The 144,179-nt window shown below is 43.8% G+C and overlaps 1 long non-coding RNA gene across 5 annotated transcripts; it reads left to right on the top strand.

Annotated features, from left to right (window-relative positions):
• The first annotated feature begins 27,535 nt into the window (after positions 1–27,535).
• LOC122681726 lies at positions 27,536–119,757 on the top strand. Of its 5 annotated transcripts, XR_006337089.1 has the most exons (9): positions 27,536–27,595; positions 36,222–36,320; positions 92,654–92,700; positions 102,377–102,479; positions 106,785–107,277; positions 114,243–114,380; positions 115,356–115,547; positions 117,389–117,484; positions 119,258–119,757. It is a non-coding gene; the product is annotated as an uncharacterized LOC122681726 (long non-coding RNA). The 5 variants fall into 5 exon arrangements; XR_006337088.1 differs by lacking the exon at positions 102,377–102,479; XR_006337087.1 differs by lacking the exons at positions 92,654–92,700; positions 102,377–102,479 and having other exon boundaries at positions 106,785–106,924.
• The last annotated feature ends 24,422 nt before the right edge of the window (positions 119,758–144,179 follow it).

The following is a 144,179-nucleotide window of genomic DNA, read 5'->3' as shown; positions in this document are numbered from 1 at the left end:
GACATCAGGGAGGTGGTTTATTCTTTTAGCCTTGTGTACAGCTAAAGTTGCGGAGCGATAATGAGTCATGCTGTCTTGTGATCAGCCAGGCACTTTTCCAATCAGAGGGACTGTTAAGATCTCTGACAACAGAACCTGTCATTATTTGAAGAGCAGATTTCCACAGTGACCTGTATGCTTGGTGATCCAGGCTTCTGTGAGTAACAAAATGCGTTCCCATCCCTGCTGAATGACAGAATGCCAGTGATGAGGTAGCACTTAGTAAAGCTGACTCATTTCCTCATTTACAGATGAAAGGGATTGTCCGAGAAATGACAATCCCCCAGGTAAGTCATGATTCCTTCAGGTAATATGTGGTGAGTTTTTTCAAAGCAAAACTGAAGGTAAGACTGTCTTGTCAGCAATGAGATCTATGAAAAAGCAAATTTCTTTATGAAATAATGTCAGACATTAAAAGTCAGGTCCATTTTTATCCTTAACCATTGCTGATTTCAGATGCTACTTATAAGAAAGAATTCCTGTGGAGGAATCAGGAGTAAAGATGACGGAAATTTTCCCATTAACTGAAATGTGGAATCAACATCAACTTTTGTTTTTATTTTCCACCAGACATGTTTTGCTGGTGACATTACAGCTGTTACTCTGGACATCTGTGGAGGACATCTGTGTGGGAGGTGTGGGATACCCCCTCCATACTGATGGACAGTCCAGGTTCACGGGGTTGGGGATTTCCAGCCAAGTTGGGTAGATTTGAACTGACTCAGAGACCACTGCCATCTTGGGAAAGCAGGAGATCTCCTTCTCCTTGACTGGCTGTCTTTAGCTGTTTTATCTGTTTTACAGTCAGGCTGCCTTTACAAACACATTCCTCCAAGCCAGTTTGGAGCATATTTATTTTTTAAAGTCCGAGAACCCTGTTGGGAGAAAAACAGTAGATCAACACAATCCTCTGAATATCACCCGAAGTTGTAGCTCATTTCTTAGACTAGATTTTACGAGGACTTTTTTTTTAAAGTATAAACTAATAAAGTATAAATTAAAGTATAATTGATTTGCGATGTTTCAGGTGTACTACAAATTGACTCGGTTATACATCTGTCTATCAAGTCATCAGCTACTTTTTCCCATTCTTTTCCATTACAGCTTGTTACAAGGTACTGAACCTAGTTCTCTGCCCTATATAGGAGGTCCTTGTTGTTTACCTGTTCTGTATGTGCTAGTGTGTGTCTGTTAATCCCATGTGGACTTTGCAGCGGTGGAAATAGGCTCCTCTAACTAGGACTTCATTATTTTCACTCATTTATATTGTAATAACATGTAACTTGCCCTGTGTTGCCTTTCTCCCTACGTGGCGTTCCTTCTTCTGAATTCTCTTGTAACTCTAACAGCTGTGCCTTTAATTCTTTTTGTCGTTGGGAAATCACGAATTATGAAACATTAAACTGAGTGCATTTAAAAATAACCTAGGCTTTCCTGCCGTTTGGGTAAGGCCACTGGCTTGTTTGGGGTTGCTAATGGGAATAAACGGCCACGTGTGATTACTTCTAGAGCCAGCTTGTTTGCCCGGAGGAAAGAATTCATTGAATAGCCACAGACGACATTCCAGAACATCAGCCAACCACTTCCCAAGAGAGTACCGTTGGGTCATCGCAAAGCCTGCCACCATCCCTGGCAGCGGGACTCCACATACCTGCTCATGGCAGAGGTCAGGTTGCAGTAGGTCAATACGGGCTCTCATGGCAAGAGCTTGTCTTAGTGCTTCTTCGCTCTGATTTCTTGATAAAAGGCCATTGGAATTTTTAAGTCTCTGGAAATCCATGGGACTCTACTTTTTTTTAGAAGGTATTTTCTATGCTTTGCAATGACTTCTTCGGATGAACTTCGGTCTAAATATTACACTGCAGGATGGTGTGTGTGTGTGTTGGGGGTGAGGGCGGGGTAATTTCAAATACTTCAGGGCCCAGAAGAGATTTGTCACTTTGCATGTTTTTCCTTCCTTGTTGACAAATCACGGCGCTCTGACTCCCTATCTGGAATCTGAGACTCTGCCGAGGCAGTGCGTTGGTCCCCAGGACAGTTAGTGTACCAGGTGGATGCTAAGCCTCCTCATGTCCCCACCCCTCATCGGTTTCACAAACTGGACAACTCTGTTTTGATCTGCTTTCCTGTAAGAGCTCGTTGGAGCACAAGTAGATAAATTACTTAGAAGTGACCATCAAAGCCAAGTCCAGGAAGAGGTTGGTGCCTCCTTGTGTGGTCACTGAGCCGAGAAGCTGGGTTGGGGCTCAGGTGATATGCATGAGGTGCCAGTCCAGGTGGGTTCTCCTTGGGATTCTCTTGACTGAGAGCATCGTCTTGGAGCCCAGACACTGAGGTGCCTGTGTTTAGGGGTGGGGAGTCCCTTGGACAGCAAGAAGATCAAACCAGTCCATCCTAAAGGAAATCAGTCCTGAATATTCATTGGAAGGACTGATACTGAAGCTGAAGCTCCAATACTTTGGCCACCTGATTCGAAGAGCTGACTCATTGGAAAAGACCCTGATGCTGAGAAAGATTGAAGGCAGGAGGAGAAGGGGATGACAAAGGATGAGATAGTTGGATGGCATCACTGATTGGATGGACAGGAGTTTGAGCAAGCTCTGGGAGTTGGTGATGGACAGGGAAGCCTGGCATGCTGCCATTCATGGGATTGCAAAGACTTGGACACTACTGAGTGACTGAACAACCACCTCTATGCAGGTGGTGAAGTTTAAATGAGGTGACCAGAGAGGTTTTCTCATGTGATAGGGTTAGAGTCCTCAGGGTAAGAGAGCAGAGAACTTCGTTTCCCACCTCCCATTCTGTTTGTCTGTCTCTCTTCCTCTGTCTCTCTCCTCCCTGTGAATGAGGACACAGTGAGGAGGCAGTCATCTGCAAGCCCAGAAGAGATGGCTCACCGGCATTCGACTGGGCCTCCAGCCTCCAAAACCATGAGAGACAAAGTCCTATTGTCTATGCTGCCTGGACTGTAGGACTCAGCTAAGCCAGCCGAGCTGATAGGGACAAAGCCCATTTGCCCACCTGGACACGGAGGGCCTCTCCTTCCAAGGGGCCAGCCCTGCTCTCCCCACCTGCCCTCTGCTGGGCGGTGCTCTGGGCCCTCTACAGCGTTTCTGCCTTCCACCTGGATTAGAAGCTCCACGCTCAGAACTCCAGTAACAGGCTGTATCATGATTTGCACCCCTCGGGTACTAGCCAAGTACGTTTCTCACACTATAAAGTGTAATATCTGCTGATTGATTAATTAGTCTGAGAGATAATGAGCTAAATTGGACCTGATATGTTGCAATAGTTTTACTTTGGTTTCAGAATTGGCAAAGAAACATGGGGATAATTATGCACAAAATTTCTGTCTATTTGGTGATATGAATGTGCAGTTTATTTTTCTCCTGGAATGATCCAGACAGAGAGGGTTACCTCAGCCCTGCCCTTTAGCCTGCATGTGGACATAGAACGGGGCCCAGGACACCAGAGTCTATGAAAAACTCACTTAATTGTCTTTGAACGAAGGCCATTTTATCAATCATATTACAATCCCATTAAATTATCTGATACTAGATCAGAGTGCCTTCATGCTGTTCTCTTCTTTATAATTATTTAATCTCTGTTTTGTAAAGGGGGAAAATCCCTTGAACCAGAAATGATTCCTTTCTACTTTATGTTCCCTTTTTTGCTCTGGGTGAAATAAACTAAACTCTTTACTCCAGGCCACTCGATTTAATGTGGTGCAGGATTTTCAATTAATGATACATTGAGCTTGATCAGAAAGTCAAGCCACAAGAATTGAAGCTTCAAGGGATTCAGTTCAGTTCAGTCGCTCAGTCGTGTCCGACTCTTTGCAACCCTATGAATCGCAGCACGCCAGCCCTCCCTGTCCATCACAAACACCCAGAGTTTACTCAAACACATGTCCATTGAGTCAGTGATGCCATCCAGCCATCTCATCCTCTGTCGTCCCCTTCTCCTCCTGCCCCCAATCCCTCCCAGCATCAGGGTCTTTTCCAATGAGTCAGTTCTTCGCATGAAGTGGCCAAAGTATTGGAGCTTCAGCTTCAGCATCAGTCCTTCCAATGAACACCCAGGACTGATCTCCTTTAGGATGGACTGGTTGGATCAACTTGCAGTCCAAGGGACTCACAAGAGTCTTCTCCAACACCACAGTTCAAAAGCATCAATTCTTTGGCGCTCAGCTTTCTTCACAGTCCAACTCTCACATCCATACATGACTACTGGAAAAACCACAGGCTTGACTAGATGGAACTTTGTTGGCAAAGTAATGTCTCTGCTTTTTAATATGCTATCTAGGTTGGTCATAATTTTCCTTCCAAGGAGTAAGCGCCTTTTAATTTCATGGCTGCAATCACCATCTGCAGTGATTTTGGAGCCCCCAAAAATAAAGTCTGACACTGTTTCCCCATCTATTTCCCATGAAGTGATGGGACCAGATGCCATGATCTTAGTTTTCTGAATGTTGAATTTTAAGCCAATTTTTTCACTCTCCTCTTTCACTTTCATCAAGAGGCTTTTTAGTTCCTCTTCACTTTCTGCCATAAAGGTGGAGTCATCTGCATATCTGAGATTATTGATATTTCTTTCAGCAATCTTGATTTTTAATTCTTTATACAGAAAGACTGTGTGTCAAAAAATAATCCCAAAGGATTTTTCATTCGCTTTTCTAACCTAAAATGACCCTCTGCTTAATTTAACATGCTAGATGTACGTCACGGAATCATGAGTTACTTTTTCTATTTACGTGTAAAAATCAGCTTTAGTTCAGATGATATTTGGGGGACATTTGCTTAATCAACACTCATATTCAGAAATGTATTATCTGTCATGTTATCAGTTCTATACTTTGCAAATATATTTTAAAAAACTGCTCTGCCACCTTTACTTTAAATTATGACATCTGAGTGAAAAGGCCACATCACAAGTTGGTGGCTATGTGACTTGCCTGAGCCCCACCTGACTGATGCTTTCAGCTGCATCTCAGCAAAGCATAGGTAGGAGAAGCAAAGACTCAATCATCTCACTGGTTTTGGCCACAGTCTCCTCCTCCACAACACAGGGCAAAACAACCCATAGAGACAGTTGAAGTTATAAAAGTTTTGCTCAGACTGTTGGATTGATTATTTAGATAACTGCTTTAAAAACTTCTGCTATATTAGCTTCAGGCATCCTAGAACCATGAGAATAACCCTAGAGAGCAGGGAGGAGGGGTCAATGAGAGGAGGAAGCTGATCCTTGAAGATGTTAACTGTGAAGCTTCATTAGCTCTGAACTCTCCTCCTCGGTACTTATTTTTATGCAACTTAAATATAGCCTCAATCGTAAATGCCTCTATTAATTGCACTCTCCATAACTTGCAACTGAATGATATTCTAAATGCATCAAAACACTGAGTCATTTCAGAAGTAAACACTCAAGGAATCAATGTAGGTTTCTGGAGGAAGCGTCACAAAAAATGTACCTTTTGGTCAACATCTTGAATAGAGGGAAATATTTAATAATATTATCAATTGACATTTATTGAGAGCTCCTTGTGTTCTGGGGGTGACAGTTTCAAAATTCATCCATACAATGACCTTGTGAGCCAAACTATCCTATCCGCAGTTGCTTATATGGACCCAGGATGAGAAAGAAATTAAGAAATTCCCCGATCTGTGGAATATTGCCTCTCTGGTCAGCAGTAGATAGGGAGTTGATGCCAGAGTTGCCTTATTCCAGAGCAAATGCTTTTCTTCTTTGCACAGAAGCTGGCAGGCAAATTAACTGAATTTATACCCCAAGAAAACTCATTCTGAGGTTGATGGGACAGTTAATTGTTACAGCGGTAACAAGCCTACCATGACCTATGTTCTAAAAGGTCCTAAGTAAATGCATTAACAGAAAACTCTTTTAATGATTAAAAGACATAACTGACTGATCTAAAGCAAAAGAATAAAACCAGCTAACACGAATCTAGGGCTCCTATGTGCTGGACACAGTGCTTATGAATATGGTACTTAGTTGACATCTCCCAACAGCCATGTGAGGGGATGTTCTTTTACTTTCCCCACTTCATTGATGATACAACCAGATACAGGGAAGTTATATCAACCTCCAACCACAGAACTGAAATAAATGGTGGATCAGGGACGGAAGCCAGAATGTCCAGTGGTATTCTGTCCCCTGAGTTTAAGTTCAGTTCAGTTCAGTCGCTCAGTCGTGTCCGACTCTTTGCAACCCCATGGACTGCAGCATGCTAGGCTTCCTTGTCCATCACCCACTCCAGAGCTTACTGAAACTCATGTCCATCAAGTTGGCGATGCTATTCAATCATCTCATCCTCTGTCGTCCCCTTCTCCTCCTGATTGCAATCTTTCCCAGCAGAAGGGTCTTTTCCAATGAGTCAGTTCTTTGCATCATGTGGCCAAACTATTGAAGTTTCAGCTTCAGCATCAGTCCTTCCAATGAATATTGAGGACTGATTTCCTTTAGCATGGACTGGTTGGATCTTGCAGTCCAAGGGACTCTTAAGAGTCTTCTCCAGCACCACAGTTCAACAGCATCAATTACTTGGTGCTCAGCTTTCTTTATAGTCCAACTCTCACATCCATACGTGACTACTGGAAAAACCATACCCTTGACCAGACGGACATTTGTAGGCAAAGTAATGTCTCTGCTTTTTAATATGCTATCTAAGTTGGTCATACCTTTTCTTCCAAGGAGCAAGTGTCTTTTAATTTCATGGCGGCAGTCACCATCTGCAGTGATTTTGGAGCCCCCTCAAAATAGTCTGTCACTGTTTCCACTGTTTCCCCATCTATTTCCCATGAAGTGATGGGACCAGATGCCATGATCTTAGTTTTCTGAATGTTGAATTTTAAGCCAACTTTTTCACTCTCCTCTTTCACTTTCATCAAGAGGCTTTTCAGTTCCTCTTCACTTTCTGTCATAAGGGTGGTGTCATCTGCATATCTGAGTTTATTGATTCTTCCAGCAATCTTGATTCCAGCTTGTGCTTCATCCAGTCCAGCATTTCTCATGATGTACTCTGCATATAAGTTCAATAAGCAGGGTGACAGTATACAGCCTTGCCATACTCCTTTCCCTATTTGGAACCAGTCTGTTGTTCCATGTCCAGTTCTCACTGTTGCTCCTTGACCTGCATACAGATTTCTCAGGAGACAGGTCAGATGGTCTGGTATTCCCATCTCTTGAAGAATTTTCCAGTTTATTGTGACCCACACAGTCAAAGGCTTTGGCCTGGTCAATAAAGCCAAAGTAGACATTTTTCTGGAACTTTCTCCCTTATTCGATGATCCAACAGTTGTTGGCAATTTAATCTCTGGTTCCTCTGCCTTTTCTAAATCCAGCTTGAACATCTGGAAGTTCATGGTTCATGTACTAGTGAAGCCTGGCTTGGAGAATTTTGAGCATTACCTCGCTAGTCTGTGAGATGAGTGTAATTGTGCGGTAGTTTGAGCATTCTTTGGCATTACCTTTCTTTGAGATTGGAATGAAAACTGACCTTTTCCAGTCCTGTGGCCACTGCTGTGTTTTCCAAATTTGCTGACATACTGAGTGCAGCACTTTCACATCATCATCTTTTTAGGATTTGAGATAGCTCAGCTGGAATTCCATTATCTCCACTAGTTTTGTTTGTGGTGATGCTTCCTAAGGCCTACTTGACTTCGTATTCCAGGATGTATGGCTCTAGGTGAGTGATCACACCATCGTGATTATCTGGGTCATGAAGATCTTTTTTGTGTAGTTCTTCTATGTATACTTGCCAACTCTTCTTAATATTTTCTGCTTCTGTTAGGTCCATGCCATTTATATTCTTTATTGTGCCCATCTTTGCAAAAATGTTCCCTTGGTATCTCTAATTTTCTTGAAGAGGTCTCTAGTCTTTCCCATTCTATTGTTTTCCTCTATTTCTTTGCACTGATCACTGAGGAAGGCTCTCTTATCTTTCCTTGCTATTCTTTGGACCCCTACATTCAAATGGGTATATCTTTCCTTTTCTCCTTTCACTTCTCTTCTTTTCATAGCTATTTGTAAGGCCGCCTCAGACAACCATTTTGCCTTTTTGCGTTTCTTTTTCTTGGGGATGGTTTTGATCTCTGCCTCCTGTCCAATGTCACAAACCTCCATCCATAGTTCTTCACGCAGTCTGTCTATCAGATCTAATCCCTTGTATCTATTTGTCACTTCCAGTGTATGATCCTTCCCTAAAAGAATCCTTAGTAATAATTTTTTCTTTTTGGGGTTTCATTGAACAGGGAGAAGGAAAAAGTGATTATATCTCTAAAGGAACCACCTATTTGTCATCTTGCACACTGATGAGAGCAAAATTCCACAGGTTAATTCATGACGGTATTTGCCCAAGTTTTCTACTGTCATAAGCCATGGGGAAGGAAACAATTGAGTTTAAAATTCTATTTTGATATGAACAGTCTGGTGAGCAGTTTTGAACTTTACTCTGAGCGTACAAAAGCCACAGAATATTTTTTTTTTTTACTTTTATTTGAGCAATCAAAACAGTCATCCAAAAAAACAAGCAATTCAGTGGATAATACAAATGCCAGCTACAATTAATTGAATTAATGGAGTGATAGAGTTGCCAAAGGCTAAATTTCTAAGTCTTATGACAGCTTTTGCCTGAATCTTCAGACCTGTTAAGAAGATTCCAGAAAGTTTGCATCCTGGACTAGGGATGTGTCCCTTGCTCAAAACAGTTTGGAACTCTCTTGTGGGTGTTTTAGAGCCCTCCCAACCTTCAGTACTTAGGAATTAATGACCTTTGTTTGAAGCCCAGTCTTTTCATGGTTCTTAGTGGTGGTGGGTGATTCACTGGGGGAATGTTGACTTCTAGCAAAAACAAACAAACAGAAGTTGAAGTGTGACTCTGAAGTCATTTTGTGTCCAAAATTCAATCCCAAAACCTTTCCAAAAGAGAAATTTCCTAATTCCTTTTCATTCTATCTTGTGAATTTGAAACTGTGTGACTCAATGAAAAAATGAAGGTAAAAATGAAGGAAGTGCATTGGTGGTTCTATATAGTTGGATTTCATATATATACACACACACACGCACAGAGGACTTCATGTCCAAGCAGGAGGAAACATGCTTGTGAATGCAGAAAGTCATGCTCACTTCACTTTATTTTCCTTTTGCATCCCTCTGGTACTCATCCACACCCACAGCTCCCACTTCTGTGGGCTGACAGAGTTGTGATCCTCAGCTGTCAGCATCTGAGCGGGAACACTGTATCTGTCTGAGCGGAGCACTGTGTATCCTGGAGGTAACACGACAGGAGCCTTCCCTGTGCACAAGTGTCCACCTCAGCTATCCCTGCCTGCCTGGCTGTGTCTGTCCTAGACCTGCTTTGCCCTCAGGCTTCCGGGCAAGGATTTCTGGTTTCTTCTTGCCCTTGACCCACATCTCACTGACCCCTGCAGACAACTGGAGCCTGCCTTCTTGCAGATAGGAGAGGGCCTGCTCTCATGTTCCTGAGGCTGTGAGCAGAGCTCTGGGTGATGACTAGGCATTTCTGCCACTTGTTTGGAAGATCAGTGCATGGCCATTGGGTGACCCTCACTTTAGGACCGAGCATCCCCTCCAGCCTATTTTTTACAACGTTCGCAGATGCTGCGTCCATCCTCATTAATGTCATTGGATAGTGGTCATTTCAACCTTAACCAACTCTTTGATTTTTTCACTTTTTGGGAAATACACTATTAATACAATTTGTCAGTATTCTCTGAGGAGCACTTATTATGCTGCAATTTTAGTATGTTTTACCAATTTAGTTGTCATAATAGGCTGCAAGTGCCTTGATTTTAAAATCTTATTTCCCAGGCCTTTTGAGAGCTGGCTATAACCTGAGATTATTTCCCTAATGGACTGTTTCTATAATGTACTTCTTAAAAGCCAAATGGTACTTCTCACTTCATTTTGCATATCCAGTGGCATTTTTAGCTTGGTATTAATAATCCAACATTATAATAAAAATAATAATAGCAAGAATTTGAAAATCCATTACAAATCTCCTTAAACCCAGGTGAACTCATTAACTCTTAGATAAAATAAATTGGATTAAAAAAAAAAGACTTGATTTTATTCTGCCTCTCATGATGACTTTGAGTAGGAATAAGAAGTAGAAGTGAATTCTCCCGACTTCAGATCTGGTGTCGGTTTTGCTAGAATGACCAATTAAGACAGGCTGTGAGATTTAAAAATGAAAACAGAGAAAGAAACTTCTGTCTTCTCTTTGAGTCAAACAGATGAATGTGAAAGCAAAGGCCGTGATTTCTGCTTTTGTCATCTGCGTGAGGTGGGATCAGGGGAAATAAGAAAGATGCTTGATTAAGTCACCCAAATTTACAAACTAAACATGTAGACAAGCTAGAATTTTCAACAACTAGAGCCTTATAAAAACAAGTTTTCTATCTTGCGTTTCAGCCTAAAATGTCAGCATTTTGATCATGCTGAGGGCTCTGTGAGTTCAGTCATTTGTGGGCTTCACTTAGGTGTAATGGGCTGTGCTGTGCTTAGTCATTCAGTCTTGTCTGGCTGTTGGTGACTCCATGGACTGTAGCCCATCAGGCTCCTCCGTTCGTGGTTGAACTGTGTCAAATTCCTGTGTTAAATCCTAACCCCACTATCTAAGAATGTGACCTGATTTGGAGATAGGGTCTCATGGGGTTGCGGGGGGAGGTTAAGTTAATGAGGTCATGGGGAGGGTCTTAATCCAACAAGACCAGTGTCCTTCTAAAAAGAGGAGATTAGGACACGGACGTACACAGTGGGTAAAGGCCATGTGACAGCACAGTCAGAGACTGGAAGATGCGTCTACTGGAAGATGCTGCCATGACAGCACCTGCACCAGGAGGGAGACCTGGAATAGACTCTCCCGTGGAACCTTCAGAAGGAATCACCTGCTGACACCTGGATCTGGGGCTGCTCCAGAGCCGTGAGACACTGGATATCAGTTGTTGATGCCACACAGTTTGTGCTTCTTTGTTATGGCAGCCCCAGCAGACAAATACACGGGACACCCAGAGAGTCAAAACCGTGACCAACATAATCCACACCCATCAGGCGCTTATGGTGAATTTAGTGAGCGATCCCCCTGAAACACTGAGCAACCACAGGTGTATCCTCGGGGGAAGGCCCTAGAGTAATTTACACTGTAAATACTATCAGAAATCAGAGGACCAAGAGAAACAGAGACCAAAACCTCCAAAAAGTCCCACAGCTTAGAGTGAAAGAAAGAGGAAGGATGCCAATGAATCTAGAGGAAGAACCCAAAGCCCGTAGCTTGGGGGATGGATGCTGGGAACAAAAGTCAAGGGACTTCCCTGGTGATCCAATGGATAAGACTTCACCTTTTAATGCAGGAAGTGTGGGATCCATGCCTGGCTGGGAAGTTAAGATTCCACGTGCATTGTGGCCAAAAAACCAAAACAGAAGAAATATTGTAACAAATTCAAAAAAGACTTTAAAAATGGTCTGCATCCAAAAAAAAAAAAAAATCTTAAGAAAAGAAAGACCAAAAGCCAAGACCCCATCTCTTTTCTGACTAATAATGTCCTGTGTTCTCACTGGCCATCCAAAGAGACACAGCCTGGTGGAAATGACCCCCTGGTAAGTGAGAGTGTCAGGTGGTGTCAGGGAGGAGAAGGTCATCACCAGGCTCAAAATTTCTAGGAGGGTGTGTGTTTCTTTACGTACCTTTTCAAGCAACAACAGAAAAACACAACTGCAAAATGTAATTTTGCTACTTCCATAGAGCTCTATAGTTGCTGTTAAAAGTCAACACACAAGACATGCCTATGGCAAGGTCCTTATTGCCCAGGAATGACTTTACCATTTAAAATCATTAAAGAAAAATTGGATTTTATACTTAAAGATGGAAATATTTCTTGCCGCTTGTAGAGCTTATGAAACTCAACTTCATTTTCAACGTTCAATTACTAGTGAAAGTGAAAAGAAACTTTATTTAATAATTGACTTGGGTTGCCTTTAAATATAGCTTTGGCCTGTTTTGTGAATTTTTTCTTTAATTTTCTATTAGTAGGCATAACTGCGTGTTCATATTTGCTATGACATATCGTAATTGTACCTTCTTTTCAACAGCTCATGAAAACTCTACTTTTATGGTGCAGAATAAAACCCCATCATAATTTTACTTTCCTCTGAGGAAATTCCTGAAATATAAGTTTAAATATTAGAGACAGTGAGACAGAGGCAATCGCTTAAAACCACAATGGAAATTTGACTCATTCTGGAACTTCAAAATTGCAATGTGCTACTAAAAATAATTAGTCATCCCTACTGCCTGGCAAGGTTTCTTCTTGGATATTCTATACTTGTGAAATGCACTGCAAGTAACTCACCCTTCTTTCAACCGTTCATTTGCTGCGAGCTATTGATCCCTGTGTTGACATTAACCACCTCCCAATGCTTTCTTACACATCTCTCCCTGCACCAATCACAACAGAGGAAGTTTATCTAGGCCATGTGTTCTTATTAAGGATATCACTCATTGCATTAAAAATTAAAAGTGAGTAATTCTATGATGTGATTGCAGTAATTAAAGCACAAAAGGAAAGTTTGATGTCACATTTAAAAATGAGCCTTGGAGTAATTGGATAGAGAACTGATAAAAGAACAGTCTGCTTACTTTGCATGTAGAGCTCTTCAAATTAATAAAAGCCAATGTACAGCTGTCTGAGACATCTTGTACTGTCTAGAAGGCCAACAACAAATTATCATTGTTTTTCCCGAATACATTGGTCACCATTTTGGTAATACCCACTCAGCCTCTCAAAACTTGTCTGCAGCTTATTAGAAATACAGGTTAGATACAAACAAAGGACAGACATCATTTCTCATGGTGCATACTGTGCTACTGTTCACCATTTGTCTCAGGAAAAAGTGACATTTTTTTCAGTTTCATTGAAATATAACTGACAGATAAAAATTATGTGTATTTAAGACACATGGCATGATGGTATGATTTACGTACAAGTTGTGAAATGATTGTATTTATTTTATCCTTAAAAAATAAGTAACCCATATGCATAAAGGCATATTGGAAAATACAGTATTGTATTACTATAATATTATTGTAATAATATTATAATATTTCTAATTGTAATATTGGAAAATACAATATTAGAAAATACAGAACAGCAGGCCAGAAAAAATAATCAAATATACCCACTGCCCTTTTTTCTGGGAAGAGGTTGTCAATATACTGTGTACATACACACTATTATATGTGACTTCTTTTACTTATATATCCAAGGCCTTTTCTGTGTTTTGGAAGAACCTTGAAAAATATAATATTGAATGAGTGTGCAATGCTCTATTAAGTGATTATACCAGCACTTAACTAACAATTGCATTTTTATATTGCTTTCTCCAGTTCTTTAAACCATAAAGAACAAAACATAGCAAACACTGCTATGCCATCATTCCCCTCTCGCCCCCCGAAATCCATAGATTGAAGTCCTAACCAATATTGTGTCTATATTTGGAGTAAGGAAGTAATTTAGATAAAAAATGACAGGATTCCAAAAAAAAAAATCATTATTCTACAGTTATAAAAAAAATGCCAGGATATATGGGAGTGCTTGAACATGAACTTAAATTCTCATAAGACTTGGGGAACAACAGTTTAGGTGTAAACACAGCTCTCAGCTCCAAAGGGATGGCTATGTCTGTCTCTGTCTCACCTTTCATGGTGATGGCAAACCCTTGAGATAATGAAATATCAGGACACCCCGTGAGTCCTGGGTTTTGCTCGGTAAAAACAGACTGTGCACCTTTCACCTGCTTTTAATGGCTGAGCTTCAGCTTCCTTCCCTTCTTGAAGTTGCTTCCCTCATTTCATGGTCTTTGAGTTACATCATTACCTTTTCAGTGAGATCAGGTCAGCCTCTCACCTTTGTAACTGAGCAGACTCATTGATTGAATCACTCCCAGGAAGTTGGCACCATCCTGCCTTTTGCTGTTTTTAGGACACTATATTGTTTTACTTTGTATTCGATTGCTTCTATAAAGGTACACACACACAGTGTGTGTGTATTTCCTGGTCACCTGGCTGTCTAGCTGATATCCGGGGAACTGCAAAGGTGAGTAAGACATAATCATTTCCTCCTAGTGGGACACGATATAGGCGGGGAATGAGCTACAAGTCAACCAAGAATAATGTGCATTCCAATGCATGGTTTCAAACAGTCATATGTTTAGAAAAAAGTAATTTTCTTTTACTAGCCCAACTGAAAACTGTATTTGGTAAATAGTATGTGCAGGTCTTTAAGAAATTATTTTAGAATCTCCAAGTGTAATAAATTAAACATGCTTTCTGTGATTTCCTTTCTTTTTAACATTTTTAGGAAAAGTAACTTGGTCTATAAAATGCTACCAAAGTGAAGTTGAATCAAAAACAGTTTTTAGTGAATTTTCTTATGAAGTATTAATAGGTTACAGAAAACAAAATTAAAAACATAACATTACGATTTTGTCAGTTAATATGAGAGAAACTAACGGATCGTGGAGGTCAAGCTTTTGAAAACTTCCAGAAGTCCTACCAGAAGACAAAAATAGATAGAACTATGCTTCCTTTTCAAAGAAATATAATTCCTCCTCCCTCCACCTCCTCATTCTCTATTCTTTTTAGAATTCTTATGTTAAGTTTACATAGTTCTCTTTTCAGTGTCATTATTTACAACACTGTCACTGTTTCCATAGTTATGCAGAACGGCTGTTTCCATAGCAACACTCTTGGTTTCCTAAACAAATAGTATCACAGTGTTAATCTTGTTTCACTGTTATTGTGCTATGTTATTAGATACAAAATTCAAAAAATAATTTAAGGAGGGTTTGAAGCTAGGTGGGTTGGTTTTATTGTTTAGTGTTTTTGATATTAAATTTAAATTTCATATTAAAATACATATCTGTTTGAAAAATAGTGGGAATTTTGCATAGCAAACATGATACCAATTTTATTCACCAGTTATAAAACACTATAATTTAATAAGAGAGTTTCAATACGTGAACAATATACAAGGAGAAGTTTACCCATCTTCAGATTAAAATGACTGTTTTTCAGTTGGCCTGGATAATTCAGCTTCCCTAAATCTCTAAAGTCATTTATAAGTCACCCACAGCAATATTTCCTTTTGCCATTTTTCATTTTAAGTAATTTCTACCCATTTTTGCCTTTTTATTTTACAGCCCCACAGGAACAACTATGAAACAGACTTCAAGGGAAATTTATGGCTTCTGTTTTCTTTGATTGAAACCAAAGAGAAAAGTTAGTAGGTTTCGGATCTTTGCTTTTAAACTGGTTCATCATTACCCTTAACTTCTTCTCTAAGAAGCAAGTCATTTGGACTCTTTCAGAAATGGAACTGTGGCCTCCCCCCAGCTTCCAGCTTATCCAGTTTGCTTGAGTTGGGTAAATTATGTCTGCCTCCTCCAGGAGGGCCTCAGGGCACTTGGAGCAGAAGGTGGCCCACCTGCAGGATGGAGGAAAGGGGAAGATTGCTCTTATTTACCCAAAGTGAGGGAGCTGTATTAACAGTCCTGAAACACTGCCGTGTCCTGTTAGATGTTTATAAAAGGCCGCTGGGCTGTGCACGTCTGCATCTTAGTGCCCTGAGCTCTGCCTCATTTAACAGGGCGTTTCAGAAGCCTACTCCTCACTCTCCTTTTGAATATGTCTTCCTTGAAGAACAGATTTAAATGAGTTCCCATCTCAATCTAAAAAGATTTTTTTTTTTCTAATTGGGGTAGAGTTGCTTTACAGTATTGTGCTAGTTTCTGCTGTACCAGAAAGGGAATCAGCTCTAAGGATACCTGTGCCCCTCCTTCTGGAGCCTCCCTCCCACTCTCACCCCACCCCACCCCTCCAGGTCATCACTGAGCCCTGAGTTGGGCTCCCTGAAACAGCAGCTTCCCACCAGCTGTCTGTTTTACACGTGGCAGGGTACCTACGTCTAAATGTAAGTCCAGATACTATAAAACCTTTAGAGGAAAACAGAGGAAGAACAGTCTTTGACATGAATCACAGCAAGATCTTTTTTGACCCTCCTCCTAGAAAAATGAAAGTAAAAACAAAAATAAACAAATGGGATCTAATTAAGCCATCTCAATTTTAGCAGGAAGGGCCCTGAGATAGGGGTATAATCTAGTCATTTGCAAAGTTGAGTTGGTTTGCTCCCTTGTGGGGAAAGGAGTCCATAATGACAGAGAAGTATTAGTCGATTCAGTCCTGTCCGACTCTCTATGACCCCATGGGCTGTAGCCCTCCAGGTTTCTCTGTCCTTGGGATTCTCCAGACAAGAATACTGGAGTGGGTTGCCATTCCCTTCTCCAGGGGATCTTACCCACCTAGGGAGTGAACACAGTTCTCCGGCATTGCAGGCAGATTCTTTACCATCTGAGCCACCTGGAAAGCCCCTAATAATGACAGAAGCTGGTGTCAAACTTGGGATTCACTGCACCCTGGGTGGAGAGCTGGGGGCAGCCAGACTCTGAGCCAGCCCAACTCAGCTCTGACATCCAAGCTGTGGGATTTGAAGCTTGTGATTTCAACTCCTCTGAGCCTCTGTTACCTCATCTATAAAATTAGGAAAGTAATACCCAGTGTGCAGAATAGTTGGGAGGTTGGAGATATAAACAAGGAACATGGTGACTAACTAAGCTAAGAGGTAGTCATTGTGATTTACCACATTTGCTCCTATTTTTTTGATAATTTGGAGTTTGGGGTCAGAAAGAGCCCGATTCCCCTGTAGTGCTGCGAGGAGATGTGTCTGTGGACATTCTGCCCTGATCAAGCCTCTTCAGGTTTCACTGGGCTGACTTCTGCCCACTTGCAGCAGCAGGCAGCCTTAACTCTTCGATCCAGGGGAGGTTGGCATTCAGACTTCCCAAAGATGCCTCATCATGTGGGTTCCCTCCACAGACAGCAGCCCTGTGACGTGGAAAGCCCCTAAGAAGAGGTCCTTTCCTCCTCGCCACCCTTGAAGTGTAGTTTCACCAGTGTCTCTCAGCCTCTCGTGTACAAACAATTACCCAGGACCTTGCTGAGATGTGGATTTGGGTTCACAGGTTTGTGTGGGGACTGCGTTTCTGTGTGGTTGACAAATTCTTGGGTAATGCCAAAGGCTCTGGTCCAGGGACCACATTTTAATGAGAAGAACCTACACTCCCCAAATCAGAGTTTTTCTCAGATTTTTTAAGACCCCAGTTAGGGGCCAGTTCCTGTAACAGTGGGTACCCAAACTACCTTGGTGTATTTGGGGTTCTTGTTCTAGTACAAGATCCAGACCATCCAGTCTCGTTGAACTTGGCTTCCTTGTGGGTTTGATCCCTGGGTCAGGAAGATCCCCTGAAGGAATGCATGGCGACCCACTCCAGTATTCTTGCTTGGAGAATCCCATGGACAGAAGACCCTGTCAGGCTATAGTCTATAGAGTCACAAAGAGTCTGACATGACTGAAGTGACATAGCACACACACAGCACATGACTTCTTTGTGAGATGGAGAGTGGGCTGGCTGAAATCTCTTGGGTTCATCTCAAAGATCAAATGTGATACTCCTCCTCCTTCTGGATGCAGGACAAATCCAGGTAGATGCAGAAGTGCACATATTCAAATCAGCTGATTTGACTCTCCTATGACTGAGGGCAGAAGGAGAAGGGGGAGACAGAGGATGAGATGGTAGGATGGCATCACTGACTCAATGGACATGAGTTTGAGCAAACTTTGGGAGATAGTGAAGGATAGGGAAGCCTGGTGTGCTGAGTCCATGTGTTTGCAAATAGTTGGACACAAGTTAGTGACTGAACAGCAATGAGTCCAAGGATCAAAATGATTCAGTTGTATCAGGAAAAATGTATAACAGAATTTGAATTGATCATCAGAAATAGTTTAATATGCCAACTAGAAGTTCAGTGACTCATCTACAAACAAGTAGAGATTCTGGCTGTATATCATAATTATCAAAAAATACAATATACTGAATGTTTTGGAATTCTCTAAGAAAGTATGTTTTTATTTCCTTTTGTTATGTAGACAGTATAACAAATCCAGTTAGATTTTCTCAGATGAAATTGTGCTTGGTTTTCTGTTCTCTTATACTTCTGAAACTTGTTGGTGTTTTAATTGTTATATCTTAATAGCAGTGTTTCTTTCATGGAAACCTTTGAATGGCAACTTGCTCTTTTCTGAGATATTTTAAAAGGAAATTGTATTTGAATGGTCTAAAAAAGAATCCAGGGCTTTCTAGGGGATTTTGTCACTTGGGTTTTCTTTACTTATGATCTCATTGTCAAGGATTGTATAAGCTTCCAAGAATCAAAGGGATAGTGGTTTCTAATAAGTCCATGCAAACACAGGATTATTTTCATTTTTATTTGTATTAAATATATTCACTCCACTGGCACCAACCTCATAGTGAATCACGATGAGTCTACTTGCCCTCCTCAAAAATAGCAATAGAATTATAACAAAACCAGTTTTCTTTGAAAAAATGAGGCATCCAGTTTTCCAATAGTGCTTGCTTGCCATGGAAAATTCCTTGACTGTCAATGATAAACTAGTATGTAAAAAATGTGGGTGACAATGGTGTCGTCCTCACATGATGAGGGGCACATGAGCTCACGACAGTTAAGGTGTTAGAGTGGCATGTGGCAAGTGACAATGTTCAATAAGTATTACGAAGGATATTACTCCTGACTCTTATCTCATTGTATCTAACAAACAACACTGAAGTAGCATAAGCTCTCCCCTGCTTCTTATGCACATGTTGTTATATGTATATATAGATATGCCCTTTTATAAATGATGGTTTCAAATGCTGTAGAAAAATCTGACAGTCCAGTAGAAGGAAATAATGCAAATATTCTCTGAAAGTCTATAATGACTATAATTTGAATATTCAGTTCAAATAGATAACCATTCTCTTGATTCTCTGTTAACAGAATGTTGATATGGATGATCATGATTTAGAAAGAAACTGTTTTCCAAATAAAAAAGCGTGGAGAGAAAAAAACAAAAAACCCGAGCCTATAAAACACAGATGCAAGCAAGTGTATTTATTTCCATGAGATATGCATGTATGTTTTTCTACTGGCTGTATTAATTAAAATTAAACATTCATCTTGTCCTATTGCATCTCTGGTTGTGCTATAAAGCACTAACACCGAACTGGTGTTTGCACAGAACAAAGAAAAAGGGAAACTTAGCAAATAGTTGGTTTAGTGAAGTCAATCCACCATTCCAAATCACCAGGGCCACACATTCAGTCGGATGGATAGTTCTCACTTGCTGAGACCATGAAGCCGTTCTTCTATGTCTGTTTTGTGCAAACGTGAAGGGGGATGCACAAGCAAAGTCTCCATGATTTTATGGGGCTTTTCTGCAGTTTATATATGCAAGGTGAAGCTCAGAAGATTTTCCTTGTACATGAACACTTCAAGATAGCTATCAGGTTTGCCAAAGGTGCCCCAAAGCCCTGACAGAATACCTGGGGTGACTCACCAACAACAGACAGGAGTAGCATCTGAGGAATATGATTAAGCCCCAGGACTCAATGGTTGGATACCTTAAGTTCAGACTCCAGCTCAACACTTGCTGAACTGCTTGACTTTGAGAGACTCACTCACCTCTCTGTCCCTCACATGACATGGTCATCTTGGCAACAGGGATCTCGGTACCTGATGGCAAAGGCCATTGTGGGAAGGAGCAAGATCACGTACACGGGGTGACTAGAGCACTGCCTTCTGCCCAGTGACCAAGAAGTGCTAGCGGTGATTAGAAAGTGAATAATGTTTCCTGTAACTGCCATGGAGACCATTAGTCATAGAGTGTGCTTTTATGAGTTGCTTCCCATTTGGCTAAAGCTGATTATAAACTTCTTACACTTTGATTCTGTAATCTTGGCAAACATGTAGCTGCTCTGAAGCTTCTAAGTCAGGTTAAGATCTCAGATTCTAGAGGGAGCTTAGTAATGGGTCAGGTACTAGCAGAAAGGGCTGGGGAGACCAGGACTTCTAGATAATTTCAGATGTTTTGGGTATGAAATAATTATTAAACTCTGGGTTTAACTTTGTCAACATAACCTCAGTAGTAACCATGTGACCAAATGTTTTCATCAGCTCTGGCTGCCATAACAGAATACCCACAAAATAAACAACAAGTTTATTTTCTTATAGTTCTGGAGGCTGCAAGTCCAAGGTGAAGGTGCTGGCAGATTCAGTATCTGGTGAGGACCCCCTTCCTGCCTTGTGGATGGCTCTCTTCTTGCTGTGTACTCAAGTGACCTTTGATTTAGGATTGTCTTGCAAAGAAATCGCTGATATTTCTTAATAAAAATCGCTGAAATTTTGAAATGTGGTTCTAATAGGCATGCAAATCAGATAAAGATCAGAGGCTATTCTAATTCGGGGAAATTCCAGATGCAGGCACACGTCAGAGATATTTTGGGCTCGGTGCCAGACCGCTGAAATATAGCGAATATCACAATAAAGCAAGCCACAAGGTTTTCTGGTTTCCAAGTGCACGTAAAACTCATGGTTATACTATACTATCATTGATTAAGTGTGCAATAGCATTATGTCTGAAAAAACAATGTACGTACCTTAAAAGTACTCTTGCTAAAGATGCCAAAACAATTGCAATAGTAACATCAAAGGTCACTGATCACAAATCACCATAGCAAATATAATAATTATGAAAAACATGGCAATAGTGCGAGAATTACCAAAATGTGACCCAGAGACAGGAAGTAAGCAATTACTGTTGGAAAAAATGGCACCAATAGTCTTGCTCCACACTGTGTTGCCGCATACCTCCAGTTTGCAAAATACTTGGGTCTACAAAGCACAGTAAAGGAAGTGCAGTAAACAAGGTGTGCCTGGCTTGGATAGTACACACTGGGAGGGGTTGGGGTGCTGTTTCTGACTATTGATAAAGTCGTTTCAAAGGCTGCCTGGAGCAGAAGCTATGGGATCACATGGCACTGTTGATGAGAGTGACTGAGAGTTTATGACCATGACAAAGGTAAGCTGCCCAGCTTTAGGGAGGAGACAGATAAGGGAGTAACAGGAACACACAGCAGGTGCAATGCAGTCTCTGCCTGCGAGACGACACTGGTTCTGACTTAAGGGAAAGGATGCAGGAGAAGCCAAAGAGGAAGGAGAGGAGGCTGAAGTCCTGGGAAAGCTGTTCAAAGACGGCAAAGGGAGATCTCTGTTTAGGAAACCACACAGTGACATTGAGGGAAGAGACTGAAGAATGATGCTTAAAGATGTGTAGATACAGATCGATGAATTTACAGTGGTGAGTGAGTGAGTAAAAAAAATAAATCACAAGGAAACCCCAGTCCCCGGCAGTTACAGTCTTCACCACTCACAACAGGTCACATGTGAGCTAGGTTTTCACACTAAGAACCTTGAGTGCCCTGGACTTATAAACATGATAATTTTATATGGAGGACCAAAAAATTTTAAAAAGAAGGATTTCTTACCCTCTAGCTCTCTTTCAAGTTCACATGGCCCAACTTACAACGTCATCTTTATTTAAGAGTATTTGCAGTTGAACGTTCTGGATCATTCAGAGTCTTTTATTTCTAGATCATACAACTGCTTTAGGTTTTTACGGGTCAGGAAACACTTCCTCCCACCCACGCAGACTCAGCGCACGCTGGCCCTGTGACTCTGAAGGACGCACCCTTGCTCCCAGGCTGGGCCCTGTTGCCCTCAGCAGTGGTGCGTTTCTTTCTCCGGATGATCTCTGAGGACTTGCACTGGGGTCAAGTGAAGCTCAGGGTCAATCCTTACTCCTGACTCTTCCCATCTTCACTCGCTTCTATCCTGTCTTAGAGTGTGAACGTTGACACGGGTGGTCCTTCGCTCTCTGCCTCTTATCCTGGGGCTCATCTTGTCCAAGCTGCCTGAGTCAGCGTGCTTAGGCATTCATGTCCTGTGTTTCCTCCAGGTCTGACTCCTGGGGCAGAAACCCCCTTTTTGGGATGGTCATCCCCCCCACCCTGCCCACTAAGAGCAGAGTCTTTCTTCCCCACCCAGGCTGACACTGAACTTGACTTGTTTAGCATGAAGCTTCCTTGGTGAAGAGGAAGTGTGAGTTCAGCTTTGTTGCAGGAGAGAAGGAAGAGACAGTGACCTTGTGGGAGACTCTGCTTCTGGGTCACCTGGATGCCTTGCCCACCCCCCAAGCAATGGTCCTGTTTTTGGTAGCTTGTGTTAGAGATGAATGCTTAACTGTTTTCCTTTTTTAAACATCAACTCTTTGAGGAGAAGTCTTCTTCAGTTCAGTTCAGTCACTCAGTCGTGTCCAACTTTCTGTGACCCCATGGACTGTAGCACACCGGGCCTCCCTGTCCATCACCAACTCCTGGAGTTTACTCAAACTCGAATCCATTGAGTCGGTGATGCCATCCAACCATCTCATCCTCTGTCATCCCCTTCTCCTCCTCCCGCCTTCAATCTTTCCCAGCATCAGGGTCTTTTCAAAGAGTCAGTCTTCTTAGGCATTCTCTTTTTTTTCCTGAAATACTTGCTGATTGTTTTCTTTCATATGTATCTCACATAATTCTGTGTTGGTATTTTTCTAAAATGATAGTTCCTCTCACTTTGCAGAAGTTTCCAGGAGCTCAGATTCCTTTCTCTTACAGATCAGGTAGGTGACCCTTTAAGCTGCCTCTCCTCTGGAGATAGGGGGTCACGTTCTGAACTGCTTTGAAAGCAAGAAACTTCCAGAGACCTAGAAAAAGGATTTGATCTCAGGGTCTAAATGGTTAATGAGAGTTCTTTGCAGATGAGGTAATGTTTTGGTTAAGGTGAAAGGAACTGGACTCTATTATCCTAACTAACTTGCTACGGAGGTTTTAACCAAACCGAAGTTCATGCCAGCTAAAGAGGAACCCTGATGACAGCCAGAGATACTGATCTGGCCTTCAAGGAGGCATTTTCTGACCTGCCTAGGGATTTCTCCCCTCCCCAGGATTCACAAGGACTTTCCCTCGTCTCTCTAGCTTTTGCTGTGGGTTTTCCTAACACTAATTGTGCTCACAGGAGGGTAATGATTTCTGAAGTCCATTCTTTCAAACCCCTGCTTTCAGATCAGCACCTGGGAGCGCCGATAAACAAGTCAGTTATTATCGACGTCACAGGGAACTCCAAGCCATGGGTGAACTGTGCAGAGCTTGAAACCCAAGACAGAGACAGAGTGATTAAAACTGTAAGCAGGGCTAGCTCCTGCTAGTGACGAACTCCAGCAGCAAATGAGGAGTAAGAAGAGATGATGAAAGTTCCTCCTTGAGCCACATAACTAGGGGAATAAAAGGACTTATTTTCTACCAGTTAATGAACAATGATCCCTGCAGGGGTGGGAGGTACAGGCCCCACTCTGCTTATCAGTAAATTCCATGAAGCCTTACCTCATGCTGGGGGCGTCCTGTCCTGTCCTGGTTCAGCCAGACAGACTGTGAAACACTTTTTATTTTTTTTTGATTAATCAAAACTTTTGCATTTTCTATTGGAGAATGGTTGATTTACTAGAACACCTTCTGTTGCAGGTTGAGTAGCCCTTCTTACCAGACAATTATCACAGGCTCAAAGGGATTTGCTGGGTTTCTCATGTAATTCTATCCATCATCTCAAATTTCTAGATGTTTCCTGAGGCTCCTGTGAATTCAAGGCAGGTGGGGAAAGTAGTAGATTAGAAGAAATCCACCCTTCTCTCCAAGGAGAATTCCCTGGCAACATTGAGCCTCGCATGCCATTGTCTGGGGTCAGTGATGACCACGGCAGTTCAGCATTGGGAGGGATGAACCTCAGAGCCCGAGGTGGCCCCAGACACAAATGTGTGTCCCCAGACTTCCCTGCCCTCCTCCCTTCCGCTCCTGACACTACGAATTCATTTATTCCTCAAATATGCTTGATCAATGGTCACTACGGAGATGAAGAGTCATCATTCTTGACTTCAGGGCCAGTTCTCAAGGAATTAAGCAGCTACTTACACACTACTTACATGGGATTCCCTGGTGGTTTAGACGGTAAAGCATCTACCTGCAATGCGGGAGACCTGGGTTCAATTCCTGGGTTGGAAAGATCCCCAGGAGAAGGAAATTGCAGCCCACTCCAGTACTCTTGCCTAGAAAATTCCATGGATGGAGGAGTCTGGTGGGCTACAGTCCATGGGGTTGCAAAGAGTCGGACAGACTGAGTGATTTCACTGTTTTTTTTTTACACACTGTCAGAGGGCCAGGCTGGGGTGGGGGTGGGGGTGGGGGGAAGGGTCCCTATGGGCAAGGTCATGACTGGCCAGCTTTGGTCTCTGTACTTATCCTCGCACCTGGCACATTGACCTCTGTAAATAAGTGTGAATTAAATAAGGAATGAATTGGAGCTCCAAGATAGGGTGCTGTTTTCCAGGGTGCTTATCTCCTGGCGTGGTTACCCTGATTCGGGACCAAAGGTACTAAAATCTGCTTAGTGTGCACCAGGATGTTGACAGACTAAGCTGCATGGCCGTCAGCAATTTTATGGATGGACCAAGGGATGGAGTTTAGGAAAATGTGGGTGGAAAAAATGTTGTTGCTGTTTAGTCACTAAGTCATGTTGGAGTCTTTTGTGACGCCACGGACGGTAGCCCACCAGGCTCCTCTGTCCATGGAATTTTCTAGGCAAGAATACAGGAGTGAGTTGCCATTTCCTTCTTTTGGGCTTCCCTGGTGGCTTAGATGGTAGAGAGTCTTCCTGCAGCGTAGGAGACCCGGGTTCAATCCCTGAGTCGGGAAGATCCCCTGGAGAAGGAAATGGCAACCCACTCCAGTATTCTTGCCTGGAAAATCCCATGGACAGAGGAGCCTGGCAGGCTACAGTCTATGGGGTCATAAAGAGTTGGACACGACTGAATGACTTCACTTTCTCTAGGGAATCTTCCTGACCCAGGAATGGAACCCAACTCTCCTGCATTAGCAGATGAGTTCTTTACTGCTGAGCCACTGGGTGAGCCCAGAAAAAATATAGGTAGACATAAATTTCCCTTAATTATATGTTTCCATTAATTCTTGCAATTGTCAATCTATATTTGGAATCTGAAATACTGAGTTTCTTTTGATATCAGAAGTAAATATCCAAATTTCCTTTGTACTGCCGTATCCATAGCTGATCTCATTAAAACTGTAAGAAGAAAATTACCGCCTGACTAGTAATCTCAGTTGACTCGATTATTTTGTTTGTTTGTTTGTTTTTCATTTATTTTTATTAGTTGGAGGCTAATTACTTTACAATATTATAGTGGTTTTTGCCATACGTTGACATGAATCAGCCATGGATTTACATGTGTTCCCCATCCTGATCCTCCCTCCCCATCCCATCCCTTTGGGTCTTCCCAGTGCACCAGTCCTGAGCACTTGTCTCATGCATCCAACCTGAGCTGGCGATCTGTTTCACACTTGATAGTATACTTGTTTCAATGCTGTTCTCTCAGAACATCCCACCCTCGCCTTCTCCCACAGAGTCCAAAAGTCTGTTCTCTATGACTCGATTATTTTGATTCAATCAAAATGGATTTTTTTTTTTTTAGCATGATACCAAAAACATCCCCCAAAAGTCTGCAACTAATAAAAAGTTGGAAATAACAGCTCTGATTATTGAACCACCTCTCCCACCCATAGTGCACACGTAACACACACACCCTGGTCCTATGTTCAATTTTAAAATAAAACAGGTTGATACATTCAATTTTATGTAACTTTATTCAGCTCTGGATTGCTGGCTTGTTTGGTTGCTACTAGTGTGATGAATACAGATCTTCATCAAACAGGCTAATAAGGATCTCTTTCCAGGATCAAAGGGTGTCTTTGTTTCTGGGAGTTTTTTTTTTTTTTTTCCTCTAACATGGTGGTGTTTGTTTTTGTACACATTATCCTTTTTGTTTGTTATCTAAGATGCCATAAAAAATGTTGCTGTCAAAACCTGGTCACTGAGTCAAGCCCATTTGGCCTCCAGTTTCTCTGGGGAAGTCTTTTCTGAAGGGCCAGGCACCTTTTTCTGGGCTCAGCTGGTCTGGCTGGGTGAGCTTCACCTCCCCACCACCTGGTCCCCCTGGGGCATTTGCCAGTCCCACCTCTCCTGTTATCAAGGGCTCTCTGGCCAGAGGGAGCTCTTTTGGTTTCATCTTCAGGCACCTACGCTGACCTCAGGAATGTTTGGCAGTAGGGAAAAAAAATAAGAAAGGTCAGTTTCACTTGAGGACGGATGATCTCAGCGGTCATTTCCCACCAATGACCTGGCCATGACTCAGCTTTCACTTTTCTTGTGACTGGCATCTTTGATAACATCCACATTCCGCATTAGCCAAATAGTGAGTTTTAGTGAATCTTGACATCAACAAGGATGTACCCAACCTCCAAGCCCTCCTCTCTCTGCCTCTTGTCTTTTCCCTTCAAAGAGTAAAACAGGCAAGAAGACCCAAAGTTACCTGCTTCCTGGGTCCCAGTTTGACCTACGTGGTGCTTTTAAGGGGAAGAATATGAGAGAACATTTAAAAAAATGGGAAGGTTTTATTTACACACCTAGACTCCCATCTTCTGCTGGAGGTGATGGAAACCTAGCCAGGTAAGAGCCACTTTTCTCTGATACCACAACTGGCCAGAGATGAGTATCACTGCCTTTTTCTAGAGGAACCACTCTCCTCATTTTTCCACAGTCTCTAGCATTCCCTACAGTTTCCCCTCACTGAGGTCAAGTGCTTCCCGTCCATCATTATTGTACTTCCTGCCCATCATTATTGTACTTCCTTGTCTGTTTTTCTTACTCTTAGCCTCCATTTCTCTCTATGTGACTTTTTTGGACCGTGGAGGCATTTGGATTTACACTCTCTACTCCACATAGTATTTTATTCCTGACATCTTAACTTTGGGGGTTTTGGTAATAATCCAATCAGATTGCTAATAGTGCATTATTAGTAGCATATTTTGATAGTGTAATGTTACATTCACTTCCCTTACCCCATCATCATCATGTGGGATTCTTTCTGTCTTTCCAGCAGCAAGGTGGTGTTGCTTCTTACCTGACAGAGGCTTGTGTTCACAGATGTCATTCTGTCAAGGTCTGTCAAGGGACAGACATTTTGTCATTCTGTCAAGGCCAGCTCTAAAAGGGACATTTTATCATCTATCTTTTATAGATGGGAGACTCAAGGGGGCTAAGAGCTTACCCAAGACCACAAGTTTGGTCAGTGGTGGAGCCCAGAGGCAGTCCAAGGCTCCCAACCTTCCAATTTATAGCACCCCTCTCCTGGTCTTGCAAAAAAATTTTTTTTCTTTTTTAAAGAGGTTTAAAAAAAATTGTTTTTTTAATGTGGACCATTTTCTAAATTTTCATTGAATTTGTTACGGTATTGTTTCCGTTTTATGTTTCAGTTTTTTGGCCATGAGGCACATGGGATCCAAGCTCCCAAACCAGGGTTTGAACCCACATCCCCTGCAGTGGAAGGCAAAGTCTTAATCACTGGACCACCAGGTAAGTCCTGTCTCTCAAGGTTTTTATTTTTATTTATTTTTTGTTTGTTTTTTTCTCTCAAGGTTTTTAAAAGGATTTTTCTAGAATAGGATATATATATGGATGAGTTTCAAATATTAAAAAAAAAAAACATTTTGCAAAAGGCATTTACATTGAAGGGGAAAATTGATTTGTGTGCTCCCCTCCTCCCCAAGTGTGACCTGATTCATTTCAGGACAATGGTTTTGAACAGAATCACAGACATAGGGTAGCTTCATCAGTGCTTACACATATCTTTCTGAAAACTGAATCCATACCCATCAAGTATCCTACAGAAGAGAACAGGTCATCCATCTGAACTCTCTTTTTGCCCTCTGTCTCAATTTTTTTAGGAGAAATAATGCTCTTGTGAGGGTCCTTTCTTGCCCTGAAAATATTGGAGTTCATTCAGTCTTTTCTAATTGAGCTCTCAGCATCTGAAAGTATTTCCACCTCAGGGATCAACCCCTTACTTTGTCTAACTGTCTCCTTTAAGGGAGCTGAGAGCCCAGTGGGTAGCCTTTCCCTTCTCCAGGGTATCTTCCCATCCCAGGGATCAAATGTAGGTCTCCCGCATTGCTGTTGGATTCTTTACCAGCTGAGCCACAAGCTTATCATCCCTAAAAGTTCAGATTGCATAAGGAATGACCATAAAACAATTTGAAGTCATAGGGAAGACTGAGCTGTACGTCGTTTACACATATTCAGATCTAGACTAAATGTGAAGATGTTCACTAGTGGTGACTGATTACAGTGGCAGAGAATTAGACAAAAACAGTATTTCTGTTAAAAGAAAAAATGGTCTGTTGACTCTTGTTCACCATTGAAATTATTCTCAGAGTTGTCACTTAGGACAAAAAATTCTAAAAGGGAAATATAAGTGATAGAACTGGCTGCTGCCACTGACTTCTAAAGACGAGTGGACATGAAATGAAATGGCCTGGGACAGTAGCCAGGGGCTGCTTGTCAGTTGTTGTTCAACCCTCTCAGAACTAACCCCTCCATCTGCCCTGTGACCCATTTCTTCATTGTGTGTTTTATCTCACTTCTTATCTCCATGTCATTCATTCTCTATCTTTCTCTCTGCTGTCTTCCCTACTTTTGGGCCTAACTGAAGTAAGAAACAGTGAATGGCTTTGCTCACCCATCCCCCAGGTAGAAAGGTAGCCTAGTGGCCAAGTTGACAGTGACCTGCAATGACTCTCACAGATTAAGTATATCTGTCTCCAGAGTGGACTCAACAAATCAAAAAAGTGACCTGGGGCAAGTTACCCAATACACACGTATTTTAATGAACGCTAACTGAATGTGATCAGTCCTCCTCTAAGGTTCCCAGTTATTGTCTGCTTCTTCCCCATGCATGGCATTCTTCAGTGACCTTTGTCTTACTTTGCTAGCACTAGTTCAGAAATCTTACTTTTGACCTCTTGACGAGCTGGCCCAGGACTGTTACCAGCCCCATCCCTGTCTGTCCCCTCCAGGCCTCGGGTCCACGTGACTTTGCTGCGTTGGTTCTCCAGGCACTTACTCTGACTGAGTGCTGTCCATGTGGCCCTCCCTGTCAGCCTGGCTGGAGCCTGACCCCTCAAGGAGCCTGTCCTGCTTTGTTTCTATCTTCTGGAATCTAGTGCCTGACCCAGAGGAAGGCACAAAGGATGAAAAAGTGGGTGAATCAGGGAACCAGTGAAGTATATGCATGTGCTTTAAACCAGCGTTACGCACCTTTAGAAAGTGTTGGAGGCAAGACACTTCCAGAACTGCTGAGAGGCTATGCAAAATCCTATTCTGATGACCACATGGCAGTTTGCTGGGTTAGCCATAGGTTTTAAAAGGTGTTGTGAGGGTCTGGAATTTTAACAGAGAGCCTAGTGGCGTCTCTCTAGCCTTCTTCATCTCTAGGCAGCAGAATCCATTGTTGTAATTTAAATTTTCCTGTGTTTCGTGAGAGGCGACCTGTGTCCAGGTGGACTTTCCACGAAGCTGAAGAGGCTTCAGGCCCATGTGAGCTCATGGGCATGTGTGTTGTGAACGTTTCCGGGAGTATGATATGCCATTTTAAGAGCCACTTGAGATGCCATTTGAGAACGTTTCAATCAAATTAGAAATTCCAGACTTCTGAATTTGAAGAGTACCTTTATTTAAAGGTTGGTCTTCCCAGGTGGCGCTAGTGGTAAAGACCCTGCCTACCAATGCAGCAGATGCAAGAGACATGGGTTTTAATCCCTGGGTTGGGAAGATCCCTTGGGGGCACAGTAACCCCATCCAGTATTTTTGCCTGGAGAATCCCATGGACAGAGGAGCCAGGTGGGCTACAGTCTACAGGGCCACAAAGATTCAGATACAGCTGAGCACATCACAACACATTATTTAAAGGATATCTTTAAACTTATTTACAAAAAAACTGAGAGGGAAAATTCAGACAACAATCAACAGCATATGAACTAAGAACAATCAGTAACAAGCAGTAACGTTGACAGAAATCATTCTCAAGTTGAGAAGTAAGATGTATAAAAATTTTTCGGGTCAGACTGAAAGCCATCATTCACTAAAAGGAAGAGGTAAGTTTCTAATAGAAGCAGTGAGTATTGTGTACAATTAATTATTCTGTAAGAAAACATAATATGCGCTGAAGTTTTTACAGATTATAGGTTAAAGATGTTGATAGAGGTTCTCCAGAATTTGACGAGAAATGTAAATTATTTACCTGACATTATCAATTAGGAGTTATGAAGCTGAAAAGAACTTTTCTAAGCTAAGGCTGATTAAAAAACAATAACAGCAACAGCTACTTTTGATGACTCTTGCTAGAGAGAAGACAAGATTGTCTTCCTACCATCTCCAGAAAATTATATTGTAAAATTATTGCCATGGAGAGGCAATTAAAGAAGAGATAAGTAAAAAAAGAATCTGATAGAGTGATGTTAGAGTCATCAGGTCATTAATTAGTCAAACAAAATGAATTCTTCTGGAATTTGTGAAGTTTGCGGTGATCCTCATCTTTGTAACATGTATAATCTCTTTTGATTTCTCTTTCCCAGTTGTTGTTCTCTCACTCAGTCATGTCCAACTCTTTTCAACCCTGTGGACTGCAGCATACCAGGCTCCTCTGTCCTTCACTACCTCCCAGAGCTTACTCAAACTCATGTCCATTGAGTTGATGATGCCATCCAACTATCTCAACCTCTGTCATCCTCTTCTCCTCCTGCCCTCAGTGTTTCCCAACATCAGGGTCTTTTCCAATGAGTTGGTTCTTTATATCAGGTGGCCAAAATATTGAAGCATCAGTTTCAGCATCAGTCCTTCCAATGAATATTCAGGACTGATTTCCTTTAGGATTGACTGCTTTGATCTCCTTGTAGTCCAAGGCTCTCAAGAGTCTTCTCCAGCACCACAATTTGAATGCATCAGTTCTTCATCTCTTAGCTTTCTTTATGGTCCAACTCTCACATTCACTCCTGACTTCTGGAAAACCCATAACTTTGACTAGATAGACCTTTGTCAGCAAAGTGATGTCTCTGCTTTTTAATACACTGTCTAGGTTTGTCATAGCTTTTCTTCCAAGGAGCTAATGTCTTTTAATTTCATGGGTACAGTCACTATCTGCAGTGATTTTGGAGCCCAAGAAAATAAAATCTGTCACTTTCTCCCTATCTATTTTCCATGAAGTGATCCTGACTTTTATGTTTGCAGTTGTATTCTTGTCCACAACATGGAACTTGTAAACTTTCAGTAGAACCCTTTCTATGAATTTAGGGATCTGTGCATTGTACCACTGTCATAAGCTCAAGTGTATTCAACAAGCCCAACAAGCCACTGGAGCCTTCCAGGAGGTTTCTTATTAGTGCTTTCGAAAGGCAGGGCTATTAGGTGTCTCCTGGTGGCTCAGTGGTAAAGAATCTGCTTGTAGTGCAGGAGACACAAGAGATGTGGGTTTGACCTGTGAGTCAGGAAGATCCTTGGAGGAGGGCACAGCAACCCACTCCAGTATTCTTGCCTGGAGAATCCCATGGACAGAGGAGCCTGGTGGGCTACAGTCCATGGGATTGCAAAGAGTCACATGATTGAAATGTCTTAGCACACAGTAAGCATGGGGGACAAGGGGGCACTCTGAGTCTTTTCTAAAAACGCTTTTGATGGAAAGTCCCTTCTTTGCTTATTTTCCCTGATTCCTATCTTCTATTGTTCATAACAAAACAGAAGCAGAAACAAAGTCTTAAAAGACTAAACTATCACATGCTGCAGAGGCCTTTAGACCTAGTCCCCAGTTAACTTCTGAGTACTTAAAGGGCAGGGCGTGGATTTCTGCTAGTTTAAAATAATTAATAACCCTTCTCAGCAAATATTTTTCTCCTGGATTTCTTAGCAGTGGATGAATGGGCTCCAGCCTCTGATTCAGCTTTTACTGATAACTTGAGCTTAGTAGACGATAACTACACAAGGACAAACAGCAAAGTGGGGACCATCCTCTACCGTGTGGGGACAGGCGTGATTCAGTGACCACATATCTTGGAAGTGGACATTGTTAGGAGAGCTTTATAGCCTCAGAGCCTTCAGCTTTGGCCAAAATGGCCATAATGGGATAATTTCCTCATAATAATGAGACTAATTCTCTTTGGCAAAAGCAGGAAAAAAAGAGGAAGAAAAGCAGCAACAAGATAGAGAGATCTCTCTTCTCATTTAGTATTTAAAGTCCCATCAGGCACATTCTTCAGGGAACGTGTGCTCCACAAGGAGAGGTCAGGGATATGGTCATGCACAGCTCGTTAGTGACGGGGGCGTGAGTCAATCCTTTCAAACAACAGTTTAAAAACTCATCTCCTGTAGATATTCTATGGCATCTTAGGCTTCCTGTCGACCCAACTGGTCCCTCAGATCATTTGATGTGTTGCAGTCTCAGTTTAAGAATTGCTCCCATATTTGCAGAATGATATCATTTACCCTCACATCTAGAGATCAAACAGGAGTTCCACAGTGACTTACGAAAACCAGAGCTGAAGGTAGATTACTCCAGATCCAGTCTGCCTTTCTCTCCACTTGTCTTAAAATCTACGTGGTCCAGAAAGCCAGTCTCCTAAGGAATGTGAGGTCACGCCCTCTGATGGTGTAGTCTGAGTCCAGGACCAAAGAATCCGGCCAGAGCACAGGGATTGTAATTTTTTGGTCCAGATTGGTAATTAGTTAGTCTTTGAGAGTCCGTTTGATTTAAAATTGTAGTCTGATGTACCTTCATACAGGAGTGTGCATATTAACCTTTCACACGCTTAGAAATGATTTCTACATAGTTACAATAGCTTTGTAATTACGCTTTCCTTTACCTGGTCTCTGGCCATTTCTTGGTTCATTGTTGACTTTGTCCATAAGAGGAATGTTTTTACAGATAGTGGAGCCTGGAGTTGCTTCCACCATTGCAGTCATTTCTCCCGCCTGCCTTTTTGTCAATGACACATAAAACTGCAGAAGAAAAATTATGTTTCAATATATAGCTTTCATTATGCTTTTGATGTTTCTAATATTCCTTCCTAAATGCCGTAATTCCACACATGCTGCTTGTCACCTGGCTTATGTAAACACGGACTCGTTTGGACGTTATTGCACAATTCTATCAAAATGCCAAGCAGAAAAAAAATGGCATCCAATATTCACCCCGGGGTATGAGCAAGGAACTTCGGTTTGATGTAGAAGCATTAATAATTTGATCACAGACAGGCATTTTTCAGCAGTGCACACAGATTGCCAGGAAAAGATCATTCTTCCCTTGTGGACGTGTTTACATCACACATCTTCCACTACCTGGGGAAATCTTGCACAGACAGTGTTGGGTCCACAGTTTCTCAATGGAGGGAGAAAGAAACACGCCCATGTGAATGTGAGCCTGTGCGTCTCTCAGGACCTCAAATAAGTTGTTTCAAATCCAGAACAATGTCACCCCGACCAGCTAAAAAGACGAGAGGATCACCCTGGGCATTTCTCTGAAACGCTTTCTCTCCCGACTCAGTTCTAAGGTCATCTGTGAACATTGTGGTGTGTATGAGTTTGACACTGAATGCATGTGTTAAAGATGAACTCTGACTTTGATTTGATGTTTTTGAATTGTGGTGTTGGAGAAGACACTTGAGAGTCCTTTGGACTGCAAGGAGATCAAACCAGTCAATTCTAAAAGATATCAGTCCTGAACATTCATTGGAAGGACTGATGCTGAACTTCCATTACTTTGGCTACCTGATGCGAAAATTCGACTCACTGGAAAAGACCCTGATGCTGGGAAAGGTTGAGGGCAGGAGGAGAAGAGGGTGACAGAGGATGAGATGGTTGGATGGCATCACTGACTCAACAGACATGAAACTGAGCAAACTCTGGGAGATAGTGGAGGACAGAAGAGCCTGGCTTGCTGCAGTTCATTGGGTCACAAAGAGTTAGACCTGACTGAGTGACTGATCAACAATAACAGTCTGACCATGAAGACTAATCCTTTGTCATTGGGGAGCATTTGCTCCCCCGTCTGACTTCTAATCTTAGAACCACATAGCCCCCTCCCCGTGTCCCCAAACTTTGTCTCTGTCTGTTCTTCTGGAGTTGGTCAGGGTGGATGGCCGGGGGCAGGGGTTACAGGTGGTGTTACAGATTCTTGGTCTCTTCTCTCTGGGCCAAAAATAGGAACTCTTAGAAATTTTAGGAGATAAGATACAGCGAGCAGTCACATGACTCTGTCCCTGAGCAAGCACGTTCTTCTTTTCTTGCATGAGTGGCCTCACGTAGATGATACCTTTATGACCTTCTGCACCTCTCCTGATGGCTTGCACGCTGCCTTCTGATCAGGGAGCTGGAAATGACAATCTGAGCAGGGCTTCTCTGGTGCAACCCCCATTCACAGAGGTGCCGAGGAGATGCAGGTGGGGGTCTGCAGGGGGCCTGAGGGGACCATGCACCTGCCTGGTGGGATCGTTACAGGACTTGCTCCTGGGTTTTTTAGTCCAGGGAGACAGGGCTGTGATTGAAGAAATGCTGCTGGAGTTGAGGGGTCTGCTCTGAACCTTTTTCACCTGGAAAAGCCTTTTTTGTGCAGGAGAAGGAGATGGAGTCATTCTCTCCCAGTCCTCCTCCCAAGCCTTCTCCTCAAGGTCAAGCTTACCAGGCCCAAGGCCCAGGGTCCACAGAAGATGGGGGAAAGGAGGGGGTTTTTGACCTTAATTTCTGTGTTCTCTGTGCAGCAGTGAGCCAGCTCTTGGGCATCAGTGGGGTCGGGATCCCCCAGGATGACGCCACCTTCCCAGACAGCACTCCTTGGACACTCATTTGCAGTCATAGGACTCACTTCATTTCAATTGCCCATGATGATGTCTGTTTCCTGTGCCAGGCAGGGAAGACTGCACACTGAAGGGTCTCATTTTATTTCCCTTTGTATTTCCAGCCCCAGCCTGCTGCCTGCTGGTTAGTACCCAGGGGACACATGTTCTTTAAAAAAATTGGGAACATCTTAAAATACAATTTTACTGACGGAATGAACATAGATGTACTCTGGATGAAATCCTCACAGTGCAAGTTCAAGAAAAGACAGTATTTGTTAGATGCAAACACTGGAAAAGAAGACAGACACCCTGGTGTTTCCAGAGAAAGTGACAAAACATCGAGTGACCGAGGGGCTAGGTTTGCTGGGGCTGGGCAGATGGAGAAGACAGCCTGCCCTCCAGTGTGTGGACGCTGGTTTTGACCACATTTCCCTCCATGGAGAGCGATAGGGAGGAAGGAAGAAGACTTCAAAGCAGTTCAGGAGAGACTGACAATGGTTTGTGCTGGAGATGGGGGCAGGTGGGGGTAGCCAGATCCTGCAGGGCTGGGAGTGTGATGGTGTTGTAACTCACCGTTTACTCAGCACTGAGTTCTGGGCTTCTTTATCTATTCACAACAGATGAAGGAGTGATCATCCATGATCAATGCATGTTGTTGTTATTCAGTTGCTAAGTTGTGTATGACTCTCTGTGACCCCATGGACTATAGCATGCTAGGCTTTCCTGTCCTTCACTATGTCCCAGAGTTTGCTCAGATTCATGTCCACTGAGTCGGTGATGCCATCCAACCATCTCATCCTCTGTCGTCCACTTCTCCTCCCACCTTCAATCTTTTCCAGCATCAGGGTATTTTCCAATGAGTCAGCTCTTCACATCAGGTGACCAAAGTATTGGAATTTCAGCTTCAGCATCAGTCTTTCCAAAGAATATTCAGAGTTGATTTCCTTTAGAATTGACTGGTTTGATCTCCTTGCAGCCCAAGGAACTCTCAAGAGTCTTCTCCAGCACCGCAATTTGAAAGCAATTGTTCTTTGGCTCTTAGCCTCCTACATCTATACAGGACTACTGGAAAAACCAAAGCTTTGACTATATCGACCTTTGTCAGCAAAGTGATGTCTTTGCTTTTTAATACCCTGTAACTGTATAGGCTATCAGTTATTGAGCCCTTATGTGCTTGAAGGACTTTGAAGGCATCAACTCAGTTCAGCTGGTCCTCGTGGTACCCACTCCAGTGGGCGCTGTTATTATGAGCCCATTTTGAGGAACAGTGAGGTTAATCACCAGCCCAAGGTCACCAGGATATTGTTGTGGTTATTCTACAGGTTCTGAAATGGCAAGGTGACAGAATGGCAGTGAAGAAGGACACAGACATGCCACAAATTGTGTGATAGAGTCGGTTTTTCATCTACCTGTCTATCCAGGTGAGGCTGAGAGATGTGTTCACTCAAAGTGACTCACTCCTTACCTATCACATCAGTGACATAAGTATTATATGGAATTTCCTCATAATAAAAATTTTCACCTGAATATCTGCTGCTAACCCACATCTAACCTTCTCTCTTATCCAAGATCAAGGGTCTACTAGTTCATTTGATTCAGTTTTCTCATTTGTTATATCAAGAAATTAATGGCTTGTCCCTCTGCTACTGCTGCTGCTAAGTCACTTCAGTCATGTCCGACTCTGTGTGACCCCATGGACTGCAGCCCACCAGGCTCCTCCATCCGTGGGATTTTCCAGGAAAGAGTACTGGAGTGGGTTGCCATTGCCTTCTCCGTGTGACGAATGATGAATAATGTTGCATATAAAGTGGAGAGCTGTGTCTTTCCCAATCTAACTGCTCAGTAATTGTGAGCTAGTATTATTAGCAAATAAGAAAGTGCGTTTTGTACCATTAGCATGTTCTTAGATGCTTATCCTAATGTATTTTTTTTTTAAAGTTACCAAATAATTTCTTCACCTCTTTGTATTGCATGAACAAGTCACAAATAAAGCCTACTTGCTTTCCATATAAGACTGAGACCCTCCTCAGAAACGAATACGACCCTAGTATAAGCATCTCCCTTCAAAAGGTTTTAGACTGTTGGAAAGCTCTTTTGGTAAGCTCTGTTGGAAATACTTAGATATCACAAAATTGTTACTTAAACGCAGTCCAGGAGTCCAAGGAGATTCGGGTGGAGAAATGTCTCTTCGGTCTGCTTTCAGTGGGCAGAACCATGATGAACTCTGAGTCCTTGGTCCACGGTGCAAGGCGCTGTCCTGTCCCAGGAGGAGGCAGAGGCCCAGGGAGGTCCAGCTGCTCGCTCAGGACCTCAGGCTTGTGTGTCAAGCTGGGACTTGAGACCTTTGCAGCCAGTGCTCCACTCGACCCCTGCCATGCCCCTCTGCGGGCTCAGGCTGTGTGGGTGAGCGGTGGATTCGGTGTGTGTGCATGAGTGTGTGTGTGTGAATGTGGCATCTCTGTGTAGGTCCCATAGCAAATGCCCTGACTTGCATGGTTCTTCAGTGACAGACACTTTGTTAAGAAGATCCATTGCCTCTCTCCTTCACTTGACAGGTTTCAGCCTTTTTTGGGGGAAATAGTACAGTTAGGATGAGAGCCCAAGAATATGCCAAAATTATGTAAACCGCGAAAAGGTATTTCCAAGAATTTGAGGAGACCCTCCCTTCTCTTTTGGTAAACAATGGTCTTTGGGAGATACCCGGCTTTGTGTCTCTTGAGAACTGGTGGGTGCTCGGATAGCTGAGAGAACAGCTCAGGGCCACCTCCAGCTCCATTGCAGCCTGGTGAGTTCACAGACGTGAACGTTCAGTTTTAGCCATATTGGCCATCCTGTGGGATATTGTCATTTCCGTAAGGGCTTCCCTAGTGGCTCAGATTGGTAAAAAAAATCTGCCTGCAATTCAGGAGACCTGGATTTGATCCCTGGGTCGGGAAGATCCCCTGGAGAAGGGAAAGGCAACCTCTTCTGATATTCTTGCCTGGAGAATCCCCTAGACCTTTACCTATCTGCCCGGACAGAGGAGTTGGGCAGGTTACAGTCCATGGGGTCTCAAAGAGATGGGCATGACAAAGCGGCCAACACCATACATAAATTTGCCTTCATCTTCCACGAGACATGATCCTGGAAATCTGGCATTGTGTGGCTCCTTTCTCTCTTCCCAGCCAGGCTTTTCAGAAACCTCCCTGCCCCATTCCAAACAGGAAGTTTGGGCAGCAGTGGTACAAATGGCCCCGCATTATGTGGGATGTCACCCATTGTTGTCGGGACAAAGACATCCTGAAATTAGGACAAAGGCTTCAATCCACCAGGGTCCGGACCCTTCAATAGCCCCACATTGTATCTGGGGAGTGATTGAGTGAACTGGGTCAGTCCGAGAATATACCTAAGCTTCTGAAACTCTGCTATTATCAGGCTGCCAAGCGGAGCTCCACACAGCATAGGCAAACAGTACTGGGAGTAACTGGGGGCTATCTGCTTTGCATACATGCAAAGCAGGGACTTTCTGAATAGACGTGCTTCCTGGCAACTGGATAAGTGAACGGGAAAGAGTGTTAGGGGAATGATCCATAACTCAGTCCTATGAGGAAAAGCAAAATGTTTATTCATTGAAAGTGTTATTGAAGTTTCTCTTTTGAAATGCTGAGCATACCTCACACGGTTCTCAAACTCTGAAGAGTGCATGTATTTTCTATTTTGTTAGAAGCAAATACTGTGTTAGAACAAACTAACCAGCTTTACCTGCAGCTGGATGACGCTCCTGTTCAGCTACAAGTGATTTTCACTGATGGCTTCTCTTGTCAAAGAAATTCTGGGTGTGGGATTAAGTACCATGAACCGTGTTTATCAAGTGGAGCCTGACCCTGCTCAGACAGGACTGCATGTGGCAGCATTTTTCTCTGTCTTCATAGCAAAATTTCTAAAACATTTTCAAAAATGTTATCTGAGACTGTGGCTTGTTGTTGAAGTTGTATCCAACTCTTTGCGACTCCAGGGACTGTAGCCCACCAGGCCCCTCTGTCCTTGTGGCAAGGACACTGGAGTTGGTTGCCATTTTCTCTTTCAGGGAATCTTCCCAACCCAGGGATCAAATCCACGTCTCTTACCTCTCCTGCATTGGAGGGGAAGGCTCTTCACCACTGGCACCACCTGGGAAGCCCTTGAAATTGTGGATACAATAGGATTAAAGAGATGGCTATTCATTATTTTTCCTTTTCCCTCTGTTGATTAGACAGTTCACCCTCCACCCCAGCTCTGTTCCACATGCAACCACGTCCTCCTCCTTCAGTCCACCGTTCTCCCTTGGCATCTGTGTCACATCCACGGAGACACATGTGAGTGACTTGTCAGGGTGACTGTGCCTTAATGGACAAGATATTCAAGTAAATCCATAAATCCACATCGAACCCCCCTTTTCTAAATACATTTTTGAATGTGTTTATTTCCCTTTGAATTCCCTCTTCTTTAATCCCCCCCAACAAGCATGGGACAAAAATGGAACAGGTCTTATTTTTTTAATTTTACTTTATTTGTTGATCACCCACCCACAACAGTCAGATTCATTTACCAGGAAATGAGACCTAAGGTGTTCACAGCCTGAGCCATTTGGGAATTGGTGCCTGTCGATCCTGTGACCCTCTCTGTATCCTGAGATGTGGGGAAGGGGTCCCACCTGTAGGTCAGTCCTGCAGCCTCAACCTCTCTCTGCCGTGAGGCCCCAGGACATCTCAGGGTTGAGCTGAGACCCCCACCCCCAGGCCGTCTGTGCGAAGGTGAGGCTGGGCGTCTGGGATGAGATAGAAAATGTGCGGCAGACTAGAAGCCCTTCTTACAGCAGCTGATAGATCATCTCAAGCCTGGTGTCGCCTTCATGTTTCTTAGTCACGTTGTCCCCGACCTTTGAAAACACCTAACTTTGCAGATTCAACTGTAAGTTATAATTTTCCTCTAAAATGCAATAAAACATAACTAAAAATGTTAACTGACCTCTTCACATCAGTAATGCTCTTACTGAAAAGGAATAAAGCAATTTATAAAGGCATTAAAATGTGATTCAGCCAGAGTGCTTGCCTAAACCACCCATAAATTCCTTCACTGGTGTCTGTGTGTCCACAAGGCTGGGCCGCCCGAGCCCCATCTTGCAGCCACCGGCAGACTCGACAGTTTGGCTGCAACTTCTCCTAAACCTCCCTGTTCTCACTAAGCCAGCTGGCATTTTGATTTTACAACATAAGAATGCAATTGTCTTATAATCAATTCAACCCTCCAACATGTCCAGTGGCTTTGATGGACCCAGACTGCACCAGGGACTAAGAATGGGGCCCAGCAGGCTGTCACATCTCCGTGGGCACTGCTCTCCCAGGATTCCAGGGAATAGTACCCTCTGGAGGTGTTCAGTGGTCCTGCACTTCTAAGAGCTTACATTCTTGGGGGACTGATATAGACAGTGCTATAGACGGTCTGTGTCCCCCAATATTCATATGCTGACTCTTAACCCCAAAAGTGATGGTGTCAGGAGGTGGGGCCTTTGGGAGGTGATGAGGCTATGAGGGTGGAGACCCCAGGATGGATCAGTGACCTTATAAAGGAGAGCACCCCCCTTCCTCAGCCCTTCCTCCAGGTGAGGACACAGTGAGACGACACCGTCTGTGAACCAGGAAGAGCCCTCATCGGACACAGAGGCAGATGTCACCTTGACCTTAGACTTTTGCCTTCCAGAGTCATGTGAAATCTGTGTCTGTTGTTTGTGAGGCTCACTCTGTTCTATTTGTCACAGCAGCTAGAGTGGACTGGGACAGAAACAAATGGGTGAGGCAGCCACAGAATTCAGGTGAGAGTTTCTGAGAAAGCGAACAGAGGGTTTTGGAGGGTGACCAGGTTCCAATAGCTTGAAAAGTTAAGATTTCTCCAAAGAGGCGATATCATACATGAGAACAATCAGGAGGATCCAGGCAAGGAAGGTCTGGAGGGCAGCACTGCATGTGGACTGTGGGGGCAACAGTCCCAGAGCCGGGGGCAGAGGGTGGGTGCCTGGTGTGGAAGAAACGGGGAAGAAAGCCAGGATGGGCTGAGGAGGGTGCAGACGGCAGTGGGTGGGGGAGTCCTGCCCCTTTATCTTCAGAGGGTCAGAAAGCCACCTGGGCTAAGGGCAGGGGAGGGTGAAGAGGCTGATGTTGTGGGACCACAGGGATGCTGTGGGAACGGGCTCTGGGAGCCGGAGGGGAAGCAGGGAGGCAGTGTGAGCACCTGGGGCTGGTCCAAGCGGGAGCTCATGAGGCCTGGGATGTGGGGGCAGTGAGGGTCCATCAGGATGAACTCGCTGATGGAGTCGCTGGGTGTGGGGAGAAGGGGGTCTTGCCTAGTTGTTCCAGGTGCCAGGCATGCGGGCACTGCTTCCGACCCTTCCTCTCTGTGGAGTCCCCTCCACGTCAGGACGAGTCCCCTCATCTTGTGGCTAAGATGGCCAAGGCTCTGGTAGGTTAAGTTGACAAGCCCAAATTCACAATCTGGCAAGTGCAGAGGTAGGAATAACCCAGTTCTTTCTGAAAGTGAAACTCCAGCCCTTCCCACTTTGTGTTTCTTCTCTTCTCTGTTGTCAGCTCAGTTCCAAGAATTCATGCTGGCCCTTAGCTTTCCCTTTCACTTCCCAGGATGCCCCAGAAGGTGCTGAGGAAGTGTGGACAAAAGGACCACGTGGGTCCCTTTGGAGCGTGGATGCTGGGCTGGCTTCATCTGTCACAGTGTGTTTCCCACACTCTGATTTCCAGTCTGGACGAGGAGCACACATTTGGGCAACAGCCAAGGGCCAGGGGTGGAGTGTGAGGAGCTGAGGGCACACACACTGTCCTCTTGGGGGCCCTGAAACCCCACTGTCTGCCGCGGGGATGACGAGGGGTGGGGGCCCATCCTGCTCGGAGATCGCGCTGAGCTTTGCTCTTGAATCCACCTAGGCTGAATGAAAAATACAGCGTCTTCCCCCAGTTACAACTTTTATACTGAATTATGGAATCTTTGTGCAGACTATATGTCCGTGCCTACACTTATTTCTGCTGGAGTTTCCATCACTCACCATTTAACCGCCCAAATCCAAGGTTGAAAGGGAGCTACTTCTCCAGCTGTCAGCTCCCAGAGGTTTAGAAGACTCAACTAAAGAGGGTACTGTTTTAGAGACGGTCCCTGCTTTCTGATCGTGCCCTGCCAACAAACCTTCTTCACTTGGCCCCTGCTCTGTAGATACAGGACACGTACACTTTAAAACCATCCTGGCTGCAAACTCCAGACTTTCCTTCAGTCTTAAAACCAGGAGACCTCTCTACCTGTGCATAAGTATAAACACTCATAAGGTCACAGCATCAGTTCCAGGCCAACTGCTCCATCCCTGTAATTATGATCACTGAAGTGCTTGGGAGCTGTGCTGGGGATACAGCTGTCCTGCGTGTGCTAAGGCACTCAGTCCTGTCTGACTCTTTGTAACCCTGAGGACTGTAACCCACCAGCCTCCTCTTTCCATGGGATTTTCCAGGCAAGAATATTGGAGTGGTTGCCATTTCCTCCTCCAGGGGGTATCTTTCTGACCCAGGGATGAAACTCTGTCTCCTGCATTACAGGCAGATTCTTTACCACTGAGCCACCTTGGAAGTCAGAGAATACAGAAATAAAATACATCCCAGGTCTCAAGGAATTAGCTGGTAGAACCAGTCAGGTGAGGCCAATGATGCCCCTTTAAGGAACATAGGGAGAAATAATGGCAAATTCCTTTTTTTCCCCTAAATTAATTTGTCTGTGCCATGTCTTAGTTGCAGCATTCAGGATCTTTAGTTGTGGCATGCAAACTCTTAGTTGTAGCATATGGGATATAGTTCCCTAACCAGGAATCGAACCTAGGCCCTCTGCATTGGGAGATCAAAGTCTTAGCCACTGGGCCACGAAGAAGTCCCAATAATTGCAAATTCTGAGAAAACACTTAGAGTCTCACCCTCTAGTCTCTGTGAGGACTGTTGCCCACTAGAAATTTGTTTCTGGCCTCTGGGGCCCAGATAACACTTCCTGGGTCTTTCACATCTTCCTGGGGAGAGTAAATCGGGAGATTCTGTGTGTTTATTCGTATACATATTTGTTTCCTCAGTGAGGAGGGTGAGGTGTCCATGGAATAAAAACTTGTTTGCAAACTCCAGAATGAGTTGAAATCCTTAAGGAAATGGCAACCCACTCCAGTATTCTTGCCTGGAAAATCCTATGGATGGAGAAGCCTGGTAGGCTACAGTCCATGGGGTCGCAAAGAGTCAGACACGACTGAGCGACTTCACTTTCACTTTCACTTCACTATGCCCCATTACTGCTTTGGGAACAGTAGATTTTAGGGCAAACGAATGATTTCACACTTTCTCTGAAGTGGAGAGTGTCAGGCATGTCTGCTACAGAAGACAGTGAGTGCAGCCTGGAGATTCTCTGATTAATTTGATGGTTCTGGGGACCAGTAGTGTTGGAATGTGTCCCAGGAGTGTCCGTAGCCTGAGTGAGCATGTCGGATTGGGCTCACTGATCCTATAGCTCAGGTGGCCAAAAGATGTCCCCTGTCTAATGATAGAATTCTCTCTCTGCTCCCAGTCTGCCTAAAGCCAATTTTCTTTCCAAGAACACCCCCTGAATCTTCCTGCATCTGATCTGAGGAGTAACAGTAGCTGAAAACCCACGTGAAAGGCATGGCCCCTCAAAGCAAAGTATCTTTGCCCTCAGGGACACCACAAAGAGTCATGGTTCCAGACAGAGCCCCAAGTTCTGCTGTCCTTTTCCCTGATCTGCATTCTTTCCTCTTCGACTTATTTTTCACTTTCTGTTTGACTTAGCTTGATTGTATTTCTCCCCCGATAGAGCAGAAAGAGTGAAAGTTCCCTCTGCCCACATGCGCAGAGCTCAAAGCGAGTGTTGTCAGCACTCACTTGACGTCAAGGTTGACTTTTAAATTTGCCAGAGGGCTTTCTTCGGAGACAGGGCTAGGCCAGTAGGCCCCCCTATAGAAAGTTGGTTGCCGGTGCTGGAATTCAAAGCCCACAAACCGAATTTTAAACTTTTCGGACAACACACAGATAGGCGAAGGGACCTCAGACCCTGATATCAAATAATAGATGTTTGTTTTTTAAAATCTACACATTTTCGGGTGCCATTCACATCTTCTTTTTTTTGTTTTTTTAAGTTTTTACTGAATTTATTACAATATTGCTTCTGGTTTATGTTTTGGTTTTTTGGCCTTGAGGCATGGGAGCAAGGCATGGCCTTGAGGCAGCCCTAGCTCCCCAACCTGGGATTGAACTGGCACCCCCTGCATTGAAAGGAGAAGTCTTGACCATTGGAACTCCAGGGAAGTCCCTACATCTTCTTTCTATCATCTCTTCCATTTCTTTCTTTCTTTTTTTTTTTTTTAAAGTCCATTGCTCTTAGAAAACACAGTTAAACACAGTTAAAAACTGTTTGTTTCTTGGTTGCTTGCTTGCCCATCAGACGTTTAGTTACCTTGAATGCTGAGTTGCTCTGTGTCTCAGTTTTTCACAGATTTTTGTTTCATTTGAGAGCCTGTCTTTGGTTTGTTTACACTTTTAATTTGGAGTCCCTGGGCATATCTAAATGGGCTCCAGAACCCATAGATCATCTGATAATGTCTCTCCTAGTTCCTACTCCCTGACACAGAGTGACTTTTGAAACACTTCCATTTTCCCTTTCTATTTAATGTACTCTAGCCCACTTTTTTTCCCCTCATTTTTTTTATAGTCCATCATGAAGAATTTGTTTACCAAATGTTACTTTTCTTGGATCGCGTCTATTTTTGAGGAGTGCAAAGCAAACAACATTTTGAAGCTGTCAGCCTTCATTTTATTTATGCATGAATAACACAAATAACTTGAAAATGACCTAGCCTGTTTTTCTCAGATTTAGATAGAAAAACTGCTTCCGGGCAATGTCGATGCCAAACAGTTCATGCCAAGTGTCCCGTTCTGGTGCCAATTGGTTTTTGCAGCCAAGTTGTAAACCTTCAGTAAACACGGTTTATAATGAAAGTGCAGACACAACCTGGGCCATGGCACAAGTGGAACTGATGTAAATTTACTCTGAGAATAAAATTCTAACAGGAACAGAGCGGGAGAGAAGCTGGCTCTTGAGTGTTCCCACCATAATGCAGAAAATACACAAACCATGATATTTGATGACTGAAATCCCGTTAGGCTCGTCTAGACATTTATGAAATCCCTTTGTCGTCACTGCCGAGCGGCTCCTCACTCCAAGTGACTGCTACCCAGGGGCTTTTTCAGAGCCCCCATCACCATTTAACATCTGATGCTGGGGGAAGGATCGGGGGAAGGGGACCTTGAAAATTTCAAGGTACAGGTGGCTGTGTGCACATTGCATCAGTCACGATCTATGGGAAAAAAGATCAAGCATTTTCTTTTACAATCAGTTCAGCGATATTCGTTCAGGTCAATCCTGGGGACCTGAGTCCCTGCTTGTGGCGCTGGTATTGAGTGCTGTCATGAGACTGCACCCGTGGGGCCCTGGGGTCCCAGGTGGCCCTCAGGGGGAGAAGAAAGAGAGACTTAGGCCCCCTGGGGCAGTGCCTTGAAGCCCTGAGGAGGCTCTTCCCTTTGAGAAGGGAGAGAGTGGTCTTCTTTTCGTGAAGCGGGAATTAGTCCAGGCTTCTGGGGACTCGAGAAAGCCATTTGCTTTGAGGCCCCTTAATTGCCAGAAAGAGAAAGTTCCAGAACCCAGGCCTAGGGGCACAGGATTCATGGTGCAGGATCCGGGATCTAGGACTGGGACTGGACACTTAGGACCCAGGCCCCGGAACCTGTGGCCCAGGACAAGGACCGAGGGCCCAGGACTTGCTCCGCAAGAGCAGGCTGACCTGCACAGCTTCATGTGCGGTTGCTTCCTTCAGACAGTTCTGACTTAATCAGGGCAGAAGGGACCAGAGGCTTCCAGACTCTGGGAGGAGGAGAGTGACTTGAGTCGTGGCCATGGCAGCCAGCACTATGCTGTCCTAGATCAGGGTTCCAATGCCTCATACCATACCTCAGGGCCACCGCGTTGAGGCATAGGCTGTAACCCACAGATGTATGAATGAGGTCATACTTTCCATGAAACAGATGTGGATCAGCATTCAGAGACTAAAGTCGTCCCTGTAGATGCACATCCTGACGGCCAGCAAGCCATCTTCCCAGCTGCAGGCTAATTCAACCTGCCTTGAAGTCGTCACTCACCTGCCCTCCACTCAGCGGCTGTCTATGTGCCGTCTATAGCCACACCTCCTATGTGCCCATGCTGCACGTGCCTTTTCTGGACCGTGGCTTGTCACCACGAGCCTGTCCTGTCCTGTCCTGTTTTTTTTTGAGATCTGCACCCTGACACAGCCCAGCAAAGCTACACATGCAGTGGTAATGACCATGATGTCTTAGCAAGTGTCCAGCCTGTTTTCTGGTTTTGGGGTGAAGTGGAAAAATCCCCAAACATCTTTATTTTATTTGGGAAGCTGAGGGTTTCATGTCACTGCTGACAGGCAGTGAGTAAATATCCTCCTTGGTTCGTGCCTTCCCTGGGACTCCCTTCTTCTTGTCATCCTCAGACCCACGCACCTGTCTGTCATCTCTTATTTATGGAACACCCACCGTGTCCCAGCTCTCTGTGTGTTGACCCATTGCATCCTGAACCCATCCTGTGAGGTAGAGCTGCTGTTACCTAACTTCACAGGTGAGGGACCAGAGTTCAGATGTAAGGGATCTGAGTTCATAGGTAAGGGACCAACATTCACAGATGAAGGACCAGGGTTCATAGGTTAGGGACCAAGGTTCACAGGTGAGGGACCAAGGCTCACAGGTGAGGGACCAGGGTTCCCATTGAGGGACAAGGGTTCACAGATGAGGGACCAGAGTTTACAGGTGAGGGACCAGGGCTCACAGATGAGGACCAGAGCTCACAGATGAGGACCAGAGCTCACAGATGAAGGACCAGTGTTCCCAAGTTGAGGGATCAGGGTTCATAGTTTAGGGACCAAGTTTCACAGGTGAGGGACAAGGGTTCATAGATGAGGGACCAGGGTTGATAGGTGAGGGACCAGGGTTCATAGATTAGGGACCAAGGTTCACAGATGAGGGACCAGGGTTCACAGATGAGGGACCAGGGTTGATAGGTGAGGGACCAGGGTTCATAGATTAGGGACCAAGGTTCACAGATGAGGGACCAGGGTTCACAGATGAGGGACCAGGGTTCATACGTGACGGACCATGGTTCCCAGGTGAGGGAGCAGACACCCCAGGGGCTCTATAGTCACCTCCCCTATGACAGCGGAGCTGCAGAGAGTGATGCCCAGGTAGCCAGGCTGCAGTGCTCTGGATGCTGGTGTCTCTTCATTTCTCTAGATGATTCTGATCACAGGGGATGACAGGCCAGTTTACGGTTTACCGTTACCCCTCATCCCCTTGGAGTTCAGCCTGAGGTCTGCAGTCTCCTGCCCTCCACGGGCTGTGCCTGGGCTTCTCTAGGCTGGGGTATCCCAAGGGGCCTGAAAGGAATGGAGTCCCGTGTCCCTGACCCCCTTGGCCTCATGTCTGGGTCCCCGCCTTTGTCCTGGGTCCCGCTGCTTCTGCCCATCACCTCAGTCTCCTACTTGCCTGGTCCCGCCGCCCCCTCCAGCATCTAGAGAGCAGCTGGAGCCCACTCTGGGGCCTCAGCTTCCTCCCAGGCTGCACACACTCCATCTGCTCTTGGAGAGCCGTGTGTCCCCAGCCTCCCCTCTGCACACACTGTCATGGGTCACCTATCACTGCATCTCAGGAAGCCAGGTCTGCAGCTCCCAGCAGATCTGTGGGGAAAGTTATCTTCACAACTTGTTTCTTTTCCCTGAAAAGGCAGGTTTGCTATTTTGGGCTTTGGCTTGATTCACTCAGCTATCACTTAAGTGGAGGACATTCTCTCCTGTGAAACTTAACCTGAGGCCTCTCCAGCTGCAGCGACCCTCCTGGTGCGAGTCAGAGCCCAGCCCAGGGCCTGCAGGAAGACCCTCCGTGTGCCCATGTAAGGAGGGGGTCCATCACTGTTTTCAGGAAAACAGAAGTCAGATAAAATAAAGTAAATAAGACAAAGCAAAATAAAACACAATACAGTAAAAATGTAAAGTAAAATAAAGTAAAAAAATAAAATACAGTAAAAATGCAAAGGAAAATAAAATAAAATATAAAATAAGCAAGATAAAATAAAGTAAAACATAGTATAATCAAGTAAAATAAAATATAATGAAGTAGCAATGAACTGACCTATTGAGCCTGGCCAACCCTGGCTTAACCAAAACTACTGTGAAATCATACTGGCTGATCTTGAGCCTGGGGTCCCAGTGACGGAGGGAGCTAACTCTCTGGGGAGTCTGTAAGGAACAGACCCCTTTATCATGGCCAGACTTGCATTCCTACTGTGTATCAAAGGCTTGCGGTTTACACATCCTAGTGACAGATTCTGGAAGATGCAGCCTGGGACCCAAGGGCACTGGGACTCTGCCGACTCTGGACGAGACCGTTGCTGGTCAGGGGCCCAGATTTCCTGTCTGCAAAATGAGGGAAGCTGGAAGGCGAATTTACCACCTCTCTGCCTCTGGGGTATGTGGAGTTAATTGGGAAAGCATCTTAAATGTGGGAGCTCTGATATGGTCCAGGACACAGCAGGTGTCACTGTGTCAAGAAAGGGCTTTGTCAAACCTCTGCCCCTCATCAAATTTAGGGTCTCCGTCACCATCCTCTGTCCTCTCTACAAAAACACACAACCACATATTTAAAATATGAAAGTTAAAAATAGTGAAGCATACTTCTACTCTTGTGCTGTTCTTCCCTATTATTAAAAGACCAGATTCTCTGCCACCTGAGTGGAAATTAGGAGGTGTGCTCGAGAAGGGTGGGTGTCAAGTCAGGATGAGTCCCCAGAAGCACAGATGACAGACATGTTGGCTCCTCCACGAAGGAGATTTGTGTTGCCCATGGTTTCAACCAGGAGTGATTTCTATCTCCCTATGGTTTCTCCTAGGATAGTTCTGCTCCTGGATCCCAGGCCAGCAGGCGTTTGGGAGAGCTTTGATGTGCTCATCCAGTAACAAGTCCACATCAAACGGAGTCCTTACTTGGTGGCAGCTGCTCAGATGCTGTTTCACATGCCCTTTGCTGAGAGGCTTGGAGTTTGAAGTCTCCCGGGCTAATTTAAAAGTAAGTTGATGTGGAAAGATGTTGGAACGTTCTCTGAAAACAGTAGTGGACGTTAATCTCTAATAAAACAAAATGTTACAGTTCATCTGGAAAGATTTTATACATCAAATGCAGGGTCAAAGGAAAAAAGAAAAGACAATTTGATTAACTGATGCTTTCTATGTTAATATTGACTTTGAAAGAGTTCATAGAGATAAAAAGGCCGAGGGCTAACTTGAAAGCTTAGATGCTAAAGATAGATGTAATAATACATTTACAAGGAGGAAGTGCATAATGAACATGTTTGTAGAAACAGAGCGAATGAGTGCCAGTGAATGTTAAATACCATAAGGAAAAAAGAGTATTAAAGAGAAGAAAATAAATTCATGGCCTCATCTCAACTTTGTGTTAAACTTGCTGCATTGACCTGAGCCTGGGCTGGACTGAATGCAATCGACAGCTGCCTCTCTGTCTTTGGTTCTTGTAGCTGCCCTTGGCACTCCCTTCTCCATGAGCCACCTGAGGTCCAGGGAACACCAGCCACATGGGTGGATGCTGCTCCATAGCATGGCATTTTGAACCACAACATCAAGCCTATCTCTTGTAGCCCCAGAAGCTGGCATGCATGGAGCATTCCGACACAAAAAACCAGGAGATAGTGACCCAGACCTAGCTGGGCATCTCAGTTCCACAAAGTCCTGAGACATCTAGAGCCATCCCTGAGGTGTAGCCCTCATCCTCAAGGCCCCAAAAAGCAGCTGGAGTGCCTGTCTTCACATCCATGTCCAAGTAGCAGGATAAAGAGAGATTCAAAGAGAAAGCAGAAAAGACATTTCCTGGAACCTGTCACATGACACTTTTCATTTAGTTTCAAAATAGAGGATCTATTCTGGGCAGTCATTTGTGAAAGACAAAATCCAGGGGTTCTGTTTCTATGGAACATAAGGAAAAAGGAAATTAAGGGACAACCATCAGTGTCTATAGAGAAGAGAACAATTGATGTGGACAAGGTGCTAGGCTGATGGACAAAAATAATGAAAAATATAATGGAAAAAATAATGGAAGAGAATTTGTTTGTGACTGTGTATAAGATTCTGGGAAGAACAGAATGCCATGAGCAGACCCAGGACCTATGAAGCTGACTGTTGGAGGATGCTTTTTGAGTCATAGGAGGCAAGTTATTAGATGTTAAGAGGCTAATGGGTCCTGATATAAATGGTCCAGAAAAATATGAATGCAAACAGAAACTTTTCAGAGTTACCACTCGGTCTTAGAATTGTAAGAATTTTGGACTCATCTCTTTTGACACCTAGCAAAAAACTCTAAAAACACTCCAATCACACATTCAGTCATTCCCTGGGCAGATATTTGAGCTATAAATACTCTGACAGTTCCTGGATACCAGCTCATGGGAGAGTCTTCCCCTCACCTTGTTAACAGACCTCACTAGTTAAAAAGAACTCGACCTATTCTTTAGCCAGTAGCTAAACTTTTGTTTACAGTTGTTGCCATAAGAACTGAAGTCAAAGTTAGCCATTTAGTTGATTTTGCTAAGTATCTCCAGGTAAAGAGAAAATGAATGTGTCTAGACTTAACGCATGTGGACTACCACTTTTATTAACCAGTTGAGTCACCAGGATGTCCCATCTCTTAATAGTATAGAGTTTACTGGAGGTTTCCATATCTGAGTTATTGAGCTGAATAGATGGATGTGTGGTTTTCACTGGCAATTCTTCTGTGCAGAGTTTGATTCATTTCAAGACTTATAAACTGTGCATAATTCAGCTCAACATTTCTGAACAGCTCTTGACTGCAAAAGGGCCTCTCCTTATGGAACAGGTGTTTGTGGCCATGTGCTTCTGATTAATATTGAAATTTGGCAAAACTTTGGGAAAGATTCTTCTGTATTTATTCACCAGATTTATGCTAATCCTTACAATCATTGTAGCTTATATCTCTGGGGATGAAAAGACATAGCAACAAAACAAGTTGATAAAGAATGGCACTATGTTTTTTGGTTTTGTTTTGTCTGAGTTAGTTCTACTTTGAAAGCATCAACTTTAGCATCTTGCAGATTTTGAAAAAGACATGCCATGTTGGTAATTTAATTTATGGGGTTGTAAAACAATATCTTTGGAGAAGGCAATGGCACCCCACTCCAGTACTCTTGCCTGGAAAATCCCATGGACGGAGGAGCCTGGTCAGCTGCAGTCCAAGGAGTTACTAAGAGTCGGACATGACTGAGCGACTTCACTTTCACTTTTCACTTTCATGCATTGGAGAAGGAAATGGCAAACCACTTCAGTGTTCTTGCCTGGAGAATCCCAGGGACGGGGGAGCCTGGTGGGCTGCCATCTATGGGGTCACACAGGGTCGGACATGACTGAAGCGACTTAGCAGCAGTAGCAAAGCTACTTATCTTAAAGTAGGATGGCATAGAATATAATAGATTAAAATATCATGGAATAATATAACTGAATAGGATGGAATAAAATAGAAAATATAGAGAACATGGCATCCAATTGGAGAAGGAAATGGCAACTGACTCCAGTATTCTTGCCTGGAGAATCCCATGGACAGAGGAAACTAGTGGGCAATAGCCCATGGGGTCACAAAGAATTGGGCATGACTTAAGCAACTTAGCATGCTTGCATGGCTTCCACTAAGGGTAAGAAAATTTATATGAAAAATATGTGGGCAGTCCATGTTCTAAGTGGCTGAGGACCAGGATGTGGGCTGGAGGGAGCAGCTATATGTCATCTTTGTATTCCTGTTATATATGGTAACTTGGAGATTTTCTTCCTTCATTCTCTTCTACTTTTATTGTATATCCCAGTCAAAAACAAACAAACAAACAAGAAATGATGAAAATGCTCCAACATAGACCAAACTTCAAATGTTAGATACAGACAGGAGAATAATGATCATATTTAGAATTTTATCCTCCAAATCTAAAGAAGTCATGTAATCTATTAAAAGTAGGGAAGAATAGCTTTGAGTAAAACTTGTTTCATTTATTTTAAAAGGCTACATTTACTAACCTTAAAGTTCTTGTTTACACAGATTTCCACCACCTTTGTAGAGACCTAAGCCTTTTTAAAAAGTCCCCAAATCAATAAGATTTCCTTTTCACATCACTAAGAATAAGTGTTTAAATCAAATGTACTGATCTACAAGGTGAACTAGGTTAAGGACTAGATCTGAAAGGCTAAGACAGCCCCTCCTCAAACCATCATTAACAAATACATCTTAGCATCTGTGTACCAGGAGGGCGGCAGAGATCAATTAGAATAAAAGGAGGCAAAATTCCTGTCTATATGGAGCTTACCATGGAGAAGACATTCAGCAGCTGAAATTCAGGAATTTTTTTGGAAAGAACTCTTTGGCTTCTTTATGGAATACAGAGTGGAGAGAGGCAGAGTGTTTGGCCATGAAGGGAAAGAAAGACCCTGACCATCATAAAGGAGGAGAGACAGGGTGGGCAGGGGTGGGGTCTCCCTGCAGAGACCCCCTGAGTGGGCCCCTCACCCTGCCTCTTCTGACTCTGGGTCCTCGGGGAGGGACAGAGATGTTCTCCATCTCAGGTTGCTCATCTGTAAAGTCAGGATGCTGCCTAAGGTGCCTGCTTTTGGTTGGCTGTGAAGGATAAATCAGGTAACAGATATAAAGTGCTTGCACGGTGCGTGGCACTTGGCAAGGGTTCTTGTTGTAAGTCTGACTGTAACATCTTGTTATCTGCCTGTAACATCTTCCACACTGAGTGTTGACTACGCAGGGCTTTCATTCCGCAGTATCCTGAATGAGGAAGACAACTCAGGGAATAAACATGCAGGGACTTTTGCATAAAAATTGCATGAAATTGTGCTCTGAGTAAGAAAAACCCATTAGAAAAACATCTTAAATGCTGAAGGGCCCTTTGGCAGTTAAGGAGTGGTTCTGCACATTTAACCTGCATTTGGACTCCCTGTAAAACAAATTGGTTTATCATTTCTTTATCTGGTGCTGGTTACTTTAGTTATTGCTGGTGCTGCTGCTCGGAGTATAAAATTAAACATCTTTTTTGCAGAAAAAGTTTCCTGCTGATTTTTCTCTCAAATAATACAGGGTGAATTTTAAAAGTTCTCAGACACACAAAGCGCTATCTCTTTTTAAAGCTTTAGGAGGGGGAGCTTCTGAACAAATGAACCAAACACACAATAAAAGAACCTTTTCTTTCTCTTTTCCCTTAAAAAAAATATATTGCAAGCGCACCGTCTACACATGAACCCTACCAAGCTGGTGGGGTATCTTTCTGATTAGATGACCGACTCCTATTTTTGGATTCCCCCTTTTGCTGGATCCATTTTTATTTCTTAAAAGAGAAAAAGTGCTAGCTGCCTGCCAGGCCTTAGCGCTCTGGTTTGAACAGAGACATCTGAAATCTAGGCCAGGCGGGAAGGGCTTCTTTCATCCCTACAGTCGCTCACCGTGGGGAGCGCTTGGTGTCATGTCTGCAGCTCCCCCTGAAGCCGGCTCTGCCCAGAACCCCCAGCCCCCGCGGGGCTGCGACATCTCATTAGCTGTGCAGGCCGTCTCTGAACTGCCCTGAATGTGGTCCCGCACGAGCCTGCCTGCCCCAGCTTTTGAATTCTGACAGGAAGCGAAAGGTGAGCCTTTCACAAATCCTGGAGGGCAAGGGATGGAATCTGGCAAGATCAAGAAATCCAGGTGGGGAAGAGAGACAAGTGAGTCAGATGGCGGAAGGCAAAGCCTCCCACTTCTCCTTTTACAGACTTTGAAAGTGACTTTCTGCGCTTATATTTTGGGAACTTGGAAACAAAAGGGAGAGGACAAACTTTTACAAATGGAAGGAATGAAAATGCTGCTTTACCATGAAACCCAGCTTTACCATGAACTCCTCACCATCTGACTGACTATAACCTGTCCCACCCCCACCCCAGCAGGGAGCGAAGTTGTTTACTAGAAGATACCTAGCAAAGGGCACACAAGGGGGGGCCTTCACTTCTGGCATGTTGAAGTGTTTCAGGATTTTACAAAAATTCTTCCCCAGGCCCTTGTGGCATCTACCTGCTGCTGTCCCAAAGTCAATGCCCATTTTTAGACATTTGTTAGGGCAGCACCCTGCAGCCAGGTCCGTAGATCTGCCCTGGTTACCTACGACTGAAGAACAAATCACCCCACACTTAATGGCTCAAATGAGGAACAGGAACTTATTTGGGGAGGAGACCCTGGAGAGCCCACTGTTAAGACGGTGCACCAACATGGCTGGCTGGAGCGCGATGTTGGCTGGGAGCTTGGCTAGACTGAGGACTCAGGGCTTTGCTTACCTTCCTGGGGGCCCTCAGGGGCTTCTTGGAGAAAAAGATAGTTCCTCAGGGCCTGGACAGAGAACCTGCAGTGTCCCCTCTACCACATGCCAGCAGGCAGTTGCAGAGCCCACGTTCAAGGGCAGTGGACAGCCCCCTAAGTCTTGATGGAAGCAGAGTTAGAGGCTGGGGGCTCTGTTTAAAACCAATGTCACTTTAGAAAACGCACACACTTTAAAAAGTTTTATTTTCTAAGTGTGAGAACCTGACATGCTCAAGATGAAGGAAATTGTTAACTGTTTTAAAATAAAAGTGACTTAAGTCATATTAGTCCTTTCAAAGTAAGGAGTATGTATCAAAAACTTGAAAATTAAATCAACTATATCATCTATTAGCCCCTGTATTTCTGATTCTGAGACAGTGGTTCACTTTATAGACATGTAAATTTAAAAGATTTCATCCCAGTTAAGGGCCGACTCCATGACTTTGTTGCCTTATATTTAAAGTAAAATTCCAGTAGATTTTCCAACATGACCTTTGACACCTTGACAGTAAGTAACCCACTTTCTTCCCAAGGTTTCCTGTCTTGTCGCTTAACCCACTGAGCTTAAACTGTAAAATTTTAAAGTGTATAGCCAATAATTTATAAATAACAGTAGCTTTAAAGAAATTTATATACTCTCAAAATGAGTGTGCCCTCCAGGTTCAAATACCCAAGGCATAGATTTTCAGAGGGTCTGGCAGAAGGACATTACATTTAATTTTAAATTTGCATGTAATTTGCTGTTTCATTTGCAACCATCTATTCTCTGGCAATGGCCTTTCTCTCTGTAGTCTTTAATCCTCTGATGTACTGCTCCATAAAGACGCCAGTGGGTCTCTTCACCTTTCTATCAGGGGTCCTTCAGTAGTTTTAGAAGCATGTTTTATTTCTGACATTATGAATGCAGAAATGGAGACAAATGCGTCTCAACCGCCCGCTCAAGGACACGTAGAGAAAAGCCCTCCTCCCCGCCTGAGTGCCCCCTTCCAACCAGAACTGCCTCATCATGTTCTGCTTTTAAGAAGCACTTGGTGCCTGAACTGGGACAGACCGAACGATGACCCCGTAATACGTGAAACATATTTTCCCAGAGATGCAGTGTCAGATTTCCCCCAAGTTAAAGATATTTCAGACAGTTAATACTATTTTCTTCATTTTTCATGTCAAACCAGGTGGCTTCATCTTCCCTTAGAAATTAAGTAGTTTTTCGAAACTTCAGCTGCACGCCTGGGTCCTTCACAGAAATAAAGAGTAGGGAGAACGCTTAGTCAGTAGTACTGCACTGAAGCCTAAATTGCTCAGATCAATGTCACTTTAATATTACAATAGCATTTGCACCACTTCTTTAACTATTTGTCATAACTATCTTTATGAATTTTTTTCTCAGAAATCCACTTCAGATGCTATTTTCTTTTACAACTTTCTTTTTTCTTATTTTCCCTGTCCAAAAGTTATCAGTGATGTTTTTCAACACGATGGCACTGTTTCTCCTTTAACATCAAACAGATAGTTAAGCAAAGGCTACAGTACATATTTTTCATGACATATCCTTTAAAAGAATACTCATATACAAAAGCAATGGGTATACAATTTTTAAAAAGCCCTAGAAATATGAAAACTTGGTTTGCAGAAGGAAAGTGTTTTTATGGAATTTTAGTTACTTATTGAATATACTTAATAGGAAAAACCATGAGGAAGATTGTAAGAGGTCTTAACTTAGGGGGTAAGTGAGTGGTTCTGTTTGTCCCCCTCGAAACCATGACAATAAACAAGAGTGAGAACATTTATCAAACTCACATGATAGTCAAGTGGGAACTCTGTTGAGCCCAGGAGGTTCCCAGATGAGGAAGCTCGGTTCTCAGGGCTGCATTTCAGGAGTTGGACAGAGGTCCCGGATGGAGAGAAACATAATCCCCTCAGAGATCCTGCAAGAACAAGAGGAGGGAGTCATCACTGCCTCCCATCAAAGTAATCAGAAGTGTGGGTGATGATGCATTACATCAAATTCCCTTTCTGTGCAGACCACCAACATGAAGAACTACAGGAGTCTTAGGAGTGCTCTGGCTTACTGTGACTCTGGAGTTCAGAAAGCAGAGGTAAGAGAGAGGACGACCCCTCACAGTCTGCTGGTCAGTGGCCTTGGTGACAGTGTCACTGGGAGTGTGACAATGACAGCCTCTCTCCTGCCTCCAGGAAAAGGCAAACTCCACCCCACCCCTGGAAATATAAGTTCATCTCCCCCAAAAGTAAACATGATGCTTTATTGACATGAGGCTGGAAGGAAAAGGCAATCCACTCCATTATCCTTGCCTGGAAAATCCCATGGGCAGAGGAGCCTGGTGGGCTAGAGCGCATGGGGTCACAGAGAGGCAGATACAACTTAATGACTAAACGACAAGCTGGTACTGCTCAAATTCGAGGACCACACCATTTTATTGCCACATATACTCTCTACTGAGACAGATTAAGAAAACACACACTGAGGCATGTTTTTGTGTGGGGCTGATCTCTACATGTTTAGTTAAAAGACTGCTTCTGCAAAAGATCTGTGGTGTATAATTAAGCCATAGGGAAGAAACCAAAACAGCAAGGTAACTTGACTATAGTCTAACCGTTTATGAAATCATAGTCCTTTTCAACTTCGGGGGCTATCTTCAGGAAGTTGTTGATATTTTACTTGTAAGAAAAAAACACATATAATGCAGAGTAAAATTTAAATAAGTTGAGAACAGAGAGCTTGTCTATGATGCTCATTCCTAATCCAATGATGCCAGAGCTAAAAATCTCACTGCCATCTAAATCTGATGAGCAAAGCTGCTGATCTTTGTCTTAATTAAAAAACCATAAATAACAATCACAGTCCAACTTCTTGAACCCAAAACAATCAGCAAGTTCATTGTTACTGGCAGCACTTATCTTTTTTTTAGCAAAGACGTTAGATATTTAGATGCTCAGGGATGTTTATGGAATATACTGTTAGGTATCTTAGGTCTTAAAGAAACTTGAAAGGAGATTTTAGAAATATTTATTTATTTGGCCGTGCTGCGTCTTCATTGCTACACGAGGGTTTTCTCTAGTTGCAGCGAGTGGGGGCTACTCTTTAGCTGCGATGTGAGGGCTTCTCATCGCAGTGATCTCTCTTGTAGCAGAGCATGGGCTCTAGGGTACGAGGGCTTCAGTTGTTGCTCCAGAGAGTGGTCTTAGTAGTTGTGGCACATTGGCTCAGTTGCCCAGAGAAAGTTATGTGGGATCTTCCCAGAGCAGAGATCAAATCCATATCTTCTGCATTGGCAGGCAGGTTCTTAACCACTGGACCACCAGGGAAGCCCAGAAAATTTGATTTTCTTAATTTTTGCGCCAAATGTTAAGCATTTAACTTACATGTTGTGTGAAGAAGAGAAAGGTTGTGTTTGAAGGCAGCACATTGTTCCCAGGTCTTGTTCATCTCATACAGGATGCCCCAAAGGTGGACACATCCTCCGCTTCCCACAATGCTGCTGGGTTTTGGAGACTACAGTGGCACTTGAGATGGCAACTGGGAAACAAAGAAAAATAATGATGAACTCTCTTTCTCATACTTTTATCTCCACTCCCATCTCCTCTGTATCTTTAACACACACACACACACACACACACACACACAAGCAACAAACAGCGCCTGGAGGACTGATGTCCCCAGGGAAGGAGAGAGGAGAGATGTTAAGATGTGGGGTTTCCCTGTGGATGGAGGGAGGTCCCTGTGCTGCTCTGACCAGATGTTGGCCTGGGCTCTTCTATTGGGTGTGTGTGCAGTGAACCTGTGTAGCCTCTGAAAGGAAAATAGATAGGTGTTTGTTTCCCAAGTGGCGCAGTGATAAAAGAATCTGCCTACCAATGCAGGAGACTCAGGAGATCCAGGTTCGATCCCTGGATCAGGACGATCCCCTGGAGAAGGGCATGGCAACCCACTCCAGTATTCTTGCCTGGAGAATCCCATGGACAGAGGAGCCTGGTGGGCTACAGTCCATGGGGCTGCAAAGAGTCAGACATGACTGAGCGACTCATCCATGGCACTCCTCTCCCTAGAGAAGTGACTTGCATTTTCCTAAAGCAGAGCAGACCTAGAGCAGAAGCCTGAGGTTACGGGCCCCTGCCCAGGCATGGATACTCCTATCCTGACTGCCCCCCACCCCAACTTGTCCCCACCTTGTTAGAGACCTTCCAGATTCACGTGGGGATCATCTCCTTCCAGATGCTACCCTGTGAACCTGAGGTCATCTGGAATTCCACAGAATCCCATCCCTGGGCTGAAAGGTTCAGAGCCCCCTTTTACAGATGGCATTTGGTTAGCTTACATCTGGTTTCCATTTTTTAAACGTTAACTCTAGCTTTATCATTGTGGATTTCATTTTCATTTGACAATGGGTTTAACTTTTCTTAATAATATTCTGCTACAGATTTAAACTCCTTTTAAGAAGACATCTCTGGCTTCAGTGACTAAGCAAATCTTGCCTCTGGAAAGAGAACTAAAAAGAAATCAAAACATACAACTGACATTTTTTTTTTTTGATACTGTTTTCATTTCTGTCCTTAAATTAAACACTAGCTCCTGAACGTTGAGATAAAAATAGCTGTGGTTACCTAAAATTATTTCTAGGAGATTCTCAGTCTTTTTCTTCCACCTCAAGAAAAGGATCTAAGAATATCTCCTGCTCCAGACAAGGGTCAGGAACAGACCAAAAACATACAGCCTGTCTGCTCTCCCCCAGCTCCCCGCCCCACACCCTGAGTTTCTGCCCTCCTCCACACCTATACATCCATGTTCCTGTGGGACTTTACTGAAGATTGGTCAAAATAGAAGACAAATCATGGAAAGTGAAAGTGAAAAAGTCATTCAGTTGTGTCTGACTCTTTGTGACCCCATGCACTATACAGTCTATGGAATTCTCCAGGCCAGAATACTAGAGTGGGAAGCCTTTCCCTTCTCCAGGGGATCTTCCCAAGCCAGGGATCAAACCCAGGTCTCCTGCATTGCAGGCAGATTCTTTACCGGCTGAGCCAAAAGGGAAGCCCATGAGCTTTTATTTTGCTTCCTGGAGTGGAAGCTATTTGCTGTAGCTGACACATCCAGAGTTGATTGCTACTGTTTAGTGACATGACCTTGCTTACAAGGGGGGGGGGGGGCATCCTGATGGGAATTCTCTCTGTGTTGTTCAAAGGAGGCTGGCTGGGATTCCTACCCTGCCCCCCCCACCCCATCTGAGAGACTTCTGCCTTCTGACGGCTTTCTGATCGAGTTAAACTTTTGAGGGCACATCTAGGACTCACCACGGCATACTTCAACACTTACTAACAACAGACATTGTTATGATTGGTCATGTGTCTTACTTTTTAGAAATTTGAATCAATGGCTTTAAAAAGCATGTATGGAACACTGATTCGTTTCTTTACCCACCACAGCTGCATCAAGGACACCTAAGGGTGACTGTTGTTGTTTAATCTGTAAGTCATGTTCACATCTTTGCAATGTCATGGACTATAGCCCGCCAGGCTCCTCTTTCCATGGAATTATCCAGGCAAGAATACTGGAGTGGGTTGCTGTTCCCTCCTAAAGGGGATCTTCCCGATTCTGGGATCAATTTGCATTTTCTGCATTGCAGGCAGATTCTTTACTGCAGAGCCACCAGGGAAGCCCAATAAAAGATGAACACATATCTACTTTAATCCCTACAGTGGCACTGAGGGGTATTTGATATGACTGTCCCTGTTAGAAAATCAAGACACGGAGTTTAGGAAGCTGGGCTGGGAGCCAGGCACCAAGGCTAGGAAGTAGCCATACTGATTGATCCCAGACCTATGGCCTCCTTGCCACGCTGGCCTCTCAAACAAGGGTGTTCCAGAGATTCGGAACCTGTGCTTTTTGGGTGCTCAGGTTTTACAGAGTAATCGGTTCACTCTTGCATACATTTTATAGAAGATCAGTTAAATTGGGAGAAAGGTAGTGATCGACCACTCTGTGGCTGTTGATGAATGTTGTTTACTTCTTTAAGTGGGTTGTTAATTTTTTAATACAACAGTTCTCTGGGAACCATAAGTGGTTTTTAAGAATGATAAATGTCAGAAAGATTCTAAGTCTCTCCTGGAGACTGAGGTGGGCATTGCCAGGACGTGGCAGAAGGACTGCAAACTGTGGGTTCAAGTTTCCTCTATTTGAACCCGTGCCCTGATGTTAGTCTCCTACAGATTCAAGTCTCATTTCTCTTGTCTCTCAATCACATTTGTCTCTTCATCTATGAGAGGAAGCTGCAGAGGGAACATGATGCATATGCTGTGGTCACCAGGGTCCAGGAAGGACCAGGTTTCTGGAAGCACTCCGAGATGGAGATTTTGGGGGTGAGCGCACTCTCAAGATCACAGATGGGAAGCAGTGAGGAGGCAGGACTGGGCTGCCAGAGAAGCTGGACTCTGATGCCTTCTAGTCCTTGGTAGTAACCCAGGGAGGAGCTGGGGGCTGAGGCCCCACAGGGTCTCATGAGTCGAAGCCGGGTGCCAGGCCTCTGTGTCCAGTTTGGAATAGTTGTCAGATCTAGCTGTCCCCAGTCAGAGACAGGAACCTTGGGTGAGAACCAGGGAACCTGGGGGTCAGAGCCATTCCGGGGCAAGGGCTCAGCTGCCCACACTCCTGCAGGACAGGGGGACAAGTGTGTCCATTCTGAGGGCCCACTTGGCCCACACCACACACCCATCCCACAGCAGCTACACAACTGGGATTAGTATCTTATTGTCAGTTACCACTGTCATCATCACGAACAGTGGCAGCAGGCAAGCTCCTGGCCAGAGCCATCTCAGCTCATGGCAGCAGGAAACAGTCACCTCACCTTAGAACAAGACATGACCTAACACACCACCGTCATCACTGACACAGGAGGAGAAATTTGGAGGAAATGAAATTCCTGCTGAACCTAAGAAGCGTTTTCAGCTGCTTATTTGATACTCTGATGCGCAGCTTAATACAAGCGATTGGGTTGAAATGGCACATTTTCCCTGAATATCACCACCTGAGCTGTGGATTTGGAAACAATTTTGGAAATGATTGAATTTTCATGTTTGGAAATAGGAGTTGTACAAAATTGTCACAAGTTAAATATATTCATCGGGACATTGTGAACTCTAGACAGACTTCAGACTCGTATCTGTTTCTGAATTGACATCTGACCGGTATTGAGGAGATAAAAGTGAATGAATAATGGAAGAAAATACAATAATGAGATCATGATGATGGACTCTGCAAAGAGCTCCATCCTGCAAAGCACTTGTTGTTTGTGAAGATACCTTCGGCAGAGGCCCCTCTGTCCATGGGATTCCCCAGGCAAGAATACTGGAGAGGGTTGCCTTTTCCTTCATCATGGGATCTTCACAACCAAGGATCGAACCCAGGTCTCTCTCACGCAGGTGGATTCTTTACCACTGAGTCACCAGGGAAGCCAATTAATACTTATGTAAAGTTGGCTTAAAGCTCAACATTCAGAAAACTAAGATCATGGCATCTGGTGCTATCACTTCATGGGAAATAGATGGGGAAACAGTGGAAACGGTGGCTGACTTTATTTTTCTGGGCTCCAAAATCATTGCAGATGGTGATTGCAGCCATGAAATTAAAAGACGCCTACTCCTTGGAAGGAAAGTTATGACCAACCTAGACAGCATTAAAAAGCAGAGACATTACTTTACCAACAAAGGTCCGTCTAGTCAAGGCTATGGTTTTTCCAGTGGTCATGTATGGATGTGAAAGTTTGACTATAAAGAAAGCTGAGAGCCAAATAATTGATGCTTTTGAATTGTGGTGTTGGAGAAGACTCTTGAGAGCCCCTTGGACTGTAAGGAGATCCAACCAGTCCATCCTAAAGGAGATCAGTCCTGGGTGTTCATTGGAAGGGCTGATGTTGAAGCTGAAACTCCAATACTTTGGCCACCTGATGCGAAGAGCTGACTCATTTGAAAAGACCCTGATGCTGGGAAAGATTGAGGGCAGGAGAAGAAGGGGACAACAGAGGATGAGATGGTTGGATGGCATCACCGACTTGATGGACATGGGTTTGGGTGGACTCCGGGAGTTGGTGATGGACAGGGAGGTCTGGCGTGCTGCGGTTCATGGTGTCACAAAGAGCCGGACACGACTGAGCTACTGAAATGAACTGAACTGAACTGAACTATTAATAAAACCTTGTAATTCACAATTGTCATCCAACCTGTTCAACGGGGAAAGGATATCAAGCTCAGGTATGTGGTCCAAATGATTTCAGGACATATAAGAGATGAATAAGAATGTCTAGGATGAGAAGACATGGCTGGTGCTGATCATGTCCCCACAGAAAACAACCTTGAAACATGAAAGTCCCTAAATTTTCTGACTTCGGTTGGTATGACAAGCCAGTTAGGATCAACCTGGATTTTCAAAGTTGCAAAGGGCAATGTACAAAAACAATGCTGATGAGCTGGTGTATTTTGAATGGTTTGACCATGGTCTTAAGGCTCCAAATTTAACTCATCTTAGAAGACATTGTGTTCCATCAGCAGTTTAAAGTTCTCATTTTAAGAGAAGGGTGGAGTGAAGCAGTCACAAAAATAATGAGTCTGAAGATTCCGCCTTTGGCAGCAAATGGAAGAAGCCATTTCAGAAAAAGTACAGACATCAGATGAGCTTTTCAGCCCCCAGCAGAAGCCTGGGCAAGGGCACTGGTGTTGGTCCTTCCCTGGTCATGACTGGCCATGGCCTGTGTTCCTTGCTGAACTTACACAAGTATGTGAAGCCCCCGCTGGTGGGACCAGCTGGCCCATGTGGTTCAAGAGGTCACTGGTGGCAGCCAGTGACCAGAATTTCCAGCCACAGGTTCTTGTGACCAGACCTCAGAACTCTGCCTCCTGTGTCTCAGAAATGCTGCTTTACCCACTTGAAACCAAGTGGGCTATGTATCAATAGGAGCAGATTTTTTTTTCTTATTGTTTTAATTGAGTGCTAAGTGATTTGATACAATTTCAGTACCTACTCCAGTCTTAAAGCTTTGAGCTATTCAAAAACAAAATTACTCACTTTTCTTTTTCTTTCTCTTTTTCCTTACCATTTTGAGAGACCAAACCCAATTAAAAGTAGTGTTCATCTTTCTGGCCCATTATTTACCAATTTTGTTAACCTTCATAGTCTCCTTGGTTTTCACTGTAATCTTTAGCTTCTGGAAAGCCAAGCTGCTGATGCCTAGGACTGTAAGACCATAAGGGATGCAGAGGGGAAGACCAAGGATGAAGGACATGATGATAGGGGCATCTCTGACCTGGAAGCCCCACACAGAGGGGAGTGTATGCTCTTTGCAAAGATCCTCGTTGTTCTGAAGACAGAAGAGGCGAGTTCAAGGTGAGTTCAGTGCGTGGAGAGTCAGCAGAAATGAGGGAAGTTCTCTAGTGTAGGATTAAGTATGAATGTTTTACCTGCATGGTCCATCCATGATTTTATTTCCTCACTCCTGTTTCTTAACAGTGAAAACAACAAAAACAACTGCTGGCCATTCTTCACAGGCTAGTCCACATCTCAGTTCTTATAGGTTTTACATATCGGCTGTTGGGGCCCTAAGTGTTTGCAGGTAAAGCTCACACTTTATACATGTATACACTTTAAGTACCAACTGTATACATAAATCTACACTAAGCATGTCTGGTTACGCATATTTATTAAATACCAACTGTATATCTGCATAAATACTAAGCATCGGCTGTGTGTGTGTGTGTGTGTGTGTGTGTGTATGTGTGTGTACGGACCAATTGTATACACTCCATCCTGTGTTCTCTTCAGAGGCTGATTGGAAATGTGCTTCCTCTTTGATGTGTTTCTTTCATCTGCTTTCTCACTCGGCCCCAGCGACGTGCCTGGAATGTTGCATCTTTCTTTCATTTTTCATGTTGGAACTGCAAGGGTGTGTGTTAGCACATATTATAGTGAATAAATTAACTGCCAAAAAAAAATAGCACTTCAAAAATGTTCATGGGCTGCTTTAAGTTAGCAGATTTCAACAGCGCTGCTCATGGAACATACCAGGTCCTTTAATCTTGGTGGCTAAAGTCCATCTGAAGTTATTTTCAACAATGAAACCAAAAAGAAAGTCATGGCAGTGTTCCAGATTGTGTATTCCAAAACATATCCCTTGGAAGTACTGAACGTGTTTAATCAGATGATAGCAGGGTGTCCCTTCCATTCTGGAGATGCGGCTTCAATTTCTACTTCAGTCCTTTAGACGACGTATGACCCAAGTCTGAACTACGGGGGGATGACAATCAACACATCAGATAACTGTGATCCAGTATTGTTTTATGTCTGTTGGCTCTAAGGGAGAGTTTTTATATTTATTTAAGCTACTGGTGATTATCAGCAAGTGGTGATGAGGATGAATGTTTCAAAAATGTTGGGATTTCCCTCCTGTCAATGAGACCTGTAGAGCAGGAGGCAGATGTGGTCAGGGGCTGAGGGGTGGGTGATGGGTGGGAGGGCAGAGGTCTCTCTAGGACCGAAACTTGATCAACTGATGCTGTGTGCAATGCCAGCTCCTGGCAGATGGAGGACTGACTCCTAGACAGACTCTTAGCTGGTTTCCTTACTGTTTCCAGTTCTCCAGAGATGATGCATCCCCCACTGCCTGTACTCAGGCCATGTTTCTCCCTCCACCTGCAGCATCCTTGGTCCACCCCCAGCATCCAGACATTTGGTCTACGAGTTTGAAATTAGCCTCCAAACTTTGTGATGCTTGTTGGCAGTTTTATAAGCTAGGATAAAAATACCGGTCTGCCCTTAACTTGCCATTTTGTGTCCAACCTCGGCTAGGGTTAAAAGGCTCTAGTGAATTTTAAGTCTTGCATTATTTCTTTAAGGTGACTAGATCATATTTTCAGCATTTTCTAATGACCAACTGAACAGGACACATTTATGTGTGCACATCTCGCCTCTGGACTTATTTAATATGACTTTGATCCCAAGATGGTTTATTATCATCCATCTAGGATTCTACGTCTTCTGTCATCTGTTCAGTTGTAGAAGAAGAATACAAATGGTAAATTGAAGATTAAAAAAAAAATTTGGTTAATAAATATTTGACAATTGATGATAGCTATGACTTTGAAAGTCTTAAGTTTGTGATGGAAGAATATGGCTGCTCTCGATTTTAGCACTATTTCCCCTGGGTAATCACAAGAGGGCATTATCAGTGTTTTAATGATGGTAAATTTTTTTTGGTAACAATTTAGACATAAACAGTCCCTTTCGACCCTCTGGGATCTGCCACACAGCAGGACCAAGCTTCTGTTCCCTCACACACTCATGAGCCCCCACAGCGCCTCCCACAGGGTGACAGTAAAAGTGCGTTGGTCACATCTAATGCACGGCTTCTTCTGAGGGTCATGCAGATTTCATACTAGGCCTCATTTCACTAAATGACTGTTTTTGCTCCTGATGGAATATATTACTAACTGCAGATCAGGACACACAAAAGCACTGCACCTCCCCAGATGAATATTTGTTGAGAAAGAAAGTGTAGTCACTCAGTCGTGTCTGACTCTTTGCAACCCTGTGGACTGTAACCCACCCGTCTCCTCTGTCCATGGGATTCTCCAGGCAAGAATACAGAAGTGGGTTGCCATTCCCTACTCCAGGGATCTTCCTGACCTAGGGATTGAACCTGGGTCTCCTGCATTGACATGTGGATTCTTTACTGTCTGAGCCACCAGGGAAGCCCATGAATATTTGTTACTTAGAAGTAAAATAAAAAGTCAGTGGGTCCAAAATTCTGTTCTGTACATCTGTGTCTCTTTTTCTGTTTTGCATATAGGGTTATCGTTACCATCTTTCTAAATTCCATATATATGCTTTAGTATACTGTATTGGTCTTTATCTTTCTGGCTTACTTCACTCCGTATGATGGGCTCCAGTTTCATCCATCTCATTAGAACTGATTCAAATGAATTCTTTTTAATGTGGAGAGGGAGGTGGGAGGGGGGATTGGGATGGGGAGTACATGTAAATCCATGGCTGATTCATGGCTGATTCATGTCAATGTATGACAAAAAACTACTACAATATTGTAAAGTAATTAGCCTCCAACTAATAAAAATAAATGGAAAAAAAAAAAGTCAGTGGGGAAGCTGTCCTGGAGAAATTGGGCCTGGCTGTGAATCAGGGACCTACCACCCATGTTACCCTCAAGAGGAGACTAGGGGTAGGTCTAATTAGGCGGTAATCCAGGCATCAGAGTCTGCTCTATCTTAGAAAAATTAATGCAAATAAACTAATTTGAACCAATCTGAAATAACTGATCAAAGAAAATAAAAATGATCTCTACATTAGATGCCTTTTCATCCTAGAATATAGAGGGCCATTAAGTTACAACGGAAAAGATAAACCTTTTTATTTTTTTAACCTAGTTTGAATTTTCCTTTTTTTTTTTTTTTTAAAGAAAGACTGGATGACATGTTTGGTATTTGTCACCAGGTTCAGGTGTAGCTTTGCTCAGTTGTGAATCACAGCCCCTGTGATGTTGGCAGAGAAGGGGTTGGAAATAGGTAGTGGTGTTAAGGTTAACCAGTCTTGCCAAATGACTAAATGTCTCTTTCAAATGAGACCTTTATTATGCACCCGCTGATTTTACACAGTTTGGAAATGTGGTTTACTTAGAACTCAAGTTATACTAAGAAGAAGAGAGAAATCAGAGATAAGGAAACCCCTTCCTCTGGGCACAGCGTGAGTCATAAGGCCTTGCTCCAAGCTGCTCAGGAGCGCCAAGTCCCAGGGACTACGTCGGCAGAGTGTCCTGGGACTTTCACTCTTGGTGGCTTATTGCGTAATAGATCATGAAGGGAAATTTCCAAAGGTTCAGTACCAGCATGTTCTATTTCAGTGAAAGGAAGAAAGCTCTGTCTTAAAAGTTTCATTTACTTTCTTCTTTATGAAAAGCAATGCAAAACAAAACAGAAATAAAACAAAGCCAAACCCATGGAAAGAACTGTCTGATATACGGGGGCAAAACCTGGAGTCCTAATCACTCCTTCAGTAAATGAAGGAAAAAAAAAAAAAGAAAGAAAATCCATGGAGACAAAATACTAGTAAAGCAATCGGCATAATCATGCCTCTCGCAGTTGCAGACACATACAGTGTCTGTGGCTTTCTCAAACACAGGGAAATCTTATTCTGCTAAAAAAAATTTCCAGTTGCTAGAGTTCTAAGAAATCAAATAGCATTGACTAAATATGTTCTGTATGACTCACAGATATACAAAACAAACTTGCGCTTACTAAAGAGAAGAGGGAAGGGGACTGGGCAAGTTAAGAGTATGGAGTTAACAGGTACACACTACTGCATATAAAATAGATAAGCAATAAGGATTGACTGTACAGCACAGGGAATTACAGACATTATCTTGTAATCACCTATAAGGGAGTATAATCTTCAAAAATGCTGTAGAACTGAAGTTAACATAATGTTATAAATCAACTATACTTCAATACGAAATACATTCTGTATTATTTTAGTAAAGACCTAAGTTCAAATAGGAAAAAAAACCCTTGTAGTTATGATGTGAATTTTGAATCTCATTTATCATTTAATTCTCAGCTTCTAAAATGTAGCCATTATTAAAAAAAAATCATGTCTGAGATTTTGGCCCACAAATATATTTATTTATAGTAATATCAGGTAATTTTTAGCAGAATATATTTAAGCCATTATTGAGGGCTAGTCAGGTAGTTGGAAAGACAGACAGGAATGTTATGTGTTGAGAAAAATATAGAAAGCTGCATATGGTAGTCCTAATCAATTATCTTAGAAAATGGCTGCCTTAGTATCTAAGGGAATCAGGACATGGTCCTTCCATTTTATGCTAAAATTAATTAAATTTAATCTTTCTTATCTAGTTATGAAAGCCACAAATTTCTGCAGCTAAAAGTCATTTCACTGCAAGTCCTTCTATTGGTTAACAGAGATACTTATCGAGGCAGTGCTGGGTGTTCAGACAGAGTTGGTACCTGAATAATTACATTGGCATTGATTTGGGTTCTGTTAATGAGCACTCTTTTCCCTTGTATCATCTGAGTTTCTTTATAAAGTGAGGCTGATTTAGAGAAAGGACTTCCAGGCATCCTTTTGAATAATAACATGTTTTTGATCAGGAAACCTTCTCATTGAATTCTTTTTTTTTTTCAGTTTCTATTTTCTTACTGACCTATATAATTGAGTGACTTTTCAGTTGTTTGTGTTTATTTAGCCAACCTTTTGGGAGAAGTTTTATTTGCCAAAAACGGTATTTTTCCAGAGAAATGTCTAAGGACCATTATTTAAAAATTTTAAAGGAGACACAGTGTGGCAGAGTGAGACTGGAGGTGAACCTCCAGAGTGAGACTGGAGGTTCTGTTGGTGAGGGTGATAGGAAATGGTGGGTGTGACTGAGGCTAAGTCACGTGAGGAGATCCAGGAACCGAGCTGGTTATCGTGCGAAGGAAAGGCAGCACCACTTTTAGCTGCAGGGATGCTGAAGTTGGGGTATGTTACGTGGTGGTATAATATCTTTTAAGACATAAACTAGTGATTTGTTCCTTTGTGTCCCCATTCTTCCTCACGAAAGACTGAGGCTGCCTGTATTCATGGGTTCCTGCTGAGGAAATGAGAATAGTAGGGATACAAGTAAACACAGATGAAAGTCTTGAATCTTGAAACCATCAACATTGGTTTCCCAAGCTCTAAATGTCAGAAGCTCACTATGCCATGCATCCTGGAGGGAAAGCTTGGAGAGAGGATGTCTCAGAGCAGCTGGATGGAGGGGTGAGAGGGCTGCCTATGGGCTGAGGTGGGCGGCTGGCCTGGAAGGCTGGGACTAGCGTCTTCTGCAATGGGCTTTGGGTCAGTAGACCAGCCAGCTGGCCGCTTATCTCCTGCAAACATTTGGCTGTGATCCTGGGAGCCCCTGTCAGGGTGAGGAGGGGGGAGCCTGGGTTCCAGAGCCAGTGGGAAAGCCCCTCGTGGGTAAGGTACCTGTTGCCAGATGATTCTTCATGGCACCAAATCCAATCATCCTTTCCCAACCCCTGCGAAAGTAGAACTCTCATGAGGAGTGAAAGTTATTCGTGGACACTTGAATGGCCTGAAGTGTATCACAAGGTATTTTGTTCCCTGCTTCCCACACCTGGTTCTTCTTTGATTTACTTCCTCAGCCTCTGTTGGAGGAACACCAAGGTGATATCTGACATCAGTTTCCAGGTGCTTTCCATCTCATGGCTTTATGATCTTCCAGGAGAGCAGCTTCTCCTTTTTCAGAAGGAACTTGGGTCCGCCCTCTGGAAGGGTTGTCAGGCTGCTGGAAGCCCCAGAAGCTCTTCCACCACCCTCACCATCCCCTCTGCAACCCCCCCATGTTTCTCCCTCCTGCCCCCAACCCGGCTCACCTAGGTGCTGCTGGCATGGCCTGTGGAAGGGCTTCCAGCTGCGTCCTGGGGGTATGTGATGGTTCTTTCTCGGTAACAAGTCATAGTGGAGGGTACTTTCACTTCTTGCCTCCTGCACCTTGGCTTGAATTTGCCTAAATAACCTCTTGCACTCTTGCAGTTTTTCGGTCTGGGCCCTGAATTGGATCTCTGATGAAAGCTTATCTTTACCCTCTGGCTTCTTTCATTTCTCTGCTTCTATCCTTGACCACTCGGCCGCCTCTCATGGACCTCTCCCCTCTTCCCAGTAAGTCTTTTCCTCACTGGTCCTACCTACACTCATAGACTTGAGTATCTTCTGTGTCATTATATGCAGCCTAATCTCTTCCTGGAATTTTTTGTCCTTATCAGACATACCACTTGGGCATGGAAACATTACTTCAAATAGCCCTTGCCTATTAGGTCACTAGGCATCATTCTCTCTCTAATCCAGTGCTTTCTCCTGAGACATGGGTGAATAGACAATGGATGGATGATGGGTGGGTGGGTAGGTGGTTGGGTAGGTGGGTGGATGGATGGATGGATAGATGGATGGATGAATGGATAGAAGGATGCATGGATGGGTAGGTGGTTGGGTAGGTGGGTGGATGATTGGATGGATGATGGAAAGACAGGTAGGTGATTGGTGAATGGATAGATGGATGGAGGATGGATGGTTGGGTAAGTAAATAGATGAATGGATGGGTGGATAGATGGATGGATGGATGGATGGACAGATAGATAAGTGGATGATGGATAGATAGAAATATCATGTCTTCATCTTCTTTTCCACATCTTAAGTTTAGCACTTAACCATGCTGGAGGCTTCTGTTCCTCTGATTCCACAGATAACCGCTCTCTCAAGGTCAACAACATCCTCTGTATTGCAAAATCCAATGTTTGCTCCTCTGGAATTATTTTATTTGAACTTTCAGTAGTCTTTGACACAGTTGACCATATATTACCATTATTATTTCCTAAGTTTTCTTCTCCTTTATTGGCCACTTCTTCTTAGTCTGTCTTACTGGCTCTTTCTCATCTTCTCAAAGCTGAAAGTCAGGAAAATAGATTCCTGATTCCCTTTTTTTCTCTAGCAGTTTTTCCTCCCAGGTACCCTCATTCAGATGTATGGTTCTGAAAATTGTCATTCTGTAAGGGAATTGCTGTTGGTATTTTTAGTTATGACTTCTCTCACGAGCTTCAGACTTGTGAATCTGCTGTGTACTTGAAATCTCTGCTGGGTTAATATACTGCACAGGTTTAGTTTGGACAAAAGAGGAACTCTTGAGCAAATAAATAAACATAAATAAATAAAGAGCAGATCAGTGCTTCTCTGGTTCCTACTTACCCATCTATCACTCTAGTTGTTTACAGGCTAGTCTTAATTTCTCACTTCCCTTTATTCTCTATGACTGATTGATGACTCTTTCCTATTAATTCTACCGCATCTACCCACCTGGTCATGGGGGCTGATGGTTGTGAATAATGGGTCCAAATACGTGAAAGAAGAGGAAACCATGCACAGACAACCCAAATCAACATCTCTGTTCTGCCAGCTTGTTTGTCTGGGACATTTTCTTCTCTCCTGTCTTCCATCATTCTTAGGCTCTTGCTGATGGGTATGTGGGCTTCAATGGTGGCTCATCTGATGGATAATCCACCTGCAATGTGGGAGACCTGGGTTCAATACCTGGGTTGGGAAGATCCCCTGGAGAAGGAAATGGCTACTCACTCCAGTATTCTGGCCTGGAGAATTCCATGCACTGTATAGTTCATGGGGTCGCAAAGAGTCAGATACGACTGTTTAAAACTCATGGCAGACATTTGGAGTTTCCTAAGATCTGTAGTTCCTATCTCAGATTCTTCCTACGATACAATCTGCCATTTTCAGATAGGTGTGGCCCAGAGAGGATACAAGTTTTGGAATTACAATTTTCCTGCAGGATTCAGGAAAATCAGCTGCTTGACCAACCCGTTCAGTCTCCTGTTAATGATCTGTGCTTGTGTCCTATCCATGTGTTTCTAAGTCAAGCCCAAATCTTACTTTAGAAGCAAAGTATAGCTAGGTAATAAGAAGATATTTGAGGCCACACAAGTAATGTGTAAATTATTTTTATTAGGATTTAATTGTAGTTTTTTCCTACCTAAACCAATGTTCTACCTAAAGTAACATTCCACACAAAATCTGCAAATTGACAAGCACTTTCCAGGGACCATCAAAACACTAGAGGTGCACTTTCGGAAAAAAAACGAGATATCAGGAGAGAGTCTTTAGCAACTTTGCCCAGATGTGTTTTGCAACTAGCAGTAGGCTTCCCTTCACCATGCATTTTTAAAGGAAGTGGTTTTGTTCTAGTGATTTCAGAAAAGAAACACAAAACAAAAACCCTAAAACTCCTGCTCTAAATAATTACCAACATTTTTTTTTGTGGTAGAAAATGGAAACTAGAAATATTTTAATGACTGTCTTTGAGTAATATTATCAGTTTCTTTGTGTCATGCATGTAAATTAAACATCCAAGATAGCGTGTGCTATTATGGGAAACATATGAATTATTTATATGTAGCTTAAAATAGATAATCTTCCCCTGCCCATAATCACCATTTACGATATACATATTTTTCCATACATCTCTCATTTTAATGGGGGGATTATAAGGCTATAAACACTCACAGTTTTCTTTAATTACTATCCTATATTTTGAATGATTTCCTATTAAGAAAAAGTTTCTTTCTTTTTTTTTTTGTCTGCTAAAATATTTATGACCATCGCTAAACTTAAACCATTAAGTGCAGGAGTGGGGAATAATAATACCCACCACCTACTGTGGCTAGTCTGGGTGAGGTGGGTTTTCTTTCTTTCTTGGAGTGTAATTGCTTTACAATGTTGTGTTAATTTCTGCTGTACAACTCCAGTCAGCCATATGTATACATAGAGCCTCTCCTTCTTGAGCTTCCCTCCTGCCCTCTACCCCAATCCCACCCCTCTAGGTCATCACAGAACACTCAGCTGGCCTCTCTGTTAAACAGCAGCTTCCCACTAGCTATCTGTTTTACACACGATAGTGTAGAGATGTCAATGCTACTCTAAATTTGTCCCATCCTCTCCTTCTCCCCCCAAGTGGGTTTTAGCATTCCATTTCCTTTTTGCTTTCCTAATTGCAATCTTTTAGTTTTGTTTAAGTGAACATTGGGCTGTGAGCATGATGAGATGTTCAGTTTGGATGGTGGACTCCAAGCCTTCTGTGTGGTGGGCTATCTTTTCCTAACCTAGTTAAAGGCTGGGAGAGACACTGGGGAAGTGCTCTGGCCACAGAGGCTTGGGCTGTGTGTATCCCTCACATTCAAAACTCATGGTCAATACTGGAGAGGAACAGGAGGGGCCAGGAACTTGATAGATGTGAAAGTAGAAGTCTGTTTAGTGTTTCAAGGAAATTGTGCCTGGGAAACTGTGCGTGTGTGCGTGCTCAGTTGTGTCTGACTCTGCGACCCCCATGGATGGGGCTCTGCAGCCTGCCATGCTCCTCTGTCCATGGGATTCTACAGGCAAGAATACTGGAGTGGGCTGCCATGCCCTCTTCCAAGGGATCTTCCTGACCCAGGGATCGAACCTGTGCCTCCTGCATTGGAAGGTGGGTTCTTTACCAGTGAGCCATTGGGGAAGCCCAGGAAACCAGAAGCAGCTAAATCAATCCTCAAGAACCACAGCAGAGGTTGGAAACTGTTCTTGCCAGTGGCAGAGTTGTTTTACTTCTTTCTCAACTCCCAAAGTTTAGAAAAGAGCCAACATTTGGCAGAAGCCTCCTGTCAATTGTCCTTGGACAGGCAAGTGATGGACAAGGAAGTGCCAGGAGGGGAACAGTGGTGATTGGAAAACAGTTACTGCAACAAATTATTGTTTCCACATCCCCAAACTTGGAGTTGGGAGGGACTGATGTAAGAGGTGACGGTCAGCTGGGGGTCCACCTGGACAGGAGCCTGAAGCAGGCTTCCTACTTGGACCAGCCTCTTTGCCCATGGGGCCAGCTGATTGCTTTCAGAGGATTTAGAGAAGGAAGTATCTGTTCTTTATTTATCTTAATTAATGATCTGTTTTCACTGTCTGGGATTCTAATATTAGTATGTTTGCTCCTTTTGACAATGACGTTCAGAGCCAATAGTTTTATGGACAAAATATCTCTAATAGAAATAAGAACCAACCAAATGGGCTTCCAAGTGGTGCTAGTGGTAAAGAACCTGTCTGCCAATGCAGGAAACGTAAGGGATGTGAGTGTGATCCTTGGGTCAGGAAGATGCTCTGGAGAATGGCATGGCAACCCACTCCAATATACTTGCCTGGAGAATCCCATGGACAGAGGAGCTTGGCAGGCTACAGTCCATAGGGTGGCAAAGAGTTGGATGCGACTAAAACAACTTAGCATGCAAGCAAGTTTCTATCAAATCGCTTTGTGATGTTGAAGTCTAATGCATTGCTGGAGAACCTGAGTCCAGTCTCTGTGGTGTGGACCTGAAACAAGGTCAAAATCCTCTAATTCATGGTGGACTCACCACGAAGCCCTTGTTTCTTTTTTCTTTCCTTTAAAAAAAAAAAAATTTAATAGAATTACGTTCTATATACTCCAGTTATATACATTCTTTTTTTTTTTTCTGAATCAGAATTTCTTTCTGTTTTACTTAAAATCTAGTGTTTCTGACAGAGTTTCTTGAGATTTTAGGGAGGCAGGTTGGTGAGAACAGGATTTTTTATAAATGTTATAAAATATGTAGAATTTAGTTCATAGCCATTAGTAAGAATGTCCTTATATAGACACAGCCTCAAGACACAAGCAGATCATTCAAAAGTAGGGAAATACAATTTTTTTTGTCCTTAGCTTAGCTTTAATGTTCTCCCAGCCATACTGCTATTAAAATAGAGATACTTAGTAATGCAAGTCACTTCTTTCTAACTCTCATGGCCTGTCCTCCAGAGGAGATGGAACAATGAATCTGTAATGAATGAAAAGTCCTCTGACAAGTCAGAGGCTCATCCACTTGGGAAAGTAAAAAGAATTGGAAAAGCTAATTCTGGAATCAAAATTATTCTTCTTCAAAAATAGGTACTGAATTTAGTTCTATGATTTTTTAGACCCGGTTCTCCCAACTCTTGAGAGTTCCTTGGAAAGCAAGGTGATCAAACCAGTCAATCCTAAAGGAAATAAACCCTGAGCACTCTTTGGAAGGTCTGAGGCTGAATCTGAACCTCCAATACTTTGGCCACCTGATGTGAACAGCTGACTCAATGGAAAAGACCCTGATGCTGGGAAAGATTGAAGGCAGAAGGAGAAGAAGGCAACAGAAGATGAGATGGTTGAGTAGCGCCACCAATTCAATGGACATGAACTTGGACAAACTCTGGGGGATGGTGAGGGACTGGGAAGTGTGATATGTTGCAGTCCATGGGGTCACTAAGAGTCAGACATGACTTGATAACTGAACAACAGCAACAACACCTCACAGCTGCCTTTGACAAGTCCTAGATTAATGCTGTTGAGAAGGCAATGGCACCCCACTCCAGTACTCTTGCCTGGAAAATCCCATGGACGGAGGAGCCTGGTAGGCTGCAGTCCAAGGGGTCGCTAAGAGTTGGACATGACTGAGCGACTTCCCTTTCACTTTTCACTTGCATGCACTGGAGAAGGGAATGGCAACCCACTCCAGTGTTCTTGCCTGGAGAATCCCAGGGACGGAGGAGCCTGGTGGGCTTCTGTCTATGGGGTCGCACAGAGTCGGACACGACTGAAGCAACTTAGCAGCAGCAGCAGCAGCAGTAGATTAATGCTGGGTGGCCACTGCCATGCTATAGATCCACTGCTTGGGTGGTTCCATCTTCTCCCCACTTAAAGCATCACCCACAAAAGTTATAAGATCAACCTGTGGAGGCAAGTGAGACATGAGATTATTAGAATGTAGAATTATAACAGTATTAGTAGTGGAGCATGCAGGAATGTGTGCTAAGTTGCTTCAGTGGTGTCCAATACTTTGTGACCCCATGGACTGTAGCCTGCCAGGTTCCTCCGTCCATGGGATTCTCCAGGCAAGAATACTGAGCGGGTTGGATGCCCTACTCCAGGGAATCTTCCCAACCCTGGGATCGAATTTGCATCTCTTATGCCTCCTGCATTGGCAGGCAGGTTCTTTACCACTAACCCAGTTGTTTAGTCACTCAGTCATGTGACTCTTTGTGACCCCATGGACTGCAACACACCAGGCTTCCCTGTCCTTCATCATCTCCTGGAGCTTGCTCAAACTCAAGTCTATTGAGTCAGTAATGCCATCCAACCATCTCATCCTCTGTCATCCCCTTCTCCTCCTGCCTTCAATTTTTCCCAGCATCAATGTCTTTTCTAATGAGTCAGCCCTACACATCAGGTGGCCAAGGTATGATAGCTTCAGCTTCAGCATCAGTCCTTCCAATGAATGTTCAGGACTGATTTCCTTTAGGATGGACTGGTTTGATCTTCTTGCAGTCCAAGTGTTGAACACCACAGTTCAAAAGCATCAATTCTTCGGCACTCAGCTTTCTTTATGGTCCAATTCTCACATCCATACAGGATTACTGGAAAAACCACAGCTTTGACTAGACAGACCATTTTTGGCAAAGTAATGTCCAGTCCAGTAATCTCATGTAACTCATTTTGAGCCTGAGATTAACACATGAACCCGAGAGACTGGACCATAGTCTATTGGAAGTTGTTATGGTAGGCAGCTCCACCCACTTCATTTTCCGGCTCCTTTTAGACACAGCTGCCTTTGCTTTTTCTCCCCAGTCATGCAGTATTTATTCAGATTTCAAGCTTGATATCTACTGACTTGTGTGCACATAATAATCCTTAGCACAGTAACAGAGTGGAAGTCACTTCTTAGAACTAAGTTTCACATGACACGCATTTCCATAGAACAGGTCTTCAACGCCTTGGAATTCATCTGATATGACCATCCCACAATAGAAGAGAGGGATGTGTATACACATGAATGTTTCAAGAATCTTCACACAGTGTTTACTGTGATAGCTGTTGCAAACAAAAGCAGTGTGTGTGTGTGTGTTTGCTGGGACTTCATTTTGGGCAGATGAGATAGTTCTGGGGATGAATGGTGCTGATGGTTCCACCACAGGTGAATGTATTTAACAGTACTGAACTGAAAATATTAAAAATCATTATTAAGAATCTTTAAAATGGTAAACTTTGCAAGATGCATATTTTACTAAAACAAAAATGTAAGAAAAATGGACTACCGTATTTTGGCTTTCAGTTACCTTTTGAAACTTGGAAATCTGTAGCACATACATATATATTTCTGTAAATTTGTATATATCTCTTCAGCATCTTTTTTTTTTACAAAACTGTATTTATGCTTTCATTCTTCATTGAATGACTATCCAAGATTTATTACAGGCTCCAGTAGACAGTGCAATATAAAGAGTACAGTCCTTACCTCTTGCTAAGGACAATTTTAGATACAGTTTCTTTTTAGACATGAGACTGCCTGCACACCAGAGATTCCTGGGACTCTGGGCTCCCAAAGAACCTGGGCAGAAACCATGGAAGTCTGAACAATCCATGGCAGCAGCTTCAAACTCCAAACTTATATGAAACACTCCTGCAAACACTGACTTATCCATGAGATAGCATACCAATTACAGCATGAGACTAATGTTTTCACTCATTTTCATTTAACAATTGAATTAAAGCCAAGATCCCTAAATATACACCAGCTTTATGCCTTTGGTTTCGTATGCCTTGAGCATGTTCCAAGAACCTCTGAGGTCAGTGCATCTCAGTTCATGAAGGGGAGACCTAAGTGGATTCTGAGGGTCTAGGTTCTAGAACATCCACTTTCAGTTGTAGGAAACCTGACATCAATGACAGAAAACTCCCGGGGGCAGGCCTCCCTCTGCAGCTATCTTTATATGAATACCCTTAACGACACATTAAAACTGTGACAGAAAAGAGGAGCAAAACAGTGATTATGCCTTCTAAAATTGGATTTGTAGTTCCAGACCTCTGTTGCTATGGCAACAAAAGCAGCATCCTTGCAACACATCAAGAAACGTCTTTCATTCATAGAGTGCTTACGTTTCAGGGCTATGAGCAGAGATTAAATAAGTCTGAGCATGTAGAACACTTAGCACAGAGCCTAGTATAAAAAAAATAGATCATAAATGCTAATACTATTAACATGAAAATCTCCTTAATTCACCCAGGATTTACTGAACACTTCTGTGTGCTGCGAGTAGTTTAGACAATGTGAACATAAAAGGCTAAACTGTAGAATATAGATGTTGGAACTTGCTATCTTTGGTTAGATATCAGATTCAGAGCCTGAAAAGTAGGACAGCAAAATAAGATGGGATAACATAAAGTAAGGAAATTGCCAGGTGGTGGCAGAGGTTTTAATGACAAATAGTCACTATTTCCTGAGGAGTGTGCTGTTTCTGATGCCATGCTGAGCTCGTGTGCCTGATTTCGTTGACCTTCTGTAAAGCTCCTTTACCCAGAGAGAGGCTCAGTTCATGAAGGGGAGCCCTATGTGTACTGAATGGAGAGACTTGGGTGCATCACTGACACTAAGTCAGTTACTCTCGGACTGTATTTCCTGGTGCCCATGCTCCCTCGCTTTCACTCTGGTTCTGGGGGAGCCCTGGGTGGGGACCCTTCTCACCCCAGCTCAAAGTCTTTGACTAATGATACTGTGATGTCACAATTCACAACGAGAGGTACATACTTGGAATGTATGGAGGGGTCCATACTTTGATAACCTGATGCAAAGAGCTGACTCATTAGAAAAGACCCTGATGCTGGGGAAGATTGAGGGCAAGGGGAGGAGGGGATGGCAGAGGACTAGATGGTTTGATGGCATCACTGACTCAATGGACATGAGTTTGAGCAAGCTTCGGGAGTTGGTGATGGACAGGGAAGCCTGGTGTGCTGCAGTCCATGGGGTTGCAAAGAGTCGGACATGATTGAGTTACTGAACGGCAATGTAGGGGTCCATTGGCACAGAGCCCCTAAAGCCCTTGGGACACAATAAGGGATCTGAGCAACAAAGGTGTGCATTATTGTGTTACTCAGGTGACTTTTGGGAAGCCCCTAGGTCCCCTAAGCATGAGGGCTGGTCCCCATGGGAATCAACTGCTTACTGAGAGGGCTGGAACTTTCAGGTGGATCCCTGCCCGCCAGGCAGAGGAGAGGGGCTAGGACTGAGTTCACTCGTCTATGGCCAGAGCCTTCCTCCACCACCGTATGGGGTTATGCTGAGTTTCTGGAGGATGCCCTAGTTCCATGATCCCCCTCCTTGAACAAGTATCAATTTTCAATTTCCATCCAAAAGTATTACACTTAGCTTCAAATTCTATTTTATCCATTTATTGGATGACTAAATTTTCCTGAGTCTCAGTTGGCAGAAATGTGGAGATAATAGCACCTGATTTTCAGGCTGTAGTGAGGATTAGAAGATGTGAGATATAGTCTGCCTTATACATAATAACTCTGCTGCCTGTGACTTTGGTTATGACATCATCGCAGTGACAAGAGCACGCTGGTCCCACCTCCATCACCCACATGGCTGCTTCCTGGGGGAGAGATGGCTCCATTTGCCGAGCAGCATTTCTTCAGCGTATGCATGTATTCTGAGCACTTCACTTCAGTGCTCTCATTTACTGTCCAACATAAACCACGATGACAGCCCTGGAATAGATACTATTCTCTCCCTTCTTACATGAAGGTCCCCCAGTCAGGAGGAGTCCAGGAGCAGATGTGAAAGCAGGGTTAGTCTTGCTCCAGGGCGCGTGTTTTCAGTCATGACCTTGGCCCTGCCTCTCAGAGAATGGTATGTTTATTTTTACGTAATTGTTTCTGTTTTACTTGACCCCGATGTGTAGGTCTCTCATGATATGTTTAAGTTCTAAATCGGTCCTCCTATTTGTGTACCTAATATCGCTACTTTCCTGAAATCATTAGCAAAATCAAATCCACATGCCGTTCAGTGTTTACAGTAATTGGTAATTAAAGGTTGAAAAAAACTTACTGTGACAAAAATAACCACCCCTTTATTTCCCAGGCTTGACGTCCCAGATGATTCAATAATATTTGAAAATAAAGATTCACTGACATTTTCTATAATTTTTGTTCTATTCCACAAGGTAATCTTTAAAAATGAATGCAGTGTGATGGCACTTCCCAGGTGGTCCAGCGGTTAAGACTTTGCCTTTCAGTGCAGAGGGCGCAGGTTCAAACCCTGTTCAGGGAGTTAAGATCCCACATGCCTTGGGGCCCAAAAACCAAAACATAAAGCAGAAACAATACTGTAACAAATTAAATAAAGACTTTAAAAATGGTCCACATCAAAAAAATCTTAAAAAAAAAAAAAAAAGAATGCAAGGAGATCATTATAAAATGAAATCTGAGTCTCAGCTCCCAGGTGTGTTTTATAGTCCGTGCTCTTCTGCAGACTCTTCTGTGGGGTTGTCGTTCCCCCCTCTCCACCCCAGAAGGGCTGCAGGGTGCAGAGCTGAGGGCTCTGAAATTCTCCTTCCTGAGGCCAGATACAGATAATCCTGTCCCCTTGGTGGGGCCACTGCAGGCTGACCTCCACCCCAGAGCACTTGGGGTCAGGCTGTAGCCTGGTGGACACAAGAAGGGTGTGTTCTGCTACCTCCATCCCCTGTCCCTCCCATCCAAGCCCCCTTCTGCCATAGGTTTTCAATGACTTGGTGTTTGCTGCTGCTACTGCTGCTAAGTCACTTCAGTCGTGTCCGACTCTGTGCGATCCCATAGATGGCAGCCCACCAGGGTTCCCCGTCCCTGGGATTCTCCAGGCAAGAATACTGGAGTAGGTTACCATTTCCTTCTCCAATGCAGGAAAGTGAAAAGTGAAAGTGAAGTAGCTCAGTCGTGTCCGACTCCCAGCGACCCCATGGACTGCAGCCTACCAGGCTCCTCCGTCCATGGGATTTTCCAGACAAGAGTACTGGAGTGGGTTGGACTTGGTGTTTAAGATATACCAAATGCATTCTGTATTTTCAGATTTTGGTCATTCTAATAAGAATGTGATATAAATTTTAGTATAATCCAAATGATCATCAATCCCCCAGCCTGAGACATCATTTTTACTTGACATCCAGATAAGATGGCCTTTGACTCCATCTCAGGATTTGTGAGAAATTCACCGTCTTTACTAATTAAAGCTGAATCCAGGCATTGATGTGTTTTAAAATCTTGTTGCCCTCCATGGTGGGTGCTGGCTGTTTCTCTTGCTGTCTCTCTCTCTCTAGAACTTTCTCCCACCTCTTCCTCCTCTAACCTTCGGAACCCCTCCCTCCACAAACCAGCGAATAAACTGCACACAAGCAGCCCACTCCCCAGCCTCTCTTCCTCCCTCTCTCCCATTGGACTGACCTTTGCCTGGGGTGGCCCTTGAGGACCCCTGTGAGGAAGGAAGTTACTCCATAGGTTACAAGGACGGCTCAGCAGAGGGTCATGGGGACGCCCCAGAGACCAGGTCACAGCTGGATGGCCACAGGTCTCCCGCCCTCGCTGACGACGCGCCCACAGGCCCGGGGGAAGCTGTGACCTCAGTCTTCCCACCGCCTGGACTAGGCTTCCTGGTCTCTCACCCCTCCAATCCTTGCTCTGCTACGGACGGGTGGTCTCCCATTGTTTTGATGCCTGCAGGCCTCCTGTACTTGGAGCCCTGCAGCCGATCAGCCTGACCCCAGAGGAAAAGGTGAGCACGTTTCTGAAAATAAAAGGCCAGCCACAGGAGTGACCAACTGGAAGGTGGGCCTGAGCCCCCAAGGGCCACCAGCCTCTCAGGTGGTCCTGCACCCTCTCTAGGCCGGCGGGTGGTCCCCTGGCCGAGCTGGCTTCACACCCCCATCCCTGTCTCTCACACGGGGCCTCCAGGCTTGTTCTCAGGGCTGTGTCACAGGGCCTGCTGTAAACTGTTGTATCCCCACACAGTTCAGCTGTAGACTCCTAACCACAGTGGGATGGTGTCAGGAGTGGAGCCTCTGGTCACAAAACCATGAAGGAGGGGCCCCCAGGATGGATCAGCATCCTGATGGAAGAGATCCAGAGAGCCCCCTGCCCCTTCTTCCAGGCGGGGACACAGGGAGAAGACGCCGTCCTCACCATGCGCTGAATCTGCCTGCACCTTGACCATCAACGTCCAGTCTCCAGAGTTGGGAGAAACGCAGGTCCGCTGTTCAACTGCCCAGTCTGTGGTGTATTACCATAACAGCCCAGAGGGACTAAGACAGGCCCCCAGCATAGAGACACTGGTCACAACGTGTCTCAGTGAACGGAGCACAGGTCCCCACCCTCGCAGGAGGAAGACAGGACATTTCGGCCGAGGCGCCCAGGTGGCTCTCTCAGCACTGGGAGTTGTTGGCACCAAGCCACTTCCTCCACGTTCACACTACTGAGGAGACAGTGGGATGAAGAATCCTCCCACGTTGTTCAGCTCTCTCTGCAAGGTGGCTTCTCGATGGCTGCTTGGGAAGGCATCACATGATAAACTAACGAACAGCTCTGAACCTGCAGCCTGGAGCCAAACGCAGGGTTACTAGGACTCCTTCCTCTGGGAAGCCATCCTGCTTGAGCCCCCTCATCGCTCATAGTCCCGGCACCTCGAGCAAATCTGCTGGGAACTCTCTTGTCTCCTAAGTTTATTCTGTCCTTCTTTCAAGGGATGGAGAATTTCAGCTTCTAAACCCCCATACTGCATAGGCCACAGGAACCAGAAAAGTAAGAGGACAAGCAGAATAAAGTGAAGGAAAATAAACAATCCAGTTACCGCTTCTGCTTAGTTATTTTCAGAAAGCATTGGAAGATAATACCTATGTGGATAATCAAGAGCCAATTTATAATCATAACACCTGCTTAAGCAAATTAAAGTAAGTGCGTAAAGTATGGCAATCAAGAAAAAAATGTATTTGGGGAATGATCATTGATGGATGCTTTTAAAAGAAAAGTCATTATGATGGGAGCATTTCTGAATTTTGGCTGGTGTCACATCATCACAGTCTTTGAGAGTCAGATGATCTTGTCCTTGGAACCACAGAGGGGGAAAGACTTTCTCTCCACCCTGTTAGGTTCTGTACCTGGGCCTGAAAATTAAACTGAGTAAAGAACAGATTAATAGGAGAAGAACACTCACATTTTATTCAATGTCAATTTTCTGTGTGTATACGGAGTCCTGCCTATATAAGAAATAAAATCTCAGAGAAGCAGATAGGCATAACAAATTAGATACCATTTTAACAAAGAATGACAAATTTTAGGGATTGAAGGAACAAAGGAAAAAAAGAAGTTTGGGCTGGGGGTAGCAAATTGTGGGGCAGGGACTAGGAGATATGCGGACCCGGGTCTAGTAGATGATTAGGGCTATTTTAGCAGGTTGTTTGTATAGGTTCATTCTGGCAACAGTAAGAATCTTCTGTCCTCCTGGTCCAGGGAGGACACCCTTCTCATGGAATTTGGCTTTTGGGTGGAAAATGGGAGATTAGAAAGCCCTTCGTGTATGTGCAAATACCCTCAGTTCAAAATAACTAGTGTGCCCATTCCACATATTTTGGGGTGTAACCTCTTCACCCCTGAATCATCACCCCAGAACTATAAATCAGTAGGGAGCCTTGATCTGATCAGGGAAGTGCAATTTTCAGAAAGTGAGTCATTGCCAATCAGGGGTGACAGGTTCAGTTTCCCAGCTCTGCCTCCATAAAAAGCCTGTAAAAGCCCCAAAGAATGGGGTTTCAAGAGCTTTGAGACTGGTGAATATGTGAAGATTTGGGAAGAGTGGAGTCCGGAGAGGCCACAGACACTCTCATCCTTTCTGTACCCCGTGCCCTGTGCGTCTCCTCGATCTAGGGGTTCCTAAGTTACATTCTTTTAGACACTCTATTGGGAAAAAGTATAAGTATTGAGTATCACAAGATACCCTTAGGAAAACTGGAAAGAATTTCCAAGCCCGTGAAGTCACGTGGTTGCAATGTGAGTATGTGTTTTCTTTGCAGAGAACTTAACCCTGTAAGTGAAGCTATTAGGATGGAGATGGTGAGGATGGTGGGGAGGCCTGTGACAGGATGGCTTCCTGGTTTGCCGAGAGCAGTCTGAGAAACCAGAGCATTACGGAATTTTAGGAGTGGCCACGAGCAAAACTCTCCTGAGATCAGATCTCAGACTGATGGGGCATGCCAACCAGGTTTCCCTGAGCAGTGCTGGGTCCTGAGTCCAAATGGCAGGAAGACTGAAGGCTGACTTCATGCCAGCAGGGAGCTTGGCAGGTTCCTCTGGGGACCAGACCAGTGGGAACAGGGTGAAGATGTCGGGTGGAGATCTGGGTTAGAGATAGAAGTGCATTGCGAGACACTAAGTCAGTCTTTAGGTAGCTGTACCTGCTTATCCGGAGCAGCCTATTCTGGCACTCCCCCCAGTCCCCCATTTTCTGAAAGCCCCTGGCACTTTCTGTATGTATTGCTGTTTTGAGCACTTAATCATAGATTAGGTTTTATCTGTCACATAAATGTTTTAGTGTCTTTCTTCTACCATCACATAAAATCATCTGGCGTGCCAGGAGAGTTATTTAATTTTTTTTTTAACCTAATCGTCTATTCTATTCTCTGTGAAGTAAGCAGAGCAGGTATTTTGACTCTAACTTTCAGATAAAAATATGCATATTGGATGGAAGCAGGTGGTGATAAACAGGGCAGGGCCCCTAGCAGGCCCTGCCCATCGGAACTCAACACTGAATCCAGATGAATGTGCAGTAAACACTTACAATGGAATAAATGGGTCAGTAAGATAAGGCTCTTTCTTAAGGCAGATTTTATGAATGAAGATGCTGGCTTTTTGTTAACCTTATTGTTCTGTAATATTTCATTTGTGATGTGAGAACCAAAATTTCTAAAATCATGCATATTTTCTCAAAGATATCTACCACTTCTTTCCCAATTTTTAGCTTTCTTTAAAGTTCAGAAGATGGTAGTTAAATATATATACACATATAACATAGAGAATAAAAATAAGAACTTCATCCGGTCCTATGAAATTAGAACTGGAAACATTTTGTTGAGTTGATATTGTTGCCAGAGAATTATAGCTCCCGGTGGAATTTTAAAAATCACTTCTCCAGCACAATTAATTCTAAATGTCTCGGTCGATGTGCTTGTCCCTCTTCCTGGGGGAGACATTTGTTTAAGGTAAAGGCTCCCACTCCTCATGATTTCTTGGGAAGAGGATATGAACGTCCCTTTTGAATGTGATTGTTGTGCTTCCAGCACTTACTCTCCAGACCCGTCCCACAGGCATTTCTTCCCTAGTAGATATTTGTCATTTTTACTTCTTTACCTCTCTTTGCCCATCACTGTCAATGTTCCTTTCTTGACTCTCAACTCTTATCTCATGCAGCTTTGAGCCCAAAGAGTCACATGCTGATGTGTGTTGTGGTCCTGCACCAAGGGCTCAGTGTAGAAGCAGAAGCCATGGCCCCATCCTCTGGGGGCTTTGGTTCACGGAGGGAAGCACAGCTTAGGGGGCTTCCACACTGACCAGTCTGCTCAGAGGAGGGCCTTTCATTTGGGGAGGGGTGATGGATCGGGGGAGCAAACCTCAGGGCAGGGGTGGGACAGGGGACCTGAGATGGAGCTGACAGGATGGAATCAGTGTGGTCCAGCCTCACGCCCTGACTTAGACAATCCCACAAAACTACTGTCATCACAACAGCATGGCACTAGAATGGAACAGACACATAGATCAATGGAATAGGAAAGAAAGCCCAGAAATAAACCCATTCACTGGTTGTCCATTAATTAATCTATGACAAGGAGGCAAGAATATACAATGGAGAAAAGACAGAGAAGCAGCACTGGGAAAACTCTACAACTACATGTTAAAGAATGAAATTAGATTGTTCTCTAAAACCATACACAACTATAAACTCAAAATGGATTAAAGACAAATGTAAGTCTGGAAACCATGAAACTCCTAGAAGAAAACGTAGGTGGAACACTGTGACAGAAATTGATTCTGTCTCCTCAGGCAAAGGAAAGAAAAGCAAAAATACACAAATGGGACCTAATTAAACTTAAAAATACTTGCTCAGCAAAGAAAACCATTGATAAAATTAAAAGACAAGCTATTGAATGGTGTTACATTTATTGGGTAGATCAGTATAAACTCAGTCTACAGTGCTCTTCACATTCTTTTCAACAATTTATTTTTCCAAAGCTTTCATTAAAAAGTCCTTCTTCCTTTATTGAAAGCCCTGCATTCATTCCCAAGTGAAATTCATAAAAAATACTAGATTATATTGTTAGAACCCATGCATGACTGTCATTTTGATAGAAGTAGTAACTAAAATAACAACTAAAGAAGAATCATTTTTGCATTGGCTATTTCAAAAGCAAACCATAATTATTGCTATGGATGAGAGCTGTAAGCTGTGCACTGGGGATTCTGTGAACTTGATGAAAATGGCCCTTGTCCACATGGTGCCCTTAGATCAGTGAGACACGGGCTTTCTACAGAGATCGCACAGTGATGCGAGGAAAGGATGCTGTGGCCACAGTCATTGCCATCAGCTACTCCTGCTGTCAGATGCCACCATGAACTTGTTGCTGCTTTAATACCACGGTGGATATTTTTAGGGATGAAAGTGGGCTTCCCCGGTGGCTCAGATGGTGAAGAACTTGCCTGGAATGCAGGAGACTTGGGTTCGATCCCTGGATCAGGAAGATCCCCTGGAGAATTCCCTCTCCAGTAGTCTTGTCTGGAGAATTCCATGGACAGAGGAACCTGGCAGGCTACAGTCCAAAGGGTCACAAAGCGTCAGACACGACTGAGCAATTAACACACACACACAGGGATAAAAATAAACAGACATCTATTATGGAATCATGTTTTCTTACAGGTGGCAAAATGGAGAAATACCTTGAGGACCAATGAAGTTCATTTTATCCTGCAAAGTTGTGAATGAAAACTGAAGTACATGTCCACAGACACACAGAGACACACAACTCATCACTCAATCTTGATAGAAAGAAGGAAACTAAACTCCTCTAACTCAGCAGATGGGATGTAAACTGAGGCGATTAGAAGAATAAACAAGGCATCACAAATTCAAGACCAGCATCAACTCCTCCATACAGTCATGCCCACGATTCTCTGTGATAATGATTCCTCTCGTTGATTCAGGGAATGGAAGTGATGGATAAAAACCGTAACAAAGCAGAAAAGAGTTCTGCTTGGGGGCTCGGCAAATTACAGCTTCTGAGGGTGATATCCAGAGCAGAATCTGTCCCAGATCTTCAGGAAGAGGCTTTGAATAATGGATGCAATGCTCCTTTGAAAGTTAAAAATAAGTGTGATGCAGGTGGGCGAAGGTGGGACTTAACATACCTTCTCCAGTAGGACTGAAAGGTCGGAAGGAATCCCTCACTTCACAGGAGTGGCGATTGATTGTGTAAAATACAGATCTTGACTAATGTGAGTGCTGATTGAAGGGAATTATTTAAATCTCAGTAACAGGTCTTGAGAGTCCCTTGGACTGCAAGGAGATCCAACCAGTCCATCCTAAAGGAGATCAGTCCTGGGTGTTCACTGGAAGGACTGATATTGAAGCTGAAACTCCAATACTTTGGCCACCTCATGCTAAGAGTTGACTCATTGGAAAAGACCCTGATGCTTAGAGGGATTGGGGGCAGGAGGAGAACGGGATGGCAGAGGATGAGATGGCTGGATGGCATCACTGAGTCTATGGACATGAGTTTCAGTAAACTCTGGGAGCTGGTGGTGGACAGGGAGGCCTGGCGTGCTGTGATTCATGGGGTCGCAAAGAGTTGGACACCATTGAGTGACTGAACTGAACTGAATTGAATAGGTGGGAGTCACCACAGATCCTGCCCCAACTCAAAGATCCCAGAATCTTCAGTATGACTTTTGTGATCTGGAACTTACCCCCAGGGGCTCAGAAAGTACTAGCTCTGAAATGCAAGCAAGCCAGCAAACCCCAGACTCCAACAGATCAATAAACCAATTAATCACGAGGAGTCGGAAGTGAGGTGAGGTCAGGATATTCTGGACAGCAGCCCACCCTGGTGTTCTGCCCTGTTCTCAGGGGAGGGGAGCTCTGACTGCATCCTGATGCCTCGCAGGGCTGCATCTTCACTTATCCTAAAACAGCACCACAACTGTCATCTTGATAAAAGCAGGAGCCAAAATAACAAATGAAAGGGAGATAAGTTACAAAAAAAAAAAAGTTGCCCTTCTGCAAGAAGGAGGGAGAATGCAAAGCTGGACAGTACCATGGTGGCCCCGAGGGCACGGGGGACCCAGGTGGTCAGTGTTGCGACCGGGGCATCCCAGGGAAACTTCATGATGGCACAACTTCCTCTGCCAGGCCTGGTGAGGCAGTCGGGAGCCTCGTGCAACCCTTCACCTGTGGTCGATGCACTGAATGCTGACTTCCATTTAATTTCTAATTTTCTGAATGTCAGTAGCCACATAGAGCTGGCGGCTGCTACCCTGGACAGCTCTGACACAGAAAAGTCTATTGCTAATCTTTTACACACGATGTTCCAATCATCATTCATCATTGGTCACTGCTGGTGCCACACAGACCTGATGTCAGACACGTCTCTGCTCTGCCCAGTGAGTAAACCTTCTGAGCACGAGGGGGCCAAACGTTCCTGAAGCGTCTCTTGCCTCAGCCATCAGGGTCAGTGTCTAGGACCTCGGGCTGCTGGTGATACATGTGTGTGTGGCTTGCTCTGGTTTACCTCTGGGCAGACTGGCAGGCAACAGAAAGAATGTTTGCAGAGCTCTCTTGACCAAAATTTAAGAAGAATGTGGAGTGAGCTGAAAAATGTGCACACAGGTATTAAGAGATTGTGAACTGTTTGCACATGTTAGAATGAGCCACAGCAATGGGTATCACACCTCGAGCATTTCCTTACAGTCACTTTTATATTTTCTATTCATATGGTGCCAGTTATTTTTTCTCTTTGCTTTCTTTGTTCTTTTCTTTCTTTCCTCCCTCCCTCCCTCTTTTCCTCCATCCCTCTTTCTGTGTTGGCAGGAGGGGTGTGGGTGTGTCCTCTGGCATGGCACTCAGGTGTCACAATGGTTACCTGCTGAGGGTGCTGGAGTCATTACTGAATGTCTGTGGCTGACTAGAGCATCTATTTTTGTTTTGGGGAAGCAGTAATGGGAACTGGCTCCCAGCATAGCCTCTCCGGAGCAGTGGCAGAGCACCTGCTCTCTGCACTCTGCTCAGCTCTTGGAAACCACGCTCTGCAGTGAGAGATAGGGCATCTGATGGAGCAACAGAAACTCGCTCCGTGGGGCCAACACTTGTGGGGTTTCCCCTCGGTTTCCCCGGCAGCTTCTGTTCATCCTGTCTTGAGTTGGCAGAGGCAGAAACTGCTTGGCAAAGGGCACGTTTTATGGCACATGTGAGGCTGGAAATGAGGCCTGACTCCGGCCCTTTCTGTCCATGGTGGGACATCTCCAGGTCCACACCACTGGCCTGTTCCCAGTTCAGGTCATAGCAGGAGAGGCTGTTTGAGCAGCTGCTCTCTGGAGCCCCTGCTTCATCTTCAGCTCACCTTGCAGCTGTTTTCAGCCACCAGAGCCAAATTTATAGCCATGTGTGGATTTAGCAAATGTGGAAACAAAACGTTTCTTACAAGTGGGGAAGTGAGCCAGAGAAGTGATGGGGAAAATGGTTAAATGAGGCAATGGGTTGGGTCCAGGAGACCCAAGGGAGAACTAGGGGTGGTTCTGAGTCAGCTCAGGAGGAAGACGCGGAGAGACCACAACAGAGCGCACGGCTGGCTCCGTGATTTCATTTTCAGTGGTTTTCAAGAGAGGAAACTTCTATAGAGCAGACAATTGTTGAAAACAGTGTCAAAATTGGCAGAAATGGGATTTATCTCATTCAGAAATAATTGACTCATCTAAAAATAACAAAAAAAGAAGAGAAAAAGTTCATTCTGATTTTTTAGAAATTTTGACAAATGTGGGTCTGTGCTGATCACTTAAAGATTTGTGTGGTATAGAAAGTAATGCTATCCATTAAATTTGATAATTTCTTTAATGTGATGAAATATGATAACATACAAATAATCAATTAACCACTGTGCTCCAGCAGATCTGTGTATGTTTAACTTTAACATGTAAGTGAATATAGGCTTTGTGATTTTGTGTGGCCCAGTTCAATTCAGTTCAGTTCAGTTGCTCAGCTGTGTCTGACTCTGTGCGACCCCATGAACTGCAGCACGCCAGGCTTCCCTGTCCATCACCAACTACTGGTGATGGAGCCTACTCAAACTCATGTCCATTGAGTCTGTGCTGCCATCCAGCCATCTCATCCTCTGTCATCCCCTTCTCCTCCCGCCTTCAATCTTTCCCAGCATCAGGGTCTTTTCCAACGAGTCAACTCTTAGCATGAGGTAGCCAAAGTATTGGAGTTTCAGCTTCAGCATCATTCCTTCCAATAGAATATTCAGGACTGATTTCCTTTAGGATGGACTGGTTGGCTCTCCTTGCAGTCCAAGGGACTGTCAAGAATCTTCTCCAACACCACAGTTCAAAAGCATCAATTCTCTGGTGCTCAGATTTCTTTATAGTCCAACTCTCACATCCATACACGACTACTAGACAAATCATAGCCTTGACTAGATGGACTTTTGTTGGCAAAGTAATGTCTCTGCTTTTTAATATGTTGTCTATTTTGGTCATAGCTTTTCTTCCAAGGAGCAAGCGTCTTTTAATTTCATGGCTGCAGTCACAATCTTCAGTGATTTTGGAGCCCTGAGAAATAAAGTCTCTCATTGTTTCCATTGTTTCCCCATCTATATGCCATGGAGGGATGGAACCAGATGCCATGATCTTAGTTTTCTGAATGTTGAGTTTTAAGCCAACTTTTTCACTCTCCACTTTCACTTTCATCAAGAGGCTCTTTAGTTTTTCTTCACTTTCTGCCATAAGTGTGGTGTCACCTACATATCTAAGGTTATTGCTATTTCTCCCAGCAATCTTGATTCCAGCTTGTGCTTCATCCAGTCCAGCATTTCTCATGATGTACTCTGCATAGAAGTTAAATAAGCAGGGTGACAATATACAGCCTTGATGTACTCCTTCCCTGATTTAGAACCAGTCTGTTGTTCCATGTCCAGTTCTAACTATTGCATCTTGATCTATATACAGATTTCTCAGGAGAAAGGTCAGGTGGTCTGGTGTACCCATCTCTTGAAGAATTTTCCAGAGTTTGTTGTGATCCACACAGTCAAAGGCTTTGGCATAGTCAATAAAGCAGAAGTAGATGTTTTTTTGTAACTCTCTTACTTTTTCAATAATGCAACAGATGTTGGCAATTTGATCTCTGGTTCCTCTGCCTTTTCTAAATTCAACTTGAACACCTGGAAATTCATGATTCAGGAACTGTTGAAGCCTGGCTTGGAGAATTTTGAGCATTACTTTGCTAGTATGTGAGATGAGTGCCATTGTGTGGTAGTTTGAACGTTCTTTGGCATTGCCTTTCTTTGGGCTTAGCTCAAAGTGAGCACACAGATATCAGTTACATGATTAAGTGTTCTAATTTATTATAGTTACCACTTCCAAATAAACTGCTCATCTCAATTTCTAGTTCTCATAGGTATATGTCTCTTTCTTTGGAGTTTGTTTCTTCAGTTTCTCTAATGTTTCAACACTTCCAAGGGCTGTTGTTATTGTTTAGTCACTCGGTTGTGTCCGACTCTTTGTGACCCCATGGACTGCAGCACACCAGGCTTCCCTGTCCTTCACCAATTCCCAGAGTTAGCTCAACTCATGTCCATTGAGTCAGTGATGTTTCTAACCACCTCATCCTTTGTCACTTCCTTCTTCTCCTGCCCTCAGTCTTTCCCAGCATCAGGGTTAGAGACCAAAGTAAGATTCAATGAAGACCAGTGTGTTCACGATTTCTACTATCACTGACATCTTCCCCACAATAATTATGTGAGTACAGAGGTCAGGCATGATGATGCCTATTGGCCGGGGAAGGCAGAAAATGGTTTGGTGAGGCTCTAAAGTTGTGTAACTTATTTGTGGCAAAAGCACAGACCTGCATAACCCACGTCTTCAGGTCAATAACCCAGGGCTGATGCATATCAATAGTGGGGGTGGTCAGTGCCAGCAGACCTCTGCAGCTCAGACAGGAAGGTCAGTGCCTCATCTCATCCAATGCCCATGGCCCCAGAGGAGAACTCAGCAGGGTCCATATCCTGAAGACTCCCATTTCTCCAGGAGCAAAGAATCCTCCTGCCTGTTCCAAGTCTTTATTCTTAAAAATCACAATTCCACATTTAATGTTGCCTGAAGGCATGGGTGGAATGATGGTGATAAGATTTTAGCACTTCAGACTCATCTCCTATTTTCTAAAACCCATGAAACGGCTCTGTCATTTGGAGGGCTGGCGTGTTACTGAAGCTGCACTTTCTATCAACCTGGGGCCGACGAGTGCATTTCATCTCATCGGCCTATGGCAGGAATCATGACTCATGTCAGTTCTGATCATTGAGCATTTTGGTCTTAGATGAAAGGGTGCAATGAATTTCCCATCAGTGTTGTAAGAAGAGTGAAATGTACATTTTCCTGGCATATGTGACTTTCACAATCTTAATTTTTTTCTGAAAAAAATGTTTTCTCTTTTAGTAGGGCAGAATCTGATCCCGGTGCCATTGTCACTGTGTTCGTACAGAGTGAGTATCGAATCAGCTCAGTGTTGATATGTGGGTTTTTATACTCAGAACTGTCAGATAGGCATTGTAACTACTGCACACAAACACACACACTCACACACACAGGTGCAGGGCCTTTTTAACTGAAGCAGAATGTGGTCTCTAGTGAGGAGGCAAGGGGTGTGTGTGTGTGTGTGTGTGTGTGTGTGTGTGTGTGTGTATGTGTGCATGTGAGTGTCTGTGTGTCAAGCTAGAGACTAGGAGTGAAATGAAGACAGACGAATAGTTGGGCATCTGTGCACATTTTCCAAATTCTAAGTAAATGAAGCTATGGAGAAAGGTATCGCAATGCAGGCTTTGAAGAAATCACGGACTTTATGGCAAATGAAAGGGTCCTCAGTGCACAATGTTCTGCGTCTTAGCTGAAGGCAATGGGTCAGACCAAAGGATGATTCAGGTGACTGGGGACACAGTGAATCCACACTTGGACCCGAAGGAAGCAGGGTCTGATGGGCAGCATTCCAGGCCTTGGAGTGACCACAGTCCCCTGCCCTGGCTCCTCACATGTCACCTGAGGACAGGACCCAGAGGGCCCGCTCTGTTGGGCTAAGGGCCAGATTCATCCACAGAAATTATTTTCTTGGGGTGGGGTAAATAATTCTGAATCAATGGCTAAACATGGAGAAATCCCACTTGGGACTGGAAGGGGTGGCAGAGGGACCTTTGGGAGCATTGGACTTTGGAGCTATTTACCTGAGTCTGAGACTGCTGAGTGATGGTGGCCAGATGCCATGCGATGGCCATGTCAACGTCCCACGTGGGTTAGCATCGCCTGGCAGCTGCCCATTCATGTTTGCTCCCATGGAACTATTTTCCTGATGTCTGTCTATCCAAGCTTGGAAAATGAAATCTAGATTAAAAGATGTTTGAGATTTCTCATACTGACTTACCTTGTTGGGCCTTGGAAGGCGATGGGGTTTGGGATAAGCATAGCAGTCTTCTGGGAAAAGCCAGGTCAACTCCAGTTTCCCCAAATTCCCCTCAGCTGCCTTGTGACCTTCACCTCGGGCTCCCTGGGCTCTGAGCACAGGGGTATCCTTCTCTGTGCAGCTCCCCAGGCCCATCCAGGACATCCACCTATAGGGCACGGTTACCAGCAACCCCATCTGACAGGAGCATGGCCTGCCTCCCACCTCAGGTCATGGACTGCTTAACTGTATGGACGTGTTCTGTTAGCTACACCTTACCTATTTTCAGAATAAACTTGGTCTTTCGTTTCGTCTCACTTTTGGTCGATGTTACTTCTTAGAGATTTGGAGCTCAATGATGTTATTGATAAATAACCCAAGATGTTGTGCTTGGTTATTTTTTGTTCATTTATTTTTAGACACTAGAATATTAGTCTTGTTTGGCAGTCCTGAAAATCACAGCCTTTGAATGGTTATTGGTTGGAATGAGACTTCGACTTTGGGGGAACTTAGTGGTGGAAAAGTCCAAAGTCAGCTCTGCTGAGATTTTTTGTGATGAGACTGGACCTTGACTGTTTCTGCACCGCTTAGGTGGACATCAGCAGGGCAGAAGTCATTCATGAGACCATTGGATTCATTGAGCTTTACCTCAGGGGGAGCATGTTCCCAGGCAGTGACCAAGCCAGAGGGGAGATGAAGAAATGGCTAGCAATGTCCACGGGGGCTGAGGAGGAGGGTGCTTGCTGTGGTCCACCTCCCTGGGGTTGCTCCCTGCGGGCACCCCTGACCTGACAGCCCCCACACCAGGGCTTACTCAACATTTACCCCACCGGCTTGGCCAACTGCAGGGATGGGAACCACGTGGCTTTGTGATATTTAAAAATCAGTCACAAGTCTCTTGATTGAGGTGATGTTTTCTATCTTCATATCCAGACACAAGTGAAGTGGTCCACTAATAAGCAGTCACAAGGCAGTCATGTTTATTTGGCAAAGCTCCAAAAATAGTTGGAAGGAAATCTGAAGATAAATGGTAGAACTATATTCTTTTTTTTTTTTTTTCTATTTGGAGCTCTTCATTTTATGGAAATATGGATCAAACAGTGATTTCAGAATTGGGAAGATCTGGCTGACATGCCAACTGTGGTATGGTGTGGTCTGTACAGAATGAGACGGCAAAGTGGTTTTTAAATCTGCTTTCTTTGTTATGCTCCAAATGCTGGTTCAGTGATAGAAATCAAAGAATGTTTTCATTTATTTTTAAGATACAAAGCATTTTTTACATTTTATGTATATTTCTTGAAAAAAAAAGTATATATATCAGTAATTTTCAATCAGGGGATTTTGTCCGCCCTAACCTGGGAGATATTGGTAATGACTAGGAATGTTTTCTGTTGTTGGAACTGGGGGTGGGGAGGGCTATGGGCATCTAGTGGGCAGAGCCTAGGGAGGCTGCTAAGGGTACCACAGTGTCAGGATGGTCCCTTCAGCAGCTAATAACCTGGCCCCAAGTGATGTCAGAAGTGCTGAGGTGGAAAACCCCTGAGATGTGTGTATGTGTATAAAATTACATGTTTGTATATGTATATGTACATAGATAGATATGTATCTATGAATATATGTAAATATATACATATACCTATGAGAGGGGTTGGGGAGAGGCTGGGTATTACCTTTCAGTTGTCTGTGGATCCACAGCAAGGACTCAAATTTTATTTCTTGCATAACCAACACACCTCGATGTTCAAAAAAGCAGGACTTAAGACTAGAAGAAATACAAGACTTCTGTTTTTGGCTGAATAGCCATTGGATGAATCACAGTTTATGCACCCATTCACCTTTTGAAGGATGTCTTGGTTGATGTCATGTTTTGACAATAATGAATAAGCTAGCATTTTTTAATGACTATCCTGGTTGCTCAGATGGTGAAGAACCCACCTGCCAATGCAGGAGACATAGTTGAATCCCGGGGTTGAGAAGATCCACTGGAGAAGGAACTGGCAACCCACTCTAGCATTCTTGCCTGGAGAATCCCATGGACAGAGGAGCCTGGCGGGCTACAGTCCATGGGGTTGCAAAGAGGCGGACATTACTGTGTGACTGAGCACACAACCATGACGAATTTTACCTTCCCCAAAGGTTCTCAGAGGGAAAGATATTTCTTTCTTTCCCAGAATTAATTTTTCAGATAGAATCCTTTTTCACCTTGATATTCCAAAATGATCACAGGTAAATCAAAGCATAAAAGTACTCAAGATGTCAAGTGAATATATATATATACTATCCCCAACCAACAAAATAAAACCCCTAAAATAGTCAAGTGGGCAAAACAGGCTCAATTTCCTACATGTTCTGTTCTAAAAGGAAAGCTTCAGGGCACCCATTCCATTATGAATTTTAGTTGACTTGACTCTAATGGACATTCTTCTGAATGAGGACACTGGCCAATGATGAGTCAGTGTTTCATGCAATTAATTGAACGCTATGGAGCAGAAAAACAATGTCTGGCAATCACTGTGCTGATCCAAACTCAGAACCATGCCAGAGAGCCAGTCCTAAGAGCGGAAGTCAGCAGCCCCTCACATTACTGCACCCTAATCACAACTTAATTAGATCAGGGATAATCACCTTGATTTCTATTATTATTGCTCAGGCCACCTTGGAATCTTGGACTCATAATGTGACCAGGGAATCTAGAGCTGGTCACTTTTCCTCAATTCTGAGGAGCAAGAGAAACCAGGCTTCATCCAAGAGTCCAAGACAAAGATCACACAGATAGCTGTTTGCACAATGGAAATTAATTGCATCATTCAGTAATTAACACGCTTCATCAGGCGCCAGTCCCTGGAGTGTGGACTCTCCACGTGTGGCTACTTTTAGAGGAAGAATGGGGCTTGTCTGGTTTCCCTGGCATGCTGTGTTCTTGCACCTTCCAGCCACCTCCTCAAGTCATTACTTGTGCACTTTTCTTGCTCTGTCTGCCCTCTACCAACAAGTCTCTCATTTCTTTTCTTTTTTTAAATTTTTATTGGAGTACAGTTAATTTATAATGTATTAGTTTCAGGTGTACCGCACAGTGACTCAGTTATACATATATGTATATCTACTTTTCTCCCATATAAGTTATTATTGAGTATTGAGTAGGGTTACCTGTTCTGTACAGTAGGTCCTTGTTGATTATCTATTTTACATGTGAAGTGAACATGTTAGAGGCTCAGTTGTGTCCAACTCTTTGTGACGCCAGGACTGTAGCCAGCAAGGTTCCTCTGTCCATGTATTTCTCCAGGCAAGAATACTGGAGTGGGTAGCCATTCCCTTCCCCAGGGAATCTTCCCAACACAGTGATTAAACCCGAGTCTTCTGCATTGCAAGCAGATTTTTACCATCTGGGCCACCAGAGAAGCCCCCATTTTGTATACAGTAGTGTGTATATGTCAACCCCAATCTCCCAATTTATCACTCCCACTTCCTTACCCCTGGTAACCATGACTTCGTTTTCCACATCTGTGTCTCTATTTCTGTTTTGTAAATAAGTTCATCTCTGAAGCCCCTGCCATACCTCTGATGGGAACTCAAGAAATAGGAGCCAAATGAATATTAAAAGCTCATGTTTCTGAAACAAGTCCTGTGCAGAGCTCTCCACCATCCTCTTTACACGAGGCCCATTGACCTGGCTGGTCCCTGACCCACCCCCTGTGCCCACAGATGAATTTACAGTCCGTGGGTCAGAGTCCATGGCCGGAGACATGGCCCAATCACTCCCTGGTGTTGTTCCAGTCACGGTCACTTCAGGAGGCTGTGGTCATCCCTTCCTCATGGCCCTTTTCCATCCAAGGTTAAAGGTTGCAGAGCTCAGAAGCAGGGCATCCAAGACCTGTGCTTTCTCCTTCCTTCTACTCCATAAAAGGTGTCTAAAACACTTTCTCCAGGAAGCTGGAGTAGGGTGGGATGGCAGGAATTCTCAAGATCAACCTGATGAGGGAAGTGCAGAATTCAGGGATCAGGAGAAGAAGCTGGGTGACTCAGGTTCAGGGAGAGAAACACTACAGTTAGATGTCAAGGTGAGGGGCCCCCATGGACCAGCGGCCTGGGACCCCTGTGCCCCTGGGGTCCTGGGTTCCCCGGGAAGTGGAGAGACCGACAGGAAATTGCACTTCCCCGTGGGGACCTGGGTTCCTTGGGTGCACAGTGTCTTCTTGCTCTGGGTCTGAGGTTTTATTTCAAAGGCAGCCCACATGCTGTTTCTCAGGCAGGGCCTCCCCCAAGGCTGAGAAATACAGTAATTTTTACAAATATGTCAGCCACTTTCATGGAATGTTAACAGCCTGTGAGGGAGGTTTAAATGAAGAGGGAAAGTCTGGTTGTTATTTTAGAGCTGTCTTCCTCCAGGCTCTGCTCCTCGCTGGTGGAGTTAGCCCGAACCCACCCCCCCTCCCCGCCCCAGCCCACTTCTCAGCAAGAATGTGTGGAGAGGCATTCTTTTTCATGATTGGTCCCCCTGCTCACATAAGTTCCGTATCAAGGGTAAGATTTTTGGACACATTTAAGAAAAGAATAAGACATCTGAATTACAAGCTTAGATGCCTTAGGTAAGATTCTTCATCCTTTTCAGCAGAGAAGAGGGTCTTCCGAATGTGTTATTTTAGGTGAAATTTTTTCTCAGGGGCAGAATCCTGGGTGGGGGTGGTACTTCCCTGGAGTTGGTCACCTAGGACAGAGGACCGGAGGGGTCGTCTAGGCCGGACAGTGAGGACTGGCAGGTGAGAGACACGGGCTCAGGGCTCTCACGGCTCTGGATCTTTCCTCTGAGCGTGTTCATGCTCATAACTTCTGTCTCCTATTTCACATCTCGTTAAGCTTAATGAGAGACATTTGCATCCACTTTCACCAGTAGGCGAACATGACTGGGTACAGTTTAGAACTGATTATTGAAAACATATTCATTTTTCAAATATCAAGGTTTTCATGGTTCTTAGGATTTGACTCATTAAGCTAGCCCTTGCTGGACAGTCTTTCTGGACAGACTGACTGAAGAGTGACCGTAGGTACCAGGGTAGGACGAGTGGCAATGTGGGGACCGTGCGGCCAGCTGGTATCGAGAGGATATCAGCCTGAACAAATACAGCCAGAGTTGAACTTGCTCTGCAATGAGACAAGAGCTACTGTGAGGCTGTAAAACAAATCAGATCCCAGGACTCAGGCTGGCTGGGAGGGATGGGGTGCAGCAGTTCATCGGGGGGTGCAGGGAGGGACTTACACAGCAGGTAGAGCAGCCAGTAACCCTGGCAGGGGAGAGACGGGCTCCAGCGCAGTGACCAAGACCATCTGCTTCACAGCGATGGTCATATGTCTACATAACACGCTGTAATAGTGGACAATTACACATAACTACTGTATATTATGTATAATATAAATAGTACAGTATATGTACATATATAGTACAATTTATATTATACACATGATATATAAATTATATATCACATATATAATATACAATATTATAAATTATATCGCATATTATATAATATAGTATTTGTATTATATGATATAATCACAATAAACAGAATATATATAATTATAGATCAAATAATGTATCTACTATATAGAAATATGCAATAATATGTAATATATTTTATTCTAATATATAACATGTCATATATATTATAAATACTTATATTTTAATTTTATAGACTATAATCTATATAGTGCATAAATATCTATATTGTCTAGAGCACAGGAAACTCTACTCAATACTCTGTAATTATCTATATGGGAATAGAATCTAAAAAATAGTGGATGTATGTATATGTATAACTGATTAACTGTGCTATACAGCAGAAAGTAATACAACATTGTAACTACACTCTATTCCAATAAAAATTAAAAGAAAGTAAAACTTAGAAAAAGCCTCCCAATCCTCAAAGTCACTGCCCATGATGATCTCACAGTCCGCCGCAGACTGTCCTCTAAGAACACATAAATCTCTGTGACCGCCCCACCCCCATGGATACATACAGTGGGCATTGTTTTCGGGGAATCCTTTAATCCAAAGTGTTCTGCAGCTTGCTAGCTGGGTGCCATAGGTCAAAGTGCTTTGTCTTCACAGCTTACAAGGTACTGCTGCTGATGGAACAATGTAACATCTATAATACACGAACTGTGAACTTCCAGATGTTCAAGCTGGATTTAAAAAAGGAAGAGGAACCAGAGATCAAATTGCCAACATCCATTGGATTATCGAAAAAGCAAGAGAGTTACAGAAAAACATCTACTTCTGCTTTATTGACTATGTCAAAGCCTTTGACTGTGTGGATCACAACAAACTCTGGAAAATTCTTCAAGAGATGGAATACCAGACCACCTGACCTGTTTCCTGAGAAATATGTATGTAGGTCAAGAAGCAATAGTTAGAACTGGACATGGAACAACAGACTGGTTCTAAATCAGGAAAGGAGTATATCAAGACTGTATATTGTCACCCTGCTTATTTAACTTCTATGCAGAGTACATCATGAGAAATGCCGGGCTGGATGAAGCACAAGCTGGAATCAAGATTGTCAGGAGAAATATCAATAGCCTCATATATGCAGATGACACCACCCTTATGGCAGAAAGCAAAGAACTAAAGAACCTCTTGATGAAAGTGAAAGAGGAGAGTGAAAAAGTTGGCTTAAAACTCATCATTCAGGAAACTAAGATCGTGGCATCTGGTCCCATCACTTCATGGCAAATAGATGGGGAAACAATGGAAACAATGAGAGACTTTATTTTCATGGGCTCCAAAGTAATTGTAGATGATGACTGCAGCCATGAAATTAAAAGACGCTTGCTCCTTGGAAGAAAAGCTGTGACCAATGTAGACAGCATATTAAAAAGCAGAGACATTACTTTGCTAGCAAAGGTCCATCTAGTCAAAGCTATGGTTTTTCTAGTAGTCATGTATGGATGTGAGAATTGAACTATAAAGAAAGCTGAGCATTGCAGAATTGATGCTTTTGAACTGTGGTGTTGGAGAAGTTTCTTGAGAGTCCCTTTGACTGCAAGGAGATCCAACAAGTCCATCCTAAAGGAGATCAGTCCTGAATATTCATTGGAAGGACTGATGCTGAAGCTGAAACTCCAATACTTTGGCCACTTGATGCAAAGAACTGACTCATTAGAAAAGACCCTGATGCTGGGAAAGATTGAAGGCGGGAGGAGAAGGGGATGACAGAGGATGAGATGGTTGGATGGCATCACTGACTGAATGGACATGAGTGTGAACAAGCTCCAGGAGTTGGTGATGGACAGGGAAGCCTGGCATGCTGCAGTCTATGGGGATGCAAAGAGTTGGACACAACTGAGTGACTGAACTGAAGTGAACATCTATAATAGGATTTCTCTACTTTAGTAATAAGTATTATATAATAAGCTTAATAAGTGTGAACTGGGCATTATCTATTCCACATTATCACAGTGTCCAGTGTCTCATACATTGCTTGCTGTGAAGGTTTAGTGTCTGTTGACACAGGCATTGAGTGATGTGTCTCATAGACATACATCTAAGTAGAAAATGACCAGAAAACCTTTAGTTATGTTGATATTGGGCTTTCCTCATAGCTCAGTTGGTAAAGAAACTGCCTGCAATGCAGGAGACCCGGGTTCGATTCTGGGTTGGGAAGATCCCCTGGAGAAGGAAATGGCAACCCACTCCAGTATTCTTGTCTGGAGAATCCCATGGACAGAGGACCCTGGTGGGCTACAGTCCGTAGGGTTGCAAGAGTCCGACATGACTGAGCAACTAAACCATCATGACCATGTTGATACTGGAGATACACACACACACACACACACACACACACACACACACACATACACACACCTCTGTATCCATTTCAACTTAGGGCTTATTACTGAAGAATTACATTTTTCACTAGAGAGAGAAGTACAATTTTCTCTTTGCTCTTTCTTTTTTTAAATTTTAGTTTAAAAAAAATCCAACTATATTGCACTGTATCACTGTGAAGATGCAAGTTGTGCACAGTCAGCAAATAACTTCAGAAAAATTCTTTTTCACTTTAAAATGAGCATTTTAGTCAGCTGCAAACAGAAGAAAAGCCGACCCACAATGGCTTGTCAGTCCCACAGACTAAGTCCCACCTCTGCTGATTTTTCCATGTGAAAAACTAATGGGGTGATAGATATTTACTCCACAAATATTTAAGGAGATTCTGCATGTTTTTGGCCGGATGGACAATGTCTTTCAAGGTTTACTCATGTCTTATTTAGATGTCAGAGGAGAAGCTTTGCACAGGGAAGTCCCCAACCCAACCCCATCCACTGAGCCCTGCAGTCATCCCCTGTTAGAAACAGAAGCTTCAGGAGTATGTGAGGAAGAAGGACTCCTCTGAAGAAGCCTTAAGACAAGGTGAGCTCGTAGAAGAGGAAAATCTCCCTTGCACACTCTTAGACTCACCACTGACCCATGGATCACATGGACAGAAGACAGAGGAACAGGAGAAAGGCATTCAAATTGTGTTGAATACTTTTATGTGCACAGGGAAGTGTTCAGAAGAAAAATGAAGATCTGAAGAAGCTCTGCATTTCCAAAGCTGATATGTCTGTTATATAAAGAATGAGGAACAGTGGGGAGGTGACAAGGAGAAGAAGCTTGGATTGGGGGTGATAAATTGTGGGACAGGGGCTGGGAGATATGTGGGGGGAGTCTAATGGATGATTCGGTCTTATTTTAGGAAGTGGCTTGTATAGGTTCGTTCCAGCATCAGTAAGAACATTCCGATCTTCCTGGTCCAGGGAGGGCACCCTTCTCATGGGAATTTGATGACCTGCTTTTGGGTAAGCAAATGGGAGGTCAGACAGCCCTTCCTGTGTCTGCTGGTTCTCCAGACCTCCAGCTCAAAAGTGACCAATATGCCAAAGTGGTGTGTGGGGCAGCGTTTCTGAAGCCCCTTAAGAATTAGAACCTTGTATGTCCATAATAACCGTAAAAGGATGTTCAGGAACGCAGAGCATCTCACATAACTCACTGAGGCTGATAAACACCAGGGAGGGCCTCTCTTGTCCATCAGCGTCTGTGCTGGTCTCTGACAGTTGAAAGCAGAGCACAGTGTCTGGCATGAGTAAGAAAGGCAAGAATGTTGTTGGAGAAATCTATGTCCCAGCACATCAGGCTCATGGGATTTATGGCCCCAGAACAGACTGATATCCGGATTCTTGTAGGGGAGCCTGCTGCCTGTTTCTGGCAAAGTCCAAGCTTAACTCTGCAGGCCTTGGCGTTTTAGATAACCAGTTGTTTGTTTACAGTTCTAGCCCCATGTCTGTGCTCTGATTTGCTCCCCAAATATTTGGTCAGACAATGAAATACGGTGCAAGGTTGCGTCTCAGCACCCTGGAAACCTTCTTTATTTCAGTTGATTCCCACATTCTGCACATTCAGGAGTGCAATAGAATTCTTCTTCAAGGGAAAATTGAAAAGCTTAGAATTAATTTTTTAAAACTTCTAGTTCGCTTTACTCTGGTAAGAAGTCATATATTACTCAAAGCCATAAAGGTATTTTTTAGAGAGTCCAGTTACAAAATATTCCCTCTTTGTTGTCAAGCAAATTACATTATGTACGAGGAGATTCCTTTTCAAAGTTTAACTCCAAGAACCGAGCTGTCTGGTTATTGAGTTTATGGGAGTTCTTTGCTATGTGCCTCTAACCCTAAATCATAATTGCCACCAGCAGGTAAGGGAGTTAACAAAAATAAGCAATAAACTTTGCAATTTAGTTTGGTTTTACTCATCTGTTGGAAATTAATAACACAGACTTCCTAATTTGAGGGAAAAATCTAATTTAATCCTAGTAGGCACTGGGGACAGCATTCTGAAACAGAGAGAAACAAGAATATTAGAATCATTGAAAGTAAATGATTCTTTGTTGTTGTTGTTGTTTAGTAGTTAAGTTGTGTCTGACCTTTTGCAGCTCCATGAACTGTAGCCCCCCTAGTCTCCTCTGTCCATGGGATTTCCCAGGCAAGAATACTGGAGTGGGTTGCAGTTTCCTTTTCCAGGGAATTTTCCTGACCCAGAAACCAAAGCAGCATCTCCTGCACTGACAGGTGGATTCTTTACCATTGAGCCCCTTGAGAAACCTGCTTTAAAAAAGGACACCATTTACACTGATTTCCAGTTTTGTATAAAAACAGACTTTCTTATGTCGATTGTTAATCTCATCAGAAAAATTTTAAAACATTCAGACAAATACTTCCCATGTTGACTTCTTACCTTGATGTTTTATTTAGTCTTGTATAATTTATCCCACATTAATTAAAGCATCCACAGCTTATTAGGTCAAATTTGAATATATCAGAAGTTGGCATATAACTTCTTTGGCTTCCTCTCACTTCTTCATAAAGAGAAATACCTGCTTTTGGTAATCCACTTGTATGTTCAGGGTGAAATCACCATTTTGTCCCAGTCCCCTTTACCTCATTCCTGCCTTAGGGAGCATGCCCCCCGCCCTACCCCCCACCCACCAAAAAAACCACGTGTAAAACAAATGCAAATCTTTATTTGTGATCATTTTTCTCCTCCTCTTCTTTCCCCAACTTACGGATTCCTCTCTGATTTTTGCTTTTACACAATAAGGGTAGCACTTACGGACAAGATGCTGAATGGTTGGTTGTCACACTTGAAACAGGCAGGAGCTGGTCATTGCATGTTAAAGGGTAGGATGATGGCATGTAAATGGCGGAATTGCTTTTCAGTTCAGGAGTGTGACCAGGACAGAATGCCTCTCAATAGAGAAAATGTTATTCTTAGATTTCAGCTGAGAAGGAATGTTGAAACTTACTGCCAGGGAGGATTTTCTCATGTGTGAAAGGATTTTAATACACACACATAAACACACACACAAATACCCATCCTTTTGCTTTACTTCCAGGACTTATACATTTTTCTTAACATAATTGTGAGTGTGGCTGCACTTATACATATTTGTTGGGTACCTCTCAATGAGGGTGTATTATGGCTCTCTCCCCTATAAAACACTTCTAACGTTCTGTCTTTATTAGTTTTAGCGAATAGCAGTTTGTTGCTAACAATTCTAATGTTACACCTGGAACTGTTGTGTTATTTTCAGAGACACATCCTCCAGGTGGGTTTGGAAATATCTGTTCAGACCAGAACATATCAGTTAAAGCTATATTCTGCTTCTCTCCACAGGCATCCAGATGGTTACATCTATGGACTGTACACTGTAGAGTTTTACTACCTACTGTAAATTAATTCATTTTCTTTTGTATGTTTGCTGAAATTATTTAAGACAGTAAGAACTCCAAATTCATTCTAAGGTCCTAAAAGTTAAAATCTCTAAGTACATGTGCATATGTGTGTTTCTATTAAAATGCTATATGTTTCTGTTAAAACGTGTGTATGTGTGCGTTAGTTGCTCAGTCGTGTCCACACTTCGCAATTCCATGGACTGTAGCTCGCCAGGCTCCTCTGTCCATGGGATTCTCCAGGTAAGAATATTGGAGTGGGTAGCCATTGCCTTCTCCAAGGGACCTTCCAGATCCAGGGATTGAAACTGGGTCTCCTGAATTGCAGGCAGATTCTTTACCCTTTGAGCCACAAGGGAAGCTCTAAAACGTGTATGAACCACACAATTTATGTTTTGAGAGAACAGCATCGAAACATGTATATTATCAAGGGTGAAACAGATCACCAGCCCAGGTTGGATGCATGAGACAAGTGCTCGGGGCTGGTGCACTGGGAAGACCCAGAGGGATGGGGTAGGGAGGGGGGTGGGAGGGGGAATCGGGATGGGGAATACATGCAAATCCATGGCTGATTCATGTCAATGTATGGCAAAAACCACTACAATATTGTAAAGTAAATAGCCTCCAACTAATAAAAATAAATGGAAAAAAAATATTAAAACATTTATTCTGAGGGGATTTTTAAAAAATCCAACAAAATAAATATCATTGGAGGTATAGCTTCAGGAAAGATCATCCCTGGAAATTATGATGCAATTATTAGTTAATTAAACCAAATAATACATACTTCACCATTGAAACATGAAAGGTATTTGTGATTGATTACTCCTTTGAGAAAAATGACAAAGATATTCAAATAAATTTTAAAAGGTCAAATTTCAGATAACTTTGCTTTGGAATGGATGTTTTGTGATGCTTTCTAGATCAGTAATCTTCAAATGTTTTTCATTGCTATATTCTGTTATTTTGAAAACTGCAACCTAATAATCCTTATTAAACCAACATATAAAATGAGTTTAAATAATTGCAAGAGAAGTAAATTTCAGTAAGCTGTAACATGGGCAGATAAAAATGAAATGATTGAATTACTATTCCATGTGGTCAGGGATTTGACACTGACCATTGTCCATTGGAGAAGGAAATGGCAACCCACTCCAGTATTCTTGCCTGGAGACTTCCATGGACAGAAGAGTCTGGTGGGCTACAGTCCATGGGGTCACAAAGAGTCAGACACGACTGTGTGACTAATACTAACACTATCCATTAAAAGAAAATACACAACTGTCTAACTGTAGGAATTGGACATTATTCTTACAGTATGGTTTGAGCAGTACCCTGGCAATGATTGTTTGGATTTCTCTAGGGTTTGCTAACCAACCCCATGATTCATCTTTGCTGTTTCCCTCATGGTGATGAAATGGCTGCAAAATTCCCAAGAATTGAGTTTGCATCCCATACTGCTTCCAGAGGAAGAGAAAGAACTTCTCTCCAAGGGGTCCTAAACAGCACCTGAGAAACAGAACTCACCCGGGGGATGGAATGCTGCCCAATCATCAAGGGTCTAGCTACACATACTACCCCTTGAGTGAGAAATACACATCCTGCTTATTCTGTCATCATTTAGGGGTTCTTAGGAGGTCAAACTCTGGGAGATAGTGGAGAACAAAGGAGCCTGGCAGGCTACGTCCTCAGGGCTGCAGAGTCAGACACAACTTAGTCACTGAACAAAACAACAATGAAGGCAAAACATAACTCAAATCTTAATTGTAACCTAAAAATGCAGGAAATCAGATTATTATATCCTGTTTCATAAGGTGACAGCTTCAAGATGCTAATAACAGATTGCAAGGACAGACGTTAATATTTTTGTCTTTTTAGCTCACGGCCGCGATTCTGGAGTCTACCGCAGTGCCTGACATGCAGTGGATTCAGTCTGATGAGCTGCTGAAACAAGCAATGAAGAACATCAACCAAGTGATAAGGAACAGCTTTGAGTGAGGACAGGAGCAGCACCTCTGGTAGGAGTTGTTGACTGTTGACGGCCGTCAGCCAGTTGAGAGCTGTGACCCAAGACACACCAAGTCACTCCGGTCTTGTCATCCGTGTTGATTCCATTGACCCCACTTCCCAGCACTCACCTCCCACCTTCTCCCTCCCAAAGCCCTCCCTGCATCTAATCTTCCTGGGGCCATGTGGATCGGCACTTCCTCTCCTGTAGTGGAAGGAACTGACTGCATGTGTGGAGACACGGCCATCAGTGCCAAGAAATTCTATTTCTGTTCCCCTCCACTCATCAGGAGGAAACACCAACAGCTGTAGCACCATGTCAGCACTTTCTAGACAACACAACTAGTTAGTGTCTGCTGATGAGGTCATGTTGATTTGCTGCTGTTTCATAAATAAATTATTGAGACATTTATACTCCTAGAAATACATTGGTTGAGAGTATATCAGTGATCAAAAGAGATCTGGGATTCTTCTTTCTCATCTTAATCTTAAAATGTGAAGCCTTTGGTTTTAAAGAAAATGAAGAAATAGCGAAAGTTTAAAACACACTCAAAGGAAAAGCAATGCATTACCCAGATGAACAGGGAAAAAGAGACAAAAAGTGAAATTTTCATCTTTTGATTACCGCCATGGAACACTGATTGTGAACAAGGACACGTTTGATTTCAGAACTGAAACCCATCCTGGTGTGAGGATGTGACAGTTAAATTCTATTTTTAAGAATGAAAAACTAGTAAATCTGTTCCCAAGGTTTTTTGACTCAGGGACAGAAATTTCTGTTATTCTCCAAATCAAGTTCAGTCTTTTCTTCCGTGTCTGAATTCTGATCAACCAGTTTGATCCTGTTTTCCCCACATCACAACATCTATAATCAGGCACTTTGCTTGGAGGAACCTCTTCTCCCAGGCAGGGTATGTTGTCCTGCAGAGGGTTTGCTCTGACGCTCTTCTGCTCGGGCCTTCATCTCAGCTGGATCTCCCCATACCTGCGGCCTCTGCACATCCCAGTAGGACGGTAGAGGAAGTTGAATTCTGATGACTTGGTGGGTCTGGTGTCTACAGCTCTGCCAGGGTCCCGTGACACCACCTGCCACTTATCAGGCCTGGGATGATGGAAAAGCTCGAGTTGGCAGAGGGAGCGAGGTCGGGCTGGGCACACACTCACACCAGGTGTGTTGAGCCACCATAACCAACACTACCAGTGGGGCGGTTTCAACAACAGGAACTTATTTCTCATAGTCCTGGAGGAAGGTGAGGACAGGCTGTTTTCTCTGAGGCTTCTCTCATGGGTACGTCGACAGCTTCTCCCCGTGTCCTCACGTGACCCTTCCTCTGTGTCCTGAGCCTTTCTTCTTCTAAGGACACCAGTCAGATATGACCAAGGCCACCTTGATGACCTCATTCTTATTTAATCACTTCTTTACAGACACTGGGGGAGGGGGCGGGGGATGAGTTTATAGAGTTTTTAATTGAGATAGAGTTTATGTACAATATTATGTAAGTGTAAGGTGTACAACATAGTGATTCACAATTTTTAAAGATTATACTTTTCATAGTAATTATAAAATACCAGGTGTACTGTACAATATATCCTGTTGCTTATCTATTTTATACATAGTAGTTTGTATTGTATAATCCCCTGCCTCCATCTTGCCCCTGCCATCTTCCCTCTCCCCACTGATAACCACTAGTGTGTTCTCTATATCTGTTCTCTATATCTGTGAGTCTGTTTCTTCTTCTATTACACTGACTAATTTGTTTTATTTTTTTAAATCGCACATTATAAGTGAGAAGTACCATGTTTTTCTTTCTCTGATTTATTTCACTAAGCAAAATAATAAGTCCATCTATATTATTGCAAATGGCAAAATTTCATTCTTTCCTATGGCTGAGTAGTTTTATGTATGTTTATACATAATATATATGGGGCTTTTCTTGTGGCTCAGCTGGTAAAGAATCTGCCTGTAATGGGGGAGACCTGGGTTCCATCCCTGGGTTGGAAAGATCCCCTGGAGAAGGGAAAGGCTACCCACTCCAGTACTCTGGCCTGCAGAATTCCATGGGTTGTATAGTCCATGGGGGGTCGCAAAGAGTTGGACACGACTAAGCGACTTTCACTTTTGGTGGTTATATACATATGTATATGTATATATATACATATATGTATATATATATATGATGGATGGAGAAGGTGTGACTATATAGATACATAGTTGCTTGGTCGCTAAGTTGTGTCCGGCTCTTTGCAACCCCATGGACTATAGCCCACTCTGTGCCTCTGTTCCTGGGATTTCTCAGGCAAAAATACTGGAGTGGGTTACCGTTTCCTTCTCCAGGGCATATTCTGGACCTAGGAATTGAACCCACGTCTCCTGCATCTCCTGCCTTGACAGGCAATAGAAAACATTCATCAGCTGATGGACACTTCTTTTGCTACCATATCTGGGCTGTTGTTAACACTCCTGCTATGAACACTGAGGTGTGTGCAAACACAATCACTTTATGAGGCATGGAAGTGAGGATGTTGATGTGAGTTCAGCCCATGACACCAAGAGTCCTTCTTAAACCAGGGTTCCTTGAAAGATGCCCTCTTGCCTGGGCCCCCTGTATGTGGCCCCTGCACCCCCAGTAGATTCTACATAAGCTACACACCCCAGTGGCCCCTCCCACTTGACAGGAGAGGACCACTGGGCTTGGGGAGGCCAAGAGAAGTTGTGTTCTCTGAAGGTCAGCATGGGGAGGGCGTGGGGACCCAGAGGAGGAGCAGACGGGATGCAGGAGAAAGCAGGCCGGCTTCTGATGCTGCCTGGGGGTGGCGCAGCCCAGCAAAGCCCCAGAAAAGATTGCAGGATATTTAAGTTTTCAAACTGGTGACTAAATTCTAAATACCATCGTTTCCCTACACATGGCAACTATCCTTTGCTTTTAAAAAGTATGCCCTTTCATTTAAATTTGAACTCATGTGACAGGTTTCAAATACAGGTTTTCAAAACAATATAGACATTATGACTTAGAAAATGGGCCATTTCTTTCACTGATATTTAAGTCTGTGTAATGAGCCTTTCCAAATAAACTGGCTCAAAAAATGACAGTTTCACAAGAATTTCCTTTCTAAAGATTTTCATACTACATTTTAGAGGGTGTTTTTTTTGTTGTTGTTGTTTTTTTTTTACTGTTTTTAAAAGAAACAGGCAAAACCCAACACAACATTGTAAAGCAATTATCTTCTAATTAAAAATAAATACAATAAAAATATAGTCTATAAGATAATTGGGCTCAGGGAAAGAAAAAAAATTTAAAAATAAATAAATAAGCATAAACATTACGTAAGAGTTCACCAAATGGAGAGCTTATAGGGAGAGCCAACAGATAAAAAACCTCCAACATTTGTTTGCCAAACAAGAATAGCCAGAAAACCAGAATTACAAGTATAACTGCTTTCCTTTTTTTTTTTGTCTAGGTCTCTACCTTTGATTTCATGCCTCCTTCTTAATTATGGGAGGTATAGCTAGATAATTTATCTTTGGTGTCATATACTGTATTAACCATTTCTTCATTGCTTACAAGGCCTTATGACAATATCACAGCGTTTGGTTTTGGGGCATAATGCACGTTCCCAGGATTCAGAGTTTGGAAGTGGAATTCAGCAGTGATGTGTCCTCACTAGAAACTCTACAGTCCCGGGCATGACTTAGCCAGGTGAACACACTGAAGGCCCCAAATTTTCCAAATCCAAACGGCCTGTGACAGCCACAATCAATTTATCATTGCTTTCATTAGAATGGTGTTTTAGACACATGAGTGATCAAGGTTGTTTGCGCTATCCTGCACTGTGAAAAATAGTAAAGAAAAAGGTTGTTTTCAGTAGTTGGGAGGATGTTTTGAAAAGAAACCTTTAAATATGCTTCACTATAAAGGATATTTTGGATACTGTGCTCCATGAGGAGAATTCCAGGTCTGCTTTGTTAAGGGTTGTAACCCAGCCCATGGGCTGACCTGCTGTTGGACCTGCTCACCAAGGGTGCTGAAGGCGTCCTGACAGGGAGCCGGGTGCTGTGTCCACACCCAGGCCATCAGTCAGTCTGGCCTGATGAGGGGCCCGGGGTCTGCAGCTCTGGGATCAAGCCTCCAGAGAAGGCAGGAAGTTATTCCTGTGAGATTTGTAGAGTGGCTGAGGCTCACATAATGATAAGGAAGGATATTTCATGTGACACTGGGATGGCAGGGCTGTGGGTGAGGAGCCCCCTGTAAAGGAACCGTGTTGGTCCTTTAGGAAGTCTGTGCAGGGTCTCCTTCAAAACCGCTGCTTCCTTTAGTCTCGAGTGCAGCCCCCAAAGCTGACTCAAAGTCATTGGTTTTTTTGGGAAAACAGGGAGAACCACGTATTCCAAGCCCCATAGATACCTTCACTATTCCTCAGATCACCAAGTCCTGTTATTTCCCCTCAACTTTTTCTAAGTGTGTCTTTTTAGGAGAGGTTGCGACCATCACCCCAGAATCACTGCGACAGCCTCACAGAAGAATGGCCAGACCATTCTCCCCCATTTCCCCCCAATCTGTGCACTACAGCCAGATTAACCTTCCTCAAAGGTTGCTTTCATCTGTCTCCTTGCTCATTCATTTTCCATCACTATATGTATCGCAAGGCACCAGGTCCCCTTGCCCCCCACTGCCTCATGAGGTCCTCCAGGGACCGACCCTGATGCTCACCTGCCATGGTCCAGGGCCAGCTCACGGTCTGTCTCCTCTTATCATGGGAGGGTTCTGACCAGCGGAAGCACCTCCCCCAGAAGTTCTCCTTGATTGTGCCAGCTCTCAGGGGTGTTCTTCATTCAGAAACCCACCGTCATGCAGTCCTTGATTATCCCGCCTTCTCCAGTTGTTCCACAGTGGTTGATCCCACGGCCTTACTTGGATGATAAACTCTTGGAAGACAAGGACCACTGCATTAAGCTACTTCAGCATCAGTGATAAGAATGGGAAACAAATCACCAAACCATATGAAGCTAACAAAAAAGAGGCATTCCCAAAGCATTTGGTGTGACACGTAGAAATGATATCTAATCATTATTTTCTTGATTGTCTCAGTCACCTAAAACATTCCAAATTCAATAACTGGGAGGAAAAAAAAAAGAAAGAAATGTCCATTTAACAGCCTTGTTTAAGATTTCCGTGGCTGTGGTGGTAACAGGGTATGATGTTATGCTTTCCTGATAGCTCAGTTGGTAAAGAATCAGCCTGCAATGCAGGAGACCCTGGTTCGATTCCTGGGTCAGGAAGATCTGCTGGAGAACGGATAGGCTACCCACTCTAGTATTCTGGCCTGGAGAATTCCATGGACTGTATAGTCCATGGGGTCGCAAAGAGTCGGACGTGACTGAGAGAATTTCACTTTCACTTTCAGCAGGTGTTTAGGGACAGAGATGAGCCACTAGTTAGGCTGAAAGACAAGCTTTATCCCATCACATGGCTTATTAAACAGTTGTCAGTCAACAGTAAAGATGGCTCATGGCTTGTCATTCACAGCAAAGAGGAAGACACGTTCTCTCTTATTTTCAGACGCCAGGGTCTAATGATGAGAACAATGGCATTTAACTTGACAGAAATCTTACTTCACTTTCTAGTGATTAGGAACATTTGACCTGGTATTAACAGAGCGACATTTATAAAGTCCTGTTTTCATGGGTTGGAGCATCTTTGATGGGCCGGGTAAGACCTGTGTGTTCATTTTGGCCTCATCTATCTGTCTGCTCTTTTTAAAGATTTTGCAGGAAAGCATGAGGGGCTTTAGAAATGAACTGCCCAAACATTCAAGCTGGAAAGTGCACACTTGGGGTTTTCCAGGTGGTTGGGAGCCGGACAGGCAGAGAGGGGGCTGGAAGGGAAAGCCTATGGACAAAGGAGGATGGGCAAGTGTCCTCAGGGGTCATTTGTCGGGGTGGGAAGGTTTCAGACACCAGCAGGGACTTCCCTGCACATTTGGCGAAGCTGGTTGGAGAGTGGCAAATGATGACAGCAATTCACGAGGTCAGCAGTTTAGTTCTGCCGCTCCATCCGTACTAATCCTTCATTTGGTGGTGAGGACTTTGCTTTGGGCCTGACTCTGTGATGGCGCAAATCCATTACCCTAGTCCTGATCCCCAGAGGCTGCACGCATATGGTTCCTCAGTGGCCCAGCAGAAGCAAGCGGGTTCTGGGTTCCTGTATCTTTGGGAAGGCAAAAGGTTTTGTTGTCAGTCTTGTGTGAGCTAGATTTGTATCCATTACTTGCTTCTCTTTAAAAAAAAAAAATTTTTTTTTCAGTTGAAGGATAATTGCTTTACAGAATTTTGTTGTTTTCTGTCAAACATCAACATGAATGAGCCATAGGTGTATATATGTCCCCTCTGCTTCTCTTTAACGGGATGTGTGACGTGGGAGGCAGAGCATCACAGCGTGATTTTGGCCTCATCACCAACAAACACTTGTAAAATCACAAAGTGTAACACTGTGGAAAGTTAAGGCAGATGGCCTTGTGATGTAATCCACAAACACACACCTTATTTGCTGAAGAGCCTTGCAGGGGAACGTTATCATTCAAGCAACACTTTGCCTTTGAACAGTCCTGACCATGCTCCAAGTCTTCGCACAGTCCCATCTGGTAATGGTCATCCTTTTTAAAATTTTATTTATTTATTTAAGGCTGTGCTGGGTCTTCATTGCTGCAAGCAGGGGCTACTCTCTAGTTGCAGTGCACGGGCTTCTCACCATACTGGTTTCTCTTGCTGTGGTGCACACGCTGTCAGGCGCACAGGCTTCAGTAGTTGAGGCTCCCAGGCTCTAGAGCAGGGGCTCAGTAGTTGTGGCCCACGGGCTTAGCTGCTCCATAGTATGTGGGATATTCCCAAACCCATGTCTGCTTCATTGGCAGGCAGACTCTTTACCACTAAACTACTAGGAAAGCCCCATGGTCATAATTTAAAGGCAGCCTCTAATTATTACTCCCATGTTACAGATGGGAAGGCTGAGGTCGGGAGCTGTTTATGAACATACAACAGCTAGCACTTTCTGAGCAGTTATTATGTTCCAGGCTTTGTTCTGCTCACTCATGAGTATCAACTAATTTCATCTTCAGTCAAACCTGGGAAGTAGGGACTAGTATTATTTTCATTCTACAGATGAAGCAGTGAAGCACAGAGAAGTTAAACAAGTTGTCCAAGGTCACACAGCTAACAACTGGAACCTGGTTATTCTTCAGCTCCTCTGATCCTAACTGCTCTGCTGAGCTGTGTTTGTCACTACCTGCGGCTGAATTACACTTGTATGTTTACACATCTGCATGTCTTTACAGAGTTTGGGCTGCTTTTTGACTGAAATCGTTTATTTCATTCACATCTTTAAAAATCCTGGTGCCCACACAGCTCTGTGTCCTGGCGTGGAGCTGATGTTCAGAACATGTTTGCTCGAGAATTCTCAAGGCTCCTAGATGGTAAGTATTCATGCTCCCATTTGAAATCAGACTTCTGACTCTTCTTTGAAATGTGGTTTCATGGTTTACTTTTTGTCAAAAATAGGTCAACTTGTTTTCCGAATGATACATTCCTTGTTGTCCCAATTCCAACTGGGAGTATGGATTAGACTGCTAGAATGTTCAAGAATAGCCAAGACAAGGAAGCAACCTAAGTGTCCATCAGCAGACTAATGGATAAAAAAGATGTGGTATATATACACAGTGGAATATTGCTCAGTTGTAAAAAAGAATGAAATAATGCTGTTTGCATCAATGTGGATAGACTTACAGGGCATTAAGCTAAGTGAACCAGGTCAGGCAGAGAAAGGCAAAAGACTGTATGATATCACTTATATGTGCAATCTAAAAAGATACAACTAACAAAGCAGTAACAGACTCATAGAGAACCTACTAGTGGTTACCAGGGTAATATAGGGGTAAGAGAGTAAGAGGTACAAACTACTACGTATAGAATAAATAAGCTACAAGGACATATTGTACAGCACAGGGTATTTAACTAATGTTTGATAATTACTATAAATGGAATATGATCTTTAAAAATTGTGAATCACTGTTTTGTACACCTGAAACTTACATAATATTGTATATCAACTATACTTCAATTAAAAAAAAAAAAAGAGAGAGTACTCTGACCACAGGCATTCTCCTTGCTCCAAAGCCCTTCATTCTCGGGGCCACCTATGGAATGACTGAGTCCTCTCCCCATCCATCCCCCCAACTCCCAGCTCACATTCTGCAGCTTCTAAGCCCCAAAGAAGTTGAGGTTTCTAGGCTCCCTTAGGAATCCCTGAATGCTTTAAAAGGTTTCTAAATGTGTTAAAATGTTTTTATTGCTTAACCTATTTAAAAATTGATTGGTGAGGGCAGAAGTCAACAAAAAGTCTTCACAAACCAGAAGTTGCTTCACTTTGCATTTCCATTTCTCTCCCCTAGGTCTTTCCCTTCCCTGATGTTTCCAGTGTTCACAACAACATTAACATCACCGGCATATAAACAGCTCTTTCCTGTTCCAAGAGCCAGAGAAGCAGTCCAGGAAAAATGGATGGAGGCTATAAATAGGACAATTTCAGAACATGAATTCTGCAAGGCCAGTAATCATGTGAAATTTTCTTTCAGTGACACTGGGTATGTTTCCCCAGCTTGGTTTTTCTTTCTTTCCCAGCAAATTGCTCCAATGTTGACATGCTCTCATCTGCAGAGCCTATGACATAGCATTTCCACCCTCTTGAGACTTCCTTTCAATTATCCAGAGATCCTGGGGCTTACGTGGTCCCAAGGGCCGCCATCCTACTCCAAACATCAGGCAAAGAGAAGGAGAGCAGGGATGCGGGAGTCAGGCTTGCGCTCTCTAGATGGATGTGTTCATTGGTGGGAATGCCTCTCCTGGTCTGGGTACTGGACCACTGCCCTCAGGCCTGTAACCTTCGTGGTTCACAGTCATTGCTCGACACTAAAGGGGGTCCCGAGGTGGCTCCCTGGTAGACTGTTCCAGCTTTGCCTACACCTTCCGTGGGTGTGAGCCCTTCCAGAGTCGTAAATCCATTCACCCCCAAGCTGTCTTCCACCATGAGTACATTGTCTTTCCTTAGAACCGTGGGTTGGAAAAACCTTCTCCGGGCTTGTCTCTTGAGGACATGCCGGATGCTCTGGGTCACCTCCAGGGCCCCAGCCTCCCCTTGAGTCCAGGGAACGTGCAGTCCTCTCAGTGCATCACAGTGGTTTGCTGTCTCCCACTTTCTGCAGCAACGTGGTGACTTAATTTCATGAATGTCACCTCACCACATCTTTTTATACTAGCAATCAAAACTAAATGCATTATCACAATAAAAAGATAATTTAGGGCTAAAAAATTAGCAAAGGTTGAAAAGCTGTGGGAAAGTAGATGTCCTCATGTGTTGTTTGTGGGGGTGTACACTGTCATGATAGTTTTGGGGGAAACTTGTCACCCTGGACACAAAATCTTAGCAATATGGACCCTTGGGTGTTCAGTTCCACTTTCTGGATTTCATCCAATAAGAGGTCACATTCACAAAAACTGAAAAGTAAGCATCATCATTACAGAAAAGACAAAAAGGAAGTAAGAGCCATGAAGGGCTGTTGGTGGGAGACTGGTGAGGTAAGTCCTGTTTTAGGTACACTGTGGACTGCCAGGCGCCCATGAATGATGACGAGCTGATCCAGGTCTGTGTTTACATTTAGCAACATCCCGAGCATAGCACTGCTTGGCGGAAGGAGGTGATGAATCTCAGGGAGTCTGTCCTATTTCTGCAGCAAAACCACACACAGAGATGGGACCAGAGAGGGAGGTGTGGGGACGGCAAGAAGCCAGTATGCAGTTAGACAGGAACTCCTCTCCATTGTGGATTCATGTGGTTTCATGTGATTATGGTGCTTTAAAAACTGACTTCACATTTTTTAACGAAGATTACTTTTAATTTTTCATTGCCACTTGTGTGGTCGTGGTTCCTTATTGCTTGCCCTAGATAAAATTTTATGGACTCTTCCAATTGAATTTTCACAAAACCTCCTGAGGTGGGCATCACTGCAATCCCACCTATAAATAAAGCAAAGTGAGTTGGAGTGATTTTCCAAGATCATAAAACCAGTGACCCCTGCAGCTAGAATTTGACGTGACCCTCTTGTCTACCCACAAATTATCCTTCATAATAAAAAAGTGGGATGATAACTATACATGCATGTATGCGTGTATATATTTAAAAAGAAGAAAGTTATTCACTAATCTTCATGAGTATTGGACAGTATTTAAACTCTTTATTCATAGCATTTCAAAAACAAACACATGCAGAGTGAAGAAAGGGGTTGCTGGGTTGTTTGCTTTTTGTTTTCCCTTCCTAGTGGCAGTCAAACGTGTCAGAGTTAATTCTCTGGTTATTAAAGATACAATAAAACTGAACAGTCTTCCCTTACAAGGAGTAAGCAACTCATTTCTGTTTTCTTGCTCACAGAAACTGTCTTTCCAAATATACCGATGAACGTATTTAAAAGAGGACTTGCTACCCTTATGCCTACGTGGGTATAGGCTGCCTGTGCTGGGAAGGCAGGTGAGTCTGGGATGAAGGCCCTGTGGCCCCTGGGTCCCCCAGGTCCTGCCCAGAGGGAAGCATGGATTCGCTCTTCTGCAGAGTGTTTATGGTGAGAACCAGGTGTTTAGTGCCTCTCCAAGGACCCAGAAAACATTGGCAGATGCGGGGGGAAAAAATAAGTGCTTCCTGCTATTCATGGGCTTTCCCACTTCTTGAAAGTAATACTCCACGTGCATGTGCACACACCAACACACAGATGTGCACAAATATGATCTCATCTTCCTCCCAGGGATCAGAAGGGCCACAGCCCTCCCACCCTCATTTGCAATCAGGCCGGAAGTGCAAGACACACGGTTTCCTAATGATGGAGCTGGGATTAAAAATGAGGTTCACCTCCTGCCGGCTCATCACAGGGAGCCCTTCATGTGAAGGGCATGAGATGACCTCCAAACACAGCATTAATATAGGGGCTGGACATGCTCAGGGGTGGGAGCTGTCCTGAAACCATGGAGAGAGTTGCACAGGGACCCACTAACTGGGGAGTCTGTGCAGAGTGCCCCCAGCAGTGATCAACGGAGCACCGGAGAGAAAGGCCACCTGGCGACCCCATCAGCTGCCCCTTCTCATCCTCAGATGGTCATGACATGACTGGGACCCTACCCAGAGACTGGTCATTTGAAAACTTGGTGTGTCCTATGTGAAAGAGCCTCAGACTTGTATGTGCTTCACTCTTAGTTGTAAGATTCGAATCATCAGACATTATAGCAAATGTAGCTCATCTAATTTACATCTATGGAATTATATATGTATAAATAAATAGGTAAACATTTAAATATGTATTTGATATGATTTCTAGCTAAGCTTGGGGCTTCCCCTGTGGCTCAACAATAAAGAATCTGCCTGTAATGCAGGAGATTCAGGAGACCCTGGTTTGATCTCTGAGTTGGGAAGATCCCCTGGAGGAGGGCATGGCAACTCACTCCAGTATTCTTGCCTGGAGAATCCCATGGACAGGGGAGCCTGGTGGACTACAGTCCATGGGGTCGCAAACAGACATGACTGAAGCAACTGGCCATGCACAAACAGCTAAGCTTAGGTGCGCTGAACAATGAACTATTGAGAGGAAACATTGTCAGAGCTACAGGGAGAAAGTGACAGCTTTTAACATTCTATTAGCAGGCAAGACAACTACTTCTTTGGTAGCGCAGTGGTAAAAAAATCCATCTGCCAGTGTAGGAGATGGGAGTTGGATCCCTGGGTTGGGAAGATGCCCTGAAGGAGGAAACGGCCACCCACTCCAGTATTCTTGCCTGAGAAATCCCATTGGCAGAGGGGCCTGATGGGCTACAGTCCATGGGGTCAGAAATAATCAGATACCACTGAGTGATTGAGCACTCATGCATTATTGTAGAGCTGGGCTCAACTTTCTAGCTATATTTGGCTGTTACTTAAGTTGCTGATGATTCTTAACGGTAAAATGATACAATAAAATAATAAGAGCTTCCTAATGTGAAACTAAATAAGCAGTGTGGATAATGTACTTAGCAAAGTGTCTAGTGGGAAGGAAATGTGCCATAAAATTAAATAATATTGTTGTTATTATTACAGTGTTCTTGAGGAAGGTGGCAACATGATAAAGCAATATTAGAGACAAATGATTCTAATTGCATTGTGTAATAACTGACAGGAGATAGAAAACTCTGGAGGAAGGATTTTTGTGGAGCTGGGGGGTATCTGGAAGCTCCAGATTTTCTTATTTTCACATAGGAAATAATAACCTTTTCATTTCAGGTTGCTACCATGACTACAAATATAAATAAATAAAGAAGTCAATGATGAAAAACAAAACAAAAAAGCTATGTGATGGTGGAGATTATTGCTCTATTTGCCTTGGAGGCTAAACATATTGCCAAAAACATAGGTGTTCAGAGAAGAGTAAAAATCCTCCAAATTCTTCGAATTTTTTCTTTAAATGTTTAAGTACTGAGAAACAGAGTATTTCCTGCCATCTCAGTGAACAAGGATGTCATCGTCCTCAGGGATTCCAGCCCTCCAGGACATCCAGGAAGGAGAAGACCTGAGTTACATGGCGGCCATCAGTCTGTATGTAGCCATTCCCCACAGGGAGCCCTGAGGAGCTCAGGGTGTGAAAAGCACAGGACATTGGCCCTAGATACAGGAATGATTTCAGTGAACCCAGACTCTTGCATCTTCCCATAAACAGAAAAGCGCTAAATTCCTTGAGATGTCTGTGTGTGCTCAGTTATGTCCGACTCATCTGTGGCCTGTGGCCTGCCAGGCTCCTCTGTCCTTGGGATTTTCCAGGCAGGAATACTGGAGTGGGTTTCCATTTCCTTCTCTAGGACCTTGAGATATCTGGTTTTCTTTAATTCACAAAAATACTTTTGATGTTCAGATTAGCTACCTTTTGTTGCAAACTTCTATATAACCTGACTCCCCCCGCCCGCCCCACCACCACCCCTATCCACCCCCCACTGCCACCCTGCCCCACACCGCCACCCTCTACCTCCTAAGAGTAGTTTTCTCAGGATCATTTGAGATGCTGTCTTGTGGGCTTGAAGTTTTAAAAATTCCCACCAAATAAAATGTAACTCTCAACTTTTAGGGTGTGGCTATGTTTTATGTTGACAGTACTTACTGCTCTGAAATCCTACTTTTCTTTTCCTGCCCAAGGAATATACTGGTAGGCAACCTCCCACCCCCCAACCCCCCTCCCCCCAATCCGGCTGGATCCTGACTCATTACCCTGAAGTTTTTGAGGTTGAGGTGGAGATGTACTGAAAAGATGTGAAAACTGGAAGCATGGCATAGTGTCAGCTAAAATAAAACTCACCCTCCCCGCCCACATTGCCTACGGGATCCAAAATGTGTTCCCTGATTTAGCATGGAAGTATTTACTCTGGTCACTGGCTTCTAAACTATCGTGGAAACGGACAATTCCTCCCTGATTCCTTCGGTTACAACCACGATCCTGCTGGCTTTTCCATTTGCTTTAAATGCCTGGGCGTGACAAGTGGGTACAACACAAGCTCAGCTGTCTTTGATTCAATTCCACGCAATTGTCTGGCTAAGGAACCAGCATCATCAGTGTCACTTAACTTCGGATTGTTTCTAAGCATCTTTGAAAACCTTGGGGCGCTCAGACAGTATGACTTCACCCCAGGGGAGGGTTGGCTCACAGCCCTACTGCTTACAAACAGAAGGTGGTTAAACAAGCATTTTTTGAAAAGGCATATTTGGTGGCTGTAAACTGGAGCAATAAAAATTGCACAATCTAAAGGAAGGAACAGTTTGTTTTGCCCTGTTTATTGCCAGTTAAATGCCCAAAGACTTTTAAAGTAACAGCAACAAGTATAAAGGAGGGGCAAAAAAATCAAATATAAAATTTTATGACCTTAAGATAAACCTATTGCTCTCTCCCTTCCAGAGTTTTACAAAACTTCCTATACCTTTTGGCACTTAAAACTACATGTAATGTTTTACTCTGCAAATGCCGGCAAGGCATCATATAAAATTACAGCTGAAGGAGTGGAGGTGCTGTAAAATGGAACAGGAAAACTGAAAAGCTCCACACAGAGTGAAACAGTTGATGCTACATTCTCTCCAATAAAGTGAAATTCATTCGAAGAGGAAAAGAGTGGAATTGAGCATGTGCTTTATTTTCCCCTGGATAAAACCTTTTAAAAGCAGCCCTATAGGTGGTTCTATTTGCCTCTTGCATCCTGTGTCCGAGGGGACCCTTTCTGGTAGATTTCAGCTTGGTTGCATCTACCCCTTGCAAGGCCAAGGGCACCCTGATTTAATAGCCTCCAGGATTTGTTCTTCTGAGTTTCCGAGTCTCCCCAGTTGATGCCGAAGGGCAGGCAAGGTTGAGAACTGCAGCTTTAGAGACTGGCCAGCAGTGAGGAGTGCCCTTGGATGAGAAGGGGAGGTGCAGGTCATCCGGTGGTGAGGTGGGCGGTCCCCCAGAAGCAGCCATAGCCTGCTCGGTGATGCCCACTGTAAGTCCTGTGGTCCTGGTTTTAAGGAGCCCTTAAAGCTGCACCTTGGACTGCAAGGCGATTGAACCAGTCAATCCTACAGCAAATCAGCCCTGAATATTCCTTGAAAGAACTGATGCTGAAGCTCTAATACTTTGGCCACCTGATGAGGAGAGCCAACTCACTGGAAAAGATTGTAATGCTGGGAAAGATTGAGGGCAGGGGGAGAAGGGGACGGCAGAGAATGAGATGGTTGGATGGCATCATTGACTTAATGGACATGAGTTTGAGTAAACTTTGGGAGATAGTGAAGGACAGGGGAGCCTGGTGTGCTGCAGTCCCTGGGGTTGCAAAGAGTTGGACACGACTGAGCGACTGAACAACAGAAAGTTGCCCCTGACCACCCAGCTGGGGGTCTGTTCTCATGACCAAACCCGATTGGGATGATTTCAAAATATGCAGGAGTTTCTACGTTTGTGGAGTCCACCACAGGGATGACTGCATGTCCAATATAATGCCAGGGCAGACACAGTCTCCTAACCTGCCTCCAGGTCTGTCCCCCTCAACAGACCCACTTCCTTCCTGCCTAAGTCCAGGGCTTCTGAGCAACAGGGGGCTGAGGGCACCTTTTGTCTTGAGAATTGATAAGGTCCCTGGGCTAGTTCTCATTAGATGAGCCTTATGGTAAGATTGAATTTTATTTGGAGATAGAAAGTGGCTGGTACAGAAAAAAAAAAAAAGCCTTAATTGTAATTGCTTTGGAATAAACAAGTCTTAGGCTAATGCTCGTTTTTACACATTAAATAATATTCTCCGTCTTTAGTTAACAAATCGACATGCATGAATAAATGGGGCACATGATTCTAGTTGAATGCCCTCCCACATTTGTGGGCCATGGATCAGCAGCCCAGGCATCATCTGGGGGATGGTTAGACTTGAAGCTACTCAGACCCCACCCCTCCCACCCAATCAGAAACCTTCTTAAGATGGCTCAGAAAATTATATGCATGATAAAATTTGAGGCCCTTGGGCTTAGTGCACGTTAACGAAGCTTTATTTCTCTCTGAATCTCTAGGATCAAGAAGAGTGATTCTCCTTGCCTATGGTCATGGTTGGAGTGGGGGTGGGGATGGGTGGCTCGAAGGCCTGAATGATTATGTTGATCATGTTTTGTATTTTCTGGTATTTTCATATCATGGGCCCATGTTGACCAGGGAGAGACTGTCCCTCCCAGAACTGGTGAATTCCTAAAGACAGCAGAACCCCCCTTGGAGCAGAGTGCTGTGCTGGGCTCCGTTGCTCAGTTGTGCCCCACTCTTTTGCGATCCCCTGGACTGTAGCCTGCCAGGCTCCTCTGTCCATGGGATTCTCCAGGCAAGTATACAGGAGTGGGTTGCCATTTCCTCCTCTAGGGGATCTTCCTCAACCAGGGGTCAAATCCATGTCTTTTGTGTCTCCTACATTGGCTGTCTGAAGTGAAAGCTGTCTGTTAAGTCGGGCTTGTTAAGTCCCTGAGCTGAGACTGAAAGGTACTGAGGGCAGTAGGGAGGTGATGGGTGCCCTCCCACGTCCCAGGGGAGAGGCTCGTGTGGGGTCCCTGGGTGGTGTTTCACTCCCCTCTTATGTTGGGAGAGAATTAAATTTGAGAACAACTAAGGGAATGCGACAGGAGCCTGGTAGGCTGCAGTCCATGGGGTCTCAAAGAGTCGGACATGACTGAGCGACTTCACTTTCACTTTTCACTTTCCTTCATTGGAGAAGGAAATGGCAACCCACTCCAGTGTTCTTGCCTGGAGAATCCCAGGGATGGCGGAGCCTGGTGGGCTGCCGTCTATAGGGTCACACAGAGTCGGACATGACTAAAGCGACTTAGCAGCAGTAGCAACAGCAAGGGAATGCAAGGGCTTCCCTGGTGGCTCAGTGGTAAAGAATTCACTGGCCAATAGCAGGAGTTTAATCTCTGGATCGGGAAGATCCGTTGGAGAAGGGAATGGCTAACCACTCCAGTATTCTTGACTGGAGAATCCCATGGACAGAGGAGCCTCATGGGTACAGTCCATGGGGCTGCAGAGTCAAACATTGACTTAGCAACTAAACGGCTACCAAGGGGGTACAACTTTAAGGCATTTGAGAGGGAAAAGAGCACATGTGGAAAGTTACGTTGGAGGATGGGACGGTTCCTGAAGGCAGTTCCAGGGGTAGAGGACCAGAAAGCAGAGAGTCAGCAGCTGTAGGGTCTCCATCAGCCTCCCACCCTGGAGCTCAGAGGCTGGACCCCTTCTCTGTGGCTTGTCACATGTGAGTTATCAGAAGGCAGGGCCAGTGTGCAGAGGTTTGCAGAATTTATTCCTAGGGTAAGCAAAATGTTTTCAATGGGCCTTTCATATATGTACATACAACTTTGGATGTGCATGACTTAGAGAAATGAATGGAGAGCAGAGAATTTTCAAACAAAGATGTTTTACTTGAAAGAGGCATCATCTGATCACAAGACAACAGTGGCTAAGAGCTATGACTGATGTTTGTTTCTGCCTGGATTGTGTGCAGCCGCCATCACATGAAACACACCAGGATCAGGGCGGGGGGGGGGGGGGGGGGGCGTGGTGGTGGTGTTTCTGCCTCCACCCACCATCAGCTGTTTTTATCTATTTTCTTTGTCCTCCAGGGATCTGGCTGAAATTGGAAGGCAGACTGCAGACTGTGTACTCTTTTATCACATTATCATCTAGAGGGGCAATCTTTCCTTCTGGATTAGGAAAAAGGGACTCCTTGTCCTTAAAATTTTTAAATATTTGTGTGCTTGCATGCTGAATCGCTTCAGTCATGTACAATTCTTTGTGACCCCATGGACTATAGCCCTCTAGGCTCCTCTGTCCATGGGATTCTCCAGGCAAAAATACTGGAGTAGGTTGCCAGGCCCTCCTTCAGGGGATCTTCTTGATCCAGGGATCAAACCGGTGTCTTCTGTGGCTACAGCCCAGCCTCCAGGGAGAAATTGAGGCTGGGGCTCTCCTGGCTTCAGAAGATCTACTCTGCACCCCCCACCCAGCTCCCAGGACTCTGAGCCCGACTGGGTTTTCCTCCAGTGGTTCCTGCCCTGTTCCACCCATGGATTGCCCTCTCAACACCCACATCAGGGTTGATGGGTTGTTTAGGACACCCACGGCCTTAACCTCTGTCTCCCTTCTTGACACCAATCAAGCACACGCCACACTGGGGTGCTCTCCCCAGAAAGGCCCCTTCCTAATGAGATGCTTGTCCTCCATGGCGTCTCCGAGCTTGTCGGCCACTCCACCCAGGGTTTTAATCAGCTGGTCCTCATCTCCACACCCCATGCATCTTGCCTCTGTCCTTCCAGCCCTGAACACAGAGTATAATTAAACTTCACCCTCACCACCCCATCAGTGTGCATAACTCATGCACTCAGCAAATATTTACCGAATGACACGGCTGTTCAGAGTTATCTCCTCCGCTTCCTTCTCCTGCATCTTTTATCCACTCATAGCTCCCTCTCCTTAGCTGAGTCACTCATCATACACCCATATTTTATGGAGTCTAAGCAATATTGATCATAAAAGGTACCATTATGTTATGAACCACAGAGAATGAAAACATACTGCCAATAAACACTGAAAACTGCCATCAACTGTAAGATGCATTCTGTTTTCAGAGCTATTAAAAATGTGAAAAAACAAGTATGTGATCATATATACAGCCGTGGTCTTTGAGAGATCAATGCCTAGATACCTCCCAGTCTTCCTACAGATGCGAAACTTCTAGAAACAGATCGAGCTGTCCATTTCTAATAAAACCACTGACTTAGAGAACACGAGTCTGGTTATAACCACTAAATCTAAGAGACCAGTTATTAAAACACTTCAGCTCATCTTTCTCAGTTTTTCAAGCTAATTGCTTTCATTGTCTGTTTTTGTTCCTCACTGTCCTGTAGGCAACACTTGACATCTGCCGTTCTTCTCTGGGTACTTGAAAGCCCCGGCAGCGGGCTTTTCCCGACAGTTCTTGTTGAGGTCAGCTTTCACCTGAGTCCCCAGTCCAGCCACCAGCTCTCCATAACTTCCCCTGACCCCTGACCATTGCTGGCATCGGGCACAGATGGGCATTTCAGTCTTCCCTCACTCTAACTGCTTTTATGATTTTTAGTGTGACGACTACCTCATCCCTTCATTTCTTGGCACATCGTTAACTTCCACTGACAGTTGCCTCCAGCCATGTCTCAAAGGTGTGGGTATCAATTCTAAACACAGATATTTGAATAAGGATTCTGGACTGTTTCTGTCATTGGACAAAGAAAGCACATGGCCAGGATTTGAAACTTGGGAGTTTGTATACACTTTCAAAAAGAAATTGCCATAGAGAATTCCCCCTTTCAACTTCCAAGTTTCAAATTTCAAACCCTGGACCTCACCCAAGGTCCTAAGTAGTGAACGTGGGAAAGCATCCATTGAGTTTTTCTCTCCAGTGACTAAAAATGTCTCATTAATTCCATGGAGGCCCATCTCAATGTTTGTATTAAAGTAAAGAATTTGTGAATAAAAGCTTGTGATAGAACATATATTTAGAGAGTGGAGCAATTCAAAATCATACTAAGTGAATAAGTCAGAGAGAGACAAGCATCATATGATATCACTCACATGTGGAATCTGGGGAAAAAAATGATACAAATGGCCTTACTTACAAAACAGAAATGGAATTCCAGGCATAGAAAACAACTTATGGTTACCAAAGGGGAGAGGGAGGGATACGTTAGGAGTTTGGGATTAAAATACACACACTACTATATGCAAAATAGATAACCATCAAGGACCTACGGTATAGCACAGGAAACTATTAATATATTCAATATCTTATAATAACCTATAAGGGAAAAGAAAAAAATACATGTGTAACTGAACCACTTTGCTGTACACTTGAATCTAACATGACATTGTAAATCAACTATATTTCAATACAAATTAGAAAGACAAACAAAATCACAAATACAAATTGAATACTACTAAGTGAGGAGTAAGTAGTGGAAGTGCTCTGACATTTCAGACAGGAAAACATCCTCAGGAAGAAGGTCCTTCTTGGAGAATACATTGTTTTCCAGAGCTTGGCAATGTCCCTAGGGAGCCCCAAGGGGTCTTGGGCACTGATGTCGCTGCAGACAACCCGGGTGCCCCTTTCATCTGCCCCCCTCAGTTCTGATCCGAACTTTCATGGTTTTCAAAGGCCAAGGTAATGAATCTCTTAAGTGTTGACATGGGCTTTAATCAGAGCAAACAAGAAGCCTCCACTAAGCACTTATCACATCTCCAGGGCAACCAGTGACCCTCTAAGCAAGCCTTGAAGCTGTGTCCTGGTCACGTGATGAAAGCCTTTCACCTGGGGTCCCATGTGGACGGTGGGAGTGACCAGACCCCCTGACAGCCTCGTTCCCATCTCTCTCATGTGCTTTGTTGACCGGCAGGAAGTTAAATGATCAAATATTCCACGTTCCCTTTATCAAACTGTCAAAAGACTAAATAAGATTGGAAGCATTATATAAAACACCCACGGATGTATTTTTAGCTTTTTTTCTGTATGGGAAGCAGTACAGGAGGGTATTCTAATTTCATCTTTGGAATTCATAAGGTCTTAGTAGAAACCTCACAGTACAGAACAGACTGTTGAGAAATTCCAGAGATGTGAATTTCTTTTCCCACATTCTCTCTAGAGATTCTCCCTGTGTTTACTCTGTGTGTGTGTGTGTGTGTGTGTGTATGTGTGTGTGTGTGTAGTTACTGTAGGGCAAGGGGAGTTTGAGTTGCTTCGAATGACTTTATTTTCTGTGTCCTGATGAAGTGCTTCAGTGGAAAGAGCAGCACACACACTCATTCCCATTGTGAGCCCTGCTCTTTAAAGAGCAGTAGAGTGACAAGTAGGGGTACTTCCCATCCCTGCGGAGGTTTGTCATCATGATGCCCAAGTTCTAGAAGCCCACATGTGGCCTTTCAGCACGTCCTCCTTTGTGGGACATGCTACCTAGCTCCTTAGAAGTCTCTTCATGATATTTAAAATTCTACCATACAAATCCTTAGCTTTGTGTAGAGCTGGAAATAGAAAGTTGGTTGAAAAGACACTCCTTTTGCAGTTCTTTTATGTGTTGTATTTTGAAACGCTGTCATCAAGTTTTCCAACTGTTCATCATATCTAAAACAGGTTTTCTCCCCAACAATCCCATCCTCCACCATGACCAACCAAGAGACCCAGTCACAGGAACACAGGTGTGCAAACCAAACTGAATAGATCACAGATGCATGTGGCTGAAAAAAGATCAGAAATGACACAGCAAAATGTCCCACTTTCTAAAATCACAGGCTAGTGTTTCCCTGGTGGTCCAGTGGTTCGGATTTCACCTTCCAATGCAGGGGGTGTGGGTTCAATCCCTGGTCAGGAAACTAAGATCCCACAGGCCTCATGGCCAAAAAACCAAAACAATAAGCAGAAGCAATATTATAACAAATTTACCAAAGACTTTAAAAAAAAAAAATGGTCCACATAAAAAAAAAATCTTAAAAAAGAAATTCACAGACATACGCCCCATATACCATGTCTATCCGTTCTCAACTCCATATCAGAAAAGAATCATCATCAAATTTATTCAGGTTTGACTTCTCTCACCTTCTTCCTCTCTCCTCTCCTTCAAAAGGACATCTGGTATAAAGGCCTGATGTGTGTTACTCTGTGTCCTGTTTATCTGACTGACTTCTTATTCATTTACTGTCACTAATACCCATTCTAAAATCTAGAGGGTTCTTCTTATTAAAAAAAACAAGTGATGGAGTCCTAATTAAGTTGCCTTTTTAGTTCTGCAATTTCCATCTAAAAAGTCTGCAGATAACAGTTGAGAGCGTGTTTTTGTGAAGGTATCTTATATCAAGATAGAAAATAACATGACTATTAGCAGAAATGGTTTAATTTTCATTCAAAGAGAATCTAGAATATTCCTTGTTCTGTGTTCTTAAATTTATGTAGCAATAGCTTTCCCACAGATTTTTCTAAATTTTAACCGCGATAACTAAGGTTTCGACTGTCCACTTTCTATCGGGGACAGACTGCAGTTTGTACTTCCAGTTAGCTTTGGTAGCTCCCTGGTCTGTGAGTAGCCTTCTGAGCATCCATGACAGGAGGAGAGCAGGGAGCACCCCCATCTCCCATTAGGGTCAGATATGCTCCCCCCACCTCGCCCCTGTCAGGAGGAGACAAGTGCTTATTTATATCTGGTTCCCTGGGAAACAGATCTTGATAGATGGAGGTCTGCAGGTAGTTTTCCTTCCTGCTCCAACGCTTTGAGAGCTGAGCCTGGGGGGTGCAGGAAGCAAGGAGGTGGGACGCGGGTGGGACCCCACAGAGGGAGAAGCGGAACTCGGGTCTGTCACAGTGACAGTCCCACAGGGACTCAGTCCGGAGACCCTTCAGAGCTGCTCTCACCTGAGGCCCCTGTGCCTGGTGTTGGTCAGTCACTGGACCCGAGTTACCCCAAGTGGGGGGCACACTTTTGGGCAGGGGGGCTCTGTGCAGCTGAGGGGGATTCTCAGAAAATGTCCAGGGTGACCACAGTTCCTGGGCGAGACTGCTCCACAGGGCTCTGGAGGTGGGCGCCTGGGAACACACCATTGCACCCATCACACACATGTTACCATGACATCTATGTGGGTGCACGTGCATGTGTGCCGTGCAGCCTTGTGTGTCCTGTTATGTGATGCACGTGTTTCCTGAAACAGCAGAGGATGTAGAGGGGTCCAGTCGCCTGCTCCTGAGACCACGTGGGAGCCCTGACTCAGCCTCCTGCGCCCCCAAGCTCCACTCCCCACTCCAGGCATGATCGATCCACTGAAAATTAGTCTTTAGAAAGGCGAATGTTTTTATCCTTGTGAACAGACTGTTAATAAAATTCCCAATGCCGTGTTCCTCATCCTGGGGATGCTTACTCCAGGCTGTGGGTGTGACCAGCTCCTGGCCTCTGCATCCCCGGGTCATGTTCTGAGCTGTGACTAATGCCCCACAGTGTGGTCACTTCTCTAACTTCTCTTCTAGACTGTGGGCCAGCAGCAGCTGAGGACAGTGGGTAACTCAGTCCTATTCCATCACTGACGGACGATTTCATTTGCTTTTCTTTTACCTCTGACTCCTTCGATGAGTTTTCCTGTGATAATCATATCACTGCAATCCCCAGACTCCTTTGTTCCCATCACAAAAGACACGTAAAAAATATGGAGGGTCCACAGAACCTTTGTGTCCTGGGGGAGGTCGAATTCACCTCCTTCACTGGACCCATTAACAGTATTTATAATCAGGAGAACTTCATCAATGACAAAGAAATACAAATGCCTCACAAGGAAAGTAAAAACCTACAATCACTGAATAATAATCTATAAAGCACCAGAAGCAATTTTGATGCAGTCATGACTTTTTTAAAAAGATAAAAACAACTTGAAATAAATTACGTGGTTTGTCTCAAGACAGCACGAAAATATGTTGAGGACTTTAGGCTCCCGACTACCTGAATTTGAATTCAGCACAGCTCCTCCTGTGTGACTTTGGGCTAGTTACTTTACTTCTCTGGGCTCCGGTTTCTTCACAAGGGAGGTAGTGAGAGTACCCGCCTTAGAGTATTTCTGTGAGACTTACGCACATTAATATATGTAAAGTATTTAGAACATTAAGTGGCATAGAGTAGGAACATAAAAATGTTAGCTGTAGAAATTATGCTAAAACCATTTTAAACTATTTCTTACTATAGGAGTGTCCTGTCCTTGACAGACAGGTATCTGTTCGCTTTTCTTCCTTTCTTGCTGAGACTCTCACTGACAGCAAGGATGAAACAGCCATGGAAGGGAACTAGTGGGTCTTCAGGGCCTGGCGTGTGTGTGTCATGCATACCTCATAGCCAAATGCTCATCTCAAACCATCCTGCAGACGAGCATTGGGAGAACCAGAGCAAGAGGCTTTCCTGCAGTCACATGGCTTCTAAGAGCCCACTTTATCATGTGACCATGAGCAAACAATCTGCTTTTTGGTCCTCAGTCTCTCACTCCTGAATGAGTTGATGGATGGACCCTAGGGGCAATTCAAGGCCAGACCTGGGGCTACTGTGGAATTACTGGGCACAATGGACTTTGTAATTATGGGAAGAATAAAGGCCAGCATCTTCTCACTGCATCCTCACCTGGAAGAAGCGGTGAGGGGGCTCTATGGGGTCTCCTTTATAAGGCCACTAATCCCATCATGGGGGCTCCACCCTCGTGGCTTCATCACCTCCCAAAGACCTCACCTCCTGACACCATCACCTTAGGGTTAGCTTTGAACACATGGATTTGGAGGGGAGCATGAACATTCAACCCACAGCAAAGCAGATCAGTTTTGAGCCCCGATGGGCGTGGTCAGCTTGGGAGCTGCACCAGAAGCCAATGGAGAGGACACTCAGCTTTGGAGGACACATTGCCAGGAAGAGCGACTCACAAAAGCCACAGCTACGGAAGATTCCAGAAGCTGCCATGGAGAGCAAATGCATAATGAGGCTGGGGTGGGTGGGGAAGCATAGAGAAACACAAGTAGTGTAAAAATCAATATTAATTTTTTTTCTAAGTGTCTTATTAGATGAGTTTTGACAATTGCATAATTCAAAGCCTGAAATAAGGCGAAAGTTTCATTTTCCCAGAAAGCTTTCTCCTGCGTCCCTTCCAAACACCTCCAACACACCCCCTCAAAATCTGATTTTATCACCTTAGTTTCTCCTGCATTCGAATTTCATATAAACAGAATCCTGCAGTATGGATATTTTTGTCCAGCTCCTTTCTTTTTAAAGATGTACTTGAGATCCAACGCAGGTGGTTGCGTGTGTAAGTAGCTGGGTTTCCATAGCAAGTTGTACCCCAGTTTGCCATTCTAGTAACAAGCTGGATGGCTCCTGGGGGTGTTTTGGTTTGAGGCTTTGACACACGAGCCTTCATCCTGTCCAGCCTCATCTACTCTGAGAAGGCAATGGCAACCCACTCCAGTACTCTTGCCTGGAAAATCCCATGGAAGGAGGAGCCTGGTAGGCTGGTTGCGGAAGAGTCAGACATGACTGATCAACTTCACTTTCACTTTTCACTTTCATGCATTGGAAAAGGAAATGGCAACCCACTCCACTGTTCTTGCCTGGAGAATCCCAGGGATGGCGGAGCCTGGTGGGCTGCCGTCTATGTGATCTCACAGAATCGGACACAACTGAAGCAACTTAGCAGCAGCAGCAGCCTCATCTACAGACTATCCAGTGCTGTCACCATCCACTCACCAGGCCCTGAGCCCTGTCTTCCAGTGGGTGGGGGAATTGCAAACTATTTCTTTTGGTAAGAACAGCTTAAGCTCCAACCTAAAGCTTGTGGACGCCGTGGGTGAGAGCAAGTCGGGGAGTGAGTTCCTGGCAGAGGCACTGATATGCTCCAGGTCAGGAGACCAGACAGGTCTAGGCCCATAGAGCAGAAACTGAAACAGTTAGTGCTTCATGGGCAAGAAGAAAGTGGGCTGGAGAAGCAACTGGGCCAGGTCATGAAGGGCCGGGTAGTGGGAGGTGGGTGAAAATGTCTGAACGTTACTCTGAGGCAAATGAAAAGTAACCCAAGTGCATTCAGCAAGAAGCTGTTTGTTTGGGTTTTCCATCTTAAAAACCTCTCTGATTTTAGAGCTACTTTCTGTGTTTATTTTCCATTTTCTCTGGCTGTATATGGTATTTTGTTTCCCTCCCCTTTCCTCCCCCTCCATTTATTTAGGGTGATTAAAGAAGGAACTGGGCTTCTGAGGTGGTGCTAGTAGTAAAGAATCTGCCTGCCAATGCAGGAGACCCGGGTTCAATTCTGGGTCGATTCTGGGTCAGGAAGATCCCCGGTGGAGGATGGTAACCTCCACCAGGTATTGGTAACCCACTCCAGTATTCTTGTCTGGAGAATCCCATGGACACAGGAGCCTGGCAGGCTACAGTCTATGGGGCCAAGAAGAGTCAGACAGGACTGAGCACAAAGAAGGAACTACTGTCACTGATACAAATTTCCCTGAGACGATGGCCCTTCATGGATAATTCCTTCCTGAGCCGTGGCTGTGCTCTTGGGACAAGCCTAGGCCCTTAGCAACTTCATGTGTTACAAAGATATTTACTTATTCTTTTAGGCTTTGGGCTGCTTAGGAGAAAACAGAAGGTCTCAGCGATGTGAAGAGGTTTAGTGTTTAGACATACTGAGAGTTTTCCCAGAGGATATAGACTCCCGGAGGCCTGGAACTGGTACTGGAGTTCTTAGTCTTCACGCGAATATATCTGAGGCTCAGACGTCTTATAACTCTTGCCTAACAGCTGACCGTCCACCCCAACCGAAGTGTTCCTGACAAGAAGCGGGGCCTTCTAGAGGAGTTTAACTTCAATTTCTGATAACTCTACCCATGACAGAAAGTACTTTCTTGTATTGGTCAGAAAATCTCTTTTTTACAACCTGAGCCATTACCTCCAGTTTGTGGCCGCAGATCAACCCTGTCTCATAGTGGCCGTAATGACCCATCTGTTCTCTGAAGGCACAGGTTATGGCCCTCTAAATCTTCTCTTTCCTAGATCAAAAGTTCAGATTTTCTCTAGCCGTCCCTGGTGGCCTGTTCCCATCCCCTGCTTGTCCTGTTTGCCCCGGACATGTTTCAGAATCAGGCTCCAGGTCGGACTGTGCTGCTCAGGAAGGAATGTGGTACCTCCTGGCTGGTGGAGCAGTAGCACCGCTTCACGTGTCCTGGCTTCTGCACGTCCAGTCATAGACTCCAGACTGGAGTGTATGTCCTGGAATGCACATCTCAGGTTTGATCTGAACTGAATTTGAAGTGTTTTAATATTAATAGGCCTCAGACACAGATTCACTGTTACAACTACCAAGGTGACACCAGCCAGAATCTAAGAAGCATGTCTCATAGTTTCGGGAGTAATTCAGTTTTTCATGCACTGTAAAATACTTATTTAATATTCAGTCATTTCTACCCCAGATCCAGAACAACCTAGAAGAGAGCTGTGAGGCAGAGCTTTCCACACCCATGAAAATGTCTGCACTTAGCAGCAGCAGCACCCTCATCTACAGACTATCCAATGCTGTCACCATCCACTCACCAGGCCCTGAGCCCTGTCTTCCAGTGGGTGGGGGAATTGCAAACTGCTTCTTTTGGTAAGAACAGCTTAAGCTCCAACCTAAAGCATGTGTTTGCACTTTCCCACATGGCAGCCATGAGCCACGCAGCATAAATGAGAAACTGAATTTCAACATTTTATTTAATTTAATAAATTAAAGTTTAAGTAGCTGCACCTGACTAGTGGCGATCGTATTAGATGCTGACAGCATATAAAACCACTCTATCGCCAAAAGGGAGGTAGAGGTGGGGATGAGGAAGATGTCGGAGAAAGAGAAAGAGAAAGAATGTTTCTGAGATATTTGATTGTGAGCTAATTTTGTAGAACAAAGAGGAAGAGAATGGATTCCTTACTTTCTAGCTTTAATAGCTTTTATAAGCTTATTAAGAAAAACACTATGGTTGTACAAATAGAACTATTTTTTTTTACAAAACTTTGTGAGTTTGGCAGTATTGATTATCTTCTTACAGATAAGTATACATGTAAGAAAACTGTCTACTTGCATATACATATTAAGTAGGGAAGTCTGGATTTTAACCCAGATTCATTCATCTGTATATTTACCATGTATTATTTTAATATATATTTATTTATATGCAATTTATCTCATGCTGCTGATGATGTCTAGCTGTTTGTGTCATACCAGTCTTTGTATATTACATACCAGCTGTGTGCATAGACCTGTACATGTGTTTATGTGTAGAGATGTATGTATTTATACATGTAAAGCTGTGTATATTTCCATGCATTTTATATCTGTTTAACTGGGAGAGTCTGTTGTTCAGGAAGAACATTTTCTAAGTGAGAAGTCATCTTTCTGTATGAAACTCTGATAGTGAGTGAAGTCTTACAAAAAACCTCGATAAGGGTCTCAGAACAGCTAAAGAGACATATTCTTTTCATTTTGGAAATTGATCATGAATTAACACACTTTACTTGAGCACCATAAGCTAGAAGACTGGCCGACAGCCCATCTTCGTGATTAACTTGATCGGGTCTCTGAGTTTCCTCTCCAGACAATGGATGCAGCCAGGCATCACTGGGTGTCCTCTCCACTGGGGGATCAGAAATACTGGTTGATATTGTAATTTTACTGTTTTAAGTGGGGTTCTAAACACACTGAGTCATGAGTCAGTGACTGAAGGGATTTAGAAGTGAGGGAGCCAAAGTTCACCATGGGGAAATGATTTACTCAGGTCTTGGGACAGCAAGCCTGATAGCTCTGAGTAAGTCCTCAACAGCTCATGTGCTGAGTTTATGCTTTTATGATGTAAATGATTGGCTTATCTGTCGGCTCAGATTCTTGCATAATTTGTGATTGATACTTGTCTTCCTTTTTCAAGTTTACTTCCTCCCTCGATAAAAGAGAAAAATAAAGTTGAAGAAAAATACCTCTGTAGATAATAATAATAATAAAATTTCTGTAAAAACAGGAAACTTCAAATGTAACACCCTTCGAGGTGATGGAATAAACAGGAAGTGGATAAGTTATGGTGCAAGTGGCAGGGGTCTTTCTGCTCTGCTCATTCAACATCTATTTCAGGGCCAATGCCCTTGCGCACTGGTGTAGAGGTGGTCACGGTAAATATGAAGGTGATGTCTGTAAATGCTGAGCACTTACTTTGTTTCAGGCTATGTGATAGTTAGCCTGCTTGGGCTAATGTAATGCACACCACAGACAGGGTCTCCAGCAACAGATGTTTATTTCTCAAAGTTCTGGAGAGCAGAGGCTGAGATCTCAGTGTGGGCAGGGCTGGCTCCTCCTGAGGCCACTCTCCTGGATGTGTAGACGCCGCCTTTTCCTATGTCTTCACGTGGTTTTCTTCCTGTGTGTTCCTGTGTCCTGATCTCTTCATATAAGGGCACCAATCATATAGGATCACAGCCCCACCCACATGACCTCATTTTAACTTAATTGTAGTTTTAAAGGGGCTTCCCTGGTGGTTCAGACAGCAAAGAGTCCCTGCAGTGCTGGTGATGCGGGTTCAATCCCTGGATCTGGAAAATCCCCTGGAGAAGCGCATGGCAACCCACCCCAGTATGCTTGCCTGGGGAATCCCATAGACATAGGAGCCTGTCGGATTACTGTCCATGGGGTCGCAAGAGTCAGAAATGAATGAACAACTTTCACCCCTTCTCCAAACATTATCACATCTGAGGTAATGGGGGGTTAGAGCATCCACGTAGGAATTTTAGGGGACATATTCAGCCCATGGGCTTCCCTAGTGGCTCAGACAATAGAGAATCTACTTGCAATGCAGGAGACCCAGGTTTGATCCCTGGGTCTGGAAGATCCTCTGGAGTAGGAAATGCAACCCATTCCAGTATTCTTGTCTGGAGAATCCTAAGAACAGATGAGCCTGGTGGGCTACAGTTCAAGAGATCACAAAGAGTAGGACACAACTGAGTGACTAACACTTCAGACCATAAGAAGTTGTTTTTGCTCCTTATGTATCATTTTTACAATAAAACAGTAAGATACACAGTTTGCCCTCGTTCTTCAGAAATTTAAGTTTAGACAGATGACATGTTCAGAGGACACGACTCTGTGGATGGAACCAGGCTTTGTCCGATTTCTCCACTAGACAGACCACCGGCATGGATGTGTATTCAGCATCTGACTGATCATGGGGTGGCAGAGTCAGTCTCAGGAGTGGTTTTTATCAGGAAGCCTTTTATCTGCTTTAGAAAAGCGTCCTGTCTTTCAAGGGACATCTCCATACTCCCTGCATCTTCAAGGTTGAATTTCCCTCTAGTTAGAATTACACCTCTGGAAAATCTGCATTTATTGCCACTTTCCAAATAACATGCAGTCTTAATAAAGACTTCTTAGCACATGAAGTGCTTCACCTTTATGTGTGTTGTGGGTGTGCATTTGTGGCTGTGTGTGTCCACCTGCCCATCATTCCTGGCATTGAATGAAGGGCTGATCCTATCTTGTTTCAAAGCCTTAAGGATCTTCATTGATGACAACTGCATAGAAGGGCTTCTCTGGTGGCACACTAGGTAAAGAATCCACCTACAGTTTGTGAGACCTGGGTTTGATCCCTGGGCTGGAAAGATCCCCTGGAGGAGGGCATGGCAACCAACTCAAGTATTTTAGCCTGGAGAATCCCCATGGACAGAGCAGCCTGGCGGGCTACAGTTCATGAGGTCACAAAGAGTCAGTTGTCAGCACACTGCATACATAGAAAGAAGCCCCACTATATGGAGCCATAATTGTCGCATGACTTAGATCAAGAGCTATGGGGGGAAGCAGGGCTCTGTCTTGAAAATCAGGCAGTTCTCTGGTCCCCTGTGACCTAATTTTCTCATTAAGGAAGTTGTGTGACGCGACTTCTGTCTTTAAGATCTAATGTGCATGTATTTTCATCATGGTTAGCAACATTTTATTTTCACTTAAGTAGATAATAGAAAAACGAACGCCAGAAATCTCGTTTTGAAAATACAGACAGAAACCTAAGACTAGAAAGTTGATTTTTTTTTAAGAGTAGTATTTGGTTAATTCTAAACACTTGGCTATAAAATAGAAGCTTCATTATCCATTTTTGAATAGATATTTTATGCTGTTTCTAGAAAACGGTGCAAATAGTTATGGATCAATTATTCTAGTTTTCATATCAGATTTTATGTTCACATTAAACCTTTAGTTTAAATGGAGTCTCTTCACCTATCTTTAGTTTAAAAATTATTTTCAAAATCATTTCCCTGTGCTTATTTATTATAAGAAATTTAGAAAACAGAGAAAATTGTATAGAACTTGACAAATTGCCCCTCCCCCACCCCCAGCTCTCAGCAGTCAGAGATGAAAGCCAGGCGCATTTTGACATTTGTGGTCCATGCTGAGGGACACAGTCCAGGTACTTTGCTTCAGCGTTTAGCTTTGTTTTCTGTGCATCTTTCACTCTAGCTTTCCCATCCCAGACCTTGGGTCACATGGGCTTGGGTTCAGAACAATTATTTGCCAAAGTTAACATGCCTCTTCACCTACTTTTTAAACACCTTGATTATTTACTGTTAGTCTACATGTGGGAGAGTACGATGATAATGGATCTTTTAGAATCAACCTTCTCATCAATGCATCAAAGACCTGGCTGAGAAGGGAGCATGTAGAAGGACCTTCCATGGTCTAGACAAGCATGTCTCTCCGAATCCTTCCTGGACTTTTCTGAGCATGTTTGATGGCCTCTGTGAGATGGGAATCAAAGCCACTACAGACAGGGTAAAAGATGTTAAGGAACAGTAGTGACAAGGATGTCATGGTTACTGCTATTTAGGAGTATCACTGTTATTATTACTATCAACACTAGTGATGGGGCAAGCAAACCAAGGTGGTGCCCATCCATGTATATGAGTCAAAGTAGAATGAACTTTTGCTGGTACAGGTTTTGTCATTGACCCCGGCTCTAAGTTTTCAAAGCTGTCACAGTCATTTGCCATTGAGGTCCAGATGAGAAAGTGGCATGGAATGACAGCTGACAGATTGCAGGTGCCTTCAGAGCAGCAAATGCTGATATCTGGTGTTGATACATCTGTATGGGAATTCACAACATTCTCCAGGCAGAGGGCCAAGAGATAAGCACAGAGCCTTGACAGGAGAGTGGGAACAGGATGGGCTGTGTGATGTTAAGTGCATGCTCCTGGCATGCTCCTTGCTCTGCTGTGGGAAATTCTCAGGGCTGAGCATGGAGAAGTGTTTGGTGTCAGGAGGTTTGTGGTTGTGGGCTGAGGTGAGCTCAGCTCTGGCCGGGGGAGTCTGAGGTCGTTGACTTGCCTGGCACCCTCTCAGCTCTTCATAGCTCTTGGTGTATTTGATATCATTGGTACCTTGGAAGCCACTGGCTTGGATAAACATGGGTATCCTGATCAGTGCGGACATGTGCAATGGTCATCTTTCACTCTCTTTCAGCTTTTTCCTGAACACTGCACTGATCATTTCAAGAACTTTTATAGATGTGGGCCAGGCTGACAGTTTGCCGTATCTAACTGCAATTGTGAGATACTATGATCACAAAAGGAAATTCTCCTAGGACAACTAAGGCTCGCCAATTGGTTACAGTATGCCAGCTTTGCACTTTATCCTCACTGAATATTTGGTTGCTTGAAAACTTTTTAAACAACAAAGCAATGAAAAATTTGTTTGAATTTCTTAAATTTCTTTAGCTTTCATATTTGTTGTTTTACTTCTCCCAATTAATTTACTAGCCTTTGGCTCATTTGTCGAATCATTAATGAAGTAAGAGGTAGAGATTTGTGTAAGTTAGTGGATTTAGGGCTTATGTTTTTCAAAGCTAAGAATTCTTTTCTCATGTTTCTTTGTTATTCTATTAGCACCATGTCATGAAGAAAAGAAAGGACAGAAAAATTCATTGGCTTCAATAAGAAATTATATTAAAATTAAAATTGTCTTATTGGCCAGATATCCTTGAAGGAAACACAGATTTCAAATATACCTTCAGAAATAATCCAGTTTTCTCCACTACCTAGAGAGGAAGAGATTACCATAATACACTCATTAAGCATCTTATATATGCCAGGTGCTGTGGGAACACTTGCCATGGATTCTTGTTTTAAAAATAAAATAGGAAGAAATAAGATGAAAAAAATCATGTTTTAAGAGTAACATATGGTTAATTTTAAGCATTTGGTAGCAATTCAAAGTTTCATTATCCATTTTTTAACAGATCTCTTACATGGTTATCAGAAAACCAGTTAAGTGAGTTGCAATAATGACACAAGTTTGATGTTAGTTAGTCCTTTAGTCCTTTTTCAACCTGACAAACACTAAAACCGAGTTAGTAATTAGTATCAGAGGGAATTAGTAATTATCCTGTCCTCATGCAAGGAGGGGTGTAGCTGGGGTTTGTCTCCTGATCTCTGTTACCACAAAGCCCTCATTTCTGTGTTTCTTGAACTTTGCCTTCTGACCAGAGTCCAAGGCTAGTGACAAGCATGATCTTCATTTAAGATGATGGTACAGGTGAAGCCTTACTTGTAGCTTTAAATTTTATGCAGTAAAATGCATGAGGGCTTCCCTGGTGGCTTAGTGGTAAAGAATCCACTTGCCAGTGCAGGAGACGTGGGTTCATTTTCATTCCGAGTCAGGAAGATCCCATAGAGAAGGAAACGGCAACCCAGGCCAGTATACTAGCCTGGGAAATCCCATGGACAGAGGAGCCTGGCGGGCTACAGTCCATGAGGTTTCAAAAGAGTTGGACATGACTTAGTGACTAAACAACAGCAACAAAATACATGAACTTGATCTACAGAAATCACTGTCTTTGAAACATTCCTTGGAGGGCTCTGGTCCCTTGCCTTCTTCCTATTATCAAGGCCTTTAACAATGTCACTTCCTTCATTAGGTTTAATGATGATATAAAAATATGTGGAAATGAAAAATGCACCCACACACGACAGCCTGAGACTTACCAATGTTTATAAGTCATGTAACACCTGGAACCGGACAATTCAGATGATCTGACAAATATTTTTTGTGTATTAGGGTTTGGTCACGTGCTAGACATTGAGCCATGTTCATAAAGAATGTAGGAATGTCACTGGCACTCCTAACTAATTGGTGGAACAGGATGAGTGCATAGTATTTCACAACTTTCAGCAGTGTGTGATTCCATGCCAGGAAAGGAGGCGTCCCTCCACACTGCGGGTATGGAGAGTGGGGAGATGCATGGAGGTGAGGGGGCTGGGAGGATGGGGGCTGACCTCTGGCTAGCAGTGGACACTCTGCATAGGTGACTGGAGGAGAAAGGAGCGTGGATGTATCTGCTCCTTTCTCCTGCTCCCACCTCCTTCCCTGTGAACTTCCCATACTGGGTGTTTCTTACCATGAGGCCAAGCCCTAAGCAAAACTCTTCATGGATTTGGAGATCCAGCTCTCCTTCTGACTCTGGTATGGCTGGACCACTTGGGCACTTCACATCTGTGGCAGGTGCTCTCCAGGTCCATAAGACACCTGGGCTTCCTCTCACCTCCCTCTGCAGATTGACCTTCTCCTTTCTGCTCAGCCCGAGGTGGTCTCGTGGTCCAAGCTTCCTCATTCCCTCTGCTGCACAACCTTGGCCCCAGTCGTCAGGTTCCCATGAACTTCTATTTTTACTTCCACAATTCCCTACTTTCTGTTTCAAAACCATCTGTTTTCTGTCCCCAAATAACCCCCTTTTCCTCCTTAATCATCTTTCTCTAATTTTTCCCTTTCCTCACCTGCCTCATCTCATCCTTTTACCCCTTGTTGGAGCCTCAAATGTCCTGAGGTTGCTTTGCTTACCTGCACTGCCCTTCCTTCTATTGTTACCATGTTTCTCAACATGCTCTGTTCTCAACCAAGACTTTCTAGATCATTTGGAAGTGGCGTGGCCATTTCTCTACTTTTTAATCCCATATAAACCTGCCAGTCTATGGCTTTTTTAGGAATCTTATGATTAAATGCATCAACTCCTCTCTCTCTCTCTCTCTAGATAGAGACAGATATGGATAGATATAGACAGGTATATCACATGTAATATTTATCTACAAAATATCCTTAGATATAGGTCTCTCTTTTTAATGGGTATGTCATAGATAGATATCCAATATCTATATAGGTGTATCTCTACTGAGAGATTTTCACAGGTGGGTCAGTGGTAAAGAATCTGCCTGCAATGTAGAAGATGCAGGTTTGATCCCTGGGTCAGGAAGATCCCCTGGAGAAAGGAATGGCAACCCACTCCAATATTCTTGCCTGGAGAATCCCATGGACAGAGGAGCCTGGTGGGCTACAGACAAGAATCGGACACAACTGAGCACACACATACATCTACACACATCTCTACTGATGAAAAAATATATAGATCTCACTGTATGGCTGGATTCATCTGTCTATATATCTGTGTATCTATGTATCTATTATAGATCTAATATAACAGAGAGAGAGAACACTTAAGCCAATTTTGCTTTAAGAAAATCTGAAATACTTTAAACATCTGGTAGAGAAAAGGGAAGGGTTAGTAAAAAGAAGAGAAGCAAGCTCTTGTGGGAATTATAATGAAGTTATAATGAATAATTATAATGACTCATTATAAAGACAGTACATGCTGAGAGAGGAGGATGGAGCAGGGCGGGAGAGGAGTGGAGAGGAAGTGCCCCGCTCCCCTGGCAGTTGGCTGCGCAGAGGAAGCATCTTGGCTCTGGGACTCTGGGTCCTGACCTTGGAATGCCTGCTTCTTCTTCTGGACAAGCCCAGTTGTGTCTCTACTGCCTGCAGTCCTGAGACAGGCTGGAACAACAGTTAGACTTTATGGAAAACCAGGACATGAATTTGTTTTTACACAATTTGCTCAGTTTATGAAGGAAAAGCATATGACAAAGGGAAAACAGCCCCGTTGAACTTCCAGACCAGAGACAAAACTGTCAGTTCTGGTGGTCTGGGAGGAAAATTGCTCTCTGTGTGACTGTGAGCTTTTAGAAGGCAAAGATGGTCTTATTCACCACTAGTATCTAGAGGAATGCCAAGCACTTAATCAGCATACCATAAATTCTTCTTGCACGAATGAAAAAATGTAAAGGGTTATATATGTGCAGGGTACTTTCCGTTCTTGTGCCCAACTCAAGCCACATTTATGTTATTTCCAGAAAGCAGCCTTTAATGATAGCTATTACCAAACAGCAAACCTTGAAAAAAATCCTGGTGAACCATGTAAAAGTGCTCTGGGAAAACTGCCATTGGAGAAGCAGCCCAAAGGACCAGGATCATAATGTCTAGAAGAGTGGAGACTTAGGAAGAGGACAGCGTTCTTCCTACAATGAAAATCATTCATGCAACTCTAGACAGCAGAATGGAACCAATGGGTAGAAATGATAAGGAAGCGTAATTTTACCATAAATGAATGCTTTCTGGTATTCAGAGTTTCCAGCAATAGGGAGGCCACTTTGTGAGGTGGGGAATGTCAGTGTAAATTCAATACAAACTTGTCAAGAGTGTCACGGAGCCCCCTTCTGTGTCCAATGGGAGATGGACTCCCTGCAATAATGACGAAGCCTCACACACAGTGTCTCATGAAAGAAGTCTCTCCACTTCATAGCCATGTTGAGAAGGGTGGAGTCTGGGCATGGAATTTTGCTCCTGAATCCACGGGGGCCGGGGGGACACCTCTTCTAAGTGGCTTCAGTGTGTGCAAAGGGGAAGGGGCAGAGTTTCAGACAGGTGGTTGGTTTGAAGTTGGAGATGATGCCCCCACAGGTCCAGTTGAAGTAGGCTGGCACTGAGACTCCAGGTGAGGAGGGCTTTATCTCCCCCAAATTCCCTTACTCTGGATGAAAGGAAGACAGGCTTTGGGGAAAAACCAGAAGCAAGGGGTCTCTGCCTCTGTTACTCACTCACTCATTCTTTAAATAAACATTCATGAATTATCTCTTATGTACCAGGTACTGCGTTAGATGCTGAGATTATAAATACAGATAAGACACGGTTCCTGCTTCCAATAAGCATACATCCTAGGAAAGGAAGCAAACCTTTAAAAATCGTTATAATACACAGCAGTGCAGCTTGTAAGCAAGTATCAGGTACAATGAGCGGGAAAGAACATAATTTCAAAGGAGTCTTGGAAAGAATCAAGACACTTCAACTGTCATAAAGAATGAGACAAAGAACCTCCTCAGCCTTCAGGGAGAAACAGGAATATTCTGGGTGAAGGAAAAGCATCTGCAAAGCCCAGAGACATGACACAGCAGACACGTCCCCAGGCTGGAGAAGGGAAGGGAGACGAGAGGGGAAGTCAGGCAGTGGGCCATGGAATGAGGCCGAGCGACTTGGCTGTTGCATCCTGTGAGAGAGTTTTATCCTCAAAGTGATGGACAGATGTTCAGAAGCTCTCTAGGCTGGACCCGGTAGGATCATCTGTTCAGATGAAGTGAGTGGAAAAAAGGGAGCGTCCTTCAGGTGAGAAGGATGAAGACGTAATAAAGACAGAGAGAAGGGCAGACAGTCCCTAGAACCTCTCCAATTTAAGAGGATTTTTTGTTCATCACCTTGTTTGTTTTCTGTTTCAAAAGTATGCATTTTCTTGAGTTGCAGACTTCATTTTCTCTGGATTCCTGCCATATGGTGTTGCTTGGTGTCTTGGTTACATGTTGCCACAGAGATCTGAGATGGGTGGACCAACTTGGATCCTTTTTAAGGCTGCAGACAGAAAAATGTGAAAATTCCTCAGAGATTTCGATTCTGGCTTACAGTGTCAGAAAGTTCTAATGGTTAGAATGTTTTTCATTGGAATATTTGAAAAATACTAAAATAAAATTCCATATATTTTTATTTTTCTGTCATGGTTAAAATGTCCAATCAAATGAAAAAAAAAAATCCAGCAAGTAATAGAAGCCTTTTTTAATGTTTGAAAACAAATTACTCTGGGCACTTTCTCTGAGATAAAATAATTTTCTTGAAACAACATAATTATCGGGAATTTGTTGGTACTTGAGAATTAGAGAGATGTAGATTTGAGGTTCAAGACCCAGTGACCCATACAAAATATCTGTTTTTGCCTCT

Source organism: Cervus elaphus, chromosome 23, assembly GCF_910594005.1.
Source record: "Cervus elaphus chromosome 23, mCerEla1.1, whole genome shotgun sequence".
NCBI lineage: Eukaryota > Metazoa > Chordata > Mammalia > Artiodactyla > Cervidae > Cervus > Cervus elaphus.
The sequence above is the reverse complement of the archived record's forward strand: the minus strand, read 5'-3'. Positions and strand labels throughout refer to the sequence as shown.